The sequence below is a fragment of the Strix aluco genome, chromosome 3 (genome assembly GCF_031877795.1).
Source record: "Strix aluco isolate bStrAlu1 chromosome 3, bStrAlu1.hap1, whole genome shotgun sequence".
Lineage (NCBI taxonomy): Eukaryota > Metazoa > Chordata > Aves > Strigiformes > Strigidae > Strix > Strix aluco.
This window is the reverse complement of record NC_133933.1, coordinates 109160678-109304856: the sequence shown is the minus strand read 5'-3', so window position 1 is coordinate 109304856 and position 144179 is coordinate 109160678.

The following is a 144179-nucleotide window of genomic DNA, read 5'->3' as shown; positions in this document are numbered from 1 at the left end:
GCATTTTTGAGATATCTTAAGTTCTTGACCTCAGATATATCTTGAAACAATTAGTTCTAAAGTTTAGCTATTAAGCACATAAAATACCTTTTGGTTTGTGTTATTAGAAGGTATAAACAGAATATTTCATCCCTTAAATTGCACTATTCAACACTTTTTCAATATTTTTGTTATAGTCTTTCTCTTCATCTTTTTTAAATTAACTTTTTTTTCAGATTTTTTTTCATAACGAAATCTTTCTACACTTTTAGTCTTTATTATCATCAGCCTTGAAATCTGATCTTTGTTACTATATATAGTTAAGGAGAACTGAATATAGCATTCCAAGTAATGGAAAATCATTGTTATAATAATCTCGGTGTGTTTTTACTGATTTCCATTTTCTGAATAAAATAAATTCTCATCATGTCCATAAAAAGGGCAGTTCTATAATAATCTAATACGAAATATTAAAAAATATATTAAAAATACTCATAGACTTTATGAGTGGAGATAATAGCTTATCTAACAGTATATGCAGTATCCTCACCAAATTTTGTTACTAACATTTCTTCTAACATAATACCTAAAGTACATAAGTTCAAATATATTTGTTCCTCTCTTGTACCGTAGTATGATGGATTTCTGGTGGAAGTGTGCTTCCAATAGTAGCAGGAAGATCACAATTCTCTGTTGCATCCTTTTATGATATTTATTGTGCTGAGGTTTCATATATTTTATTTTATGGTAAACTTTTCTTTCACTTCCTTTTTGGGCTGAATGCCGCCATCACACGAAAGGTCATGTTTGTATCTGACAGCAGAATTTGACTGCAATAACAATAGTTCATGAAAAAGAAGTTTTATTTCCTATTGCTGGTGTCTGAAATGACAACTGTATTTCTTTTTGTCATTCCATTACTCAGGCAGTTGCTGTCAAAACTTTATAACTCTCTGGAGAGAGTTCACTGTAAGCAGACAGAAAGAATTTACTTTCCCTAAGAGTAGCATAGACTTATGCTCTCTGGGCATTTTTCATGGTGTAAAACATATTCAGCATTATAATTTTATGAAGAACGACTTCCTATTCTGTTACAGTTAGTTTTTTTCATTGAATATGCCTGCTTTGCTTTTATTTTCTTCTCTTTTGCTTTGTTTGTTTTTAGCAATTTAGAGGCTTCTGATGTGCTATATGACCTTTATTCTCAGAGCTACTATATCTAATCATATCTCTAAAGTAGATGTCTTTTCACTATTTTTTTAATGTTATAATTCTTTTCTCATCTTTCTATCACACCTATTCCACTTGTCATTTCTTGGATCTCAGCTGTTAACTTTTTGTAACTTCTGCTGTGCACTGTTAGGAATCCAGATAGATACCTTTGAAAATCTAACCTCAATCATGTCTGACAATAGGATTTAGGTGGATTTGAGACTTAGTTATTTTATTCAAATGTTACAATAAGCCTACTGTTCTAATGAATAACTGACATGTTGTAGAACCAACATAAAAAAAAATTCTTTTTGTTTTGTCTCATTTTCTTCACACTCTTCCTAGCTCTTTTAATTGATCACAGTAAAAGCCGTCACAGTAAAGCTGGGAAACAGCAGGAAACAATGTTATGAGTGAAATGGTCAGAACTGAACTGGGAATTTGAAATGCAGGGATGTCTGAATGGCAGTTGAAAAATGTCAGCACAACCTGACAGAAAATTAGCCCGTATGCAGCTTTCATTTATGCACTTACTGTTTCTCATTAGTCTTTATATGTCTATAATAAATAGTAAGTGTTTGCTACTGTTGAGCAAAGAACTAGGGCATGCATAGATTGTAAAATGGCAAGCGGCTTATTACTCCTGCCTAAACTAACTCCCCATTTGTCTGATGATATCAGGCGCTTGTGCAATGTTATTCATTATAGGGTTTAAGACCATATGAAATGATTAAGGATCACTTGCTCCGACCTTCTGCATGTCAAAAATCATTACAGTCCCCTAAATTAGCCCATATTCAGATTAGTAACTTGGCACTGATGAAACCTTTCTTTGACTAAGACGTATCTACCATGATAACTTCCATGATGTCTTAACTGCTTGTATAGAATATTTGGATGAGAAATATTAAAGAGAAACTTCAGTGTACCAATTTCCTTAATGTAAGAGAAGACTTTATACCAATAAACCCATCACTTTCTTGTTCTCAAGAGGAAATTCACACTTGTTTATAGAAGACTAGAACATTGTTAAAAAATCTAATTCGCTGTTTAAGTACACTGAAGTCTGAAACTGAAATTTCAGGGGCAAGGAAGCTAAAAAGGCAGTTGCATTCAATTTGGTTAGTGGCTATTGACTATTATTGTTAGATTTGATTGGATTCCAGGAGGGGGAAGCATCACGTCATTGTACTTCATGTTAAAAAACAACTGTGGAACACACAGATTTTATTTTTATTTCTCTTGAATGCTTTGAAAATTTTCTGCTCTGAAAAATTCATTGAATAGTTCTAAAATAAGTATAATTCTCTTTGATTGCTTTTTTGAAAGATCCTCTCTATGAGCATTGATAGAACCAAAACCTAACATTTCAATCTGTCTCAGTACCTCTTGATTCAGTATTTACAGACAAACTAATCCATACATATTTTCCCAGCTTCTCCAAGTATCCAGAATACAAAAATATGAGACTATGAAAAAACTTGTTTGTAATAAAGAATGAGACATATAAATTGATTATACTGTCAAATAATAGATGGTAAAGGGTCTACATAGTATATACAAAAAAGTCATTTGATGCTATTTTAAAAACAAAGCTATAATTACTCTGACAATGTCAAGAAAAGAGTCTTAGGTTGACAAGAAAATGCTATAAGATAGAATTGGAATTGATTGCAACAACACTGTACATTTCAGTTTGTTCAGGTTATTGACCCATGCACTGGCTTGTGATGAATGGAGACTTTCAGCCTGCAATAGTATGTGACCCTCACATGAGAAAATGTGTATTATTCCTTATGAACAGAATAGCCCTGCCTTAAGGATTTACTCCTTTTAAATATGTATTAGTATTCTTTCTTAGTGACATATTCTGTTTATAGTATGATGTATGCCTGGAAGGCATTTTCTCTGGCAAAGAAAATATTAACTGTGGAATACCACTGAGATTCCCTGAAGTGTGAAAATATGTCACTATATGGTATAAGTTCATTCTTTTTTCCAGAATGAACAGGGAAAACTGCTTTATTCCTAGAAGTATGGCAAACCAAACAACTCCTTGTTACACTGTCTGTAGTTAAAAATACCTTGATTTTCATAGTCTAGTAATTTTGCTCACCATTATCTGAGTCCTGCCCTGTAAAATGCCGTGTATTTTCAGAAATGGTTATGCCATTTGAAAGATCTTTTGTGGTCTTTTAGGAAAACTAGTAATGGAGTGAGTAGCAAGTGAGGTCAGGAGTTATTATGCCTCTCATGATTAACATGATATATGCCCAGATGTAGCAAACATTGGCTTCAAATGGACTACTTTGATGTATAAGGTTAAACCCTCATCTCAGGTAAGATTAAGTCATTTGGGCAGTTGACTTTTTTAAAAAGCTTCAACTGTCTTCAAGCACTTCCTGAGGATGATTTTTGGTGAAATGAATATGATCTTACTATCTGAATGTGACTAGAATCTTTTCATAGGAAAATCGAAGTCTTTTTTAAAGCTGTGTACTAGGATGCAAATTTGGAAGGAGAACAAATGTTTTCTGATTCACTGACAAATGAACACTAACAGTTTTCCATCTCATTGTATCCAACAGTTGCAATATTCCATTAACAAAGAAATCTGTCATAAACATATCATATCAATGTCCACTTTTGTGTTTAACTTCTTCCTCAAATTTTGGGTTTTGTAGGTATGGTGGGTTGACCCTACACAATACCCACCCAACCTCTCACCAACTCCTCTCTCCTGTAGGATAGGGAGAAAATAGAATGAAAGTGAAAAGACTTTTGGGTTGAGCTAATGATAATTGAATAAAAAAAGCAAAAGTTGTGAGCCAACCATGTGAATGGTTTTGTGAGACTGGAATTAAAGAAGTTAAATTTTCTTCAGTCTCATGAGCATAGTTGTATGCTTGACTACCTGAAAATATGTGGAAAAAAACTATTGATAAGGTAAGAAGAACAAAAAACAAGATACTTTGGTATCAACAAGATTCAAAGATATAAACAAAGAAATGTATGTTAATTTGTTAGCCAGACTGGTAAACTTTTTTCACACGTATGTCCTAAAATCTAGTAACCTAGTTAACACTTCTAGTTTTACAGGATAATGGATTAATTATCAGATGTAATTAAGAAATATGATCACAGAAGGACCCCGGTGTATGGAGAAGGTTCAGGAGACCTGTTTGCCCTACAGATCCAAGTGAAAAATATTGGACTGTGTGAGAACAAAAGAAGGCTATGCTGAGATCCTGATGTTTTGATGATTTGCTGTTTGCTGGCTACATTCTGAGAAATCATTACTCATTTTCAAAGGAGCTGTTAAAAGTCCCCTTAAGCACACGGTGTTTTTAAGGTCTTTGAGAGAAACATCTTGACAGGCTTATATGCTATGTTGCCAGTTGCCCATACATGCTTAATAAACAGGAGTCTGCTATCCAGAAATCTGGGTTAGCATTTCAAGTAACTGCAAAATATACCTCTGTGAGATAAGGAGGAAGTAAAACCTCTGTGAATCTTAGTCACTGACCTTGACATTATGAAAGGGTAATTCAAAATTCAACTTACCATGAAGCACGTTTTTCTGCATTTTGCTTGTAGCTGTAGTCTCAGGCTGAGTACATTAAGTCCAATTAAGGACTGCATAAGTATTGACCAGATCCAGGATAATTGTTTGCAACATCTACCTAGAGCCCAGTCATTTGAGCCATTTGATAGACAAGTTAAAAGCATCTGAGGTTACAGCTCTACCTGAAGAAAATAAACATGACAAACAAAGAGATGGCCTACAGAGTTTTGATATGAAATAAATATAATTTAGCATATTTTCTGACTATTTGCTCCATTCCTGATGTGTTCAATACTAAACAAACCCTTGGGATATAATGGAGATGTAGGTCAGCACCTTATGAAAATACAGCCACCTTCCTCTGGTACTGTACAGCAAATTCATCACTTGTGTAACTGTACTCCATGAAATTACTATAGGAATGAGCAAGCCAGCTAAAGAGTATTTTGGTAGTAGTATGGTCCAATTGAACCTTTATAAATTGCTAATGAGCTAACAAGTAATGATAATAATTTCAGTTTTCAAAATTGAAACAAGAATTATTTTGTAGATACTGTGCTAATATGCTGCTGCTCACATCCCTCCTTCAGCAGTGCCCCAATTCTATTCCAAAATACGAATATATTGCATACTGCAAAAATACAGCATTTTTAAGTATGTGGAGTCTAAGACTGAATTTGTGATTTTGTGCTAAAAATATACCTATTTACTATTAAAAATTGGAAACTACATCCACCTCTTTCTGGTCATCTTATGATAAGGTATTGTTGTTTGATGGTGATAGTATTGCAAGACATTTTCTGCTTTATCATAACAAACCAACTAAGGTAGTGGGTTTTTTTCCTTCCTTGCTGAAATTAACTGCATATTTGAAAAATAATCCAGTTGTTTAAGTATATATGCACATGAATGAGAAAAAGAAAATAACTCAAAGCTGAGGAATGAATAGGGAATTCTGTGGTGTCTTTTCTGGAACAGGTGCCATATAAATATCAAGTTTGTCAATCACTGTCAAAATGTTACAGTCTATTGAATCTCTCAGTCTACAGGCTGAGAGTTGGGATTGTTCAGCCTGGAGAAGAGAAGTCTCTAGGGAGACCTTATAGCGGCCCTCCAGTACTTAAAAGGGGCCTACAGGAAAGATGGGAGGGACTCTTTATCAGGAAGGGTAGTGATAGGACAAGGGGTAACAATTTTAAACTGAAAGAGGTTGGTGTCATGTCCCTCTCAAGTGAGGGAGACAAGTGACTTAGATTAGTAAATCCACAACAGAGTGGACAATGGTGAGACAAGTCTCAAAATCCAGACATTTATTAATTTCCCACAATGTACTATTTGGATACATGATAACTGACTAAGTATATAATGAATTGCAGCAAGCAATATAGTATGCTTTATGTTACCTAATGATAATAAGGAAAAAGGGAAAAAATAAAAGAGGAGAGCTAAAGAGAGAGTTAGAAATAGAGATCACTCGTCTGGGTTCCTGCATGAGTCCTGCCAACAAGGGTTCAAGGATGCATCTGTCTTCTTTGCTTCACTTCTTTATTTTTTTACTCCTCATCCCCCCATTAATTTATACACACTTTTCTTGGGTTCCTCCCCTAGGTCGACCTACCTATCTACATATCACATGTATGGGGAGAGGTAAGGTGCTTCATGGGATGATGTGACTAGAATGATCTTGTTAATCTTCATTAGCACATGCAGGGCTGTCAACTTTATTATGCATTTTGTAGATAATGAAGCAAAGGTCATTCACCAGATAGATGGCCCTTGAAATGTTACAAGATGCACCAGAGCAGAACTATCCTGTCTCCACAGCGTTCCCTCCTCCAGATGCATCCTGTACTATCCAGGCAGCCTTATCATCTTCAGCCTCCACATTATCCACCCTGTGAATATAGTTTCATTACTTGTGAGTGTTTGAGACATTCCTCAGCTCAGAGGGCTTCTGCTCTAACCCCATTCTTTATCTTTATCAAGTCTTGTTTCTCTCAGGCTGTTTTTCTCAGTCTTTGTTTCGGGGAGATACAAGTCATCTCTCACTGGTAGATTTAGATTAGGTAGAAGGAAGAAATTCTTTATTGCGAGACTGGTGAGACACTGGAACAGGTTGCCCAGAGAAGTGGTGGATGCCCCATCCCCAGAAGTGTTCAAGGTCAGGTTGTATGGGCTTTAAGCAATCTGGTCTAGTAGATGTTGTCCCTTCCCATGGCAGGGGGGTTGGATCTAGATGATCTTTAAGGTCCCTTCCAAACCAAACCATTCAATGATTCTGTATGATTCTATGAATTGTAATAATAAATAATCCCTTTGGTACATATTTACTGATTTTCAGTGCTTTATTCCACAACTACTCTGTAAATCTGTCCGTCGAAAGTACGCTAAGGGAATATATGTGACTGCAGTATGTTCTGAAACCAGACAACTTTGTTTTTATAGTCAGTTACCACATCATTTTAAGGCAAAACACACATACTTTGAAACTTTCTGTACTGGTTAGACTTTAAATGTGTCTTATTTCATTAATTTGCCTAATCCTGATGAGTGTCCATTACAGTATAGAAAGATTAAATGAAGGAAGAGTTCACAGAATCACAGAATCATCTAGGTTGGAAAGGACCTTGAAGATCATCTAGTCCAACCGTTAACCTAGCACTGAGTTACCTTTTTCAGGAGCATGCATGAGTGGAAGAAGAACCCATGTTCAGTAACACTGTTCTTGTGCTTTTCCTTTTTCTTTTCTTGTTAGAGTCATTGACAAATGGTTAAATATGAGCCTAAGAGAGGAAAAAAACTGCCTTGATACTGCCAGAAGGCCCTAATTACTTCCCTGGATAAAATGTGCCAAAATGATGGCTGTCATGGTTTTAATAATGAGACATGACAATTGTAAATTATGTACCAGTTTACATTACTGGAAATGAATGTCTTTTACAAAGATCTTCTAGTTGCAAAATACAGACTTGAAAGAACTATTGTGAGAAATTGTATCTTTTCCTCTTTCTGATACTTGTTCACAGACTTCTTTCTTTTCCTCCAAAATTAATTAGCTCAGTAATGATCCAGTAGTCATTAAAAGAGAATCTGGTTTCTTCAGAAGTTGCATTCTCCTCAGTAGCAACAAATACTGGATCTGAGACATCGCTAACCTTTACCCTTCTTCCCCTACCACCCTCATAATTAATTAGTCATAACAAATGACAGAAAGGGTGTAATAAATTAATACAGAAAACTGTTGAAAATGGCCACATCACATTTGTTAGATCTTAAGCATGTTTTGCTGTATTAGCTGCTGTAATTACCAACTCTGAAGCATATTATTATAATGAAAGAGGGAATGAGAAGCAGTGGTTACTGAGCAGCATATCTGACAGACTGAATTTATGTACTATGGAACCCAATCCAAAATTTATTGAAATAAATACAAGTGTTGTCTGGATTATGTTTAGACAATATTTGAGTAAGACTTACTGACAGACAAATACTGTCAAAGCAGAAGTCAACCAGTAATGACTGCCATCTTCTTTTTTTTTTTGTTACCATATGAGTAGGTCAGTGAATTGTGTCTTAGTGGAAGCTGGTTTTGACATTGTAATCTTCAAAACTTTTCTTTCTGTTCAGTCACTCAGAATTATCTGTTACTTAGATATGTCACAGGTTTCCAAGTTTAGTATACTGATCTACTGAAATTAATTTGCATTCTGAGTTTAGGATATTGGATAAATATTAGATTAGATAGTTTATAGAACTCCTTGTAATCTCTGACATTGACAGATTTATTGTGTCCTGACAGAAAAAAATTTTGTTTGCTATCACATAAACCCAATAAGAAAGATTTTACAGTACAGTTTGTTGATAATTGTTGTGAGATGACAAAGAAAACAAAGTCTTTAGAAGATGTACAGAAGAAAAATGCAAAACAGACGTCACAGAGTAAGCAGTATGACATTTTTGTTTCCTATCTTTGTCCAAAATATTTTTCTTCTGAAAGAAGTATTGATAGATGTATTGACTTTCCACTTTAAAAGAGTAAATATCCAGTTTATCTGAAGATAATGACTCTCCCAAAGTCTCAAAAAGATCTTCAGCTTTTTTTTTTTTTTTTTTTTTTTTTTTTTATTTACAAGCAGCAGGCCAGATTTTGCCTGGATTATTGCCTAAATCAGTAATTGTACATCCCAGCTTCATTTGGTTTAACTTAGATTTGATTCAAACTGTAATAGAAATCTTCTTCATATGTATATATACAGAGAAATTACAGCATGATTTAGTAACAGTATCACAGGAATTCTTTTTTTGCATGTATTTGTTTTTCCCAAACCCAAATCAATTCAGCTTAGTCTGGTACAGAAAACATGGACTAAATCTTCCTTTCTATTTTAATCTAATTTTTAGGACCATTTCCAGGGACAGTAATTTTCTATTGCTCAGTCCTTTTACCTGGAAAAGACCAACAGTGTGCAATTATAGAATTAATACTTTACAGGTTTTTTTACTGATTATGCATCTTCTCCTTAACTGAAATTTAACAAATGATTTGGTGCCTGGTTTTATCCTGGCTTTTACCTCATTTCGCAGAAGTTGCCACATACTTAGGTTTGTATTTTTAACATCTGAGAGCATGAAAATATATGGAAAAAAATTTGCATTGTAGGTTGCACAAGTGCAATGCCTTGTTATTCTGATAACTTCTTTCATCTAGGCCTAGAGGTTTTCCCACAGCCATGTCCCATGTGTTCCTGTTCTAAACAGAAACTAATAGTTTTTCACTCTCAGGTAGAAAATATGTCACCTCTGTATGAAATGGTAGAAAATGACACTAAACAGATTTATTCTTGCGTTTGTACAGAGGGCAGTTAGGGTCACAGCAACATTATGGGGCCCAAGAAACCGTGACATGAACTAAAGAAAATATCAGACTTAAACTTAGATATTGGGCTGTTTTCTAGATTTTCCTTTCTACTGCATTGCATGCTAGCATGCTTTAGCATGCTTTATACCATTGCTTTAGAAAATCAGACTTGCCTTTTCTTTCAATTTGAAATGACATTGGGTCTCTATCAGCAAAGCATGCCATGCTGTAATAAATACACATTTTAAATGTTACGCCCTAATATTTAAAATCATTTCTCTGCTCTCCACATTTCTGTCTGAGTTCTTCCAAATGTCTATTGGTAGATGGTATCAATATGCTAATGCAAACCTGTTTCTTTGAAGAAAATGATCATAAAAATCATTAATTTGTTCTGAGATAAGAAACAAAACCTCAACAGATGTCCTAATTAATATTCAGATATGGATCACTTTGATAGAAGTTCTTTGTCGCTTATAACAAAACATGTTGAATGCAAGACATCAGCCACCTAATAATGAAGGTTAGATCATGGATAACAAAGTTGCTATAATTATTTGGAAAACAGAAATATTAGTGCAAATCTTTCTCAGTATGTAATCTCAGGGATTCAGAAAGTTTAAAGCCAGAAGGACTATTAAATCATCTAATCTGTCCTCATATATCTATCTCAGTTCATTAAATTTCATTCGCTTATTATTGTGTTGGCCCAGTAATTTGTGAACATCTGCCAGGTCTTCATTTTGGAGCTATGTCTTTGACTATATTTGTAAGGAAATTACTAAACTGGAGTCCCAAACTCCACTTATATCTCTGCACATTGTTGCAATATAAATATATAATATTAAAAATCTAACATGCTCTTACAAAAGTGGTCTAGCTTTCAGTGCAGTGAATAGCAAAAGTAAAAATAAAGTCTGAAGTACAGTGGATTGTATGGCACACAGTCACTCTGTATCTTGAGAGAACTCTATCAACAGACTGTAACTGAATCAATCTTTATGCTTCTCTTCCACTGGATCAAAAGCAGACAATACTCGTTACTAGGAGGAAGTTTTATCCTTACTTTTTAGAGAGGAGGGTTGTGTTATTTCTATGACTAATTTACGACCCCATTATTTTATGGAGGAATATATCCCTGACACTCCAAAGAAATGATGTCACTAATAATGAAATGTTCTAAAGCATTACAATATAAAAATATAGATAAGTCAGTATTGTAACTAGAGAATAATTTGTTTCCTTAATTATAATTTCTTTGATCAAGGTCAAAACTGTAACAGATCACATGTAATTTTATAAGCATATTCTTCAAATCATGCTTTTCTGGGTTGAGATTTTTATGCTTCTCTACTAATTAGAAATAAAAAGATATGGGTGAACCTTCGACAAAGTCCAATAGATATCCAAAACAAAGCATCCCTAATAATTTTAACAACATCAGTATCAAAGTAAGGTATTTATATGTTTGGGTTACAGAAGATAAATGATGCCTATAGGGCTACAAAGCCAACCAACGTCAAACATAAAATAGCTGATTTTCTTTAGCATTACTCATCTTTCTTCCTCTCTCTGTACTATGCACCTGAGAAAGAAAAATATGCAGAGGTATCAGAAAAGAAATGCTAAAAGAGTTTTAAAAATAAGTCAATAGAAATCTGAAAAAACTCAGTCATTCAAAGGGTCTCTTAAAAGAATCATGTGGGCAATCTCTCAGATGTAAATCAAGGATTCAAGGATATCACATTAAAGGAATATGTTTTCATATTTTGTTATTAATGGAAAATAATTGTTTTAACTTTAGTGTAAATATAATAAAAGCTTTAATCACATCATCACTCCATCTTATGGAGGAAAAAAATCATTATAGAGAACACTCATACTCCTTGTATTTAAATTGGTTTCTTCACTACAAGAGAACACTAGTTTTAGCAGAAAGTGAGTTTAAAGGACAAGTATCAGTGATACCTCTGTCCTTGACCCAAAAAATAGAGGGACGTTTCAACAAAATGTCTGTCTAATCAATGGCAACTTCTAACTTTCCTGACCCCTTCTACACATATGTACCTCAAAATCATGCAACACAATAGCACAGAAAATTGTCTTTGGGGTCTCCCAACTTTGGGTTTAGTTCTTAAGATGGTTTCTAATCAGTAGATGTTTCTATTTATATATGAAGTTCGTTCTAATGTGTTAATAATAACAATAAAAATATAAAATAAACTGAGATGAACAATATTTTATAGTACAACTAAAAATACTAAGTAGTTAAAATAAGTTACTTTTGTAAGTTATAGAATGTTTTATTTTGACGGTTTATAATAATAATTTTCTATTGCTCTTGGTATGATATTTTTCATTTGAAAACTGTTATTTTTAAGTGAAAAAGTATGTATTTATGAAGAAAAACAAGACCTTTTTTTTGCCTTGGGTCAAAAGATACATTTTTGCCTCAATCAAAAGACACTTTTTCAACTTCTTGCTTAAAAGTCCTAAACGCCGTTGGTCCTATTCTACCTTGCTTTAATATTTCTGGTATCACAGCTTCTAAAGAAATCTTTCTCTTCAACTGTGACAGCTGTGTTGCAAGAGGAGTTTGCTTTCCTGGAGAAGAAAAAGTTTTTTTCCTAATCATATGTTGAAAGTTTGCAGTGAATGATCTCCAGTTTATTCTTTCATTTTTTTTAGGACAAAAAGTGAAATAATCCAATCCCCCTCCCTCTATCAAGTTTGCACTGTTGACAGTTTTCCAAAGTGATTTACACTCTGAAATGGAGCAAACAAACCAAAAAAACCCAAACCAAAACCAAAAGCTGTGGGTTTAGTTTTTTTCTCTTGGCTAACTGCTAGTCAACTCATTATCATAAGTGACTATGATATATCCATTGCTATCAATTAAAGTAAACATAACTTAGTCCAGATTTAATTTTCAGATTACTAAAGGAAAGAAAGTAAATGTACTACAGTAATTGCTATCCCAGCTATGCATTTTAGGATAATCTTATTCATAAGACTTTCTGAAGTAGCACAGATGAACAACTTTGTTAGATGTTGTAACTTGACTTGCACACAGTGTATAAAAAAAGGAGAGTTCTCATGCTCTAGTTAATTAATTGGATTATGCCTTCAAAAGAATTGACACTTCATATGCCCTTATTGTAAGCATTTTTAAAGAAAGCTTGCAGAATAGACTTCAAAACAACCACCTAAAGATGAACTTTCCACTTGTGCTGTAACACAATCTTCTTTGGAAAAGGCAGTTTTAGGGCGCATCAAAAAGTGTTAAGGAGAAGATGAAGTGCTATACTTTCATGAAGCGTTGACACCTAAAGAAGAGATAAATCCTAATGGCACTTTAAAAACATGACTGTCATGCTTGCTAACTTCCTTGCTTTGTGAATGTCTTCTCTTTCACTATCAGATAAACTTTAGGCTAAGGGATTGGTCAAATATAATCTGGATATCAGTAAATTGGAAGTATTAGACACAGAATCCTACAAACATTTTTACTAATTATTGATCGACATTCCTTAACACATGAGTCTCCAGTCTTACATAGACTTAGGAATAGTCTGAATATAGCACATAGAAGTAGACATTGAATTTAGCTGGACTAGCATAAACAATTCTGGAGAACTGAAGTTACTACCTCATCTTCGATTGTGATTTTCTCCAGAGAAGCCCTATGTCCTGTACTCATAGGCATAAACACTGGGTCCTGATTAACTCTGAAAACAAATAAAAAGGTAATTTATTTCCAGTTTTTAAATTTTTCTTTCACTTCACTTGAAGAGAACACATATGAAGGACTACAGAAGAGATTAGTAATTTTCAAAGATCTTCAGATCTGTGAAAATTCCAAGTGAACAGTGAAATATAGCCAGTCAAATCCTACCAGAAATACTGAAAGCTGCGCCAAGATGAATATTATATTTAAGGGTTTGTACTGATTCCAGGTTTTAAATAAATTTAACTAGTCTAAGTTTGTAGCCTTGTGGAAATCACTACTTATTGCTGTAGACCTCTGAAGGATTAGAGATTTGCAATATTGCATAATAGACTGTGAAAGGATTTCAACTGACTGACTGACTAAAATGATTGATTGGCCTATTAGATGTCTATAGATGCAGAGACTGTGAAGGGTGTACAGGTATGATTAACCATACTGCACTCTGACACCTGACCTTCAAGCTATTCTTCCTTCAGACTCAAAATGTCTTTTCTTTATGATGGTTCCCAGATGTTCTGAAATCCCAATGATCAGAAGAATTCTGGTACATTAGGTGTTTTGTAAAACCTGATATAATTTTGTTCCTTGGATCAAACTCCTTACCTGAGTAATGTTTCCCAGCTATGTGTTTCTGGGGCGAGATGACAGCACAAAATGTTTGTTTCCCCGCAGGAAACTGGGGTTGTTTAGGGGAGACCTCATCGCCCTCTACAACTACCTGAAAGGAGGTTGCAGAGAACTGGGGACGAGTCTCTTTAACCAAGCAACAAGTGATAGGACAAGAGGGAATGGCCTCAAGTTGCACCAGGGAAGGTTTAGACTAGATATTAGGAAGCATTTCTTTACAGAACGGGTTGTTAGGTGTTGGAATGGGCTGCCCAGGGCAGTGGTGGAGTCCCCATCCCTGGAGGTGTTTAAGAGTCGGGTTGACATAGCACTTAGGGGTATGGTGTAGTTGAGAACTGTTGGTATTAGGTTAATGGTTAGACTAAATGATCTTCAAGGTCTTTTCCAACCTAGATGATTCTGTGATTCTCTGATTTAGAGCTCTACACATTCGGGGAATTATCACACGTTGTCATATACATGAAAATATTCACCTATCAATGGAATAAATATCCAAAACAAGATCTAAATTAGCTTAAGGGCAGGAGAATAATGTTTTTATTTAAACCTTTTGTTATTAATTCTGCTCCTGGGAGGGAAATAAATGGTTTTTAATGTTTCAGGCAGCTGAAGTACTCAAAACCTAGATTTTTACTTAAACTTTGTTGACTATAAATTGCTTGGGGGCAGAAAGAATGGTGCTTTGTAGCTCAAAATTGCTGCAGGACAAGGAAGTCATAGTTTTATCATGAAAGTAATATTTAATGCTATATATTTTATACTGGCACAGCACTTTCAATTTCAAGGGATTGGGAAAGTCTGCATGCACACACTCTGCAACTTTACACTCAGCACAGCCAAGAAGAAAAAGATACCTTCTTGTCTTGATATTAGAGGCATGACTACCCAATATCAATTTATCTGCAATTCTTAACAAAAAATAGGGTAACTGATAACTTGGCATATAAGTCCTTTTTTCAGAACATAAAAATCAAAATAAACACCAAGTCACTAAGCCTAAGAAGTGCTCTGAAGCTGGGGAAAAAAATTAATAAAGTGATTAATATTTAAATCTTGTCTAGAAAGAACTCTCTTCAATATTTATAAGGTATCTTAAAACTGCACCAGAAATGCTAAATACTGCAGAAATGCTTAAAATCCAGAATGGAAGTATCTGTCACTAACACCATTTTACTTAGGCAGCTTCCTTGCAAATTCTTGCAGCAGGTACACTTTTTCATATAGAAACTGTGTCTAGCAGAATTCCAACTCAACTGCTTAAATAGCTGTTGAAGCACCAAATATATTTACTAACTACTATTATGTAAACTCTGCAATGACTATCCTATAGCTGATTTGGTTTACAGAGTGAAAAAGAATAAAAATTCTCTCATTTCACATTCTATTTTTGCCCAGCACTAATATAGAAGAATCAAAAGCAAAGATTTTACAATGGTTTTAAATAAATTTTATTTGGGAATTAAGAACATCTGATATGTTTTATGAAGCTAGCCAATGAATAAGAAATATAAAACCCAAAAGATTTATGGATTGATTATTTATTCTCCCACTTTCTGAATTTTGTGACTGCTGTACAAGAACTGATAATAATAATTTGAAGTTATGACCTCTTTGCGCCCTGTTGATATCTCTGTGAACTCACTTGAGTCAGCATCAGCCAGATGCTCTGAGGACAAAACATTGTCATAATGCTTTCAATACAAGAGCTTTCTGGAAACATTAGCTAATAATGGAAATAACCCAATCACTGAGTCGTTGCTTTTGGGTCTTAGGCAGAATCTACATAGAAGTGATGGCAAGTGATGACAACAGGAACTTCTTAATTCTCTCCATATGATTACTAATTTTATGCTGAGGGCTGTACTGGGAAATACATATATTCAATTTACGGGCAAGCAATTTCTAAGACAGTGGGGTTTCTTGGATGTTTCAGCAGAGTGTCTAGTTCTCACCTTTCTGTACAGTTTCATAAGGAAATCCAAAGTTTCTTCACATCACATGTTGCTGAAACCAGACCAGGATTGTATTGCTATTACTCTATCCGTAAGCAGATGTTGTGGTGTATGGCTTTACTCTTGCTCAGTGCTGTACAGTCAACTTGCTGTGTGGGAAGAGTGGAGCAGAGAGAACACACATACACACAGAGCTTTCCCTAAAATTTTAATTTGCTTAAACCAAAGGTGTAGTAAAGAGAAATTTTTAACTATGACTGATGGACTGCAATATCAAAATGCAGTGAATGGCAAATCAAAAAGCAGTACTCCCTTCTCTACCAAGAACAAAGGGAGGCTTCGTTGAGGAAAAACAGCAGCACTAATCAGGCACAGAATCCCTAACCAGAGGAGACACTGTTGCAGCAGCTGCTCTCTCCCTTTGCCCTTGGCTTCTCTTTTTATAGGTGTGGAGTCTGCCATTTAGATCTCCGTATTTTCATCAAATATAGAATGTTTACATATGTTCTGTTTGCCTAAAACTTGTGCTACTCAGCTCCCAACACTTCTTTCTTTTAGTGACCAGGACTGCTGTACCCAGTGTTGCAATAAACTTGTGCAACTGCGCTATGAAATGTTTCTAGATAAAGTATTTTATTTTGAACTTATTACACAGAATTTAGAGCACCTAATTCATAAAAGATTATTCAAATAATTTGTTTTACCATCGGTGTTCAAGACTGTCCAGGTCCCATTTAATGTACTTGTATCCAAATTATTCTGTGAAAATACATATTTTATCTTCTTGTAAGCCTTTGGCTCTTGGTGATTACTGCAGTATATTCACACAAAACCTGGTGAAACAATTATATCATATGTGAATGTTTTATATATGGGGAATTCAGATACAAAAGGATAAAATCTAAAATGGACTCTAATTTTGGGTACCTATCATTAGGTGTCTAAGATCAGTTTTCCTAAGTCTTTAATTGATAATCATAATTTCCATTATGTACTCTTTCAAGCATCTTGTATGTAAGAAGCCAAAAAGCTATCACTTCAAGCCTAGAGAAAATGAAGCATATGGTTTCCTGACTAGCGTGAAAAAGTTTTAAGAATAACAACTTTAGCTCCAGATGTAGTTCATACTAAGAATAATGATGTAGTTATAAAAAAGGCCTGTTTTCTTGTTCCAGTTCCCAAACTAATCCTTATCACAGTCAAACCACATTTTTCTTAATGTTACTCTAAATTACTTTTAAACCCTACCCACTTACTGGAACATTCCTGTTGATCCTGAATATCACACACAATTAAACTTTGATTGCAAATAATGTATTTCTTTAATGCAGTTAGGTGGCTTCTCCTAGGAAGAGACTACCAGATGAACAAGTAATTTAAAAGCTCTCTCTAATGTTTAAGTAATAAGGATTGTGTTAAATCTTTTAGTGTCCACTATCTAGTGCTCACTTTGACAACGCTCTAGGAGATATTACTTGTCTTACATTCAGAAACTCTCACTTCATGACTTTGCTATACACATTTCTTTCTCAGGAACTTGCACTTTTGTCACTAAAAATACTTTTATTGAAAGTAAACCCCTGTAAATGAATGGCCCACTGATGAGAGAGACAGGTATACAGGACAAGAGAGGGTGAAAAGATTGCCAAATCTCATCTCTATTGTTAACCATATTACTGTTCTTGGTATTCTTCCCCAATTTTAATTACAGAGAAAGTAATTGATACAACAACAATAATTCCTGAAATTACTAATATACTTCAGATACCTGATGTCACAGTATAACAAAACCAACTTAAAATGCTTAACTCTCACCCATTATCAGTGTCATGTATTTTAATTTAATGACCATATTTTTAATAGACATTTCAGATATGCAAATATATGAAAACATTATTGTTAGAATCTCAATGAGGTTTAAGTATAAACCATAATCTGACAAAAACAACAGTGTTTAGAATTACAAGCAGATGTGAAAAGAATAAAATAGAAAACAATTTCCTGCTAGACCAGTTTATATCATTAAAAGTTTGGAATAAATTATGTCTTTTGTCAGAATCAGGACAAAAATTTTAAACATAAGCAAACCGAAAATGTAGATTATAATAAAAAGTAGTTGATATTCTGTGCTTTGAAATACTAAATAATCAGTACTTAAATATAAAACAGTGAAATATGCCAAGCTAGGACTTCAGTAAAACAACTGAGATGTTTTCATATGAAATTCTAATTTTTCATAAAGAGGAGAAGAGGAAAAAAAAGGTATCATTTTGTTAGAATTTTAAGCTACCCATATCTGTTCTGTAGTACATGCAGAATGTGATAGATGTGGCAAATATATAATAATTTACAGTGTGATCAAATCTATGAATCTACTTCACCATTCATTCCTAATAAAGATGTCAAATGGCCTAAAGTACTTATAGTTGAAACTATGAATAGATCTAAAAAAGGTATGAAGTAACAATGAAATGTTTATGTTTCACAATAAACACTTTTACCCTATTGATTGACATACCATTGTTGTTTTGCAAATATATAGATTTGTGTAGGGTCCAATTCTACACTTGTACAAACATGTATATAAAAAAATTTATAGCAATTATCATAAAGGCTAAGACTAAAGAGAATAAATAGACTTGAATCATGGAGACACAGAATCACTGAATGGTTTGGAAGGGGCCATTGAAGATCATCTAGTTACAACTCCCCTGCCATGGGCAGTGATATCTTTCATTAGATCAGGTTGCTCAAAGCCCCGTCCAACCTGGCCTTGAACAATTCCAGGAAGGAGACATCCAGAACTTCTCTGGGCAACCTGTTTCAGTGTCTCACCAACCCTCACCATAAAAAATTTCTTCCATATGTCCAATATATAATCTACCCTCTTTCTGTATAAAATTGTTGTCCCTTGTCCTGTCACTACAGGCCTCAGTAAATTTCTTTCTCTGTCTTTGTTATAAACCCCCTTTAAGTACTGGAAGGCTGCTATAAGATCTCCCTGGAGCATTCTCTTCTCTAGGCTGAACAACCCCAACTCTCTTAGCCTTTCTTTACGGGAGAGGTGTTCCAGCCCTCTGATCATTCTCATGACCCTCCTCCATATCCACTCGAAGAGGTCCATGTCTTTCTTCTGCTGGGGGCCCCAGAGCTGAATGCAGTACTCCAGGTGGAGTCTCATAAGAGCAGAGTAAAGGGGGAGAATCAGCTCCTTCGACCTGCTGGTCACACTTCTTTTTATGCAGCCCAGGATACGGTTGGCTTTCTGGGCTGCGAGCACACATTGCTGGCTCATATTTAGTTTTCCATGCACTAATACCCTCAAGTCCTTCTCTGAAGGGCTGCTCTCAGCCCATTCATCCCGCAGCCTGTATTGGTATTGGGGATTGCCCTGACCCTGGTGCAGGACCTTGCACTTAGCCTTGTTGAATGCCATGAGTTTTGCATGGGCTCACTCCTCAAGCCTGTCAAGATCCCTCTGGATGGCATCCCTTCCCTCAGATGTATCAACTGCACCACTCAGGTTGCTGAGGATGCACTCAGTCCTACTGTCTGTTTGACCAGAAGGCCCTTACTGAATCATGTTGGTCTCCTGCCTTCCTTGCCCAATTTCTTACACATGGGAATCAAGAGCTCTTCCAGTCTAAGAAAAATGTCCTTAAATAGCTGCCAGCATTGTTCATCTTTATCCCTGGGGGCAGTTTCCCAAACCTGAAGTCTGATCAACAAAACTATGTAAAGTAAGCATGGCTCATTCAAACTGCTTGAGACCTGTTCGGATTCGTCGTAAACATAAACAACTACAGTATCTTGAGTACAAGTACATTGATTAACTATTCCCGTGTCCTTAATATCTGTGAATTTCATAGGTAAAAGATCACTTTTACAGACTAAGAAGTCTAACTTTGATATACATTGTATATATTTTTTCAATTATTTAATTAATTCCAAAGGCAAATAGATAGATGTGCTATCCCTGTGTATTGGGTTTATGTGCCGAGGTTTTGGTACCAGGAGGGACTGCAGGGGTGGCTTCTGTGAGAAGATAACAGAAGCTTCCCACAAAGTGGACAGAGCCAATTCCAGCTGGCTCCAAGACGCACCCATCACTGGCCAAAGCTGAGCCAGTCAGTGACATTGGTAGTGCCTCTGCGATGGTATATTTAAGAAAGGGTAAAAAATGCTGTGCAACAGCAGTTGGGAGAGACGAGTGAGAATATGTGAGAGAAATAACTCTGCAGATGCCAAGGTCAGTGAAGAAGGATGGAGAGGAGGTACTCCAGGCACTGGAGTAGAGATTCCCCTGCAGCCTGTGGAGTTCTACAGTGCAGCAGATATGTATCCTGCAGCCCATGGAGGACTCCATGCCACAGCAGATGGATATGCCATGAAGGAAGCCACAGCCCATGGAGAACTCCATGCACAGCCAGGCTCCTGGCAGGAACTGTGACTCATGGTGGATCCATGCTGATGCACTCTTTTCTTGGAGGACTGCACCCCATGGAAAGGACCCACGCTGAAGCAATTCTTGAAGAACTGCAGCTTGTGGGAAAGACTCATGTGGGAAAAGTTCATGAAGGACTGTATCCCATTGGATGCACTGTACACTGGAGCAAGGGAAGACCGTCAAGAGAAAAGAGTAGCTGTAACGAAGTGTGTGGGAATACAACAGAAGACTAGTGAGGGAGATTGTAAACACTCTCAAGTGACTTGCAGCTGGGGTGTCGAAAAACACATATACTAATTGTTGTTTAGCTTTGTGTGCTTAACCGTGTTTAGCTAACAGGCCTGTGATAAACTCAGAGGCACCCTACTGAACATCCTTGAGATTCCTGCCCTGCTGTGGGAAAGATCAAAGCACAATGGAAAGCTACACCTCAGAAATTCCTGCTATATACAGACAAAAGCAGCAGGTTTAAGATCTTTTCTTCTTCTCTTTCTGTCTAGCAAGGACTGAGCTCCATGGTGTCTGCATCCCCACTTGCATGCCTCTGTTGGGGTGCTGCTGCAGAGATACCCTGGGTCGTGAGGTAACAAGAATAAATTCACTCTGCATTTCATCCATGGTTTTGTGGTTGTTCCTGTGTCCTGCCTGTGTCAGCTCACAGAAAGTGTTATGAACTGATTACAACATCCATTCTCCATTCCTCTGATCAGGGGTGGGACGTAGAAGAGTTGAGAGGGAAGTTGAGCTTCAGAATAATTTTCTTATAAAGGAAGATTTTCTTTTAAGAAGTTTATCCTATATTTAAAATTTCAAAGGAAGTAATTGTTTTCAGGATAGTTTCCTTATCTTCATACACAAGACACAAGGTCTAATCTCCATAGTGGATGTTTACATTCAGTTGTCTGGATAGGGCAGTTATCTGTCTAATCTGAAATAGAGGCAAGGGGGAAGACTAGGTAGGTTTTGTTTTTCCTATGAAACTTTTCACCAATTTGCTCCAGGATCTTGGACAATTACCTGTCCAGTGCTGTGCACATGTAGGTTTGCTCCCTCACTAATCGCCTTCCTCTAGAAGTAAACTTATGTCTGATTGAATGCTTTGCTTTGGGAACCACTTCAGAAATACATTATGGAAATGCATTGTGCTAGGTGTGGCTCCTAGGTACAATTCTCCAACAGTGTCCCAGCAAGCCTTTTTTTACTATGTGCTTTCATTCTACACCTCAGGACATGAAAAACAGCAACATATCACAAAATATTTTTGCAATTTTGGATCTGAGAGTATTATTTCAGATACTTTGAAATGGAAATTACATACACAGAGTTATCTCTTGAGGCTAACAGAGCAAAGCATTATCCCACAGAATAAAATGTGCTAAGTGTAGATACAGTGTAGATACAGGTAGTCTGCTCCAAATAGGAATTACTTTATGCTGAGAGAACATGGCAGTTTATGTTAATCTGTTTAGGGGTCAACATCCTCCCTTTTTTGATACACAGAATCAGCGTAGCCAAACTTGTGAGATCTTGCATAAACAGTGAGGAGGAAGATGATGTTACACAGCTCAGTGCTTTAATTACTAACTTTTTTAAGGAGGTTGTTGGTAATAGAGGACTTTAAGACAGTTTTATGCTGGAACACTTGGAAAGCTAAAAGTCAACAAAGTTCAGTTTAATTTCTTCACTGTGATGACCAGATCAAATAAATATGTAACTTCATGATAAAGACATTTTTTGTAATATTTTCTGCATTGATCCTAGACAAAGTGACTTTAGATTTAGAGGTCATGCCAGTATTTACTTTCAAGCTGCTGGTGTTTAGTTTGACCTCTGTAAGCCAATATAGAACACCAAATCGAATGCCAAATGGACATATGTACATTTTGCTTCAGTCTTCATCAGCAAGTGCTCCAGCCACACAGCTCAAGATACAGAAGGCAAAGGCGGTGACTGGGAGAATGAAGAACCAAACACTGTAGGAGAAGATGAAGTTTGAGACCAGCTAAGGAACCTGAATGCACACAAGTCCATGAGACCTGATGAGATGCATCGACGGGTCCTGAGAGAATTGTCGAATGAAGTGGCTAAGCCACTATCCATCATATCTGAAAAGTCATGGCAGAACGGTGAAGTTCTCAGTTTCTGAAAAAGGGAAAACTTAGCCCCCATTTTTAAAAGGGAAAAAGGAAGACCTGGGGAACTACAGGCCAGTCAGTCTCACCTCTGTGCCCAGGAAGATCATGGAGTGGATCATCCTGGAAACTATGCTAGGGAACATGGAAAACAGAGAGGTGAATTGTGACAGCCAACATTAATTTTTTAATTATCTTTTAGTTTTTAGAAAGAAAACAGCATGAAGAAATATTTAATACTCCTCACAAAATAATTAATTCTCTTTTAGTGCATAATTTCTTCCTTCATACTCTGAAACTTTAGACTTGTTCTATGAAATGATGCAATCTTATCAAATTATCTTGAAGTATAATGGCTTATGTTCCTACATACTGATTTATTCAAATATATCTTTCCATCATGGCCCTTACACACATCTCTGTTTTAAGAGAACAGTATAAGTACACAAAAGGTCTAATCCAATGTCAATGAAGTCAACAGAATGAATCTAACTGATTTCAGAGGTCTTTGGATCAAGCCATAGCTCATTACAGACATCTAGTGTTTCATTGTCGATGTAAATCTTAATCAGACATTAATTAAGATATTTATGCTTTAGCTTCAGTTGTAAGGCATAAAAGACAACTTAATGACATGATGTTTAGATTTTCAAAGAGAAAAGTATATCTAGAAACTTGAGTTTTAATAACTGTCAAATTAAATTGACAATAAGCTTCAAAGTAGTCTATCTGCTGGGTTGTTAAGGTGTGTTATAACTCTAAAATTTCATACAGAGAGTAGTGTGGCATTTCTCAAAAATTTGCACAGATAAATAAGTTCCATTATCCTCTCTTCCACTGAGGCATTGTCTTGTAAGAGAGAAACATAGAAGTTACATCTCCCAAATATTAGAAAGGTGGTTTTGTGAAAGTGTCCTTCTATTGATCTCTTAGCTGCACATGGGAAAGACTTAGCAGTGACTTCAGTGGCACCAGGATTTTAAATACTACTACTAGATCATTCTCAGACATGTTTTCTTTTAAAAATTTTAACTAATAACAGACAGGGAATACAGAGAATGTTCAATCATCACATCCAATGTATAGCATTCTTCACTCTTTTGTGTTTGAAAACACATCTTAAGGAACTAGAATGTGTTTAAGACTTCTAAGTCTGCATTAAGAACTGTTGGAAGTCCATAAATACCTAGTAAAAGGCTATTCTTTGCTCCGAGTTTATTCACTACCCTTTTTATCGGGAAAGCGGGATAAGCACATTAGTGGAATGACAATGAACAATAAATAAATTTGCACAGGGTACTAAAACTAAGGAGGACAGAGAAAGAGGCTAGAAGGTTTTAAAAGAAATGATAAACAGCAAACATAATGAAACTGAGATGGAAAGGTGACCAACCATTTTCTGCCCTCAGAAATATATATCTATTAGATAAAAAACTTGTTTGGATGGAAGCTACATTTTTAAAAGATACATATAAAACAGTGAAGTATCTGAGAACTCTAGTCACATATTACAAACAAAAATTCTTTTTTTTTTCTGCATATGCATGGAACACTCATCATAAAACACTGAAGTTTATAATCTTATTTTCTAGAGGATTCTGATGGTGCAACATTAATAGAATCATAGAATGGTTTGGGCTGGAAGGGACCTTTGAAGATGGATCATGTAGTCTAACTACCCTACCAAGGGCTGAGGCATCTTTTGCTAGATCATGTTGCCTCATGGAGCCTGACCTTGAAGACTGCCAATGGTGGGGCATCCACAAATTCTCTGGGCAACCTGTTCCGGTGTCTCACCACCTTCATAGTAAAAAATTTCTTCCTTATGTCCAATCTAAATCTACCCTCTTTCAGATTAAAATTTGGTAAAAAGTATCTTTCAGACTTTCTTATAACACCCTTTATAAACTCAACAACTCTTCTCCACTCTCCTCAATTCCTCTGTGATGGGAGCATGATGAACATGTATGGAAAAAAGTGTTATTTCTGAAGGAGTGGTGGTCTACAGTGGCACAGAATGAAAGACCAAAGATAGCATGTGCTAGTCTATTTCTAGCTACACAGCTCTCTCTAATGTTACTTGACAACAGTAGAGTGCACATTGCTGATTTTCTGTCTTTCTCTTTCTAGTGCTAGGCTAATGGCTCACTGGAAAGGACTGAGGGAGCAATAGTAGAACTGATAAATGGTTTGGAAGAGTTAGTTTATGATAAAGCTAAGCATCTTGCAGCTTAGTTGTTAAACCACCAACTCATAGGTCAAGGTCAGAAGTATATAATAAAATGAACCATTCTTTTTGGAGTGATTGTGGGAATCTCAGCGCATCCTATTCAAAAGACAGAATTCAGAGATGCATATGTACTAGATTATGCAGTAGCATTTTACGGAAATGAAAGAAAATATTCATTATATCTCTATGCAAGCTTTTCCCCATCCTAATATCAGCAGATCTCTACTAACCTTCACGAGTGTACAATTAGAACCTAGAAGATGTAAATATGCAGCTAAATAGATTCAAGATATATCCCAGATAGATAGGTTGGTATAGTTTCATCTATCATATATACAGGGGACCGTGTGTCTCATATATTGCAAGTATCTACCTATCTGCATGATTATCTGCATATATATGTGACATATATACATAAGTGTTAGCTATATAACGATATAGGTAGATCTACACCTATCACTTAATCACTGTATGTACCACAGAATCACTGAATAATTCACTCTCAAAGGGACCTCGGGAGGTCTACAGTCCAAATGCCTATTCAAAGAATATCAGTAATGAAATCAGACCAGGCTGCTCAGGGTTTCATCCAAGAGAGTCTTAACAGCCTCTAAGACCAGAGACTAAATGATCTCACTAGACAACCTGCTCCAATGCTTGAATGTCTTCAAAATGTAAAAAATTTTCCTTATCATATGTCTGAACATCCCCCTGAACATTCAGTTAGGGTTCTTGTCTTCCCATGCACTGCTGTGGAGACTGGCCTGCTTGGAGCAGAGATTCCCCTGCAGCCTGTGGAGAAGACCATGGTGATGTAGGTTTTCCCTCTGCAGCCCATGGACAACCACAGTGGAGCAGATATTGGCACTGCAGCTCATGGAAGGCCCCACGCTGCAGCAGGTGGGGCCCTGAAGGAAGCTGCAGATCATGGAGAGCCCATGCACAACCAGGGTCCTGGCAGGAACTCTGTCCTGTGCAGAGGATCCCACACAGGAGCAGGTTTTCTGGCATGAGCTGTGGCCTGTGGTGGACCCACACTGAAACAGTAGGATCCATGCTGGAGCTGTTCATGAAGAACTGTCTCCCATGGGAGGGACCCCATGCTGGAGAAAGAGAACAGCATGAGGAGAAAGGAGCAGCAGAGATGAAGTGTTATGAATTGATTGTAACTCCCATTGCCCATCCACCAGCACTGATCAGAGCAGCAGGAGATAGAAGAGTGAAGGAATGAAGTTGAGCTTGGGGAGAAGGCGGGGATATGGAGAAGGTATTTTCAGGTTTGTCTTTTTTTTTTTTTTTTCTCACAATCCTACTCTGTTATTAATTGGCAGTAAATTAAATTAATCTTCCCCAAGTCAAGTCTGTTCTGCCCATGACTGTAATTGGTATGTGATCTCCCTGTCCTTATCTCAGCCCTTGAGCTTTTCCATCTTATTTTCCCCCTCCATCATGTTGAGCAGGGGGAATCAGAAAGCAGCAGCTGGGTCTGGCAGCCAGTCAAGGTCAAACCCACTATCTTATCACAGAAGGCAACCAAGATGACCAGGTATGATTCACCCTTAGTAAACACATGGTGACTATTGATCAATTTATTCTCTTTCATGTGCCCAGAAATGTGTTCAAGTGGAACTCTGTGACTTTCCCAGAGATCCTAAGGTCCTAAGCCACACTAGTAGAGATATAGAGGGCAGAAAAATCATTAAGATCAGAGAAAGAGGACTTTTAGGAAAATAGCAATTTGCAGACAAAGCATTTGACACAAATAAATTTGTAAGAGAAAATTTATTTACCATACTTTTAGTTACAGCTAACATTATTTTTTTGCCCTACAAATACCATTAATTAACTATCAGTATGCCTCTAATTTCACAACCATGTTTCAAGAACACATAGTAGGTGAAATCATCTGCTGAAATGAAATGTCACTCAGTAAGAGAGGTTATAAATCCTAGCAAGTGTTATTTTGTTTTCTGAGATCTCATCAGGTAATGTCATATCACACAGCAGAGTAAAATAGGAGTTTCCTTGGGCAGCGTCCTGACCCAAGGGGAGAGTCCTTGAGGTGACTTGGGTTGGGACGCTGCCCTGAGCAGGTCCTCGGGGTTGAGAGCCCTCACTTGTCAGGTGAGTGATAGAGCGTTTTGGGTTGCCGTTAAATCCTAGGGAGTGAGGCTTTGTTCTGCGTTTTGGGTTGTCGTTAAACCCTAGGGAGTGGGGCTTTGTGAAGCATTTTGGGTTGCCGTTAAACCCCATAGAGTTCTTTGTGAAGCGTTTGGGTTGCCATTAAACCCTAGGAAGTTGCTCTGTTCTCCTCTTACAGACATTCGAACCTGTAATTTATGGAGAGCTGGTTGGCTGTGTTATTAATAATTTTTTTATTTTTTTATATTGGTGGTTGGTTGCTTATTTGGGAGCCTCCGTAACAATTAGATCCCATGACACTTTGATAACTTTTACTTTACCTATATCATTGAAGACTAATGTGCAAAGTAAATATGAAAGGTTTGGTTTGAACAAGTGTACCATACCCCTGCTTGTACCTATTAGGGCACCAGAAAAAAAGGACTTAATTTTATATATAGCTAAACCACAGGTGACCAGAAAATATAGGAGTACTGTTTTTTTTTTTCTTCAAGCAATTACATGAATAAATTCAAAAGGATTAATTAAAGGGTTTTTTTATATTTGTTCTTAAAAGTACTAGTCTTTGAAAAAATACATTTGATGATATACAGTGTTGAGGACCTCTTCCTTAAAAAGAAAGCAATCCCACATTCTGTTGTTACTGAATGAAATAAAAAACCCCATCAATTTAAGCTCCCTTGCATGCTAAGAGGGCAAAATGACTCTGTCTCTGCCCAGCATATTTTTGATCTGCCTATTTTCCAAACACTTGAAATGAAGGAAAATTCAGGAAATTCCATATCCTCTGTTATTTTCCCACCAGAGGTTTTTTTTTGGTACTGGCATAACCTATAGCTCCTATAACTCATCTTTCCACAATTCCACAAGCCTAGTAAGACTGAAAGATTTGCACTCCCACCAAATAAAGACAGGTGGCATACTCCTTATCTCAGTTGTCCCATGTTTACGGGAAGTGGCCAATTAAACCTGAGTATGTCAGGAAGAAGAGGTACTTGGGGGCTACTAGAGCACCAGCTCTGTCAACCATCCCTCAAGCATAGTAGATCAGAGATGAAAAAAAAAAAAAAAAATCTGTAAACCACATATATTGCATTCTAAATCCTACACCTGCATACTCCACTCCATCTTGTAGTCAGTAATACTTAGCAATTTACTAGAATCCTCCAGGTATGATTTTCATTATGGGCTTTTACACATTACAGTATCATCTTGAGATTTGAACCCCTTAGGGGCTCTGTTAGAAATCTAGCTCCCCCCAATGACTCTCTTCACAATCCAACACCCACATGAAAGTTGCTTCTGCAGAAGCTTTCTCCTTGAAATATCTTGAATTTGTGTTCAGTGAGAGCAATTTGATTACAGATCTCTCCTGTGTTTCCCTGCACTGTTCTGTCCTTCGAGGTGGATAAGACAGGCCAAGAACAAAAATATTATGTCCTTTCATGTATTTTTAGAACCATTTCAAAAAGTGCACATTCCACAGAGAGGGGAGTATATTTTGATTCTGAAAAAAAGACAAAAGTTATCTTCGTTCTCAATAAAAGGTTATATTTTTAATCTTACCTCCAAAAAGGAAATAAACATTACTTTTAAGGACTTAATGGAGAACATGTAAGTTTTCTTAAGGTGTATACTCCAAAGGAAGTAAAGCCCCACAAAAACAAAGCATACACACAAGAGATCCATATACAAAGAGGAAAAAAAGGTAGATAAAAAGAAGAAAAAATGTTAACCTTGTCAAAGCCCAGGACAGAACAAATTAGGAACATTTTCTAAAAGGCTGCTGAGCATCCTCTAAGAAACTGCTGAACTGTAGCACCTGCAGCAGTTATGACACTTTGCCTTTCTTTCTAAGAACATATTGACCCTTCCCTCTAACTGGGCTCAGAGAACTTTAGTATTTCTGCAATACTTTTTCAGAAGAACAGTAGTTCCCACTGTCTGCAGAGATAGTTTGGAAGGCAAGATGGCTTACACAAACAGGACACAGTAGAAATATATTGGGAATCCTCTAAATACATTTAATTAAGTGGAGAAGTGATGAACTTAGTGAAAGATTAGGAAATATTAAAATTAAAAGGTTTAGAAGGCGAAAACCAATAAAAGTCTACAAAAATCTACCCAGATTTTTTTAAAATATATTTTTTATAAATATTCTGCTTCTATAGAGTCAACTGATACTAGAATAAGCTATAATATTATTCTGCTACTAGAATAAGCTCAAAATATTTTTTCAAATTATTCTGACAGACAAAAGTATTTTTTAACATAGGTGTGTTAAAAATGAGAAATTACTTGCATTTGAGACTGTATTAGATGGGATTAGATTATGATTTTATCCTTCAAATTTAAACAAAATTAAAGAACAATTAATTTGAAAAAATTGATAGACTATTAGTTTTAGACATATTTTAAAATAATAAGTAATTCTTTTCCCCTTTCTCAAACTTTGGGAACCCTTAAAACAAGTACATATTCTAGCATTTGTGACAGGTATGCACTAAATCTAATCTAAAATTCTGTTTTAATGAGACAAGAGCATTATCCATTAATTGTCAAAGGGTGTATTAACTTAGTTAATGATCCCACCTTTGACAGATATCCTTAGAAATCAAATTCACTGCTTGCTAAGTTAGATTCTAACTCATATTATGGAAAATATGTATTTTTAAGATCTACAGCAGAGTATTACATTTGTATACAGGGAACATAATCAGCCATTTTTTTTTTAAATTATTGTGAGAGACAACTTGTAAAAACAGGTCCTGAAAGAAACAGGCCTGTGAGAAACAAGGACTGAGAAAAACAGGCTGAGAAAGAAATGAAGGAGAGCGGGAGAGTGAAAGCCCTCTGAGCTAAGGAATGTCTCAAACACTCGCAAGTAATGAAACTATCGTCATGGGGTGGATAGTGTGGAGGTCAAGGCTGATGAGGCAGCCTGAATAACACAGGATGCAGCTGGAGGGGGGAGCCCTGTGGAGACAGGACGGTTCTGCTCTGGTGTACCTGGCCAAATTTCAAGGGCCATCTGTCCAGTGAATGACCTTTGCTTCATTATCCATGAAATGTATATTAAAGTTGACACTCCTGAATATGCTAATGAAGACTAACAAGATCATGCTAATTACATCAGCCCATGACACACCTTACCCCTCCCCATACACAGGATACGTAGGTATGTGGGTTGACCTAGGGCACAGACCCAAGGAAAGTGTGTGTAAATCAAGAGGGTGCAAGAGGAGGGGAGGCCCCAGAGAGTGAAGCGAAGAAGACAGATGCTTCCTGGAACCCTTGCTGGCAGGATCGATGCAGGAACCCAGACTGCTGATCTCTATTCCGCTATTCTCTCCATCCCCTTCCTTTCCTTTTTCCCCTTTTCCTTCACTACCATTAAGAAATGCAAGGCATACTGTATTGCTTGCCACAACTCATTATATACTTAGCCAATTAGCGTGTATCTAATTAGTACATTGTGGGAAGTTAATAAATGTTTGGACTTTGAGACTTGTCTCACCATTGTCCACTGCACTGGAGATTTACGAATCTGAGTCACTTGTCTCCCTCATCTGAGCGGGATGTGACACTTATAAATTACACAAGATAGGCTGTGGAATTGCTGCTAGAAACTAATCCCTTCACAGTAAAGTACATATAAAAAATTTAAATAAGGCTGAGCTTCACTGTACATAGTTTAAGCAACAATTCAGCAAGGCTGAGTTCTGAAAAATAAGTATCTTCTTTTATGCTACTACCTATTGTGAAAATTGAGTTAAAATAGAAACAGTAGATTTTCAGAATTAAACACACCAGTTAGTGTCTATTAAAAGCTGTCTAAAATTATGGCTTACCCAACTTTTCTATCACTTGCTGCTTTAACATTCACAAACAACTTGGTTTCACCTGGCTAACAGAAGCAGTGGTCTGAGTCTCAGAATCTCTCCTATCTTACTTAGGTAAGACCCTCAGCTTGTACCTGAAGCATTTTGAAACAGTATGTTCAAAAACTGTGATATTTCACCAAAGTCTGTGCCCACAAAAGGATCTGTAGACTCATTACTGCTCTGTCTTATGTTTTGGTGCCCAATTCCCAGAATTCCTAAACTGAGGCTGGACACCTAACTTTACTGTCCTATATGGAGAGTATAGAGGCCAGCACAGTAGCCAACACAGATGATGTGAATGACTAAGGAAAGAACCATGAAAAAAATTTTTTTCTATGATCACAGTAGGAAACACATCTGAAACTCTCCCCAGCATATGTGTTCATAAATCTTCTGGACAGTGTGAGCCATTGTTTTGTTCTTTTTTACTTTAAGATGGGGAAAGAGTTGGGAGTTAAAATGGAACCCAAGTTCCTTCCTCCCTTTCCCAACCTCCAAATTTTAGTGCTGTATGTATTGGTTTCAGTGTTGCATTACCTCATATCAATTTGTGTTTGGTTTGGGGTTTTGGGTTGGTTTTTTTTTTGGTGGGCTTTTTTGTATTCTCCAGAGGTAATTTGACAAAGGACCCTAGTCCTTATTCTGTAGAAAAAGTAGACTTTCTTGGTTTTTAATTTAATTTTATAATTATTTCATATTTGAAAGTAAATCAGGATTACTTAATAATCCAGAACTCAGATTTGCCATTGTTATGTGTGAGAAATAAAATGAGAAAAAAAAAAAAAAAGGTGGGAGGAGGGAATGAGGAAGAGAAGGAATATAAGAACATGTTGAGAGAACAAGTAGAGAGGTGAAGCAGTAAAGAAGGATAAAGGTGAAAGTATGAAGGAGAAGAATGGAGGAGAAAATTATGTTAGAGAGAAAAGCTGATTTTGAGGAAATTACAATTAAACACTCAGAAATGCCTATTCTTTTACTTCAGTTTAGAACTGAAAATATGTTAATACTTTCATTTATTTATCTTAAATGTTCAAGCCCCTATTTTTATATTTTATATTAGCATTTCTTCACAAGGAGTAATTGCAGAGAAAAAAAAAATTTCCTCTGAGCAACAGCATGATTGTGTTATAGGTAAATTATAGTCTTAGCTCTGTTCTGCTTTACCACATATAAACAGACATTTATCTTGCCAATGATATGCATGATAACTCTTGGTATGAGTTTATAAAATCATCTTGATCTCAAGCATACCTACCAGGGAAGCTTAGTTTTATAACTGAAGTTTTACACCATTCTCTCCTATGTGGTATTAAGTAGCAGGAAACTAAACAAGGAAAAGAGGCTATTGTGATGCAGGCTTTGTGATAAAACACCTTAATAAATTCTGTAAGATTTAGGCTTGTGGAGAAGATATTATGACTCTGTGCTACCTTATTATCTATATTGCATTATGCCAAGGGGTGGAACATGTAGGTCCCTAATTCATTCAATGCAAAGGTGGCTTTAAAAGTGATGGAAGTGTTTGCTATGTGGACATAGCGTGCTTCCCATCCTGGTGTGTGATGGCACCGTGTTTGGTGCCAGCATGTGTGCCATCCACACTTAGCCTGGTGGGAAAGGGGGACTCCCATGATGAGACGGTTATAGATGACTGGTGGGAATGGCCCCCACTGCCTCCATGACAACTGCCACTCCTGTACAAGTGTACAACAAAGCCAGATGCAGGCTCTATTGCATGTGATAAAATGCTTGGGCCTAGTTCAGGTTTTATTTGTGGAGGGGACTTTAAAAATTGGTCTGAGAGAAGATAAAATCCAACAAAACTATTAAATCCTTTCCCTTTTACAAATAACTAAAAGGGATATAACTTTTCCATCTCTTAAGTCATTATGGAGAATTTCACTCTGATTGAAAATTATATTCCATGAATAAAAACATTATCAATTACTATAAATGATTGATAACACCTTCTAGTCATCCTCTTTCCACAGAAAACTCCAGGAACCAAAGGAAAAAGGACAAGTATGTTTCTTCTGCAGACCAGTATTCTGAAGGTCAAAAAAATATTTTTCAAACCATTGTCAGGCTCATATTTAGATAGCAATTTCAACTCTGTATATTATAGCTAAAGAATCTGATCTGTGTAGAAAAAACAAATCTGATTAACATATGAGAAAAGGACACTATTTGTCTTTTCCAACTTTTATATGGTTTATCTACTTTGTATTTTTCATTTTAGACTAAAAAACATTGACCATAAACTAATTATCTTTTTATTTTTTCATCTGAAACCCTGTCCTTAGGTTTGTATACATCAGACTCTCATTATAACATCTTTTTCCAGTTTCACATGTTTTGTAGACAACACTTTCTGTAAAGAAACATTTCACATCACTTTATCCTTAAATATATACCAGGGACAATTCTAGCTGCAGTAAGTGAGCTGCTGCTACAAAATGAATGCTCATATTAATGATTTCAGTGTTAACATTGGGATCATTTGCACTCACAGTATATGAGAACATAATTATTAACATTCTCCCCATTCTCCGACCTCAGATAATCCTCTTTCTTCTCTGAAAGGATTCAGAGAAGGAATTAAAAACACGTCATAAATTCAAGAGGTATCAAAGGTGTTTGCCCATTTGAAACTGTGATTTATTTTTTTTGTGTTTCTCTATAATCTATCACTATCTGATTGCTCAATAGTTTTACAACTTTTGAAACACAGCTGAGCATTTGAAGTTTTTGCAATTAGTTTGAGAAAGTGTTAAGAGATTCTGGATGAATTTCTGTTTCCTATGAACTCCAGTAGAAATTATTTCCCCATGCATTACAGAAATTTCCAGAAGTTTTCAAAATCTTCTTTGTAACTTCTGAATGCTTTAAAAAGTGATATATTTTTTCACATGCTCAAGAAATTAAATCTTGATCTAAGAACCTTATACTGATTTCTTGTTGATCATTTTCATTAACTTTTTTCACTGAATGCTGTATGTGGATATCTTGCAAATACTCCCTCACTCTGCAAGCATATAAGATGTACCTGCTTTCCTACAACAGACAAGGCAAACAATATTTTTCAGCCATCTGCCTCCTCTAATTCACATAAACTATTTACAAATTTGAAACATCAGTATATAGAATGCATCCATTCATATTTATTCTATGAATCTGAGAACAGTGCACACTCTAATATAAATTGAATATGTCTGCATTTTTCATGTATTTTCAACATTTTCAGGCAGCTGAGCCTAGACAATAACAACAATAACAAGATTTCTTTAAAAATATTATAAAGTTTTTGCAATTTCTTTTGAATACAGCTCAACTTTTTTTTTTTTTTTTCATGGACCCACTGTTTAAATAATCCACTCACCTTTTAGAATTATTATATCTATCTGTGACTGTAAAGAGAAATCCTTCTTTTGTAATTCTTTGAGTCTTTCTCTCATTTGTGATAACTGATTTTCCTCTGTGTCTTGAAATAACCTCTTAAGGTTGAACAATGTGAATCAAATCCTCTTGTACAATAGGGATCTCATAGATAGGGACTCAACAGGGATCTCAGATAATCAGTTTTATACAACAAGAGTTTTCAGAATGACAGGGTGAAAGAGTAGCTAAATTATACACAGTTGATCACTGTTCTCTTGCCATGAATATCAATAATGATTTATATTTGCTTGTGACTGGAAAATCATATCTAGGACAACTAATTGTTGATACTTTGAAGCTTTAAAAATACTGTCCATTTATTTCAATATTAACACATTATACAAAATAAATGGTAGTAAAATTCCAATTTATGTCCACTGTTAACTTCCAAATTATCCATTAAAGATAAGCAGAAGTTCATAAATAGAAATACTGATTTAGATTTCTCATTGGTTTTGCATTTTCATACTAAAATTCTTTTTAATGCAGCAAACATCTTTTATGCTGTATAGATCAAACAGGAATCATACTCACCAATGCTTTAAAATATACAGAATTAAGTATAATATAATGAAAAATATATATATACACATATTTTTGGTAGGTTGTTCTGTAAAGCTGACATGACAGTATGTGATGAAAAGTGCTGTCACAGACAAGAATTCAGACACTCTAGAGAGTATTTATCTGAGTTGTCTTTGTAATTCTTTCAGATGGGTGATCTAACTGTTGCTCCCTACCATGAATCAGTGTTTCCAGAAGAATTCACATCAGGTTACATTAGTACAGCTTTGAATTTTGTCTCCAATTGTCACATGTAATGTGTTCCTGTGAAGTGGCATAAGGTTTGTTGTCACTCTTAGAGCAGTGCATGTTGGTGTCATCTTCACACTCATTAAAGTCATGATGTGAGAACCCGTACACATTGACACAAAACTGCTACAGTTTTAAACTGTAATAGCACTGATAAGTTATTTTGCAAAACTGTCTCAATGTTTGTAGTATGTGCCCATTGTTCACAGAAAATTATGGAGACATGGACTTATGGTAATATAGTGACCATTCTAACAAGAATAGACAGAAATTCTCTTCAATATGTTAGGCAAAGCATGCTAATTAGATGGGCTAATATTTAAACTTTTCCAAAGTCCTATAGTTAAGTTGTATACAATTTTAGAACACTTTACTAGAAATAAAACTGATTTTCATAAGTTTTTCATCACAACTAGCCACTGAAGAATGTACAAGACCATAATCCTTCTTTGGTAGTAACTTTGAGGTAGAAGTCCACCATTGTGGTACAGAGTATACAACAGAGTTATAGTGTTAAAAGACACTTTCAGAAGGCATTTAATAATTTCCTACTGCACTTAGCTATAATTACTACTGTAGAGTAATTCTCATAATGCACCAGTGATAATTCGTATAACTACCAGATATTGGTGGCAAGCAATTACCAGAGCATTACATCTGCCCAAATAAGTGTCTGCATGTATATGTGCCTTCCAGTACCTCACTGTTTTTATAGAACTACCTATTAATAAAATTTTTATGTATGACAATGCTGTTGCAATAAATGTTAGCTGTATTATCAGGAAACCACAGGTTGAGGGCTGTTAAGTTAAAAAAGGAATTTATCAGGGTTCCCCCAAAGTACAAGAATAAAATGGTGGCAAAGGCTTTGAAAGTACAAGGCAATGGATGAAGCCAGAGGCCCAAGGTCCTCTCACCAATGGTCAGTTACAGGTCAGTAAAGAAAAGCAACCTTGAGAGTTGGGTATAATTTGATTTAAGGATAACAAAAAGAACAAGAGTAAACCACACCATACATAGTCTATTTGGATTTAAAATGGAGTGGTGAACCCATGAAGAAGGTTAAGGTGTAATGCACATTACAAAACATTAAAAAATGCCCCTAAGCAGACTCTAGAGTGAGGAGTAAGAAACCATCAACATCAATATTAAAATCCTTTGGCAAATAACTTGGGATGCTAATGATTTGCTCTAACCCCCTATCTTTCTTCATTGATCTTTGAACCCAGAAGAATATAGCATAGATAAGCGTAACACCAGAGAAAAGAGAAAACTGTACGTCAGTTTTAATTGTATCATTATTGGGAATGACCTGCAATAATTAGATAATTTGGAATATAACACTGTAACAGGACTAATAATAATTCTTTGATTAGATTTTTAAGACTTTAATTACACTAACCATAAATCCTTGGTTTTGCACATAAATTGTGCTTCTTCAGCCTACTTAAAGTGTACAGGGTGGTTTTTTTTCTGATAACCCACCACAGATGACTGGCTGTTAAACCTGCATTTGGTGCTATGTCATTCCCAGTATTTCTGTCATTCCATTCTTGAAGACTTATGGGGGAAAAGAAGCCACAAGTCTCTAGATTATCCATTGGTTCATTTCCCTAACATTTTCTACTCGTTTGGTTCCCACATCACCCAGCCTAGTTTCCTTTTCTGTGTTGTTACAGAGAAAAGGTTACACTCCTCATCTTTGAAGCAGTAAAATACTATTTTCCTCTTAATCTTGAAGACTATTGTGATATGCCCTAACAAAGAACTTAATCTGCTTTTCTTCAATAGCAATCCAGTATTTCTTCTCAAGCTCACATTGGAAAGGAAAACAGTTCATTTTATTCTTCCTTGAAACTATGTTTCATGTAATTGAAAACAAAGAAAGAGTTCCATTAGTTTCTAGTTTGTTAAAGTATTTAAAGTGACTCTGGTCATTTTTCCTCAAAAATCAAAATTTCTAGAACTGTGATCACATGCATTGCCCTCCTCTGGACTTTTAAAAGTTGGTTTACATTTTAGAAGCACACAAACTGTAACAGATTTTCCAAAATGTGACACAGTATCTCAATGGAAGTTTTATCACTGCTGAAGACTATCTTTAGGTTGCACTCTTACACATCTCACAACGGCATTTGCATTCTCTGCAGCAGCATAACATTGTTGATTCAGGTGTCTTGTGATACATAGTACCCACCACAAGCTTTTTCTTCAGTATATTTTGTTCTTCTTCTTGCATTGTTATAGATGATTTTCCTGTACCTTTAGAATTATAACTCAATCTTTAATTTATTTGTTGTTGTTTCTGGCTGGGAATTATTTCAAACTTCTTATAACATTAAGTATTTAATGACTAGCAATGAATCCAAAAGCCATTCCTATGTTGCCTTCTCATATCTTCCCATTAACAGTAAATATGATCTCCAAACTAGTTTTCCACTAATTTTACATCATCTTCTGTTTAAAAGAAGTGCAGATAGTTTCTGGAATCACTTTGCCTATAAAACTGCAGTATGAAACATGTAAATAAACAGAAAATGTGTTTTAATTCTAAACTGACACAAAGAAAAGCAAATGATCATGTTCACTTACCTCAGTTGTAATAACAATGTTACTGTAGGTCATAATATCCAAAGTTTTGAATAAACTCAAAATTCACAATCTGACAAAATCCAGGAGCTTTCCAGAGAGAACATGAAGATTTACATTAGCAAATCTAATCAAGTCATCAGTATGCATTGACTTAGTAAGGAATCTTTTTAAATCATTAATCAGTGGTTTATAATTCATATCTTAGTTGACATCTATACCCACATTGCACTGAAGGAATGCATAAGTATAAGTCTCTGCATATAGAGAGATGGCAAATATTTTCTCACACCAGCTGTTTAAATGTAATGCTGCAATTTGATAAAGGGCATTAAAAATATAATGTTAGGGGTGTTTTCTTATATCAGCATCTGTACCAACCAAGAAAAGAAAATTTTTAATTATTACCTTGAGTCAGCTATTTGAACTGAATCTTACTACTTCACCCTTTACTACTGCTAGAGGTAGTAACGATCATGATCTGAGATAATTTGAAACTTGGCATATATTGATAAGACTACTTGAAGTTCTTCTCAAATTTTGGAATTCAAGTGATACAGGAGGTGGAATTGCTACAACTACTTCATTTCAGAGGACAAAAAGTTATTCCAGATCTGGAGAAATTTGAGATATTCAAAACAAGATTTGGTACCAGAGTAAATGACATAAGTCAATTGTCTAAACACAGGCATGTCTGTGATGCTCCAAAGTAGCTAAGATAACATGTGTGTCTGGCAGATACAGCACCAGATTTACAGAAGATCTACAACTGTGCACAAGCTAACCTAAGAGTTACCTAAGAGTGTTACAAGTGAGGTTAAGCATCTATGCATAGTCATGATCCAGCACCTTGATCTTTCTTGTCTATAATTGGAATTTGAACACAGCAAACACATGGAGATCTATATTTGTGTTTTACTCTGTGATCTGACTCCCTCCCATATTGGACCTGGGAGCTCCATTTACTCATAAATGACAGGTTTGAGAGGAGACTACTTCTTCGTTTTCTACCCTGTTCTGCAGTAGGTGAAAGGATTTAATCTGCTCTGTCTGGGATCATCACACTTCACTTAATCTGCTTCTTGTGATTGAAGAGATTTTTCTCCTCCAGTATGTTTTGTTATCTGTTTTACCTTGTTTTTGATGTCATTTATGAATGCCAGTAAATGAAAAGATTAATTTTGCCCTGTATTTGGATTTGATAGAGTGTTTATAGACCTCATGATCCTTGTGAAACACAAGGTTAATTTAGAACATCACGTATTCCTTTCTGGTCTTACATTCTTTGAAATTTGCCATGTTTTCTGTGGCCCAAACCTCAAACTGAACTGAGTAAACTTGGTACTTCATGAAATTTGTGGTTCAGTCACTATCCAGAGTATAGTGGTGTGGGAGAATTTGGAAGACACTTCTCCATTAAAGCCATACTATACACCTTAACACAGCTCATGCTGCTGAATGGAGGCACACTGTTAGTCTTGTGGTACTCACAAGAAATCTAGGAGCACTGTGTGACTGCTTTGTATGCTGGCGTTGTCCCTTACATGAGACTAAATGTCTACTGCATCCAGTTTACTCAGATATAGTATGATCAGTGAAAAGACATGCCAGTCTTCCCTTATGAGGAATCATAATATAATCAAATAAAAATAAAATTTAAAATATTTTTTAAAAAGCTCTTTCTGCTTTCTCTCAAACATCATCTTAATTGTCTCTAGACAGCTATCTCAACAGGCTTACTTGATGAAATTAGAATATCTGTATCTCTTTACTGAAATTAGAGATTTTTAACTTGCTTTACACCAGCTGTATGGTGTTGACTGTCACAGCTGGAGGCCAACTAGAATATCTAAGAATGATTGTGTACTTTAGATGATATGAAACTTTCTGGAAAATAATATAGGTTTTTAATAAAAAAAATTATCACAGAGTCATGAAATGGTTGGAAAGGACCTGTGACAATCATGTGGTCTCATGCCCTGGCTCAAGCAGGGCTACTTAGAGCATGACAATCTTCATACAGCTTTTCACTATCTCCAAAGAATGATATTCAGAATGAGCAGATGTGCAAACTATGCTAGTGCTTGGTCACCCTCACAGGAAAAAAGTGTTCCCTGATGTTCATACAGAACCTCCAGTATTTCAGTACGTGCCTATTAACTCTTCTGCTATCACTGAGCACCACTGAGAAGAGGCTGGCTCTATCTTTCTGCAGACTCTCCCTTTCTATGTTTGAACTGATTGATGAGATCCCCTGAATCTTCTCTTCTCCAGGCTGAGCAGTCCCACCTCTTGCAGGCTTTCTTCATAGCAGAGATGCTCCAATGCTTTCATCATCTTTGTAGACTTCTGTTGGACTGTCTCCAGTATGTCCATGTCTCTCTTGTACTGAGGAGCCCAGAACTAGATCCAGTACTCCAGATGCTGCCTCACCAGTCCTGAATAAAGAGGAAGGATCACCTCCCTCAATCTGTTGGCAGTGCTTTGCTTAATGCAGCCCAGGATACCATTAGATTTCTTGGCCTTTCTAACTATTAGACTTCCATTATTAGGAAAATAAACACTAATTCCACAGCAACAAATTATTAATTTGTATTCTTTCAAAATATCTGATATTGCCAACCACTGTCTTATCATCTTAGCTTTGAACACAAATCTTCATTGATCTGAAAATTCAAACTCAAAGGAAATGAAAACCCACCAAAAAAAACCCCTCATAAGAGTAGTCTAAGTTGTTAAACAGCATGATTTGCAAAAAAAGCTGCAAGAGATTATAAGCTAGAGATATCGGATCAGCAGAACAAACCTTCATAGGCTTTCTTGGGAAAACTTAAATAGCCAATAATATTTGTCCAATACATTTGGGTTAATAAGCAAGTCTGAAAACTTCAAATACTTATAAAATTAAATTTGAAGATGTGGCTGTCTTATCAGAGAACTAGTGAAGGAGGATGTTTGATATTCCAGAAGAAAAGGTGCGCTTTGTGCCATTGCTGCAGCGCTGCATGTTTCTCACTGTGGGAAAGGTAGATGTACTGTTCTATCCAGGCTCCTTCCCTTTGGAATGTGAACACATCTGAAAACACTTTAGCTGATGAGACGAGTATTTGGTACGTAGACTCTCCTCATCTTCTGTCCCACCCCAAACATTAAAATGATATAAGAATAAAACAAAAATATCTGCTCTCCTATTTGCTGTGATTAACGAAATAAAGGTAAAGTATATGAATTTACACTTGGAACAAAGATTGTGATGATCTTTAAAGTGACTTTTAAAGATCTGATCTCTATTTTTCTTTCCAAAAACTAGATGGTGGAAGGAACATGGATTTATTTTCCTTAACTAACCCTTCACAGTAATATAATTAAGATGGTTTAGGTATAATTTCTAATTAGTATATGCTTTTTACTAGCCCAGACTGGATAGGAGAAGAAACAGAAGTCTGCCTAGTTAGTTCCTCTGCTATGGAGAAAAAAGGGACATTTTAGTGAGAGAGGAATGCACAGATTTTCTAAACCACCGGAAGGAATCAATGGTTTAAAATACTGGGATGATAAAACTGGAATTTCCTTTCCTGGAAAAAGAAAGCAAATTTTTCTTCCTGGACTCCAGATTAAATTTATGGATACTTTCTACTTTCATCCCATAACTATTGTTCACCAAGAGAATTTAAAAGGCAAAATCACTGTCTCGATGTCAATTGGCAAAAAAGACATACAAATTAAAAATCTACAAGGTGAGATCCATTCTACATATATTAGACAGTGCTTGGCTTGAATTTTATGTCTTCAGCACTAGAAGAAACTAATTTATCTCAGAGTAAATGCCTAGGTTTCACTAAAGTGAACAGAAAACCCCCAGGTGAGAAGAGAGTCTGGTTAAGTGAGCTGCTTTTTTCTGTCTATGAATGGTATATGCAGAGACCTAATGAATTACAAGCAGAGGCTCCACCCTTCCTTTTTTTTTTTTTTTGTTTTTTTTTGCATAAGTATCTAATATTTTGAGCATTCACTCAAGTTTTGCCACAGCCTGATGGAATGTAAAGCACCACAAAATAGAAATGCATGGGACATGTGCAGCACCACAGGACATTTTACCATGCCTTTTGGAGCTGAGACATTCTGGAGTGAGGAGTGAAAAGCCATGGGACCAGGAAGATCTTTATTCTGACCTGTTTGTGACTGACAAAAACAGAGTCCCAGTTTGCAGCTTGAGACATCTGTATGCTTTACACTAGATCATGAAGGATATTGATAAAAAGGAGTATCTATCTGAAAACACATTCTCCCAAGAGACACTAATTAATGTGAAAAACTATAAATATAACCACCCTATGAAGTAAAAAATACAGTGATGTTTAAATGAGTTCTCACAATAACAATTGGACAACTGTGTTTAAATACTTAATGATGTTTACTATTAGGTAGGAAGGCAATGCATGTCTATTTTAACATTCAAACTTTGCATATTTATTAAATAAATATCCACTAAATTAATCTCAGTTGTCAGATTAGTAGAAAAGAAATTCTTAATATAAACAATGAACTCGAAGTTTATTTGCTGTTTTGATGTAGTGTAATAATGCTATATATTCTCCAGTTAAAGCACACAGGATGTGTTGAAGACACTAAACACTCTAAAAGTAGGTTCAATGTAATCTAATTTTGTTTATCTACATGGTACATATGTCAATTTGAGCAAGTCATCCTGCACTTCTTTGGTAGTTAGAGGAGGGAAATAGAGGCTTTTAAGGCACCATCCATATTGTGTGATATCACTGCTAGGAGGAGATGTATCACACCACCTAAAAGTTTCCAATATTTTCTAATAATTAGAAACTACTACAAATAATTTTAAAGTGAACATTTACAAGTTGTATAGTTCTAATATCTGCTATTCCCTCCTCCTCCTTCTTTGCATCCCTATTCAGATACTGTTCTTCTTATTCTTCATTCATCCTTTATAGGTCTTTGATGACAGGCTGCACAACTTTAAAAAAAAAAAAGAGAATTGCCACAATAGAATTTTGGGTGCTCAAGATTCCATTGCATGTTCAAATTTGCTTTGGTTTTACAGTTACAACTTTTTTAACTTACCAGAATGAGTTCAAATTTCATGGACTGCCTCCAGTTATCTGTCAGAGAGTTGCGCATAAAATGTTGTTGGAAGATGCCTAGGGTAAGTTGGCCCAAAAGTGTTAAAAATAGTATAGCATGGCAATTGCACTTTTAGTGGTAATTAGATGGCACATTTTTCTCTGCAACATCTGAAAGAGAAGCAATGAAAGCTGACATGCTTATACAAACTAAGATGAATTTTCCATACATAACTAGATACATTATATCTTGGGTCATGACACTTATCAGTCAACAATAAATTTAATGCATCAGCTGAAGAATTTAAATCTTTTTTCTGTCCAGTTAAAAATGTCCACTGAAAACCTATGACAAAAGTAAATATATTTATAAAACCCCATGTTGTGGCCCAAGTGCAGCACCCAGCATTTGGCCTTATTGAAACTCATACAGTTGGCCTCAGCCCATCGCTCCAGCCTGTCCAGATCTCTCTGCAGAGCCTCGAGCAGATCAACACTCCCACCCAACTTGGTGTCATCTGCAAACTTACTGAGAGTGCACTCGATCCCCTCGTCTAGATCATCAATAAAGATGTTCAACAGGAGTGGGCCCAAAGCCGAGCCCTGGGGGACACTACTCATGACCGGCCGCCAACCAGATTTAACTCCATTCACCACCACTCTTTGGACCTGGCCATCAAGCCAGTTTTTTACCCAGAAAAACGTGTGCCCATCTGGAGAGCTGCCAGTCAGAGAGGGACCTGGGGGTGTTGATTGACAGCAGGCTGAACATGAGGCAGCAGTGTGCCCAGGTGGCCATGAAGGCCAATGGCATCCTGGCTTGTATCAGAAATAGCGTGGCCAGCAGGGACAGGGAAGTGATCTTGCCCCTGTACTCGGCACTGGTGAGGCCGCACCTCGATTACTGTGTTCAGTTTTGGGCCCCTCACTACAAAAAGGACATTGAATTACTCGAGCGTGTCCAGAGAAGGGCAATGAAGCTGGTGAAGGGTCTGGAGCACATGTCGTATGAGGAGCGGCTGAGGGAACTGGGGTTGTTTAGTCTGGAGAAGAGGAGGCTGAGGGGAGACCTCATCACCCTCTACAACTACCTGAAAGGAGGTTGCAGAGAGCTGGGGATGAGTCTCTTTAACCAAGCAACAAGTGATAGGACAAGAGGGAATGGCCTCAATTTGCACCAGGGAAGGTTTAGACTAGATATTAGGAAGCATTTCTTTACAGAACGGGTTGTTAGGTGTTGGAATGGGCTGCCCAGGGCAGTGGTGGAGTTCCCATCCCTGGAGGTGTTTAAGAGTAGGGCCGACATAGCGCTGAGGGATATGGTGTAGTTGAGAATGGTCAGTGTTAGGTTAATGGTTGGACTGGATGATCTGCAAGGTCCTTTCCAACCTTGATGATTCAGTGATTCTGTGAAGGTATTTGATTTATTTTGATGTTCAACGTTTCAATATTAACTTCAGGAACCTTAGTATATCTATATTTCTGAAACAACAACAGTATTTAAATGTGCTACTTTCTTAAAAAAAGTTATCTGTGCAAATATTTCTGACCTGGATTTATAAGAAGCCTGTTAATGGTCACAGTTACAGAATCACAGAATCATTCAGGTTGGAAAAGACCCTTGGGATCATCGAGTCCAACCATCAGCCCTACTCTACAAAGTTCTCCCCTACACCATATCCCCCAGCACAAGTACACCTTACTGCAAGTAACTGCTAAAATACATAGACATTTGTTAAACAATATTAATGAACTGTACATGACCTTTGCCAACAGTTAATCTTTAAAAGCAGCAAACTAACTTCCATCTACATGGATGACAAACACTGAGTAAATATTACTGTGAATGACATTGGATATCAGCGTGTACAAATATATTGAGTGGGATGATTTCCCAAGTGAATGGTCTCTTTGTTTCACTGTGTTAAACAGTGGCTGTCAAATCTTAACATCCTTTAGTAGAATTTCTTTGTTTCACAACAGGAAAATACTCTGTATACTCCTAACTGATACAAACACCACTTTATTAATTTCCATTGTTAACTCCTTAATAGCTATAGAGAGACACTGTCAACCAAAGATAGGACAACAAGATGAAAAGTAAGAAGATGAAGAGTAAAATTCCATTGTTCCCCTCCATTTCTGTTAGTAGAGAGCAAAAGAGATAATAGTAATATAAGAAGTAGCCAATAGATATGTGGATCATGTCAATAAGACAATTCAAAGACAACATTGTTTTATTTCACTGTTACAGAAAATGTAAAAATTTTATAAGGTTAAAACAAATGAGTATCAGTTATTACCACACATTTCTGACACCAATATGAATTTTCAAAACCTATCTCTCTTCACAAACTTTGCTAGTACCTGTAGGGTGGAATTAAAAGCCAGAGAAGCCAAGGAATAGGTTGCCAGTGAAGTTTAACTCAGCTAGAGAAATGCATAACGTGATTGAATGCTACTAATGCACAGAGGTAAAAATCATCATTCTGTTTCAGATCAGCTGAAGTACATGGCTTGAAGTATATCCAAGATGCTTTTAATGATAAATAAAAAAGCCACACATGATTTTGTGCCTTGGTTTCTAGAAGGAGAAGGAACACTCCACTACCTATATCTTCCCTCTTTTCCAGAATCAGGGTTTCAAACTTCTGCACTGAGTCTGGACTGAAATCTTCTTATTTTGACACATACAAAAAGGTTCATATCTATTTTTCCTCATTTCTGAAATTGATTCTTTTTGTAGTTGCATCTAAAATGCTTTATTCTGAAAGATGGTATTAAGAGTCAGAAATTTCTCTCTACAAATACTTCCACTAGTCTTTCAAAAAGAAAGTGCAAATATTAGTGCACGTTGCATACATGTGTTACATGTACAAGTATGTGTACAGATGAGCATGTTGTTATATGCCATGATCTGAAGAAAAGTCAAGAAAAAGTAAATAAGGGTACTGTAGTAGGTGTATGAAGTTCATTGCAGCCAAGAGTATAAAAAAAGATAACCTTTGATGAGCTCATCAGAAAGGTCAAGAGGTAAGATATGTTTCTTTCCAGAATTCATTTGTGAATTGGTTTTGAAAATGAATCTATTAAAGAGTTTATTAAGAAAGTTGCTAGTGAGAGCATTCTTATTAAAGTGAAGGAACTTGTATGAAATTAAATGGAGTTCAACATTCTTGGCTAGAAAACAGTGGCTGCACACTCTAAACAGCTGAAAGACTTCTTTAGTACATATCTACTTCAATATTATTGCATAGGTAGCAACTTCACATGAGTCATAAATATAACCAGTGATTGTAACACAGAGGAACAATTTAGACCAACAGAGAATAGAGTACAAACCATTCTAATAATACTAATTTTAGGTAGATCATAGTATTTCTGGTAAAAAGAGAGCATATCAGAAATATATAAACTTATGATATTCTTATACTATAATGAAAATAAGAAAATGCACTATTCCATACATATATATTCAATTCATACATATACTAATATAGAGACTTTATAAAATATTCTGTTTAGTATAAAAGGATTCTGTGATAATGTAAAAAATGCAAGTACCAGCACTACAGCAACTGGAAGCTTATTTTTTTAGTGAGGGGAGAAGTTCTCTATATTCTTAGTTTAATACTTACCTATTTTTATGAAATAATATATAGCAAAAATGAAAGTTATATCATGTGTAAAATAGTGGATCTCACTATATGGTCATGTCCTCTACCAGCAGATATAAGTATAATTGAAATTCACTTAATATTCTAACAATCTCATACTGTGTATTTGGGGTCCTCACTAAAGACTCTGCAATAAACTTGTCCTTGTTTAAATTTTTAAGAATCTGATTTCTTCAAGGGGCCATAAATAGTGTTTTTTGGTTCTGTTTTTTGTTGTTGCTTTGGGAGGTGTGTGTGCACAGAGCTTTCATCCTTAAATATTTATGATTATGATGCTGCTATCGAGAACAAAATTCACAATGATGACTGGAATGACAATTTTACATATATTTTATGTGAGACAATGTATTCAGTATTAGATAAATCAGCAAGCAAGACAGTCACATATTGGCAAAAAGAGATTGCTTTAAAAAGACAAATGGACAAATTTGTCCAAGGAGGAAAGTCCCTAATTGTTTTCCTTTTCTTTTAATCTGATTTTTTTTTTTTCAGCAAACAAAGGGAGAACCAAATTACACATGGCAGAGGAAAAAGGTCATGAAGGTCTGTATCCCATGGGAAGAACCCCACGCTGGAGCAGGGGACCAGCATGAGGAAGAAAGAGCAGCAGAAGCAAAGTGTTATGAACTGACTATGACCCCCATTCCCCATGCCCCTGAGCCACTCAGCAGGGGGAAGGACGTAGAGAAATCAAGAATGTAGGAGTGAAATTGAGCTTGGGGAGAAGTGGGGAGTAGGTGGAAGGTACTTTTAGTTTTGTCTTTGTTTCTTGCTATCTTACTCTGTTGTTGATTGGAAATAAATTAATCTTCCCCAAGTTGAGTCTGTTTTTCTCCTGACAGTAACTGATGAGTGATCTCCCTATTTTATCACAACTCATGAGATTTTCGATCTTATTTTCCCCGTCTATCTTGTTGAGGAGGGAGAGTGAGAGAGTGGCTGGGTGAGGGTCTGTCAACCAGCCAAGATTAACCCACCACAGCTCCTCTTGGTCCCTTCAGCAAGCAACTCTCAGACCTGCTGATCTCTCTGGTACCTAACCCAGGCTTATGGCCTCCCTAGTACTTGGCTCCCTAAGCTGTTATTCTACTCACTGGTGAGCCTGACTTGCTTGCAGTGATTGCCCATGCTGACCTACACAACCACATAGTGCTATGCATGCTGTACTGACTATATGAGTAGACACTTAAAACTACTCAATTTTCAGTAGATTCATGCAAAGACTTGAGTTATTGAAGTGAATTCATGCATCAAATTCAGTTATATGAGATATTTTTCAGTTGACACAAATAACATCCTTAGCATTATGCATTTAGTGTACTTTTAATCAATATTTGTCTTTTTTATTTCTTTCAGCTAGTTTACCATGACTCCCTTTAGGCAGAATTATAATCCTCTTTTCTTTCTAAAAAACAAACTTATTGATAAATTTGGAGAGGTGTACAAAATGTTACACTCTAACTCCCTGATGGTTAGTGAAAAAATAAAAGTGTGGGTTTTTTTCTTTTGTATTCTCTCTAATATATCTATATGTTATAAGAAGTTATATTAGTTTAATACGCTAGTTGCAGTTACGCTATATTAATAAATGTATTTTCATCAGCAGAGTAACATTGAACAAGAAATAGTTTGTTATAAAATGCATAAATATGGTTGTTAAAATGTGACATTCCTAAGCAAAAACATCACAACTTTTATTTTCCCTAAAGCATTCCACTGTTTAGAACTTATCTCTTAAAATAACTTAAATATTTCTGACCTGGATTTATAAGAAGCCTGTTAATGGTCACAGTTACAGAATCACAGAATCATTCAGGTTGGAAAAGACCCTTGGGATCATCGAGTCCAACCATCAGCCCTACTCTACAAAGTTCTCCCCTACACCATATCCCCCAACATCTCATCCAAACCACCTTGGTTTTGTATGGTCCCAAACCATACATTTTCCACCTTGGTTGCAGAAGTATGTTGTAGGAAAACATGATAATCACCATTTCTTTTTACTCATCAGGAATGTTCCCCTTTTCCATGAGGGACCTTTGAGTAAATTCTGTTGATAATGAACTTATGAAGCCCTCAGCAGGTTGAGAGACTCTTATTAGAACCATTTTTATAACCACCAAGCAAGGAAACAGTGCAAACTTCCCAAGCTACAGCTTAGAAGATGACAACCTGAGCCACACTGCACAGCAGTCTGGTCAGAACGTACAGAAAACAGAAGCTTTCTCTTTATAGGTTTCCTGCAGGTATGAACAACCAGATAACTTGAATGTCATCTCCTACGATCAGATACAATATATGTTCATTCATTCACACAAAGCTGAAGTGATGTATGTGAGACATTGCTTTGTAACCAGAGTAAAATAACCTGAAGCTTTTCTTCAGAAATCTTATTTAACAATCTTACAAACCAATTTACCAGTTCTTAAGAAATCACTAACATTTGCCTCTTTGAAAGTGTACAATGGGCTTTTATATATTTTCCATAATTTCCATATGAAATGCCATCAGTTTGAAAGTGAAAAGATTAAAGATCTTGATAGCCATATTCAGCTATTCTGAATTATCCACAGGGATTCTGCAAGTTAACCCTTAAAAAAGAAACCTTAAAAAAGAAAAAAAGCTACCCACACTGCAGTAACAAGGAAATACTTGAATCAGAATTGAAAACTGATATATGTGAAATATGGTATAAATACTTTACAAATCAATATTATCCATAATTCATATAGTTATCTGAAGTTCAGCTTCTTTGAGAATCTCATGGTGGTTTGTGCACATAAAATCTTAATCTGGATTGACTGACTTGCATTGGAGTGCAATAAATTTGACAAATGACTCAATGACTAGAATTTGTTTAATAATCTTATGTTGATATGCAGCCTTGAAGTAAATCCAAAGTATTGATCTCACAGTTAAAACTACAAAGCAATAAATGTGTTGGGTTTGTGTGTGGTGGGGTTTTGATAGCAGGGAAGGAGCTACAGAGGTGGCTCCTGTGAGGAGCTTCTCAAAGACCCCCAGCTCCAAGTTGGACTAATAGATGTCCAAGGCCAAGACAATTAGCGATGGTGGCTGTGCCTCTGTGATAACATACTTAATAAGGGGAACTTAAGAGAAGGAGGAGCTGTGAGGGAAATACCTATGCAAGCACTGAGGTCAGTGGAAGAAAGGAGTGGGGGGCTGGAGGTGCGCCAGAGCAGAGAGTCCCCTGCAGCCCGTGCAGGACCCCATGCAGGAGCAGGTGTCTGTGCCTGAAAAATGCCATAGCTCTGTGGGAAACCTGAGCTGGGGCAGTCTGTTGCTGTGGGGACTGCAGCCTGAGGAAGGGATGCATGCTGGGGCAGATGCTGCATCCTGTGGGAAGGATTCATGTTGGAGAAATTCATGGAGGACTGTCTCCAGTGAGAGGAAGAGCATGCTGGAGCAGGGGAAGAATGTGAGGAGTCATCCCTTGAGGAGGAAGGAGTTGGAGAAACAACGGGTGATGAACTGACTGCAACGCCCATCCCCTGCCCCTCTGCACTGCTGGCAGGGAGGAGTTAGAGAAATCGGGAGTAAAGCTGAGCCTGGGAAGAAGGGAGGGGTGGGGGTAAGGTGTTTTGAAGATGTGGTATATTTCTCACTCTCCTACTCTGATTGGTAAGTTAGTAGAGGTGGTGTTCAAATTAAATTGATGGATGTTTTTCTTCCCCAATAAAGTCTGTCTTTTGCCTGTAACCATAATGGGTGAGTCATCCCTTCCTGTCCTTGTCTTGATCCCTGAGTCTTTTGATTTATTTTCTCAGGGATGGGCAAGCAGTGAGTGAGTAGCTGAGTGATTCTCAGTTGCCTTTTGGGCTTAAACCATGAAAATAAAACAAAACAAACAGCTTCCTTTTTTTGTTACCATAAGCAAATATAATGGAAGAAGACTGTGAAATTCAACCTTGCATAAAGAATGTGCAAAAAAGGGTGGACATTGCTTGACCTCATCTTCAGATATTACTTAAGCCTAGGTCTATGAGGTTTTCTCCAGATTCTCTGAACAGTGGTGTTTTCATCTATGAGCAAGGTCATAAAAATAAATTAATGAAAAAAATTAATGAATGTTCCATTATTTCAGTCTAAGTCAAATATTTGGAACCATTCTGATGCTTTTAAAGAGTTCTTCCTTTGGGACTATGCTTTATAATAATCATATTCAGCTTAATGGTGAAACTGATGATGTCAGAAGCATTGACACTTAAGAACAAATCTGAAAATAAAGAAAACCTAGCAGAGGAAATTTGCAGTAGAACATTTAGCAAATTTGTACATGCCTTTAAAAACCTGTGGTCAGTCTATGCATAGCTATGTCTTCATCTTGGTTAGTATTGACATGTCTAGAACTACAAAAAAGGGAACAGCTTAACTCTACACGGGCTTCCAAACCTGTACATCAAGCTTATAAAAGACCCTTGCCAAAGTTTATGCTGTCAGATATCAAAGGTGTATCTTTAATGCCCTTTTCCTTGCATCTCTTACACTTTATAGTTTTTTTAATTTTATTTTACAGTACAGGTGTATGAATGAAAGCCAAGATAAACAATTTATTCCTATCACATCAGCTTTAGTGTCCTTAATACTGTTCACATTGATGGTAGACTTTTGCTGTCTTCATATGACTTTTAAAAGCTATTACCCTGATTCTGTATGGCATGGAATTTTGAGTAGTCACTTATACCTGAACAATGTGAATGCAAACTGAGTGTAATTTTATTAGGTTCTGATTAAAGCATTATTTTGTTCAGGAGTAACTCCCTAGAGAAGGGGCAAGACTATGAATTATCATGACAATCATCTTTATGAGAAGGATGGAAAAGGTGAATGAGCTTGTAGTGAGATTATCATAATGTCGTGTATTTTATACATTTTTTCTCAAAGTCTCAGTTTCAAATGGTTTTAGCCATCTGATTTCCATTAAAGCCAGTTGGAGTCATGTGGCTTAAATAAGCACAGGGCACTATGAAATGCAAGGGAAATAATTATGGACAGTATAATTACATAAGACTAAACTCATATTGCTTCCAATAGATGTCCCAGCTGTGTTATCTATGTAGATTTCTGTGTATTTAAAAATCTGATTTCTCCTTGGTATGAAACGAATTAAAAATAGCAAGTTCTGGAAACAGTTTTATAGCATGTGTGGACACTTTTTTTGATGCTGGAAGGCTAGTAGTTACAGAAGAGGTATAATAAAAATACAATAAACAGGTATGCTTGAATGTCTGGTTTTCTAATTAAGTGATAATACTACTATTGTGCTATTTTATGAGGTTATAATCCTGTTCCCAGACTATGAGACTGAAGGATGAACACTTTATTCCAAGACTGGAACTACATTATTGCCTCATAAAACAGTGCAGCAGCACATTATGGGTATGATGTGACTAAGATTAGTGCTACTGTAGCTTTTTGTACTTTTTAACTGTTTAGATAGTCTAGTGAGTATATGTCATTTATGAATACATAGGGTGAGATGATAATGAGTTTGGAAATGGATAAGTAGGTAAAACCACAAAAGACTGCATGAAACGGAGTTTTGCCAATTACTACCTTGCCAGTGTATTCACATCGCTTTGAAAAGAAAGTAAAAAAATGTGAGTAATAATGCTGTTTTCTGTTTGCATACAGCTGTGGGACTATCAGCTTACACTACGCTTTTAGTCACTCAGTGAAGTAAAATGCATAATGCAGAAAATGCTGCCTTAGGGTTGATCTGTAAGCTTCTATATTTTGCATTACTCGTGTGAATAGTCATAATGAAGTCAATGCAGCTACTCAGATATGTAAACTTACCTACATATATTAGAAGGTTCAGGGTCAGAATCATAATTCCTTGTTGATCTTACTTTCATCATTTTGATATTAGAAAATAAGAAGAAGGCTTTATCACTACCAATGTAAAGCAGAAAGCAAATATGTGGAAGGCAGTCACTGGCTGCAGATCATCCACTGATGTGGGGGAAAGTGACTGAGCTTGGTCAATGGACAAAGCTTGTCACATGTAGAATGATGCAATACGCGTTGCTTGTCAGCTAAGTAGGCTACACCTCATCCTTAGACCAAGACTTTTCTAACCTCTTATTTAGAATATGACAAAACTGTCATTCCTCTCTACACTAGAAAGCTTCTTTGTTATATCTGGTGTGTGTTATAACCTTCATTGTTACTATTTTGGTCAGATTTCTTCAGTTGTCCAATGGAATGTTTTTGGCAGTTAAATGTCCCAGAGATTTCCAGTTTCTTCACTAGCTACATTTGAAAAAGTGGTGAATATCTAACTGGTTGAAGAGGAATGGTAAAAATCTACTCCCAGCTAAAGTGAAATGTAAATAATAACTCAATGGAACACAAAAATGAGTAGTACGATCCAGGAGAGGAAGCTGGAAATGAAACTAGGGAGACGCATGTTCTCTTTTCTGTTTCGTTATGGCTTTGTGCAGTTATGACCTGGTTAAAATCAATCAACCAACCAAATCACTTTATGTTTTTGAATGTCTCATTCCTAGGATCCCAACTGTCCCTAAAGTATGACTCTCATCTTTTCAGAGGACTGTACACAATGATGAATGAAATAAGTTTGGTGGATTTTTTAACTGATTTAAATGTTTCCACACAGAGTAGAGACACTATTAAAAAATTAACAACTTTAATCAGTTTTGTTTACTATTTCAGTTGTTAGAAATACTAGTAATAATCTTCCTACTGTTTAACTCAAGAGCACATTGGCTGCCTATTGTAGCATTGCATTTCTCTTTTTAACCAAATTTCCAACACCAATCTTAATGTGAAAACAACTTACTTGGTTTTTTTTTTTTTTCAAATTCCAGACCGTTTCTTCCAAAACACAGAAACATCTAAATAGTAAAATAATAAATAATACTAAGGGGAAAATGAGAAGGAAAAAACATTAAAATATTTATATTTCAAAATGGCTAGAAACTCTGTAAATTAAAATAACCTCTACCTATTTAATTTCTCAAGATTATGTTGTACAATTTAAAATTTAAAACTAAAACAGTTCTTGAGAAATGGAAGATTGGCTACTCTACTCATCTGCTGGTAAAAGCATTTTGTTCAACATCTCATTTTCTCATGGATATACTTAGCACATATATTATTCAATTATCAGAGTATATGCAAAATTCTACCATCAGTGAATGCCTCTCCTTTTTGCAGATCTTACCTCATTACTTCCTTCTTCTCCATCACAGAGATTTAGTACAAAATGAATTATTATGATTTAATGTAGTAATCAATTTAGAATTTGAAAATTTGATGCTTGTTTATGTTCAAAATCAGTACATGCTAACATACTTTGCACTGTATAAGGTGGCAATGCCATTTTGAATTTGGCAAAATGACCAAAATAAAAATTACTTAGAAAAAGATGCTTTGAAGAATGTGTCATTTTCTTCAATAGTCCTAGTGTTCAAATGATGTAGATTCAAAAGATTGTAGTCTTTTACAGGATAAGACTTTAGAAATTCTTTCATACTGTCAACATGGATATTAACTGTCTGTTCTTCATTTGTTAGAAGGATAACACAGTAAGTTTCTGAACTTAAATAAGTATTTTGTGAATTATGGCATCTATCCAGTTCTAGAAAAATTTCATTACAAAAAGTTTTCAGTATAAAAATTATTGAAGGACAAGCTGCATTTTAGGACTTTTTTCAATATTCAGATCCAGTAGAGAAAAATTAGACAGTGGTTCAACAAACTAACATATCATTATTGTATGTCTGCCACAGAAATGTCTTTCAGAGCACAATGACAAATCTGTGTCTCCTAAATTTATTTATTTTTCTTGTGTATGACCTGCACTGCACTCCCAACTACTGTTTAACATTCTTCAGTTTTCTTCCCATGACCAGCTTACTCAAACTGCACACAGGGTATAAAATTTGCTCAGAAATGGAGCTAAGCCACTGCTGTGGAAACCTATTTTTTTCTTCAACAAACACAAAATGCTGCAGCTTTTTATGTATGTGCTGACACAATAGACAGTCTTTCCACCTTCAACGAGATACAAAAAGCTGACAGTGTCATATTTCAGTATTTGTGAAGGCAATAGAATGCTTTGCCTTTTACATCACTGTGTAACTATTAAATAATTAATCCTATACCATCCCTGTGAGGTTGATAAGTATTATCCTTCTCTTATAGATGGGGCAGTAAACACTAAAGACTAATTCTATTGACGTCAGCAGAGGGTTATAAGGGTTTTGTAGAAGATCACAAAGTTAAAAAGTCTCTAGCTCCTAATTCTGTGGCCAGTCTAATGGTCTAAACTATCTAATAATAAACACATTTTAGTGCTTCTCTTACAGAAAAACAGATCATCTCCAAGTATACCGGATACAAAAGGGTATAATTTATCCACTGCATCTTATGTTCTCCAGGAGACTATAAAGACATGAACTGCAGAATAGTTTCCTCTCTCAGAGTTATATTTTCCAGTTCCTTCCCTTTTACCATTGAAAGAAAAAGCAACACAGCCTCAAGTCCATTTATTATGTAGGAAAAGTGAGAAGCTATTTTAATCTCCTTCTGATTAATCCTTTTTAGGATTTACCATTCAATTACTTTTGTGCTATGCAACATTTGCCTATGGTAAGATGTAATACATGCGGTTTGACACAGAGTAAATGCAGGAAAACAATAGAATTCTTAGTATTTTAGCATGATATTAAAAAATCAGCACTGCAAGCTGAATGCCAGCTGCTAAACATACCATAAAAACCAGTGAGACGATATGTAGGAACAGGGTGATGTAGATCTGTAGAAAGCTGATTCAACATGTAACAATATTAATGGGTCATTATTCTGATAGAACACTGATCAAAAAGGTGAACTATCCTCTTATTTACCATGCACTTCCAGAATATTTTTATTCACTTACTACCTCTAGCAAATGTTTCTTGCCTGCAAATCTTACTTTACTAGCAAATTAACAGAGTACTAAAGCCAGGTGACACAGAGGGCTTTCATGTAAATTCTTAGCCTCCTAAATGGCACAGAAACTGTTTACCAAGAATAGTCCCTGGTCTAGAATTGTTTGGGAGATTTCTAGTTGGCAGAGATCAAAAGAACGCCAAAGTCAATTCTGAATACTTTTAGAATAATCATACTGTTAGATAAGATTCTGTCCTCCTTTTGGCTGCCTACCTAATCTTAACTCCATGAATAAATGCAAGATGAGATAAGATCATCTCTGGTTAAAAGATGTTACAACAGCTGGTGAGCGGATCTGCATCTCTCAATATGTGTTTGTGCATCAAGTTAACCAAAATGTCTTATTAACATAAAAACAAACACTGATAATTACTCAGATGATTACTCAGTTTTTAGGTGCCATTTTCTTACAATTATTGACAATTGTTGCCTATATCTTAACGTTTTAGCATAAGGGTGGGTGTTTCATCCCACCTCACTCTAGATGTCTACAGCCTAAATATTCACACTGGTCATCTAGACTCCCTGTAAAAAAAGGAAAGGGGGGGAGGGGAAAAAAAAAGTAATTTCTAGACCACAAGTCATTTTGTCCTCAAGTGACTAAAGTACACACAACCCAGAAACAGGGCACTGTTCTGTGACCATCTGCACAGGCTAACGGCACTCATCCTACCTGGCCCTCAAGGCAGAATGGCGGGCACTCATCTGAGAGCAAAGGATGCAGCTCTGACTGGGGGTTCTGCACCATCTAGCCCAGTAGTGGCCAACCCCTACACCCAGATGGAGCTGCTGAAGGAAGAGGCTGCAGAGCTGGCCTCAGACTGTATGAAGTGCCCAGATCTTTCTCCTGGGGCAGGGACAGGCAGCAGACCTGCCTGCAAAAGTTTTGCCCAGGTGCAGGACCTCCTGTAGCAGGCTGAGCTGCAGGAGGCAGTGAGGAGGCTGCAGAGCATCAGGGAGTCTGAGAAGGAGTCGGATGGCTGGCTCCAGGTGCAGTCTGCAGTGGACCCACAGCCCATGGCCAAACAGCCAAAACCTCCCCTACTGGCACACACAGAAGGAAGGGGGACCAATGATGCAGAAGAATGGAAGTTTGCAACAGCAAGGACGAAATCTGAGGTGCCCTTGCAGAACTGTTTCACTGCTCTGCAGGCTGAAGAGGAAAGACCCATCACATCAGGAGAGTAAACAAGAAAATCTTCTATAGGTGATAAAAGGAAGATTAGGGAAAATGTGGGTATTCTCCATAACGAAATGGGAGACCTGGTTACCCAGGACATGGAAACATTTTTGCCTCAGTCTTCACGGGCAAGGGCTCCAGCCACACGGCCCAAGTCACAGAAGGCAAAGGCAGGTAGTGGATAAATGAAGAACCTCCCACTGTAGGAGAAGATCAGGTTTGAGACCAGATAAGGAACCTGAAGGTGCACAAGTCTGTGGGACCTGATGAGATGCATCTGCAGGTCCAGAGGAAACTGGTGGATGAAGTCACTATCCAACATATTTGAAAAGTTGTGTCTGTCTGGTGCAGTGTCCACTGACTATGCCACTCATAATGATTACAATGATGCTGTGAGGCTATGCAGGGCAGAAATCAGAACATCTACAGGCCAGCTAGAGATTAATCTGGCTTCAGCAATCAAGGATAACAAGAAATGTTTCTATAAGTACATCAACAGTAAAAGAAACAACAAGGAGAGCCTTCATTCCCTGCTAGACACAGGAGTAAACATGGTAACGAGTGATGAATAAAAGGCTGAGGTGTTTAATGCCTTCTTCGTCTCAGTCTTTATGAACAACACTAGTTATATTGAGGGAATGCAGCCTCCTCAGCCAGAAGACAGAGACTGGGAGAACGACCCCCCCACATTCCAGGAGGAAATAGTGAGCTGCTGCATCACATAGACATGCACAACTCTATGGGACTGGATGGGATACACCCGAGGGTGCTGAAGGAACTGGTTGGGGTGCTTGCTAAGCCACTTTCCATCATTTACCAGCAGTCCTGGCTGATCGGGCAGGTCCCAACAGATTGGAAACTGACCAGTGTGATGCCCATCTATAAGAAGGGTTGGAAGGATGATCTGGGAAATTACAGGCCTGTCAGCTTGAATTCAGTGCCCAGGAAGCTGATGGAGCAGCTCATCCTGAGTACCATCACACCACACATGTGGGACAACCAGAAGACCAGGCCCAGTCAGCATGGGTTTATGAAAGGCAGCTCCTGCTTGACAAACCTGATCTCCTTCTACGACAGGGCAACCTGCTTATTGGATGAGGGAAAGGCTGTGGATGTTGTCTACCTTGACTTCAGTAAGGCCTCTGACACCGTTTCCCACAGCATTCTCCTGGCAAAACTGACTGCTCGTGGCTTGAATGGGCACATTCTTTTCTGGGTAAAAAACTGGCTAGATGGCCGGGCCCAAAGAGTTGTGGTGAATGGATTTAAATCCAGTTGGCGGCTGGTTGGTGTGAGAAGCAGAAAAAGCCTCGATGCTGTGCAAGCACTGCTCAGCAATAACTAAAGAACCCCTGTTTTGTTTACAAATCCAAAATATAACCCCATATTAGCTACCATGAAGAAAATTAACTCTATTCCAGCCAAAAGCAGCACACTTACTTAGGTGCTGGTGTTTCAAACAATAGAGGGGTAGTACTAGGGACAAAAGAGAAACTTCAGAATTCTTGGAAGGTGTCAAGTTCATGCCTGCTTAGAAAAGACAATTAGTGTAAATATTGCCTCAATCACAGAGCCTATGAAACTGGAAAGCAGCATATTTCCTTTGGTCAGACAAGGATAACTTCCTCCTAGGCTTCAACAATTTTTAAATTACAAAGTGATGAAAACTTGCACAGATATATTAAATTCACTCATAGAAAATATTAGCCAAATGGTTTAATCACCAGGAAAAACCCCAAAGCTTAGGTTCATTGTGCCATCTGCCCAAATTTTTCATTTTTTATTATAATTTTTTTAAGACTATTTAAAGGTAAGTAAAACTATCTGGCATCTGGAAGGGAGTCTGTATAAACATTAGTAACCCATTTGTGGGTTTAATCACTTTTTGATCAAATTCATGGTCTAGAGATTAACTAGATGGCGTGAAAGCAAAAACATTTTAAATAGGAGGGAGATGGTCATCTGGCCAAAAAGGAAACTGATATGACTGAGGACTGGGTTGAGCTGAGCCCTAACACAGACTTTGATTCAAATTATTCTACGTCTTTGTGTTATATGTAAGGAGTGACACAGGCAACATCTCACATTTCTTTGTAGTTACAGAATTAAGAAGAGAGAAATAAATTTGTACCTAATAAAAATGTTAAGGGAAAAGCTTTCTTTCTTGGGAATAAAAGGGAATAGAACCTTCAAGAAGGTTCTTCTATTTGAGCTACAGTCCTCTGGATTACTTTTGTAGTCTAGCATTTTTTTTTTCTTTTTAATTCCCCAGACACTGTTTTTATTCCAACATGGGTGAGTCCAGAGATTCACTTAACCCAGTGTCCTTTCCCTGATGTGGTCAGCAACAGATGTTTAAGAAATATCAAAACTAGACAACTGCATGATGACAGTTTCCAGGAACATTTTCCTATTCTTGAGCTTTCTGTGGTTCAGGTTCACCTAAGGTTTGAAATTCATCATCTGAATTAAACTGAATTAAACATTAGGTTTTGGTAATGATTTAGGAATGGGCCAAGATACATCAGTGTTTCTATAGTAATAATGCAGATTAATTAAATGGTAAGAGGGACAAAGATATCACATACCACAAGTCTAAATGTTCACAGCAGCTGAACATGATCCAGCAGTGTGCCCAGGTGGCCAAGAAAGCCAACGGCATCCCGGTTTGTATTAGAAATAGTGTGACCAGCAGAAGTATGGAGGTGATACTCCCCCTGTACTCTGCACTGGTGAGGCCACACCTGGAGTATTGTATGAGAGATACCGAGATATCAAGGTGCTGGAGTGAGTGCAGAGGAGGGCAACGAAGCTGGTGAAGGGCCTGGAGAACAAATCCTATGAGGAGTGATTGAAGGAGCTGGGACTGTTCAGTTTGAGGAAGAGAAGGCTGAGGGGAGACCTCATCACTCTCTACAGCTACCTGAAAGGACATTGTAGAGAGGTTGGTGCTGGTCTCTTCTCACAGGTGATTAGAGATAGAACAAGAGGCAATAGCTTTAAACTCCAACAGAGGAGGTTTAGACTGGACATTAGGAAAAATTTTTTCACAGAAAGAGTGGTCAGAGAGTGGAATAGGCTGCTCAGGGAGGTGGTGGAGTCACCATCCCTGGATGTGTTTAAGGGTCATTTAGATGAGATGTTGGGGGATATGGTGTAGGGGAGAACTTTGTAGAGTAGGGCTGATGGTTGGACTCGATGATCCCAAAGGTCTTTTCCAACCTGAATGATTCTATGATTCTAAGTCAGTTGGTGGGTATTCTGCTTTCCAGTACTGGTGCAAATCAACAGATCACTGTTTAGATTCAGTAGTATGTGTTCAAATCTCTGTTCCTCACAGTGGTTACTCATCTAATGATATCTTCTTCTTCTGAACTCATACATGCCCTCAACTTCTGTAGGCATTCAACCCATAAACAATGGGTAAATAAATAAATACAAATATTTCAGAAAGAACTGATCTTCATTATGGGGGAATTATCTAAAATAAAATACGAAGATTAGGAGACCAAATCATCAATATCAATAGCAAATTAGCCTTCTCTCATAACGCAGAACATGCAAACTGTTATTCCTGATACTGTAAGTCTTTTAAAAAACAGTAAGAGAAGAGTGGGAGAATAAGAAAAAAAAAAAAGTTTGATTTTCCTTAAATATATTAAAATATTTATGGGTTTGTTAATGCATCATTAAAAAAACCCAATGATATTAATGCCTCTTTTTTAAGTAATCTAATTAGTAAACTACTTTGCTGTTTCTTATATGTACACAGTACATGGAGGAAGATTTCTACATAAAACCAAAAATATGTGTAAACCAAAAGTAAGATATATTGAGATCATTCTTACCTTAAATAGTTGATATATACCCATTTTAAAAAATGGAATTCAAAATACTTTTCAAGGTTATCAGAATTGAAAACAATTAATGTTATGCTTGATAAACAGGTCACCCTTAAAGCTTGTATGGTGACCTTAAGCTGAACAGAAGAAGTAATACCACACATATTATTTACAGTGGATATGAGAGTAGTCACTTGAAGCACTAGTATACTTTTACTTAACATTTTAACTGATGCATCCCTCATCTCACCAGTAATTGTTTCCATGCAAGAGAATTGTGGTGTTCTAGAAGGACAGAGTAGGAGGATTTTTAGTGTTGTTGCTGTTGCGAAAAAGTATGACTATAAAAAAAATACAAATGCAAGATTTTTTATTTACTAATCAGAAATCAATTAAAGCAGAAAATAAGCACAGAAAAAATGATAATTTGATTACAGTATTACACAATGATCCTGTTTTTCTGTCTTTCCAGTTCTACATGTGGAGACAAAATATTCTAAAGTACCAAAATAGCCAATAAGCAAAAAGGCAACAAAATCAGTCAATAAGATATAGCTATATTATTAGCATCAAAAGAGTATGAATCACTAGGAAATTAATATTTTGATATCTTTTGGTGTGTGAGGAGAAAGAATGTTTTCAGTCATGGAAAATTAGTGATAAAAAGACAGTCCATAGTTCAAAGGTTAACATTCTTTGACCCTGATCCACACATAAAAACTCCTACTTAAAAATGAATATACTTATACTTGGCAATAAAGTATATTAATTCACAGCTTTTTTGAAACATAGAAATAAATTTACTAAACTTGCCCTTGCAGGATAAGGGACTTAATAGGAGTAACAAGGCACAGAGAGAGATTCAGAGTAGGTGGTATTTTGTTAATGAGAAGGTTGGATGCTTTAGGAAATAAAAACGACTTCTGATATTGACTTCCCCAACAAGTAAATATTAGAGTATTTTGTAATTTAAAGTTCTTAAAATATACATACTTTTTCATATATGCACAGACTTATTTATTAATTACATCTATATTAGAAGTATAAGTTCCAATCTGTGTAATACATTCCTTCCTACTCAGAAAAATACTGTAACTGAGGATGTAAAATTATAAATAAACCATATTTGCACAAGATTTTAATTTTTATTCATCTTTTGTAGTTATATGAATGTGAAAGTATCTGGTTTTAGTTTCGAATATAATTAGATCTCAGACTAAACTAGATATTTTGCATGGTGATCAGTTCTTTCTTTAAAGGTGCACCATAATGAACCAGACTTTTCTATTCCCCACTAATTACAATTAGAGTTCATAATTCCACTATGATTAGGCTTTGATTATCACATTGCTTTTTGAATAACAAAATAATGACTTCACTTAATTGGTGATAGCAAATCATAGACAAAAACATCATTTTTTTTAACATGAAAAATGTGTAGAATAATAAATTAAAAACCAAATCATACTTACCTTTATATATCCTTTTATTTTCATTCAGTAGAGTTTGAATATGCTTTCATTTGCATCAGGTTTCCATTCTGGAAAAAGGTCTAGTTATATTTGCCCCTAATCACTGTCACAAACTTTATTTGGAACTGTATTGTATGTGTTAATACCAACAACAATATGATTTCAAATTCACAAAAAAATATTATCACCACACATTTCATTTAGTTACAGGCATTCTGCTTAAAGGACTGTTAGAGGGAACTCTTGTTACTGTATCTGCTAGTGCTGCTTGCCTGTAAACTCAGGAATCAACAAACTTCAGAGACATGGACAAAGCTACATGGACCATTATCAAAAGCCATATATTTTGCATTTTAGGGATTTCTGGTCTTCAGTGCAAGTCATCCTTCTCCACAATAAAAAAAAAAATAAAAAATAAAAGGCTCTTTCAGGTATTTAAAGTTCATTTTTGTGATTGTCTTAAGAACAAAACTATTGTTTTTCAAAGAGCTTACATACAAGCAGTCATTCTCTGAGACAGATTTCATAGAATCATAGAAACATCTGGGTTAGAAGGGATCTTGGAAGATCATCTAGTCCAACTCCTTGCCATAGACAGAGATATCTTTCACTAAAACAGATGCTCAAAACCCCATGCAGCCTGACATGGAACACTGTCAATGATGGGGCATCCACAACTTACAACCTGTTCAAGTATCTCATCACCTTCATTATAAAAATTTCCTCCTTTTGCCCAGTCTAAATCTACCCTCTTTTAGTTTAAAACCTTTGTTTCTTGATCTGCCACTACAGACATTGGTAGAAAGCCTCTCTCCATACTTCTTATAGGCACCCTTTAAGTATTGAGAAGCCACGATAACGTCTTGCCAGAGCCTTCCTTTCTCTAGGCTGAACAACCTCAACTCTCTCATCTCTTCCTCAGAGGAGAGGTGTTCCAGCCCTCTGATCCTGTCCCTCCTCTGGACCTTCTCTAATAATGTAATGTCTTTCCTGTGCTGGGGAACAGACAGCTGGATGCAGTACCCCAGGTAGGGTCTCACAAGAGCAGAGTAGAAGGGGAGAATCACCTCCCTTGACCATGACTGGCTTTCTGGGCTGCGAAAGCACATTGCCAGCTCATGTCCAAGTTTTCATCCTTCAATATCCTCAAGTCCTTCTCTGTAGGGCTGTTCTTGATTAATTCATCCTCGAGTCTGTGCAGATATTAGGGATTGCTCCAGCTCAGGTGCAGGACCTTGCACTTGACCTTGCTGAATTTCATAAAACTCAGATGGGTCCAACTCTTTAGCCCCTCAAGGTCCCTCTGTATGACATTGTCTGTTCCCTCTAGTGAAACCAATTCCACCACTAAGTTCAGTGTGATATGCTAACTTGCTGAGAGTGTACTCAAACCCACTATTTCATTAATGAAGACATTAAATACTATTGGTCCCAGTACAGACCCTTGAGGTACATCACTGGTGTGGTGGGTTGACCATGGCATGAAGCCAGGTACCCACCAAACCCATTGTACCACTGTCCCTCCTCAAGTGAACAGGGGAGAGAAAATATAATGAAAGGTTCATGGGTCAAAATAAGAATGGAAAGAGATCTCTCACCAATTACCCTCATGGGCAAAACAGACTTGACTTGGGGAAAATCAGAGTTTGTGGGCTGGTGTGCCAGCAATGACCCTCACCTTGCCATCTCAGTGAAGGCAAAGGATGGAGACATGCAGCACAACAAAGATGCAAGGGATACTGATGGATCACTAACCATGGTGAAAGGTCAGGCCGAACTTAGGACCTCTAAATGCAAAAAGGTGTTGGGGACATCAGCCCATCTGCAGTACATCTATACCAATGCACACAGCATGGGTAACAAAGAGGAGGAGCTTGAAGCCATGATGCAACAGGAAAATTATGATGTCGTGGCTAGCACAGAAACATGGTGGGATGTCTGCCATGACTGGAGTGTGCCAATTGATGGCTACAAGCTCTTTAGGAGGGATAGACAAGGAAGGAGAGGTGGCGGGGTGGCGCTGTATGTTAGGGACTGTTATGATTGCTTTGAGTAGAAGTGCAGTGAAGACAGGGTGGAGTGTCTTTGTGTTAGAATCAGGGGGAAGGCCAACAGGGCAGATGTTGTAGTAAGAGTCTGCTATAGGCCACCCACCCAGGACAGAGAGGTGGATGAAATATTCTTTAGGCACTTTGGAGAAATCTCACGATTGCATGCCCTTGTTCTTGTGGGAGACTTTAAATTCCCAGACATCTGCTGGAAAGACAACACAGCAGACTGTGACCAGTCCTGGAAATTCCTGGAATGTGTGGCAGATAACTTTCTGATGCAGCTGGTGAGTGAACCGACCAGAGAAGGTGCCCTGCTGGATCTCCTCTTTGTGAACAGAGAAGGACTGGTGGATGATCTGGTGGTTGGAGGCCGACTAGGGCACAGCGATCATGAAATAATAGAGATTTCTATTCTTAGAGAGTCCAGGAGAGGGGGCAGCACAATTGCCATCCTGGACTTCCAAAGGGCTGACTCTGCTTGTTTAGGCACCTGCTTGACAGGATCCCTTAGGAGATGGTCTTGAAGGGTATAGGCATCCAGGAAGGCTGGGCACTCTTTAAGAAGGAAGTCTTAATGGCAGAGGAGCAGGCGGTCCCCAGGTGCTGTAAGAGAAGCCGGCGACAGAGAAGACCACCCTGGCTGAACAGGGAGCTTTGGCTGCAACTCAGGGAGAAAAGGAGAGTTTACAGCCTTTGGAAGAAGGGGCTAGCCACTCACAATGATTGCAAAGATGCTGTGAGGCTATGCAGGGCGGAAATCAGGAGGTCTAAAGCCCAGCTAGAAATTAATCTGGCTTCAGCAATCAAGGACAACAAGAAATGTTTCTATAAGTATGTGAGCAGCAAAAGAAAGACCAGGGAGAGCCTCCATCCCCTGCTAGATGCAGGAGGAAACATGGTAACAAGTGATGAGGAAAAGGCTGAGGTGCTTAATGCCTTCTTTGCCTCAGTCTTTAATAACAAGACTAGTTGTACTGAGGCATTGCAGCCTCCTCAGCCAGAAGAGAGAGACTGGGAGAACGACCCCCCCACATTCCAGGAGGAGATAGTCAGTGACCTACTGCATCACATAGACATACACAACTCTATGGGACTGGATGGGATACACCCGAGGGTGCTGAAGGAACTGGCTGGGGTGCTTGGTAAGCCGCTTTCCATCATTTACCAGCAGTCCTGGCTGACTGGGCAGGTCCCAACAGATTGGAAACTGACCAGTGTGATGCCCATCTATAAGAAGGGTTGGAAGGATGATCTGGGAAATTACAGGCCTGTCAGCTTGAATTCAGTGCCCAGGAAGCTGATGGAGCAGATCATCCTGAGTACCATCACATGTGGGACAACCAGAAGACCAGGCCCAGTCAGCATGGGTTTATGAAAGGCAGGTCCTGCTTGACAAACCTGATCTCCTTCTATGACAGGGCGACCTGCTTATTGGATGAGGGAAAGGCTGTGGATGTTGTCTACCTTGACTTCAGTAAGGCCTTTGACACCGTTTCCCACAGCATTCTCCTGGCAAAACTGCCTGCTCGTGGCTAGGATGGGCACACGCTTTGCTGGGTAAAAAACTGGCTAGATGGCCGGGCCCAAAGAGTTGTGGTGAACGGAGTTAAATCCACTTGGCGGCTAGTCACGAGTGGTGTCCCCCAGGGCTCAGTTTTGGGGCCACTCTTGTTGAACATCTTTATTGATGATCTAGATGAGGGGATCAAGTGCACCCTCAGTAAGTTTGCAGATGACACCAAGTTGGGTGGGAGTGTTGATCTGCTCGAGGGCAGGGAGGCTCTGCAGAGAGATCTGGACAGGCTGGAGCGATGGGCTGAGGCCAACTATATGAGTTTCAATAAGGCCAAATTCTGGGTGCTGCACTTGGGCCACAACAACCCCCAGCAGCGCTACAGGCTTGGGGAGGAGTGGCTGAAGAGCTGCCAGTCAGAGAGGGACCTGGGGGTGTTGATTGACAGCTGGCTGAACATGAGGCAGCAGTGTGCCCAGGTGGCCAAGAAGGCCAATGGCATCCTGGCTTGTATCAGAAATAGCGTGGCCAGCAGGGACAGGGAAGTGATCTTACCCCTTTACTCAGCACTGGTGAGGCCACACCTCGATTACTGTGCTCAGTTTTGGGCCCCTCACTACAAAAAGGACATTGAGTTACTCAAGCATGTCCAGAGAAGGGCAACGAAGCTGGTGAAGGGTCTGGAGCACGTGTCTTATGAGGAGCAGCTGAGGGAACTGGGGTTGTTTAGTCTGGAGAAGAGAAGGCTGAAGGAAGACCTCATCACCCTCTACAACTACCTGAAAGAAGGTTGCAGAGAGCTGGGGTTGAGTGTTTTAACCAAGTAACAAGCGATAGGACAAGAGGGAATGGCCTCAATTTGCACCAGGGAAGGTTTAGACTAGATATTAGGAAGCATTTCTTTACAGAACGGGTTGTTAGGTGTTGGAATGGGCTGCCCAGGGCAGTGGTGGAGTTCCCATCCCTGGAGGTTTTTAAGAGTCGGGTTTACATAGCACTGAGGGATATGGTGTTGTTGAGAATGGTCAGTGTTAGGTTAATGTTTGGACTGGATGATCTACAATGTCTTTTCCAACCTTGATGATTCTGTGATTCTGTGATTATGTTTTCTAATATGCATTACTGAATATGTTACTGCGTGGTTTGTTCAAATGAATTGAGAATCAAGTTCTCATTTATCTAGAGAATCCTGTAAAGAGAATAATAATTTAAAAACTAAATAAATTGTGAGATAATTTACAAGAATGTATCCCAGTCTAACAAGATTGTAAATACATCATTGTGGAATTTGAGCAAACCATTTTTTTTCTTTTATTTGAGAACAAATATCCAATGAGATGGAATCTTTGCAATGGATGTCAAATGTCAGGATTAGAGTCTCATCTTTTTAGTTGTCATCATTCCTCTAGTGACCCAGATATGTCATGTTGTGAGCATCTAAACACAAGAATGAGCTGTGGAGCTTCCAAGAAACAATTTTCTTCAAAGCTTCAGAATGAAAATGATAGGAAGCAGTTTTTAGAACTGTCTATCATGACAAAACTAGATACATAGGAAAGAATATATAAAAAAAAGTGGAAACTTAAGAAATAAAATCTATAAGAAAGAAAAGTTTGAAATAGCACCTCTTTTCTTTTGTTGAAGAAAAGTTGCCATTTTAAAAAGTAAGTTAAACAGGTTCATGCAACTGACAAAATAATTATAAAAATTATCGAACAAAGCTTAATCACTGCTCTTTGACTAGCACATTGTCAATGCTCCTTCTCATGAATTAAAACTTCTCCTGTGTAGAATAACCTAATAATCACTTGTACCTAACATACTTGCCCCCAGTCTGCTACTGAGTCATGGAACATAAATTGAGAATATTGGATTTCATATTTTATCATAATTATTTGCTTAGGAGCAAGAGCTTCACTTTTTAACCAGACCTTACACAATGTATATTGTATATAGAAGGTCCAAAAAATGTCTCTAATTTAACAGAGTTACAAATTGGATGGAGAGGATGGAATAGAAACAGATACTTAATATGGTACACAGATCTCCATTAATTGCATAAACCTTTATTATTCTTCTGTCCCAGTTGTGACTGTGCTCAAAGGATTATATCAGTATTGCCATCACCCATATACATATTGACATTAAATTTAATTCACAGAGCAATTTCCAAAACAACCTGATCCTTACCCATATACTAAATATCTCTACATATTCTTCCTGACTGCCTTTCTGCTTTGTATAGATGTAAATAATTAATGAGGAAAGACTGAACTTCAGATGTCCCAAACAAAAGGTGAATAAAAAAAACTTTTAAAAAAATCCATTTTAAAAAAAAAAAACCTTAAATGCTTAATGTACAAAAAGTTATGTGTTTTCTCTATCTTGTCATGGCATATCATCTCAAGAAAAGACTGTCATATATGGTTGTCTTCCACCTCTGTGTAGATATAGCCTCATAATAACGTAGAACAAATTTTCGGTTTGACGATATTGACTACAAACTGGTTAAAGATATGCCTCAGCAATATAATGAGACCAACAGCTCTAACTTTCTAGAAAAGAATCAGAGAAAAGCTCCTGTATTTTCTATAGTGATGTTATAAAGCATCATTTAAATTGTTGACAAGAGACTTTAAATAATGTTCATTAAATAATTTCCTCCAGATATCACTAGAATTTTAGATTATCCCAAATCACAATTATTTTGTAAAGTCTCAATATACAGTTTTTCAATGAGGCAGCTCCAATGGTTTTTAAAACTTTCACAGATTTTCGTCAGCTATCTGAGGGAAAATACTTTCAACAGAATCTTAGTACTGCAAATTTCGGCACAACACAGAATAATCAAAATCCTTTCTCTTCATAACTGAATTGCTTAACACAACATTCTCATTCTCATTGCATATCAATGCAGCTTGCACTGAAAATAACTAATGTTACCCAGAGGTCAACATGTCATTCATACTAAATTATAATTAACTTTTATAAAATATTAATACCCAAAGCTAAGTGAGAGAAAAATATTTGTAGTCCATTTAGTGCTTTCAAAACATTAAGAATTTCTATGTAAATAATAACTCTGTATCACTCAAGAGTTCACTTTGATTTCCAAGTAACAAGACCAGCTAATGTGTTAATTTTAAGCACACACATACAAACACAAGTTTATACTTAAAAAGAGAAAAGAAAAAAGCAAAACCCCCAAAACCTTTCATTCACTTTAAAGAAAATCTCAAACTCTATTATGCTTCATCTAGCATCCATATCCTTAACATGTTTTTACTAGTACAGGAGTGGTGGGTTGACCCTGGTTGATGCCAGGTGCCCACCAAAGCCACTCTGTCACTCGCCGTCCTCAAGTGGACAGGGGAGAGAAAATATAACAAAAGGTTCATGTGTTGAGATAAGGACAGGGAGAGATCACTAACCAATTATATTCACAGGCAAAGCAGTCTCGACTTGGGGAAATTACTTTAATTTATCACCAATAAATCAGAGTAGGATAGTGAGAAATGAAACCTAATCTTAAAAACACCTTCCCCCTACCCCTCCCTTTTCCCAGGGTCAACATTTCTCCCCGTTTTCTCTACCTTCTCCACCTCAGCAGCACAGGGAGTAAGGGGAATTGGGGTTGCGGTCAGTTCATCGCTGGTTGTCTCTGCCACTCCTTCCTCCTCAGGTGGAGGACTCCTCACACTCTTCCCCTGCTCCAGTGTGGGGTCCCTCTCACAGGACACAGTCCTCCATGAAATTCTCCAACATGAGTCTTTCCCACAGGCTACAATTCTTCACAAACTGCTCCAGTGTGGATCTCTTCCATGGGGTGTAGTCCTTTAGGAACAGACTGCTCCAGTGTGGGTCCCCCACGGAGTCACAAGTCCTGCCAGCAAACCTGCTCCAGCGTGGGCTCCTCTCCCCACGGGGCCATAGGTCCTCCCAGGAGCCTGCTCCAGCGTGGGCTTCCCACAGAGTCACAGCCTCCTTTGGGCATCCGCCTGCTCTGGTGTGGGGTCCTCCATGGGCTGCAGGGGCACAGCCTGTCACACCATGGTCTGCACCACAGGCTACAGGGGAATCTCTTTGCCAGTGCCTGGAGCACCTCCTCCCTCTCTTTCTTCACTGACCTTGGTGTCTGCAGAGTTCTTTCTCTCACATAATTACACTTCTCTCTCCAGCTGCAATTGTTGTTGTGCAGCAACTTTTTCCCTTTCTTAAATATGTTATTCCAGATGTGCTACCACTATCGCTGCTTGGCTCAGCCCTGGCCATTAGTGAGTCCATCTTGAAGACAACTGGCATTGCCTCTATTGGACATAGGGGAAGTTTCTGGCAGCTCCCTGCAGAAACCATCCCTGTAGTACCCCCACTACCAAAATCTTGCCATGCAAACCCAGTACATTCCACCCCTTGCTTTTGTGAATCACATATTTAAGAATTATCATTAAAATCCACATTCATCACATAATCTTCACAAACTTCACTCACATGAACAAAAATATGTTTGTGCTGTGAGGTAAAATATGCTAGTGCTGTGAGGTCACATTAGAAGTGAGAGAACAAACATAGAATCATAGAATCATAGAATGGTTTGGGTTGGAAGGGACCTTAAAGGTTGTCTAGTTCCAACCCCCTGCCATGGGCAGGGACAACTTCCACTATACCAGGTTGCTCCACGCACCAGCCAACCTGGCCTTCAATGCTTCCAGGGAGGGGGCATCCACAGCTTCTCTGGACAACCTGTTCCAGTGTCTCACCACCCTCACAGTAAAGAATTTCCTCCTTATATGTAATCTAAACCTATTCTCTTTCAGTTCCCATTATGCCTTCTCCTATCACTACCCTCCCTGATAAAGAGTCCCTCTCCATCTTTCTTGTAGGCCCCTTTTAGCTAATGGAAGGCTGCTATAAGGTGTCTTTGGAGCCTTCTCTTCTCCAGGCTGAACAACCCCAACTCTCTCAGCCTGTCCTCATAGGGGAGGTGCTCCATCCCTCTGATCATCTTCATGGCCTCCTCTGGATTCACCCTAACAGGTCCATGTCCTTCTTATGTTGGGGGCCCCAGAGCTGAACACAGTACTCCAGGTGGGGTCTCACAAGAGCAGAGTAGAGGGGGAGAATCACCTCCCTCGACCTGCTGGTCACACTTCTCTTGATGCAGCCCAGGATACGCTTGGATTTCTGGGCTGCAAGTGCACATTGCTGGGCCATGTTGAGCTTCTCTTCAACCAACACCCCCAAGTCCTTCCAACAACTAGTTCTTCCAGGCCCATGGTAATTCTGCATATGACTAACTCAGGTGTCCGTGCAGTGTTCCTCGATCAACAGCTTTGGAGAACAGGGGCAAATACTTGAATATCCTGAGACAGAGGCAGGCAAGTCTAGCCTTAATTGCTAGCTCACTATCAGTGCTTGTAGCAGAGCTGACAGGAAGTGAGAAGGAGGTAATAGGATTTGTGATGAAAGGGCAGGAACTATGCAACCAGACTTCATGAATCATGGGATACAGCCTTTAAAAATGTTGGGAGTCACTGTGTGTAAGATTCAAATTAAAATGACAGCCCAAATGGAACATAGCCAAAGTTAAATTACAGTAAACTGTAATTTTAGCATAAACTAATTACATAATACTGGGATTGCTTGGGAGGAGAACAGTTTCTACTATTTTTATTGAAGTTGTATACATGGATACAAAAATCTTGTGGCCAGAGGTAGAGCAAGAAAGATGAAACAGGACAAAAAATATGTTCCAGTGTAATAACGAACTATCCATTTTATACGAAAAATTCACCTGGGGTTGGGGGAAGTGGGTGGAGGGGCACCACAAAGAATCCTCAAGGACATTATCTTTTCTCTTTCATTTGTATCTCTGTAGAACTCTGAAAGTATGTCCACAAGAAATAATAAAAAATTGAAGTAATATAAAATTATCTTGCTCATAAAATTATTTCCAAGTTAGTTTCATTTAACTTTAATTCAGGTGTCTCTGCATAGTACTCTGAAGTACCTTATTGCTAAGAACTGGAGCCTCCTGTCTCTGGATTGCAGGACCTTGCTCCTCTAAGGTTGGGGACCTGGACTCTTATTCCAGTCTTTCTCACCATTGATCTTTTAGACATTCAGTGAAATGTTTATCTTCTGAAACTTATATTTGCATGTCATATGGCTACGTCAATGTTTATGAAAGGCCCTTCCTTTGTTAATATGGAAGAAGTTAAGCTTACACTCTCAGTGTTGGCAATGCTACCTTCCCATGTAAGTGTATTAGTATGTTCAGCACTGTTACTAAATTAGGTCTACAGACCAACCTCACTGCATTTATATGACCACATTCAGTCTCTATGTACAACCCATAAACTCCAGCTGGGGAAGGAAGGCATAAAACAGAGAAAAAATATAATCATATTTAATTTTAATATAATATTTCAGATTGTTTACATTCTCTGTCGCAACAATGAAAATAATAACTAATAGCTACACTACCTCAGGATGTTTCCTCTCTGAGGTTTCATGCTGTTAGTTTTAAGGACTGGAATAAGATTTAGAATTTAATAAACCTATTTACTGTATTACTGTCCTGATCCAATATCAGGGCGGGTTCTTATACAATCCCAGGAGTGAAATTAAGACACAGACGAGGTCAGATGCTGTACAATTGTTTTCAGCCTTTATTCCTATGATATGAGGTGATAGCAATAGGACAGGGGGAAGCAGAAAAGATCAGAATAAATAAGCAAGCGGTCTAAATAGATTCAGCAAGATGAGTTACCACCACCATGAATACAGCAACATCCCGTTGGCTTGGTCAGGTGCAGGTGATGGGAAATTCACAGAGAGAAGAGCGCACAGTCCTTTTATCATCCTAGTCCCCACCTTTTCTTGGAAGGATCTGACCGCTTCCATGGAACTCATTGTCATAATTGCTGCCCCATGTTCCTCTGTGTGGAGAAGCCGAGGTCTTTACGGTGGTCATATCAGGGGTTCAACCTACGATGCCTTCAGCCACCATATGTCTTCCTCACCCTAATATCCTCTTGACCCAGCTTCGTGCTCAAGCACAGCTAGGTAGGCTCTATGAAGGATGATGTGGCAAGTTTCTCATTCAGCTTCGGGTGGATACTGTGGTTTTCATTAGGGATGTTTTTGTTTAAACTTAATGCTGTCTCCACTGCAGCCATTTCAGATAAGCAAAGTCCAGGAAGTGGTATAGCAATGATGTTGAGACAGAATAAGCCTTTCTTCAGCATCTTACAGATGATACTTACTGAAGTATTACTTTAACTCAGATTTTTCCATGAGCCCATAGCAATTGACCGTATTTATATTTATCAATTTTCATTCTCTTTTAGGTTCTGAAAAAAATTGGAACAGGTACCAGAAACAGCACTGAAAAAAACTCGTCTCCATAAATTGTCTTCCTTATCAAACTAAAATTATTCAATGAATATGGTGCTGAAGTTAATACAAGAAGTCAGGGGGCATCTCAGTAAACTTGGACTTCAGTTCGATTTTTTTTCCTTGCTGACTATATAAGTATTTCCTTCTAGTAGGTCTTTTTCCATGAGATGCTACAGCTGCATCATGTCTAACTAGAAATAATTACCGAGACAAGAAAATTGCACTGAAAAACTAGGTCAGAAATGAGATGACTGCAAATATAGTCACACTTGGATTTCTACATACTGGTTATATAACTGAAATGTTTTGGGGAAGATTTGCAGAGAAAATGGAAAAAAATACTTGGGGCAAGGGGCTGAAATCCGGTTGTGGGAAAGATGAATATTTGCAATTTAGTCTTGTGTCTACCTACCAGAAACTTAACCTGGTGTTGGTGAGGCATATATTCAACACCAAATTTGGCCTTCATAAATGATACATGTAAATGTCCTTCTAAGTACATGCACATGCATACACACAGAGCCATGTAGAGAAGATTTTCTCAGAAGGGGAGGTTTGGATCACTTACAAGACTGTGGAAAGGAAAATAGCAGGGATTATTCTCAAGGGGAGGGAATAACTGGAATTTTTTCCAGAGCGTAAGGGGAGAAGGGCAAAATCCTGCATCTCCTGAAGTCTTAACTCATTTCTTTGTTCATTATACAAGAGGATGCATGTTGTTTGAACCATATACTCTGAAACAGGTGCTCAGTTGCAGGACAAATAGGCTCCTACAACAGGATTGTAGAAGATGGAACAAGGGCAATATTTAATACCTTCAGGAATTCATTGCTGTACTTATTTACAGTATGAATGATTTCCTGTGATGCTGGTCCTTTATTTTTTATCTATCCACTGAAAATTAAGGCTCACAAAATTTTGTTTTTTAGGAATATGGCTACCCTCTGTCATTCACCCTCTTTTTCCTCCACTTCCATTCATAAGGAAAAAGTAAAATGTCTCTCCAGAGACACTCACTTAGGGTGAGTTTTCACTCAGTTTCTCTTACACCAAAACCACTGTACAAATTTTCTTGGGCACATAAACATACAGATGAAGACATATGTAAAATAAGCCAGTTAGTACAGTTATCTAATGTTAGAAAGCTTCTCAGCTTCAGTTAGTGGAATTTTATACTGTATCGGGCATTGTGAAACATTCATTATTTCACATCCAAAAGGCACAAAAAGCTAACTTTTTGTAAATTTCAAACAAATTGCATAAAGTACATACTAAGAATGTGGTTTACACACTGTTGGATAACAAACAAAATCTGGCTATTAGTATATAACAACTTCATAGTAAGAATGAAAGTATATCAGTGTTTAATGAGAAATTGCTGTTATAATTTGTTTTTAGTGATGCTCCTCACAGTTAAACAACAAGGCACCAAGTACACTGCTAGGTGATGTATGAAGGGGCACAGTCTGATTGCAGTGGCTTCAGTTAAAGACTGGGTAATCAATTTCAAATCCCAATGGTTCAGGCAGACATGATAAGTCTGGAATTGCTGTGCTCCAGTATTATATCACAACCTTTAAGGATAAAATCAAATGTAGTTTTGAAAACAGATTGTACATGCTTTGCAATATAAATAAAATAATGCACTTCTGATTTGACAGAAAAGCACATTTGAACTAAACACACTGAGAATTGGACACATAGTGTACAAGTTTACCTTAGTATTTTTAATTTGCATGGTAAATAATTCAGTGGCAAAAAAATCTCAGAATTTTAGAGCTGTCAATAATTAGAAAGCCATTTAGTCTTAATTTTGCAGTAAGACAAAGTTTTGTGCTGAATTTTCCTAGGATTTTTAAAAATATTATTTTAGAATCAGAGAAAATTAAACAACACAGGTCCATCTTTAAGCAGCTTTTATCATCACATTTATTGAGTATCTGATGCCTAGTAAACATTTTTTTGTCTCAGTTTATTTAGGCATACGCCAGTAAATTTTATAACATAAAGCATTAATTAATACATTAATTTAATTAAGGGACCTGCAACTGTAAAGAATTTAGTAAGTCATGCCATGCTAATTTTGGCTGGGATATAGCTAATTTTCTTCACAGTAGCTAGTATGGGGTTATGTTTTGGATTTGTGCTGAAAACAGTGTTGTTAATACAGGGATGTTTCAGTTACTGCGGAGCAGTGCTTACACAGCACTGAGGTCTTTTCTGCTTCTAACCCCACCCCATCAGCGAGTGGGCTGGGGGTGCACAAGAAGATGGGAGGGGACACAGCCAGGACAGCTGACCCCAACTGACCAAAGGGATGTCCCAGACCATGTGATGTCAGGCTCAGCATATAAAGCAGCGGGAAGGAGGAGGAAGCGGGGGATGTTTGGAGTGATGACATTTGTTTTCCCAAGTAACTGTTACACATGATGGAGCCCTTCTTTCCTAGAGATGGCTGAACACCTGCCTGCAGATGGGGAGTGGTGAATGAATTCCTTGTTTTGCTTTGCTTCCATGCGTGGCTTTTACTTTACCTATTGAATTGTCTTTATCTCATCCTACCATTTTTCTTAGTTTTACCCTTCTGATTCTCTTCCCCATCCCACCATGCGGGAGTGAATGAACAGCTGTGTGGTGTTTAGTTGCCAGCTGGGGTTAAACCATCACAGTCCATAAATACTTTTATGATGGAAGGCTTTCGTAAAAACATAAGAGAAAGGGAAAACTAATATAGTATATACTTTGGATTAGAAATAGCAAATATAACTTAGAGGAGCCATAAAAAACCTCGTGCTCTATACTTCATACTCTAGGAATGGTGTGAGTTATTTTTAATCGCTGTATTAATATATGCAGCAGAACACCTTGGAAATGGGTTAACATCTGTCACTCACCTTGTTTTATTTAGAGACTGGTCTTAAGCCAGTCCTAAATATTTATGTCTTTCATAAGACCCATCAGTTTTAACTACCTCTTGCAGTGATTTATGAAATGCTTGCTTTCTGCTATTCTTTTAAAGAATAAAAAGATTTTGACTTACTGCTTGTTTACTCTGTGTCTTTCCTCAATATAATTCTTGTATGAATTACAGATAGGTAAAGCCACAAAAACATATTGCTGGTTTTAGTCCACTGTATTGAATAAATGGACACGTTACATTTGAGAAAGCAGAGGTGTAGTTGTGGTGTAAATTTCTAGACTTGGCACTAGGAATAAGACTGTACAGGCAAGAAGAGAATCACATATTCATCTTTCTCACTGAACAGCAGGAAAGAAGTATGTCAGAGGAATAATACCAGTAGCTGCTTGAGAATTTTAAATTATATGTGGAAAAATGAAAACATGCAGGATGCTAATTACTTCAAAAATCTTGTTTAAAACAGTAAGAATATTGACTTTCTCAATCTAACCACTCCAGCTGGGCTACAGTTGTTAAGTCAGTTGTGAAAGTTTTAAGAACCAAATTTATAGCAGAAAACAAAAAAAGGGAGATTATGATCAAATATAATGACTCTATTTGAAGACATGTTTTAATGCATCTTACATTAAGATTTACAGTGCAATGCCACTTAAAAAAATCCAGCAAAATGAATTGTTGCCACCTGAAAACCCCTCCTCTCCCCCTTCCCCCCAAATTCAAAGTAGCTTGTTCTTGGATAAGTCTTGTAACATTCAGGAGATGCTGCATCAAATTCAGTTGAGACAAAAGACTAATTCAGTAAGCTATGCCTATTTTTTTCATATTTGTAGTTGGACCTGAGCTTTGAGAAAAAGCAGTAGTTCATAATTTTCAGATCTGTAAGTATTGTCGTACCATAAGGAAAACTTAAAGAAGCTATATCTACACAAGTAGTGTAATTAAATATGCTCTGATAAGTATTTCTGAAATGGCATCTTTGGAATTATAATGCTAATCAATGTAATAGTTTACTTTAGAACAATTTTGCTAAAGTGCCAAATCCCATATTTACCTAAACTTCTATTTAAACTTTGCAGAAATAACTAGAATGTACTACTTAATTATCACTGTGCTATTCTCCATCTTAGCTGTCCTACTTTAAAGCTTTAATATTTTCTTACAAAAATGAAGTTGACCCTTTTTAATAAGCTTCTTTTCAAAGATCAAATATATCTATAATATTTTCTCAGTTTCTCTGATTCTGCTACCTGTGCTTAAGTATGTATGAATATCAAATTCTGTTTATTTTAAATTTACTTTGACACTAAAAGAACCCCACTTTTCTTTATCTCAAAACATTTAGAAAGCTTTACTTATTTATGTTTCTCCCAATATGTACAGCCTTATGATTTCAACAGTACAATATTTTCAGGCTGATCATGCCTTCCGTTTAGATACGTTCTATCTAATGTGCAAATCCTTCTCTTCAGTTTGCTTAGAGGCAGAGAAAAAAACAATAAAACTATGCTCCTTTATCAGTTTCCTTTAAACTCTGATGGCACAGAAAAGTAGCTATAATCTTAGATTTTTTTATGGACTAGTTTATTCTTATTTTACATAGAGGTCATCAACTCCATCAACATAATATACTTTAATTCATTTCAAGCTCTCTTTTGTAATGCACCAAATAATTCCTTCAAAAATGAAAGCAAAGCATGGAATAGGACATAGTGTACATAACAGTGCTACAGTCTCATCACACACTGTCAACTTCACTTGCAACCTACCCATCTTGTGGATCCTTTGTTGATGCTTCGGAGACAGTTTTCTAGGCTCCAGACTTTACCAAGGGTGGCCGCAGCACCATAAGTGCAACTGGATCCTGGAGAAAGCAAAGCAGAAGTTGAAGAGCTATGCTATGTGTGCCTCTTTTCTGGCATTTGCTGAAGTGTGGATGAGGCAGATGAGCCAGAGTGTTTGTAAAAAGCTGAATTGCAAAGTGTTCTGGGATAACTTTCATGTTGTGGTGTATTTCTGCTGATATGCAGGATGGATATGACTCATTTGCCCCAACAGACTCAAAGCTTTCCCAGAATAGAGATTGACTTATCTGGTCCCAGAGATGCAGAGTACTTTCAGGTCACATTCTGAAAGATACAGTAAAGTAGCCTTAAAGAATAAACAAATAAAATATCCCAAATCTTGCAGATCTCCTCCTATGACTTCCCAAGGACAGATTTTTAACCTGCTTGATGTGCAAAGCCATGTACAATAGTTGTGGTAGAGATTTTGAATGTCAGCTAGGAAATTTATTTCACAAGGCTTATTGATTTCTGCAGACAAATCTCTTGAAATATCTTGGTCTCTACAAATCATACTGGCTCTGGGACTTTCTGCCTTTAGATTTTAGTCCCATGCAATCTAAAAATCCTAGTCCTGTTTAGGGGAGGTTCTGCAGCAAAACACATTCATTGAATTTGGAGTTAACAGAAGTAATTTTAAGTCCCTTAACTGAAGTGAAACCATTCCTGATTCATACTAGTACAAATTAAATAAGAATCAAACTTGAAATAACAGAGTTACAGGAGACTATTATTCAGCAGAGAAGTAAGGAAGATATTAAAACCAGAAAAAGTCCAGCCATGCGAACTACATGGCAACTATGTGGAAAAATAACCTGCCACTGAGTCTAGATGGTACAGGTGGACAGACAAGCTTTCTTGTGTGCTTGTAAAGAGCATATTCTGGCCTCTCAATCTTGCTCTGATCTATCAATTTCAAAAATTTTATGTCCTTACTCATTTTGAAGGTATTACTCACTATATATAGGTGCACAAAAATCCAAAGCATTATAAAGTCATAGCTTTAAAAAAAATCCATCACTGTTTAGCTCTTAGTCACAGGTCATACACTTTCATGCTTTATTACCCATATTTTTATAATTCTACATTAAATGAAATTAATTAATGGTAGTAAAGTGAAAAATTATATAGTAATAACAATGATAATACAGGGCCCTAACCTATAAGGAGGACTCTCTAAAGAGGGTAAAGACTTTTCTTTACTGTACATATGACATAACTGTGGATTTCTACTTCTGTGTTTAAACTCATCTGAATGGAACATGAGGGTGTACAGCACCAAATATACCAGACATATAGATTTTCTGCAATTTCCCACTACGCACTGGCAAGGTTTGACTGAGGGCAAAACTTCAGATGGCAGGGAGCAAGTGAAGAACTCTTCATGAAATGGAAAGAATTGGAAAAAATGGGAATAATTATTTGCTTTTGCCATATTATTCATAAAAATATACTTTAACTTCATCAGAACATCTGTGAATTAGGAATGTTCTGTTACAAGAGAAGCCAAATGAGTTCCCCAAATACTGAATAAAATTTTGTCTCTCTTAGTGAAATATTCCTCAGTGGGTATAAGTAGTATTTCAGGAACTCATCTTTGATCCACTAGCACAATACCTCTGAGGCTTTATATTGACCTGCAGAAGCACTGGAAACAGATTTATTTAAATACAGACGTTACTGATTCATCATATAAAGAGTATTTCAAATTAAATATTATGGTATAGAAAAGTAGCTTGCAAACAAAGATCTTTTCTGTTCATCAGTAGATGGCAAGCTTGCTACACCCAATTTTCAGAAACTGCTCTGCTAGCATTTACAATACAACTGTTATGTAGTATCATTATTTCTGATACCTATAAATTCATAATCTTTAATTTGTTGAATAAATGATTTGTATATAAGATGCTCTATATAAATGATATATCTTTAAAAAATAGTCTAAAGAAATAAATTATAATTAATATTGTATGTGTTTCCTCAGTTTTATCTTAAATGACTACATGCTTTAAAATTTTAAGGTTTTTATTTTTATTTGCAAAAATGCCTACTTTATTAACGCTAGGGTATTCCTTAGTGTGTGCATATTTTCTGTATTTTAGCATTTATTTTTCTGTCAGAAACTTTGCCCACAGCTCTTTATAGGGATTGCAACACACAGCTAATAATCAGGATTATCTTTAATAGTTATGACTGTAAATCACAAAATAGCAATAAGAATATGTTTGATTTACTATATATCTGCAATTATTCCTTGATGTTCTGCACATCTATTTAATATAACAGCATACTAATCATATTTTTGTAGTCAGGGATTGTTAGGTAGAAGTAATATGGCTAAGAGGAGAAAAGTAAGTAAATATAGTAGATAATATGAATATAAGAGAGTGCAAGGACAATTAAATCCTTAAAGACATGAATAAGCAAGACTAAGGGAGATGATAGGCAGACTAAGAAATCACAGATTTTAATTGTCTGGGACCAAAATGCACATTGAGTTAGTTCTTCACATGCTTTTCAGTAGTCAGTCTTGTCTGCTGTCTTGAATATTCCAGAATGAGCATGAGGAATTTGTATTGACTGTAAGTAATATAAAATTTTCTCTAATATTAGCAGGGGGTTGTTGCAAGATTGACACTGTTGTTCATTTACACAGCTTTAGGAACAGTGACATGTTGCTACCACCTGACCTTGGGACTTCATGTAGCTCTGCAGGAGGAAACTAAACTGTGCTTTTTTGGATTTGTTTTTTTTTTGTTTGTTTGGTGCGTGTGTGTGTGTGTGTGTCTGTGTTTGATTGTGTTTGCTTTGTTTGTTTTTTTAAAGGACAAATTTCAGTAAATATTTAACATTAAAAAAATTAAACACAATTGCTTTAAGGGGATAAGAAAATACAGTAAAAAAATGTTACTTGCAATAATAGTATATCTAACTCATAAAGGCTTCTTCTCTCAAGTATGTATTATGTACAGGTGTAGAGAATGCAAACCAGTGTGGACGCCAAGGGCTAAACATCTCAATGGCCATGGGTAGGGTTTCTACTGTTTTTCTTATTAGGTCCTGCAAACCAATGGAAGTCCTCTTTGTGGATTTGGTGCTAGGGATAACTGAGCCTAAAGGCAAGACCAAATGATTCTGACTAACAAGCTTATTTACAAGCAGCAGACATGCTTCACAAAAGTTTTTTAGAACCAAGACAGACACTTGTTTGCATTGAAAATATGGGATGAATTTTAATATATTGTGTTGATTCTTTGGCTGAAGTAATCTGAAGCTGTTAACACTATATTGTTGCAAAAGTGATTGCATTCTTACTCTTTCACTACAAGGTGCCTCTGCTAGCTCATCTTTCTTTGTTAATGCAATCTGAGACCATGGAATCTCCATTTTTTTTAATAGGTACATCATCAAAGAGATGAGCATCAACCACATATCTAATCTATGTGCCCAATAAGTGGGCAAACACAGAAAAATACTTTTCATTATAGTATGAAATACTTTTCATTATAGTATTAAAAAAAACAGTGAACTGGAAAATAGTAAAGTACAATGAAAACAGAATATACTTACACACATGCAAACAAGTTTGAAATTCCATAAGGTTTGAACACAAAAGAAGAGTTCACAGTAAACCCCCCCAAGTTATAGTTTAAGAAGACTGTGTCAAGAAGGCCACAGTATGTCTGAATTCTTTTTGTTTGGGTTTTTTTTTTAAGTGTGGTTTTTTCCAGTGTAGCGTAAAATAAACCTCCATGGTATTGCAGCTGTATTATAGCAGTAATCAGTATATCAGAGAGAAATTGTCCCTTCTACTGCAGAGATAGAAATAAAATAATAGCCTCAGTGACCTTTTGTGGGTCTTTCTTGTTACTTTCTAGCTACTGTTCTCCACTTTAACATAATATTTATTGTGCCTTTATTTTACATAAACCAAATACAAACAGAAGTTTAAAGACTTCAGTTTCCTATCAACATATACACCATAGTATGCAATGCAGAAAACTAATGATTAACAATAATCTATTTTATATAATTTTCTTCCTTATGAAATGCAAACATTTAAAAGTGAAAATCCACACCTGATACATAAACAATTTGCAAAAACTACAAATATTTTCTGTCAAAGCCTTCTGCTAAACATAAACAGCATTTCATATAAAGGTCATAAAGATCATGACAACATTTTGAAAAATTAAAAAAATCCTCAACAAACAATTGATCATTTCTTAGAACAGGATATATATAATAAGGAAATTTGTTCACATACACATGCAAACACATACAGCTTCTAAGATTAAAATTTTAGATGTTTAATTCTATGTAGTTTTATCTGTGCCCTACTATATGTAAGGTCCACTGGGGACAAATCGCTGATTAGTTTATATTTGTTTACCTCCAGTAATTTCTGTGTAGTTTCAGAGTTCTTCTGACCCATGCTAATAAATGAAAGTTATATCATATAGCACAATTAGACAAGACTAGGAAATGTTTCATAAGGTAAATTTAGAAAAAATAGTAATTTTCAGATATATTTTTGAATTTTAGTTGCTATAGTAACAACACATTTCCTCTCTGCTGTACATTTCTTTACTGTATACTCAGAGTTCTATGTGACAAAACAACAATTTTACAGTCTACAATTTAGTCTCAAGAAAAAGATTTTCCCCCTCTGGGAGAACATGATTAGACTAGAGCTTACAGAGCTTCTAAAAGTTTGGGGTCTGTCAGCATTTCTGACTTAATTTCAGGGGTTTATGACCTACTTATAAAACTTCTTTATAGAAGGAAGCTTAACACAGTCGTCTCATTCTGGAAACATTCTTTAGTGGTTTTAATCAAAACTTTTAAAATCCATTTCACAGCTTAATTTATAGGCAAATTAAAACCAGTAGAGTAGTGACTTCTGATATCAGTTGTGCTAGCTCATAACCTCATATTTTGTGTGTGTGAATGAGATAAAAAGCTGAGGGAGTGAACAAGCAGCGCAGCATCAGTAAAATGGAGGAACTGATGTAAAACTGAAAAAAATTAATAACTGGTAAAAACTGAATAACTTCCTCTTCATGTACATATTATAGCACACCTGCCTATTCGAGTAATAATGTCAACAGTACATACTAATAGATATAATACATACTAAGCTGTAATAGTTTAAGATTTGTTTCAAAAACAAATCAGACATTTAATTGTTTCACAAGTAATTAGGCTCTTGATTCCCTTTCAAATTATTAGGGGTTTAGTGTTAAAATATATATATGAATATTTGGACTGAAATATATATAAACGCTTGAAAATACACACAAAGGTTTAGAATTGCTACTGACACTTATGACAACCTGTGATCTCATCCGGTCTGGTGCTTCTGAAATTTTAACCAGATGTCTATTTGCATCATTAAGGGTACAGATCTTCTCTGAAGCCATCCTAACAGGTCAACCAATAGTATGTAATTGGATCTCTGAAAGATTTTAGCAGGAATAAATTGTTTAAATCCAGGAGATCAAGGTAGATAAACCATGCTCTGGGAGCTTTCCAAAGCTAATATGGTATTTCCAGGTTTGAAGCACAAGCATGGGTGTTCTTGCAGGATCAACTTTGGAAGCAGCTCAACATTTTGGGCAGAGGTAATGGATTTCCTAAAATAGTAAAAGTTATCTAGTTACAATGTGAGCATATCTTAGGTTCCTAAATAACTTCTAAGCTCTGGAAAATATATTTTTCAGTCCCAATTCTTATTTTCTTTATAAAGTGAAAAGGTATGCTTTCATAAACAGACTTACTCTGGTGGTTAATTTTTAAATTTAAGAATGATCTCATTAAAAGATTAGGTGTTTCTGAAGAAAACCTCAGGGCCTACAAACAGTCAGCTCATATAACATAGACTTCCTACTACAGACTCTTCTTTACCAACAGTGAGAATTCAAAAGGGAGAAAGACTTCTTTTTCTGTAGCCTGTTTTACACAATATCTGGGTATTAGGGAAAATCTTTTTCTATACACAGTTAAATCCAAAGCAATTTCTGGCTGACAAGACTTTACACAAACTAAATATGTTACCCTACTTCCATAAGCTGAAAGTAGAATATTATCTCTACCTCTAAAACCTGGGCTATGGAGAGTGTTTTGTCCTGCATTTTTATCAGAAAACAAAAGGAGTCTGAATAATACAGCATCTCAAATGATTATCACTTTTGAGTAGATATTTAATCACACCTATTGAGGGATCATACCCCTCAAGAATGGCAAAGTCTGACAGGAAAAGAAGTCATGACATTACTCAGAGATGGCAGCACAAGATCAGTCAGGAGCATATACCTTCACAGCTGCACATTGGATAACTTGGTGACTCCTTTACCTGAGTAATGGCTCCTAGACACAATAATAGCATAAATAGTAACTTGTGCTCAGATGTGTTTAGCATATGCATAGGAAAAAAATCATTAAAAGCCAGCAAATTGAAAATTTTGTAGCAGGAATTATTCTGTGTGACATTCCTGCTATTTCTCTCATCAAAATGTTCTGTTTTCAATGAGGTTTTAGAGTTCACACTTCAGTGAAGTGAAAGGGACGTAGGAGATATGAGTTTTCTGCTTTGTTACTGTTGTTTGAAAAGGAGGCTATTCATTAGTGCTTTACTAATGGTTGTGATGGCTGTGTCTTTGCAGTGGAAAAGGTCATCCTATTATAAAAACAGCAGGCACAGCATTTTCTGAACAGCATTGCATGCAGCCAAATCCACCATCAGAGGACTCACCACTTTCTTCCAGCTGCTATTTTCTTCTTTTTTTAATGAAATCCTGACTCTTTTGCATTATTGTGTTAAAAGTTCCAACCAGAGATTTACAAACTCTACAACTTTGTTCCTGTTGAGACCCCCTGATCAGGTCAGTAGAGGGAACATACAGGAATTTTACTATAATAAAACATTGATCTGAGTGCTGATGGACACTATCATCTGCTTAGGATGATTTTTAATGGATGCAAGTTCTGCTTGGTTAGCAGTTTCAATCATCCTTGTACTGTTTTAACATGCTGAGGAAGAGCTGGGGTCAAGTCACAGTAATTTGCCTTGAGCTTGATTAAAGCACTGCAGAGACATAACTTCATCTGATACAGCTCAGGAACCCTCTGAGACCCAAACACTCTCCCAGGAGAAAGGAGGGCATAGACCTACTTCCTTCCTATCTTCATGAACAATACAGGTTGCATTCTTCTTAGCCCTACTCCTGTCTGAAGGCCACCACAAGCTAGTTCTTGGAAAGCGCCATAATAGACATAGAATATCAGCAATTAAATGGCATTTAAGTTATGTGGAAATATGAAATCTTCTTGATTCAATGTTTCTCTTTATTCCTGCTTTACAGATTTTTTTCCCTAATTTGATTAAGAAATCGAATTTAAAATAGAAAAAGAATTGTAGAAAAAAACCACTAGCTAGTCACAGAAAATTAAAGACAGAAAGGAAAATATTTTTTGTCATTCCTAGAAGACAGCTTGATTATTGACTGTTCTCTTAAGTCAGTGTTGTGGTCTGGAATGTGACTGTAAAACCAACACCTTGGGGTTCTCTGTCAGTGACTTCAGTCTTTCAGCATCACATTTGCTCAGATTTCCTTTTTCTTTTCTTGTCTCCACCCCCCCCCACCCCCACCCCCCCTTGTGAATGCCAGTTTCAAGAACTAAATTGCCCTTATGCTTCTAGAGACAATTTAAGGTTTTACCTGGTCAAAGTTAACACCAGCAGTGGAAATTTTACAGTACAAAGGGTAGCCTTGATTACAGTAGGACAGTCTCACTGGAGGTTGATATCAATGGCTAGGCTGCATAAATGAACATGAGGTCACCATTTAGCCTGGAGGATCTCAAACCCTAGTGTAACACTGCAGTAGCATAAATCAGAAATCATCAAATAATATTGCCCTGTTAGAAAACTTCAGGAAGGAGAGATTCTGGTCTTGTATGCCTGACATGTGGCATGAGAAGAAAAGAACCTGACCTCAGGCTATTTTTCTGAAATGACAGGAAAAAAGAAGCCTGCTTTCATAGGGAAAAAACCCAATCATAATAAATTGTAAATCCAACCAATGACATCCAGCATCTTTTATGAATAAAACACTTAACCTTTGAAGTCACTCTCAGGGAATGTCTGTTTCACTCACCTCAAATGACCTTCCTTCACTCATCTGGTACCTTGCAGGCTGCAACACAGTCATCCATATTATAATTTTTTGTTCTTCAGGGAGACACTGTCATAACTATTAGTGGGGAACAGATAGTGTTAATTAGGTGTACAGGACAAGAAATAAAGATTGTAAAATTGTGGACTTGTTCCAGGCAGATTTCTTGCAAGTGAGGCTATCTGTAGCATAAAAAGTCTTGAAGTCCTGCAGAGGAGAAGAGCTATGAGATGGGCAAAGTATTAATCTAGGAATTTTGTGCTCAGCAGAACTGGGTTTTTGAAGGACAGTGGTGACATGCTCTAAATGGGACAAATCTAGTCCAATGCTGGTGGACTTTCTGTCTTTAAAAAAGGCCCTATAACTGGTTTAAAACAAACTTGTAGAGAAAACAAAACATCTAGACTTGTGCAGATCCACCATAGTTAACATTTCCTCATGTTATTTATTAGGAATACTTTGACGAGAGCTTTAAATGTATGTTTGATACAGTTCATACCCTGAGAAATTTTTAGTACTGAAAAATAGCATTGAAGATCCTTACAAAAATGGTGTTAATTCAATCAAACATGTCTAAACCAGTGTGCTCTAATGGTAGGTGCACTGCACAAGCGCTTGATGGAAAAGGCCCTGTAGCTAGCCCTGATATCAATTCATGACAAGGCAGTGACTTTTTCTTTCCGTGCTCCACAATCCAATGAAAATTCTTATGCTGTTGAGACCACAACATGGTGACAGACCTCTTCTGATCTGATCCATTTTATTATCAAAGGATCATATATAATGAGGAAAATGATAAATTCTGGAGTCTGTCACAGTTTGCAGATGGTCCAGATTCACCTGTCAGATGATGACCCAGACAGCTTCAGAAAATGATTCTCTATCATTATGGAGGAGGAAAATATTTTTTGTCAGTAGCAAGATATTTATATGTACAGGAGTCACTCTGAAGATATTACTATACAACAGATTTCATCTTTCACCATTATTCTGTCCTCTTCTCAAGCGATTAGTTTTCCTGTGGTACTTCATTGATCTGCCTAAATAAACATTCCAGTCTCTACAAGAGCTGGAAAAGAGGTTGCTTTCCTCCAATAGAAATAGACCTTTTGAGGTAGAAAACAAACCTAGTTTCTTTCTCACAAAGGCTAGAGGACTTGAGTTTAAAAATCCCATTGTCCTCAATGGTCCCTCTTTTGTGAAGATCAGACTTCAATCTCTTACTTTGGTTGTATTTGCTACATTGTGGGTGTTACATAATAGTTTGTTGCAGAACTCTTGACTAAGGGAGTCAGAGATTTGTTCTGTCTTCCCATCTCCCAGTACTGCCTTGTGTGTTGTCCAGTACTTCTTAGGTGGGTAACATATAGGCAGTCCTTTGAATATAGGACTTCTCTTACCACTGGCTAGCTGTTTTGCTGATTAAGGATACCAATTAAACTCAGACACCAGAGCGAAAAGAGTAGGCGTATTTTACTGGTGATAACCAAGTAATGTAACAGAGTAATACAGAAAACATGCAGTAAGAAAAGGCAGAATAGTGCACTTAAAGCAACAAACAAGGAAATACGGAGTAATGCATCAAATCATTACTACCCGAGAGAGAGAGAATAGTAATTAAGAGAAATACATCACCACTTGCATATATTATCATCATCATCCAGATCCGCAGATGCTGGGGAGCCCCGGTTACAGCGAGGATTTGGAGAGCCTGAACCGGCAAGTGGGAAATCCTATACGGTGCATCCACCCATGGGTGAGGCATCCAAAGTCGCTGCAAACGGGTCCAGCCTTATATACCAGAGATTGACAAGCCAGAATAGCTGGCACCTTTGTTTTGAGTGGAAAATTTCTGGTTTCATCCTCCTGTTGGATTCCACCCAAAGCTTGGCCAGGGCTCGGGGGGGGAACCAAGGGAGTTTCTAACAAGGCCAAACACTTGGGTTCTCAGCCTTGAACAAGGCTGTGAAAGGAAAGTTGGATACATTCTCTCCTCACTACTGATTATATTTTGTCTTTCACTAGCAAGTTTACATATTTTATTAATGACTACATGCTAAGTTAGCAGCTTCAGCTTGGGGCCTGTTGTTCAGGCTGCAGTATTTCAATGCTTTAGCACTTTTTACACCAGCGTAAGTGGGTTGTTATAACTTAGTACAATACCTACTAGCACAATGGTTATCAGTTATAAAATATACAGGATTCATCTATAGGTCAACTCTGGCTTGGGCCTGTTGTCCAAGCCTTAGCACTTCACTAGCACAGTGAGATATCTTTTATTTCTTCTTTGTTGTATCATAATTTTTAATTCTTGCCTATACTAGAGCCCCTCTAAAACAAAGAAGTGTAAAGGAGCTATATGCCTTAAACTTTTTTAGTCTTAAGAGTAGAGCAGGGCTTCTCAGCCTTTCCTTCACCACAGACCCCCTTTAAGTACTGTTTGTGGCCATGGACCACCAAGACTTAATTAAAGATTTAAAGCACTAGACTGCATTAAATATTTATTTCAATTTTCTCTTGAAGGGTTTTCAAATTTGGGTAGAAGGGGAAATAAGTTAATCTATTAATGTACACACTCCTATTATATCTTTATTGCAATGATTCTATATGAATTTAAAATAATAGCATCAACATTCTTCTTGCTCACATGGCCCATTTTATGGTATATTATCATGCTAATTTCAAATTTGATGCCATTTTTTACATTAAAATTTGATGAAAAGTTTTTACAATTCTTCTCACCTCCCCCCTTGTTGTCTGTGTTCAGTCACCATATATTTTTGTTTATGGGTCCAGGGCCACCACTTGGAGGAACAGACTTCAGCCCCATTGTGGCCCTAAAGAGGGCCACTGGGTTAAAAAAATGTCTTTAAGAGAAAAACCGCCTAGTTAAAGTGGGTCCCATCAATCATACTAACACCGAATATACTAGTGTGTCAGGTCAGGTGGGGGTGAAGGGTCCTTGAGTATGAGGGGAGCATTGAGGGGAAGGGGCTGTGGGAAAAGGAGGTGCAGTGCTTGACGTGGGCCAGACTACGGGTTTCCAGGCTGGACGTTCCCCAACCCTGCTTTAAGCCTTCGTGGACCCCCTGTGACTACATCGTGGCCTCCCAGGGGTCCGCAGACCACAGGTTGAGAACCACTGGAGTAGAGAACTCTTGCAAAATAGAAGCAGAAGGTATATAGCACCTCACACTAATCTGGTCACATAATTCACTGTTCTGTTTTCAAAGTACTTACCCAATAACTCTCTGCTATTCAAAAGCTCGGTTCCAACTTCCCCAGTAGCAGTTTCATTAATTATTTTTTTTTATTCTCAGTGAAAGGAAACACAGTCATGGTGGTTTTACCGCATATATTCTGTTTAAGACTGACCAGCCTTAACGGACCAGTTTCCTACAGAACTTAGACTGAAGCTGGATTAACTCTCTTCCAATTTTGAACCATCATAGAGCACTGGTACAGTCTAGACATTGAGCTGATCATACCACCCTGAATTTAAGGTTCTTCATAACTATCATTTACAGTGCAGGGAATTTATGATCTAAAATAAAAGTATCAAATGATTTTTGATTTTGTTATTTTGATGTCTTAGAGGTAGAACATCTTTTCTCCTTGATTACTGAAACAAAGTTTTCTTCCACCTAAGTCTAAACTGATACAGAATCTAGGCAATACATTTTATTCCATTCATTTAAAATGTTATGCTCATCTAAAAGGCATACAGTAATGGCTTGAATTAGTAAACTCCTGAAGGCTAAATTCCACACTCTACCACTATGTAATGCATAAGTATAATAATCTATATTATTCTTTAATGAAATTTGTGTACCTGAAGAAAAAACAGTTGAAGAAACTGATATTAATCCTATTAGGATAAGCCTAACATAGAGTATACAAATTTCAGAGTGCTTAAAGAATACAATTTAAATAGTAACATTTCTAAATATGTAAACAAAGTCTAAAACTAAAATTCGTGTTTGTTTCTAAATAGAGGAAGCCTGCAGGAAATGAGAAAAAGTATCAAAAAAATTGCTTATAAAGATCAGGAGAAAGCAATACCTCATTCTGTATCACACTGATTTCTTACTCTTTCTGAAAAGATTATAGCAACAGGATACTTGTTTTAGTAGAGTTTGTTACCATTTAGCAAAGAATGTTCCCTTAAAAAAATGAAAATAATGTATAAAATATGAGACTAATTTTCAATTATTGGTTTGGAGGAGGGAAGAGAGAGTAATGTGATGGTACCATAAACCATGTTTCATAGTGCAGTTCAAACAGATTATTATTAAGTAATGGTGATTTATTACAAAAGTTCACTTGACTACTGCATAAAATGAAGAGCTAATATGTCACTACATATGGAACTAGCCACTCAGTTAAAGCCATAGCACTTAATAGGATGTCAGAAGCTTAGGCTCAGATCTTTAGGGAAAAGTTCTCTATTCCTCTCTATAAACATGAGTTGGTGTCCTATTTTTGCTACTGTTTCCTCATAGCACTTTATCTTAACCCATATTAACCCGGTATATATCTGTGATGTGAGAGTAATGTAGCAGTATTGTAATTAGCTATAGTAATTAAAATTCAGCATTTCACAGAAATGATTGATCATGTTTTGCATACTATATATTTTATTGTCTCCTTTTTATTTCAGCCTTCTATTTGACGTACACTAAATTTCCCTGCAAAAGCTTTTTCTCTGCAGATTGAAAGATAGGTTTTATAAAAAGCTGTCAGTGTTGAAAGCTCAGTAGATGTAGGGAACCGCTAATTGCATAATATGGTGCTGCAAAGCTAGTTAATTTTCTTAATGAATGTCATAAAGTAGGTTTCAAAAGGATCAAAACAGGAAATCATGCTGAGTGACCCTTATTTGGAAATCACTTCTGAGACAAAGAGGAAATGTATGTACAGACATGGTATCTGATTCTTCAAATGCTGATGTACACTCCCAGCTTTCTGCAAGTCAGAATTTCCAGTGGGAGAGAAAGAGAAGATCCACTGGTGGGAGAAGTTCTGGTCAGGTTGCCCCATGTAAAGTGTGGTGACAGCAGAGTAGTGGACCCTCCTCAAGGTCGTTTTGAGGCACCTGTGAAAGGATAAATATTTGTATCCCAATACTTCCACTGCTTACAGCCCTAGGGGGCTGAAATAGGGTTCTGGGCTGTGGGTGGGTTGGGAGAGACTGGAAAGGGACATTCATGTCCATTACTGTCCTCAGGAACCTGACAGCATACATTCTGAGCCCTCCACCTCTTTCATTAGCTCTCTTTAAAGAACAAGTCTGCCATTTTCATCAGAATGATAATTTAAAAACCAAATAGCAAGAGGGAGTTTCAGCTGCTGAGTTCCTGTTTAACACAATTAAGTGCTGAAGATCCCTTGTTCAATGCATGGGGAACTTGGCTGCCTAGCTCTATATATAATCCCTGGAGCCAGAGAGGAAACTAAGACATTTGCAATTCAAATATAACAATGTCCCTTTTGGATCTGGTCATTTTGGCAAAAGGACATAAATCTTTTAAATATTATAGAAATGTTTCTGCAGTCTATATACTTAATAATTGGCCTTGGGATATGATATGCAGACATCTTTTGGGGGGGGGCGGCAGGGAGTAAGAAAGTAGTTATTAGAAATCTAATCTAATACAAAGGAACCATTTATTCAATGGCATATCTAAATGGTTTTTTTGTATGTTATATATGTTATTTTTCTATGTTATCTATGTATGGTTTTGTATAAATATGTTATACTTATTTTTATTCTAAGGAGAATAATTTCTTATTTAGTTGTATCATACATGTACCTTTTCATAACAGTTATTGACAATATGTTAATGAAATACAAGATATCCCTATTGTATTTGTATTGAAAATCATCTGCAAGTAAACTGGCACAGAGTTTAAAATACTCTAACGGAGTATTATAATGTGTATTATGTCAAAATATTGGGACTTCCTGTTTAAATTAAACATTAACATATAAATTAGTGCAACAAATAAAGTAGAGCAAAATTATAAATTGAAAGTAAAATGCTTTTGTTTGTCTTCTGATTATTCCCACATATGCCTTTTATCACCCAGCATAATTAATGTGTAGGTTTTTACTCCACTTGTCTTGCTCTTGGGCTAGCCTCTTTGGATTCTAAAATTCATAAGGACCATGACTAGAAGTGGAAGGAAGCTGGTGGCTATGGTCAAAGTACATCAGCGAGTCATAGATCTTCATTGAGCTGTTGAAATGCATACGATGGTAAATGAAGTTGCATATCAAATGTAAACTTTGCCTTTTATGTACCTACCAATAATGGAAGAAAAAATCATCAGCCAAATAGTAGGATTTACCTTTTGAGACAAGTCAAATGTAATTATTCATCTAGAAAACAAGAAATGCTTCACAAATTATACTTTGAGGATAATTCATTGAAATCACTGAACATAAGGATTGTTTTTTTTCTTATCAACATCATTGTTAATACTAAAATCAAAAGAATAACTATTTTGTATGGATTATATATAAATTTAGGAAAATCACACCCACAATGTAAGCATGCTTGAGTCTTTTTGCACTTGGTATCCTTATATGTTTTATTTTATAACCTAACAAAACACTGACAGTAACCTTCTAAGGTTCAAAGGTGAGCTAAGTATGATTCAATATATTTTTTCCAACATACCAGAATTACGCAAACATTTTAGCCTAATAAAAATTCAGTGTCATTGTAAAATATGTTTTATCACAACACACATTTAACATTTCATTTCTGTGATGAAAAATAGAATGACTATGACTCTAGTGGCCAACAGATCTGCTGAAAACACATTTAGAAAAAGAAATTAAAGTGGTCTTGCTAGGATATTTCATTAAATATTACCTAATTACCCAAGTGTTTTCTTTTCCTTTGAATATCGGTTATTTCATTTTTCTAATATAATTAAAGATGATTCAGAATGTAGTAAAGGATAGAGGAATTTTCTGAGGCAAAATAAAATCTGGTGAAACTGCACTGAATTAAATATTTAGGTATGAATTTAGATTAATAGATTGACTGGATAAAGCAACTGAAGCAAAGATTCTCCCAAAATATAAATATGCCATACAGAAGAGGAGACAGGTAGTGTTTCTGCTCTTGAAACCCAGGCACTCCACAGTAAGAGACAAGGAAACTGCAGCAGAGATGAGGGATCATCTTCCCCATTAACTTTTCCCCTACTCCTCTTCATTGATAAGAGGTCTCCATGTTTATTTTACATCAAAAAACATAAAGTTTAATATCTCTTTTAGATGGTTATTAGTAGTGACTGTAATCCCTGAAAATAGCCACCTTTCTTAGATTCTTACATGTTTAAATTCTGTGGATTTTAAGTACCATCATAGCCTCTGTCAATAACCATCTTTGATCTACTATTGTGTTATTTTTTTTAAAAAAAAAAAGATGTGACCCAAGCAGAGGTCAGCATAATACAACTCATAGTAGTTGAATCCTTGTCTTCATAAAGACAAATGCATCACGTTCCCTGAAGTGTTCTTTAGTTTTTATATAGAATCCTTACATGCATACATCTTTTCTTCCCTCCTGGTTACTGTCATTTTCAAATCAAAAACCTTGGCAGTAAACTTCCTACTTCTTTCAGACACAGCTTTTTCAAGACTTTTTTCACCACTGACCTCAAAATTATGGCATCAGAATTGTGACATATGAATGTTTCATATTCTTAAGCCACTACCACAGCAAAGGCTCTTTTACATATTCTTCAGTACTTAATTATGGCAACCTGAGATATTCCTTATGTTTTTGGAACTCTTATTTATGAGGGTTTGCTGTTAGTGTAACTAAACTGTAAATAATAAAAGAAAAGGTACTTTTGGAGTGATTTAAATGACAGTATTATGTGAGGGTATGGCAAACTCCAACAAATGGATAATATGGAAATTGCAAAGTTATGTGTGTTAGAATGAGTAACAATCTTTTTTTACAAACGGGTGGCCTGCAGCAGCTGTACTATTAAGGAAGTAGAGAACACTTATATAATCAAGTAAGTTTCAACCGAATATATCTCAAGGAGTTCACAACTAAATGCCACAAAAAATACAGAAGTCAGCTGTGGGGAACTGATGAGATTGTATTAGAATTCAAGTGGGTTCTGAAGACTCTTTTCCATTTGCCTTTCACATTTTTTATATTTCACTTGAATATTTATGTATGTGATCTCATATACAAAAAAAAAAGGAGCTCTCTATATCAATGGCAAGCTGGAGTGCATGGAGCTCTGCCTGGGGACAGATGAGGAGCTGACTGGGAGCTTATGGGTCAGCATTAAAGTAAGGGCAGGGACAAGGGACATTATAGTGGGGGTCTGTTAGAGGCCACCTGACCAGGAAGACCAAGTGGATGAGGCCCTCTATAGACAGAGAGGAGCAGCCTCAGGTTCATAAGCCCTGGTCCTCATAGGGGACTTCAAGCACCCCAATATGTGTAGGAGGGACAACACAACAGGGCATAAGAAATCCAGAAGGATCCTGGAATGCATTGATGATAACTTCCTTATCTAAGTGACAGAGGAGTCAACAAGGAGAGGTGCTATGCTGGACCTGGTTCTCACCAGCAAGGAGGGGCTGGTGGGGAACATTGAGCTCAAGGGAAGCCTTAGCTGCAGTGACTATGAAATGGTTGAGTTCAAGATGCTTAGGGCAGTGAGGAAGGTACAAATCAAGCTCGCTACCCTGGACTTCAAGAGAGCAGACTCTTGGCTCTTCGGGGGTCTGCTTGGTAGAGTAGCATAGGATAAAGCCCTGGAGGGAAGAGGGGCCCAAAAAACTGGTTAATATCCAAGGATCACCTCCTCCAAGATCAGGAGTGGTGCATCCTGACAAAGAGGAAGTGAAGCAAAACCAACAGGAGGCCTGCATGGATGAACAAGGAGATCCTGGACAAACTCAAACTCAAAAAGGAAGACTACAGAGGGTGGAAACAAGGAAAAATGGTGTGGGAGGAATACAGAGAAATTTTCTGAGCAGGCAGGGATCAGATTAGGAAAGCTAAAACCCTGATAGAATTAAATCTGTCCAGGGATGTCAAGGGCAAAAGAAAATCTTCTATAGGTACGTTGGTGATAAAAGGAAGACTAGGGAAAATGTGGACTGTCTGCGGAAGGAAACAGGAGACGTGGTTACCCAGGACATGGAGAAGGCTGAGGTACTCAATGACTTTTTTGCCTCAGTCTTCACCAGCAAGGGCTCCAGCCACACTGCCCAGGATGAAGATGACCAAGATGGGAACTGAGAGAATGAAGAACCACCCACTGTAGGAGAAGATCAGGTTCGAGACCAGCTAAGGAACCTGAAGGTGCACAAATCCATGGGATCTGATGAGATACATTTGTGGGCCCTGAGGGAACTGGCGGATGAAGTGGCTCAGCCACTACCCATCATATTTGAGAAGTCACAGCAGTCCAGTGAAGTTCCTGATGACTGGAAAAGTGGAAACCTAACCGTATTTTTAAAAAGGGAAAAATGAAGTCCCAAGGATCTACAGGCCAGTCAGTCTCACTTCCGTGCCCAGCAAGATCATAGAGTGGACCCTCCTAGAAACTATGCCAAGGCATATGGAAAGCAGATATGTGATTAGTGACAGCCAAAAAGGGCAAATTTGGTGGCATTCTACAACATCGTTATAGAGTTGGTGGATCAGAGAAGAGCAAATGACGCCATCTACCTGGTCTTGTGCAAAACATTTGACACTATCCCATACAATGTTCTTGTCTCTAAATTGGAGAGACATGGATTTGACGGATGGACCACTCAGTGGATAAGGTAATAGCTGGATGATCACACTCGAAGAGGTGCTGTCAACAGCTCGATGTCCAAGTGGAGAGCAGTGATGAGTGGCGCTCCTCGGGAGTTGGTATTGGGACCGGTGTTGTTTAACATCTTTGTTGGTGATGTGGACAGTGGGATTGAGTGCACCCTCAGCAGGTTTGCAGGTGACACCAAGCTGTGTGGTGCACTCAACACTGGAGGGAAGGAATGCCATCCAGAGGGACTTTGACAGGCTTGAGGAGTGGACCCACATAAACCTCATGAAATTCAACAAGTGCAAGTTCCCGCACACGGGCTGAGGCTGTTCAAAGCAGTATTACTGGCTTGTCAATGAGTGGATTGAGAGCAGCCCTGTGGAGAAAAACTTGGGAGTTGTAGCAGACGGAAAACTAACTATGTGCCAGTAATGTGCATTTGTAGCCCAGAAAGCCAACTGTATCCTGGGCTCCATCAGAAATGTGTCTAGCAAGTCAAGGAATGTGATTCTCCCCTCTCTGCTCTGCTCTCGTGAAACCCCACCTGGAGTAGTGTATCCAGCTCTGGGACCCACAACATAAGAAGGACATGGACCTGTTAGCGTGAGTCCAGAGGAGGCCATAAAGATGATCAGGGGCTGGAGCACCTCCCCTGTGATGACAGGCTGAGAGAGTTGGGGTTGTTCAGCCTGGAGAAGAGAAAGCTACAGGGAGAATTTATAGCAGCCTTACTGAAAGAGGACTGACAGGAAAGATGTATTAAAACCAATTCTAAAAAGAACCCCAGAATGGTCATTGTAGTGGGTGACTCCATTCTGAGGGGTGTTGAAGGCCCAATATGCAGACCGGACTCGCTTCATAGTGAGGTCTGCTGCGTCCATGGGGCCCGGGTAAAGGACCTCACAGTAAAAATCCCCAGTCTAGTGAGACCTAAGGACTACTACCTTCTCTTGGTTTTTCAGGTAGGTAGCAACGATATTACCAGGAGAAGTCCTAAATCAATGAAGAGAGATTTCAGGGCCTTGGGAAAAATAGTTAAGGGGTCAGGGGCACAAATAGTGTTCTCATCCATCACTTCAGTTGCGGGGATGGATGAAGAAGATTACAGCAGAAGTCAACAGATAAACTTGTGGCTCCAAGACTGGTGCTGCTGGCAGGGCTTTGGATTTTTCAATCACGGGTTTGTATTCAAGATGCCTGACATTCTGGCAACAGAATGGATGCACCTGTGCCAGAGGGGGAAAAGGATCTTGGGGCAGGAGATAGCTGGGCTCATTGAGAGAGCTTTAAATTATATTTGAAGAGGGAAGAGGCCAAAACTGGAACTCGAGATATAAGCCCCAAGGTAGATTACCAGAGTTTGTAGGCTGGTGTGCCAGCAATGACCTTCACCCTGACATCTCAGTGGCGGCAAGGGATGGAGACATGCAGCACAACAAAGATGCAAGGGATACTGATGGATCACTAACCATGGTAACACCTGTGAAAGGTCAGGCTGGACTTAGGACCTCTAAATGCAAAAAGGTGTTGGGGACATCAGCCCATCTGCAGTACATCTATACCAATGCACACAGCATGGGTAACAAAGAGGAGGAGCTTGAAGCCATGATGCAACAGGAAAATTATGATGTCGTGGCTATCACAGAAACATGGTGGGATGTCTGCCATGACTGGAGTGTGCCAATTGATGGCTACAAGCTCTTTAGGAGGGATAGAGAAGGAAGGAGAGGTGGCGGGGTGGCGCTGTATGTTAGGGACTGTTATGATTGCTTTGAGTAGAAGTGCAGTGAAGACAGGGTGGAGTGTCTTTGTGTTAGAATCAGGGGGAAGGCCAACAGGTGTTGTAGTAAGAGTCTGCTATAGGCCACCCACCCAGGACAGAGAGGTGGATGAAATATTCTATAGGCACTTTGGAGAAATCTCACAATTGCATGCCCTTGTTCTTGTGGGAGACTTTAAATTCCCAGACATCTGCTGGAAAGACAACACAGCAGACTGTGACCAGTCCTGGAAATTCCTGGAATGTGTGGCAGATAACTTTCTGATGCAGCTGGTGAGTGAACCGACCAGAGAAGGTGCCCTGCTGGATCTCCTCTTTGTGATCAGAGAAGGCCAACTAGGGCACAGCGATCATGAAATAATAGAGATTTCTATTCTTAGAGAGGCCAGGAGAGGCGGAAGCAGAACTGACATCCTGAACTTACAAAGGGCTGACTTTGTCTTGTTTAGGCACCTGAGAGATGATCCTGAAGGGTATAGGGGTCCAGGAAGGCTGGGCACTCTTTAAGAAGGAAGTCTTCATGGCTCAGGAGCAGGCTGTCCCCAGGTGCTGTAAGAGAAGCCAGTGACAGAGAAGACCACCCTGGCTGAACAGGGAGCTTTGGCTGCAACTCAGGGAGAAAAGGAGAGTTTACTGCCTTTGGAAGAAGGGGTCAGGGACTCACAATGATTGCAAAGATGCTGTGAGGCTATGCAGGGCAGAAATCAGAATGTCTAAAGGCCAGCTAGAAAGTAATCTGGCTTCAGCAATCAAGGACAACAAGAATTGTTACTATAACTACCTCAAGAGCAAAAGAAAGACCAGGGAGAGCCTTCATCCCCTGATAGATGCTGAAGGAAACATGGTAACGAGTGTGGTAACAAGTGATGAGGAAAAGGCTGAGGTGCTTAATGCCTTCTTTGCCTCAGTCTTTAATAACAAGACTAGTTGTACTGAGGCATTGCAACCTCCTCAGCCAGAACACAGAGACTGGGAGAACAACCCCCCCACAATCCAGGAGGAGATAGTCAGTGACCTACTGCATCACATAGACATACACAAGTCTATGGGACCAGATGGGATACACCCGAGGGTGCTGAAGAAGCTGGCTGGGGTTCTCGCCAAGCCACTTTCCATCATTTACCAGCAGTCCTGGCTGACTGGGGAGGTCCCAACAGATTGGAAATTGGCCAATGTGATGCCCATCTATAAGAAGGGTTGGAAGGATGATCTGGGAAATTGCAGGCCTGTCGGTTTGATGTCGGTGCCCGGGAAGCTGATGGAGCAGATCATCCTGAGTACCATCACACAACACATGTGGGACAACCAGATGATCAGGCCTAGTCAGCATGGGTTTATGAAAGGCAGGTCCTGCTTGACAAACCTGATCTCCTTCTATGACAGGGTGACCTGCTTATTGGATGAGGGAAAGGCTGTGGATGTTGTCTACCTTGACTTTAGTAAGGCCTTTGACACCTTTTCCCACAGCATTCTCCTGGCAAAACTGACTGCTCGTGGCTTGGATGGGCACAAGCTTTGCTGGGTAAAAAACTGGCTGGATGGCCGCGCCCAAAGAGTTGTGGTGAACGGAGTTAAATCCACTTGGCAGCTAGTCATGAGTGGTGTCCCCCAGGGCTTGTTTTTGGGGCCACTCCTGTTTAACATCTTTATTGATGATCTAGATGAGGGGATCGAATGCACCATCAATAAGTTTGCAGATGACACCAAGTTGGGTGGGAGTGTTGATCTGCTTGAGGGTAGGGAGGCTCTGCAGAGAGATCTGGACATGCTGCAGTGATGGGCTAAGGCCAACTATATGAGTTTCAATAAGGCCAAATTCTGGGTGCTGCACTTGGGCCACAACAACCCCCAGCAGCGCTACAAGCTTGGGGAGGAGTGGCTGAAGAGCTGCCAGTCAGAGAGGGACCTGGGGGTGTTGATTGACAGCCGGCTGAACATGAGGCAGCAGTGTGCCCAGGTGGCCAAGAAGGCCAATGGTATCCTGGCTTGTATCAGAAATAGTGTTTCTGAAAACAATATTTAAGAGATACTAGGGGGAGAGGAGTGCTTGGGGGCAGAGAAGAGAGTAACAAGGTAGAAATAGAATCATTATTTCTTTCTTATACTTTTCACATTCAATAGAAAGCCTTGATTCAAGCATGTCTCATCTCTAGTTGAAAACATTGTTATACCTTCTTGAAAACAGAATTTGTAAAAGAAACTTGTTGTTAAATTATAGTGCTTGTATCTTGAATTATTGGTTTCTGTCCAGATTGACTCATTTGCCTGACAAATTTTATCCTCCCTTCCTATCCCTTAATGCATCTAATGTAGTTTGACACTGGGAATACTTTTTAGATAGCCCTCAGAAACAACATTTCCTCCAATTACCCAGATGAGTTATTCAATAAGTACAGCACAAGTGACTTTGTCACTCCCATATTTTCAAAGGCTCTTTTTATCTGATCAATAATCAAAAGACTCTCTATTCCTCCAAATATAATAAAAGTATCTTTATCTTAGAATCTGAGTACAAGTCAGACAACAATAAGAGAAGCATAGTTTGATTATTTATTCCAGAATCCAATTTCAGAATTTGATCTAGTGCCTATCTAAGACCAATAAGTTTCAGTGAAGTGCTGCAGCAGGAATTAGATTTAAGAATATTTCAATACAAACACTTCTGTCTAGTAATAACAGATGATTACGTCTCTTGGATAAATTCTCTTAAAAAAATTGAGAAAACAAAATGAAGTAAATTTGTAGTGAAGTTTGAACAATTTTATCCTAGACAAAATGGAAAATTTTAAACTGGCAAAGTATGTACTTCAAAGTAAACACAAGAGTGTTATTAAACTAAAAACATTTTCTAAGGGAATTTAAATATCTACATTGTATGTATATGATAGTACTGCTATATTTTATTTTTATTAGAGTAGCATTTAAGGAAGCTTAAGTGTGACAATGCTGTTGTACTAGGAGCTCAACAAACATATAATAGTAGATGACTCCCAAATTTTTTTTTTTCTTCCTGTAGTACCGATAAGATCCTTTCAGTGGTTTTGTTTGAAAAACTTAGATGGAGTCTTCCAAAGAATGTAGTAATCTGACTAAATATATGTATCAATATCTGAGCGATCTCTTTACATTCTACAAAGAAAAGATGTTTTCTACTATGTGATTCATCTTGGTCTACATTTAATGCCTAAAATAGGTCTGTTCAAATCTGCCCTGAATATGTCTTTATTCTCTCCATTGACTATAAAACGAATTCAGGCTGAGTAATTCAAAAGCATATGCATACCTTTTAGAAAGTTAAGTGAGATGAATCCCATACCTTGAATCAGATTTCAGGTAATTAGGAAGACAATGGTTCTGCTGCATCAGTTGTGATTAATCTTGCTGCGGTAATCTAACCTGTTGACCCTCCTGTCTGTTTCAGGATTTTGCCTTTATGATGCAATCTGCAGAAGGGAATGTTTCCTCACTCCCCAGCTGCTGTGTCAATGGTGCAGGAATAGTTTCCCTTTTGTTCATTCCATAGTTTCATACCACCCCAGCCCCTTGACTTGCAACTGTACAAATAAAGGATAATTTGTCTGCTGAAGGTTAATAATTAAGAGTTTTTCTTTATTAAGACTGGAAATCAGCATTCTCTGTGTGATCTGGCAGATTTTACTGTTGTTACCACTGATATCAGATTACATTTTAAATTTATAAAACCAGGAGGCTATGAGGAGATGTTTATAAATAAGTACATAATGGTGCTGCAGCTCAGGCCTCTCTGCTTCCTGTTCATTTTACTACGATGTGTGACATTTTGCCCTGAGTATTTTCTGAAGAAATAAGAGCCAAGAGAAATTTACTGATATGTTTCCAACATTTGTATTAATATTTTAACAATGCATTATATTTTATGGTCTGCAGTACTTTAGGTTTAAAACCAATGGAACTGTACTGATATGGTAGATGTGCTGTTACAGCAAGGGCAGGACAGTTTCATTGGTACTTACTAAAGAAATTACACTGGCTGATAAACACATATGTGTGTCTGATTAATTGTGATGGTGTTATTCACTTTCTTTATGTTGAGGAATATTTTTAAGGACATCTGATTAGAAATTGAACTGGGTCCCTAACCAGTAAAATATTGTCAGAATTTCAATAGCTCTTTTTGGACTGCTTGGAGTTGTACAAATTATTTGTCCTTTACTTTCGTAATACTATCTTTTCTCTTTTACAGTACCTTTTAAGTTTTCAGACATAGAAGAATACATCTTGCTCAGCTTAAGTAGAGACTGTGTTATTATGTTCTCTAAATTGTTTTGTAGCTTATTTTATGAAAATCTTTCATCCCTTCTTCCCTTGTATATTGGTTGTAATTCACTTTCATTACAAGACTTTGGCAATAAATTGTAACTTCCAGGTCTGGCATTCTTTTCTAGGACTCCCTGCAACAGTCACTTCATGGTTTTTTTATATTGCTTATTAACATTCATTCAGTACTGACCACTTGGGTCCCTCCGGAAGCATTTGAGTATCACTGTACTAGAAAGAGTCAAGGGTCTACATGTCTCAATCTTGTCTGTGAAGTTATTACTACATAAGTAGTAAACATGCACATGTCTATTATAATGAGCTCTCTCCACACATGGACTGGTGAGGTTCAGGAGGATGATGCAGCCTTCTCCCAGTCAGCAAAACAGACAAAATTCTTCTACTCTGGTATGAAAGTGTTTAAGAGCATGGATGTGTTTAACAGTCATACTGTGCCAGAGAAAGAGCTTAAGTTTTCATGGCATTGATAAATTAACCTGATACTTTGTTATGGATATGGAGACAGTGGTTTCCACATGATGATGTTATGGGACTGCTGGATGTGAACTGAATCACTGGGGAACCTGCAGAACTGCTCTGGGAACATGTTTGCAGATGAAGAAATGAGTTTGTATGAAGATAAACAAGATCTGATAAAGATTATTTTTCTGGGACCCTGTACTACTTTAAAGCAACATTCAAAGTCATACTCCACTAGCTGCTTTATGTTCACAGAATCACAGAATCATCTAGATTGGAAAAGACCTTGAAGATCATCCAGTCCAACAATCAACCCAACATTAACAGTTCCCAACTACACCATATCCCTCAGCACTATGTCGACCCTGCTCGTAAACACCTCCAGGGATGGGGACTCCACCACCTCCCTGGGCAGCCCATTCCAACGCCTAAAAACCCATTCTGTAAAGAAATGCTTCCTAATATCCAGTCTAAACCTTCCCTGGTGCAATTTGAGGCCATTACCTCTTGTCCTATTGCTTGTTACTTGGTTAAAGAGACTCATCCCCAGCTCTCTGCAACCTCCTTTCAGGTAGTTGTAGAGGGCGATGAGGTCTCTCCTCAGCCTCCTCTTCTCCAGACTAAACAAACCCAGTTCCCTCGGCCATTCCTTGTACAACATGTGCTCCAGACCCTTCACCAGCTTCGTTGCCCTTCTTTGGACACTCTCGAGTAATTCAATGTTGTTTTTGTAGTGAGGGGCCCAAAACTGAATACAGTAATCGAGGTGCGGCCTCACCAGTGCTGAGTACAGGGGTAAGATCACTTCCCTGTCCCTGCTGGCCACGTTATTTCTGATGCAAGCCAGGATGCAAGTGTTCAATATATCTTGATTAATGAATGTTCTGAGCTCTGGAAATGCAGGTGAGTTGTTGCTCACTGGATATAAGTAGGATGGATCCATGATGTTCAAGAAGATAATAATCCCCATGCATTCAGCCCTCAGTTCTGTTGCAGACTGTAGGCAGTCAGGATTAATGAAGCAATATAAACCTCTCTGTAGCTCTCTGGGGTTGGATTTGGCTGCTTTAATGGAAGGGATGAGGAAGGTTCTTTTAGCCTGCAGAACAGCTTCAGTAGGAACTTTGAGGAATCCATATTGTCCTTATTAGCTTTTGGGTTTTTTCTAGCAGCACTTGAGCTTTCACCTCTCCCTCTGTATCCTGCCTACTGTGTTGTAATAGTGCATGCTACTGTGTATGCTATCAACAAAATGGCACTGATGGAGGCAAAATATGTATATGGAGGCAATTATAATGAGTGACTGGATTGTCAGCTCTTCATCCAGTGAGTGAAATGTCCAAATGTGAGACCAAATTTTGATGGGACTGGACTAATGACTCGTTAGTAGTCCTTCAGATGTCGTTTGACAAAACTATTAGAAACTGATGGAGCCATGACTTCGGAGTTTGCTCAGATTTATTGTTCTTTCTTGAGCACGCATGGTTTTGTTATCGGTTCAACAATAGACTATCCAGGAAAGTCTATGGCTTTGATGTCCTTGATTTTTGAAGTCTGAGATCAGGCTTAGCCCACTGACTTAACCATAAATGATGTCTAGAAATCCTAATGAGGCAAAGGAAGAGATGGCCTTGGTGTTTTTCTTCTCATGTCCTTGCCATTAATATTTTTTTATTACAATTGAATGTTGCTGGTATTAGCCATTATTATAAATCAAAAACTCAAATAATCATACTAATTTTGTAGTAGAATTATAGACTGGAATCTTTTTAGAGGTTGTCATGACCCAGACTTGGAGCCCAGAGAGTCATAACGGTTCTGTGATCCCCTAGGTTAAATTAAGGTGAAAAAACACCAAATGACAACTTAAAATGTTTTACTTGTGGTAGAAACGACTTAAACTTGGAAAAGGATAATAAACAATGTGGTCTCTTATAAATCTATAAGAATGAAAAGAAAGGAAAGAAAAGAAAGAAAGAAAAAAAAAAAAGAGTCAAAGAAATTTGGTCACCACCCCTGGAACCAGCATTGTCTCAGGTCTGGCAATCTTAGGTGGTGGGTGCACCCACAGCAAAGTTTTCTGTCACCTTTTAAGTTCATCTTATCAGCTCATAAGCATGCCAGACAAAGAGAGGCAAGTATTCCATGAACTCATTTCCATGAGAGATGTGGAAAAGGTGGAGCATGGGTTCTGTGCATGTGTTGAGTCAGTGGTTGCGTTCTCCCCCTACCACTTTTACCTTTTCCTCAGTTTTTGTTTCTTGGGCAATTATAGCCCCATCTGGTGTTAGCTGTTTGTCTCTCTTATCAATCTTTTAGTTCTTCTTCAAGGATATAGCTGTAAATTAAGGTGTAGGTCTTAACCCGAACACATGATTTTATTCAGTCTGTGTCTCCTCCTTTCAAGGCTTATCTAAGGAATTTGGTTATACAACTACAAGGGAGCAGAGCCATACACCCTTAAATACACTCTGTGCTTCCCTAGGCAGATAATTCATTCCTTAGACTAATCACAAAGGCCACAATTTGTCCTTGAGGCTTTTCCTGTCGATAAATGTTTGAGGCATTAATTTTTTCGGTTCATTACTGTAGGATATATTGTAAGGATATATTGGAAGTTTCTGGATCAGCTATTTTTTTTTAATGAACATGATTACATCATTGTGATTATTAGTTATATACTTTTTAAAAGTCACAATTTCAAACAACTTGTATGTTAATAATACAGTGGAGTCCAGGCAACACTAATCCATTAATAAATATGCTTGGAAGAAAGAGAAAAGGAGTGGATCAGCAGCCAAGAAAGTGCAAGTGATTGTTCAAAAGAACAAACAAACTTAAGGTGCTTGTTCAGCTTCAATCTTGGTTGCACAAGATAGAACATATTGAGCAGGCTCCTGCCTCAGTTTAGCTATGTAACTATATAAGAGCTGAGCTATGTAACTACGTCAAGTCAGGAACATAAATAGTTGTAATTAAAGCTCCTATAAGTAATTACAAAGAAGGATAAAGTGAAAACATAGATCCATTGCTTAATGAGAAAAGTGAACTAATTAATCATGATATAGGGAAGACTGAAGCAATTGTTACTGTTAGTCAACATGATTGGGCATAAAAGAAGAACAAAATAATAGAAACAGAGGTCCAAATAGGAAACTAATAACTTAAAGAATGCTTACTTAATCCAAACATTTTAAATCAGTACGACTAGTTTAAATTCACCTTAAAGATCTAAAAGAATTACCTGAAATAATTTGACCTATTAATGATTTCCAAAACTGCAGGGAGTATATATAAGGTCATAAAATATAGGAAAATTTTAAGGAAAAAAAGACATACCAAGAAACTATAAATTAGTAGGTTATTTTCAGTATGAGGAAAGATACTGGAACATATTCTTAAATAATGAACTCATAAGAATTACATAAGAAAAATCCAAAATGGATATGTAGAGAATAAATTATATTATACCAACCTAATTTCTGTAGTTGACAGGGTTACTAAACCTGGGGATGAGAAGGAAACATTAAATGTGATATATCTTGACACAGCTTTTGAGACAAACTATTCTCTTATTCTCAAGAGCAAACTAAGAAGCCATGTTCCAGATAGAATTAGAAATAAATTTAAAACTTTACTAAAGACTACTTAGCAATTACTCAATGTCAAACTGAGAGGGTATTTTAAACAAGGTCTCATTGGGACTTTTCCTGAGTACTGTTCAATAATTTCATTAATGACTTGGATGATGGAATACACAATGCACTTCTATAGTTTTGGTACAGCATCTCCTTGTGAAGGAAAACAGCATGAGAACTCAGAATGACTTTGGGAAAGTGTCTGATATCAATACAAATAAATTATGTGAAGGCGAGTTTATATTCTACACCTATTGAAGAAAAGATCCAAAGTGTAAATGCAAAATGGTGCTTAAATGGCTAAGCAGTCATACTAAGGTAAAGAATGGTCTGAAGTTATAGTAGGACACAAATTGAAGAGGTATCAGCAATGTGACACTAATAAAAAAGGATAGATAAAATTCTGAAATGTATTAGCAAGAATGTCATAAATAAGGCATGAGATAATTATTCTACTCATTTTGATACTGAAAATGTCTTAAGGAGAGTCTGATAACCACTTTAGGGCAAAATACTTTAAGAAAGGTATAAAACAAATTGGAAAGCCCAGGGAGAGTGACAAAAATACTTTATCTTTTTAATTTTCAGCAAGAGTGATTTAGGTGTCATGCAAAATATTTTAATTCCAAACAGTAATGCACTGGAATATTTTACTTACATAGAAGTTGTAAAATACCTTTCACTGAAGACTTTTAGAGACATTTCTGTGAAAGGAGTCAGGGGTCTATTGAACACAGTTTGAAAAGATGAAGGTGAACAAGGAAACCTCTTGAGGGATCTCTATTTTCATTCTACAAAATTTTTACTTATTGTCATCTTCCTCCTACTTCTGAAATGTCCATGCTTCAGTAATGTTCTCTAGTGTTTAAAAATTTTATAAAGAGTTTTTTGATTACATCTTCTTTAGATAATCATCATCTCTATGATGTTCTGTTCAACATAGGGCATAAAGCTACACCAGTGTTTCCTATATGATACGTACTTTCTTACTGAAATTTATTTGAACTAAATATTTGAATTCCTCAGATATAAAAATGTCATCAGCAGACTGATTTCATACATTTAACCAATACTTTACACCGCTTTTATTCTGTATGTTAATAGATTACCACTAGCCTTATACGGCCCTCTGAACAACTTCAAATGTATCTTATTTACCTATGAAGAAGTACAAGATAATGTTACATCATAGATTGGTCTAAAGCTCAGTACAGAGAACAAGTAGTCTCAAAGTAGTGATAGGTTCAAAATACCATCCTGACCAGTTCTTCTGAAATAAGAGCATTACCCTTAAAAGTGTTTCTCAGCTTTCTATTGTGAAATACATTGTAAATTTGTTCTGTTTACTCTCCATCTCTTCTATGTTCCTTAAATAACCTGGCTGTGGCAGGTACATCTGCCCAATGAAAATAGGGCTTCTTGGTTGCTGAAGTGCAGCAGCTCCTGATTGCCTTTGTTCTCAGGGCTCCACAGTAGTTGGGGTCTTTGGCCAGTGGGAGCCGCTATGGACTACAGAGCATATTCGGCCTGGGTATAAATGAAGTCCCCTGGGGTCCCATTTTGAGCTTGTCCCCTGGAGCAGCACGCTGCGGTCGAGAACTCTCCCCTTGGGTTGGGACACCATCCAAGGAAACTCCTTGAGGTGACTTGGGTGGAGACACTGCCCTGAGCAGGTCCTCAAGGTTGAGAGCCTTCACTTGTTAGATGAGTGATAGAGCATTTTGGGTTGCCGTTAAACCCTAAGGAGTTGTGTTTTGTTATGTATTTTGGGTTGTCTTAAACCCTAGGAAGTTGCTCTGTTCTCCTCTCACAGACATTTGAACCTGTAATTTGTGGAGGGCTAGTTAATTGTGTTGAAAATAATTTTTTAATTTTTTGTGGTTGGTTGGTTATTTGAGAGTCTTTGTAACACTGGGCCAGGAGCAACTCCCTGTAAAAGGAGAAGCAATCTAATTGACTGAGGAAAAATTTGAGATACTGAAGGGTGAGGCAGAAGAATCTACAGCCATGTTACAAGAGGCTTTACTTTAAGCAAAGTTAGAGAGTCTGGTAAGATCTGGGCAGAGTTCATTGCAAATCAAAAAGTTGCCAACTTGACTGAAAAAAATGCTGGATGCCAGAACTCACCAGAAAGATATTTTTTTTAAAAACTACATGGGACAATTTTTTATGATCCATTTATATTGATCTTTATCTAGTCATTTTGAGTTTTCAATCAAAAGATCTCTAGGAAAAAGTATGGGAATACATACATGACACATTCCATCCACTGACACCCCATATTTTCCCAGCTGTTTTTAGGTTAGGTAATTTCCTGACTTGTTATCATTTGTGTATTTAGCAACCACCATTGGATCTCTCTTCCATGTTCTTATCACGTCACTCTCTGAATCCTTATTTTAAAATATTAATAAAAAGCTATTTAAAATTATTCTAGTTTATATTGTAATAAAATCTAGTTTTTATGAGCTCAAAGGCCTTTTAGCTTTCTTTTTGATTGCATAAATTTCATCATCACAAATTATCCTGACATGTTCATGGTCCTGTGCATTAAGCAAAGGAAATATGGGCAGAGACATTTAAGAATCAGGTAAGAAAAGTAGACACTCATAATGGTGACAAATGGAAATTCATAGCTATTACACATGAAGATGGGGTCATCTAAACTGTCTAAACTATCTTTTCACTAATTAAAGATTGTTCCTGATATTATATTTTCTATTATTATCATAAAATCATAGAATACCAGGTTGGAAGGGACCTCAAGGATCATCTGGTCCAAACCTTCTTGACAAAAGCATGATGTAGACAAGATGGCCCAGCACCCTGCCCAGTTGAATCTTAAAAGTGTCCAATGTTGGAGAATCCACCACTTCCCTGGGGACATTATTTCAGTGGCTGATCTCACTGTGAAAAATTTTCCTCTTGTGTCCAATTGGAATGTCCCCAGGAGTAACTTGTACACATTACCTCTCTTTTCCATGTGACTGTTTTGCTGATTAGGGATACCAGTTGAACTCAGACACCAGAGTGAAAAGAGCAGGTGTATTTTACTAGAAATAACTAAATAATATAACAGAATAATACAGAAAACATACAGTAAGAAAGACAGAATAGTGCACTTAAACAAATAGGAAAATACAGGGTAATGCATCAAATCATTACTACATAAGAGAGAGAATTTTGTTAATTACTAAAATGGCAGCTGGGCATGATGCAGATGGTATAGAATAAAGGGGTGGATTATGTCCTGGTTCAGCTAGCATAGGGTTACGTTTCCCCAGCAGTGGGGAGGGAGCTCTAACCGGGTTTTTCCATACCATGCTGACATCAGGTCCGGGCGCCCAAGTGCGGGAAGAAGGGTAGACGGTTTTCTGTTGGGTTCGGTGCCCTCACTGCTGTATCTGTACAGTACATCTCTTGTTCTGTTCATTGTTATTATGTTATTGTTATTGTTGTTGTTCAGTTTGTTGCTGTTACACTCTTGTATTAAAACTCTCCTTATCTCAGCCCCGGGGTTTGTATTTCACTCCCTGTCCTGTCCGGTCCGAGGGTGGGGGAGGGGCAGCGGCAGCGTGGTCTCGGGTCCTGGCAGGGCCTAAACAACCACAGCCTTTTTGGCACCCAACGTGGGGCACGAGAGGGTTGAGATAAGGACAAAAAGAAAAAGTGTGTTAGAACAATCTGTTAGGTGCAATTTTTCTGTTTTTATTTGTATTGTTTGATAAGGAACATTCACAATGCTGGCCAACTTGCTTGTGTGGTGGGGCTGGATTAATCCTTATATCTACTGTGTGTTCCCAGTGCTGGTGTTTGTTGTCAGTGGAAAATATGTCAAGGGTCTTGTTTTGCTGTACTGGCTGCAGACTGCCTATAGTGTGCTTGTATCACTGCTTGTGGGGGTACCTGTTTGCTGCCTGGGCTTTTGTTAGGGGTCTCACCCCCTCTATGGGCGAGCCAAGGGAAGATATCCTCTCAGTTTTTGAGAGTTTTAGCTATCCTTGGAGCATCCAGGCCAGTGTGCTTGCGACACAGTGCTTTCTGAATGTCTGCCAGATCTCATTTTGGGCCATGCAGTATTTCTCCAACAATAGCACCACCCGGAAACCTGCCCCGAGGACAGATAGTTATGAGTGGCAAGGTGTGGGAAAAGATGGGCAAGTGCCTGGGTCAGTGATCACCCCCAACATTTTGGAATTTCACTCCCAAACAAATGGAGAGTCCTCATAAACTCATGGAGTGTTTGGAAAATGTGTTGTCAATGTGACAAACCTCGGGAGATACAACTCGCTGCGATGTGCTGGGGGCTTGCCCATGCTTACCGTGTCATCTTTAACACTATTCACTGCCCTCAAGGGGGAGAAAGGGCTGCAGGATCTGAAAGTGAACCTACCGGTACAGCAACTGGGCCAGGGGGACAGGCAGTGCCAGTATCAGTCACCTCCACCAGCACAGCAGCTGGGCCAGAGGGACAAGCAGTGCTAGTACCAGTCTCCTCCACCAGCACAGCAGCTGGGCCAGACGGACAAGCAGTGACAGTATCAGTCGTCCCAATACAGAAAACTAAATACACCAAAAAGTTAGCTCGCGTAGTAGGGGATGGAGATGAGTCAGGCCTGGCACGAGAACAGGGGAAAGAGCTGGAGGTAATCATCTGATCTCTATCCCTGAGTGAGTTGTGAGATATGCGGAAGGATTTCGGCCGTCTTCCAGGCGAGCAGATTTTCACCTGGCTGGTCCGATGCTGGAATAGTGGATCTGGTGTTTTGGAATTGGAGGGGAGAGAGGCCAAGCAGCTGGGATCTTTGTCCAGGAAGGCTAGCATTGACAAGGCAATAGGGAAACATGCTCAAACCCTCAGCCTTTGGAGGTGACTCCTGCTCGGTGTGAGGGAGAGGTACCCCTACAAGGATGATGTCCTATGTCAGTTAGGCAAGTGGACCAACATGGAGAAACACATTCAGAACCTCAGGGAATTGGCTGTGTTTGACATGGTCTATGGTGATCTGAATGATGAGTGGTCACCCATGGATCCAGACCAGGCCTCTTGCACACAGTTGATGTGGCGGAAGTTCCTGCAAAGTGGACCTGAGGCACATTCCAAAGCATTAGCAGTAACGTCCTGGTGGCGAGACACCCAGACTCAAACAGTGGATGAAGTGGCTGGCCAGCTCTGGCAATATGAGGGAAATCTCCCTTTCTCCCAACATGCCTGGGTTTCAGCTGTAAGGGAACTGTCTCAGAGGCTCCAGAAAGTGGAAGAGGACATGTCCTACATTTCACCTTCATGGGCCGATGTCTCAGCCATTAGAAGCAGATGTTTCCCCACCCAAGAGAAGGGCAGTGGAAGGTACACACCACAGGGCACCCTGTGGTTCTTCTTCCGTGACCATGGAGAAGATATCCATGGTGGGATGGACAGCCCACTCCCGCCCTAGCTGCACGAGTACAGCAGCTGAAAGGGAAGACCACCATGAAAGAGGAGTCTTCCAAGAGAAATGCAGCTCCAGTGTCCAGTCGGAAGTCCCCCAGACAGAATAGAATGGCCAACATTATGCTTGACCCTCTTGAGGGGACCTGTGAGTCATTCTCACAGGAGTCATTCTTACAAGTGAGTGATGCTAAGCAGGATTAGAGGGACCCTGCCTCCAGCCAGGTGGAGGAAAGGGATAATCGGATTTACTGGACGGTGTGGATCCGATGGCCTGGCACTTCAGACCCACATCAGGTCCCAGCAGGGCCTAAACCACCACAGAGAGCCTTTCCTGGCAAGTGCGAAATCCTACGTGGGGCATCCACCCATAGGCGAGGCATCCAAAGTTGCTGTGAGCGGGTCCAGCCTTATATATCCAAAAATCAGTAAGCCAGAATAGTTGGCACCTTTGTTTTGAGCAGAAGTATCTGGTTTCAATCTCACATTAGATTCCGCCAGAGCCTGGCCAGGGCTCAGGGGAGAAGCTAAGGGAGTTTTCCTGCTTATCTAATTGGATTATGCGCAAGGTCTCATATCAGGCCACAGTGACAGACAATGGTCTCCATGACCCTGTTATTTTATCCACACACAAAGAAAGATAAATATACGTTCAAGATAGCTACATCTTGCATACATATTTCACTAATGATTACATACTGAGTTAGCAGCTTCAGCTCAGGGCCTGTTGTTCAGGCTTCAATACTTCCGCTTTTTACATCAAAATAGGTGTTTTTTTATAACTTAGTATAATACCTATTAGCACAATGGTTATCAGTTATAAAATATACAGGATGCATCTATAGGTCAACTCTGGCTTGGGCCTATTGTCCAAGCGTTAACACTTCAGTGACTCATTGTAAAAAGGGAGTCTCCATCTTCTTTGTAGCCACCCTTTAAATACTGGAACATGGTGATAAGGTCTCCCCTAAGCCTTCTCTTCTCAAGGTTGAACAAACCCAATTCTCTCAGCCTTTCCTTATATGACAGGCTTCTCAGTCCCTTGATCATCTTTGTGGCCCTCCTCTTGGCCCTCTTCAGCCTGTCCACATCTTTAGCGCTGAGTAGAGTGGGATAATGACTTGTTTGTCTCTGCTGGTGATGTCCTTGTTGATGCAACCCAGCACCCTGTTGGCTTTCTTTGCTGTAACAGCAGCACACTGTTCACTCATATTGAGCTTGTTGTCCAGTACCTCCAGGTCCCTGTCCAGAGAGCTGCTCCCCAACCAGGTAGATCCCAGTCTGTGCTGCACTTCTGGATTATGTTTTCCCAGGTGCAAGACCTTACACTTGTCCCTGTTGGCCTTCATAAGGTTTTTGTTAGCTCACTCTTTCAGCCTATCCAGGTCTTCCTGTAGGGTCGCTCTCCCTTCTGAGGTGTCCACTTCCCCACTCCATTTGGTATTATCAACAAACTTCATCAGGGTACACTTGATCCCATCATCCAGAGCACTTATGAAGATATTAAACATCATTGGGCCCAATATCAATCCCTGGGGGACCCCACTGGGTTTATTCTAGAGAACATAATATTTAATTTTTCTACCGCATCCTCTGAATTTTTCCTTATTGTAATGGACTTCCTAAGAGGTAGTTGATTCCTGACCCAAAGAGGTATAATTTTAATCATTGCTATATTTCTTTTGCTATATTTCTTTCTTACTTCTCTTAATCACTGAGAACCCTAAATCTATGGAGTACAGTAGAGATAGATAGCACTTTTCTATTTACTTTCCAATAGACTAAAACTGGAGAAAGAGAGGAAGAGAAAAAGGAATTTACACATCCCAACTTCTTTACATTGTGGTTTAGTTTCATTTACTTTGTTTTCTGCATAGAAGGAAATAAAAGATATATGAAATAGGACTGTTAAGACAATATGGTTATGTGGTGAGAAACTGAACACAACCTTCTGAATTTGCCTCATTTCTGTCACAATTATTACTGAAGAGTAACATCTCTTCCTTGGTTGTAAATACAATAAATGTAAGTTTGCTCAATACTGGTAAAAAGAAAATTATAACAAGATTAATTAAAATCAGGCACATGCTTATTGAAGGACAATTTGAAAGTTTTGTTGAACTTTTTAATTTTTTGTTCTTCTTGGGTGAGCTCAGAGAATAATTGTAACTCTATCTTGAACAGAATGACATGAAATTCAGCCTTGTCATCCACTACTGTGAACATAACACTGCTAGAGGAGGAAACTTGGTATTCAGATCATCTTATGCTGATGTACAGTGAGTAGATAATGGTCTTTCTCCTGCCTGATGGAGTAGATGGGATTAAGAAGACAATTATCTTATGGAAACTCAGCCATGATGAAAGAGATGTGGTTCTAGTGGGCTTGAGGAAGCAGTTCATAATAAACTGAAACCAGTATTAAAATTTTTCCGTTGAAAAAAAGGTGAGGCCATAGCGGGACTCTGGGACCACTAACTGCATGACAGTGAATAATATGCTCTTGCAATGGTACCATATTATATGCACTAGAATGCCTATACATACAACAATGACATTTTCACAACATAGAAATAAATATACTGAATGAATTACCATCATAAGGCCTCTTATTTTAACCACTGCACTAGGATAGAGTCCAGGAAAAGCAGTAATAACAGACTTTTGGAAAACATGACTTACAGGCAAAAAGTGAAGCATTGTTTATTCTGCTGAAAGAAAGTCTGACTGGGGCACAATCACAGAAAAGGTAGGTACAAAGAGGAGGGAACTAACCTGGTTTTATTTCCACTGCTAACAGAAGGAAAAGGAAGACACATTAACTTTTTACTAATAGGGACAATAAAACTGGTAGCTTCCATTATTTGAGGCTTTTAGGAACAGCAGAGACAAGTATCTGTCAAGAATCATGTAACGATGGTCAATTCTACTGGAAAACTAAAGGATGAGCTAGCTGACCTTTTGAAGTATTCTGTTCCTTCCAGACATATTTGTCTGTGATTTCTAAGGACGTATCTGCCTCTTAAATCACATTTACCTGCTTTTGGTTCAAACATTGGTTATGTAGGCCTTCTGTTGTACACCTGCCAGCAGAAGAGATATTTTCGTCTGCTGAAGTGCCACATAATTGTCTTTCTATATGTCCCTGAAAACCAGATAAAGGAATGACAATGTATTTGTACATGCACTGTGCTCTAAAGTCTTAAATTCTGATGGCTTAAGGTGTAAATTTCACAACTAGGATTTTTTTCATCGAGAAAGGTCTAACAAAACTGACTTCCCTAGTTCTTCACTTCTTTATTATCACATATGTGACCTGAATAACATACCTTTTTTTCCCTCAAATTTCCTTATAGCCATAAATATTTTGCTGAGAGTGGAGAATACATTACACTTGCTGAAGATGGATTTTTAAAAATAAATCACAGTGTGTTCTTGAAGAGAGAGCCCTATGAGACTGTAGCCTTAGTACTCTTAATCTAAAGGGGAGACTTCCCTGTACTTTTGAGGCATGTTCCATTTAATAAATATGAGTTAGGAGTAATATTTTTATGCAGTCCACTACTGAGTTTTGTAGCCAGAGCTATGCATATTATGAACACATCATAAATTCCCTTTACCATTTTTCATCAATAACTCTGGACCCATTTTTGTATGTTAATTTGATATGATATAAGACACTTTCACTGAAATGATATTCACACATTATCGAAAAGATCAGGTGGTCTTCTAGTTGTGTCTTTATTCCTCTGAAGAGGGGTTCTTTTTTTAAAAGTGATGCACCTATCCAAGCAATGTGAGAAAATCAAAATCCAAACATGATGCTTTATTCGTATATTTTAAGTAGCCAGTCTACTTACTTTAAAAATATTCTTTACATTTAAAAATTTAATCCTTTGACCACAGTAATCTTGTACTTTTAAAAATTTTGTATTTTCTTTATACTCTGAATTGAATTCCATTCTTTCTTATCACTGCTTGGGAATGATAAGTTTGCTGAGACCATCTGTTTAATCTTTTGCTAAAATTATTCCAATTTCATTGGCAGTATCTCTCAATGATGGTGCCTAATATAAGTGTGTAGTGCATTCAACAACAAAAAATTATCCAAATGATGTAATTTTGATTTTTAATCTGATTTGAACAGCTTATCCTTTGGGTTATTATCCTAAATTGCACAAAGGCTAAATAAGATATCATGGATTGCTTAAAATTAACTTCAAAAAAATCAATCTTGTGCATGAAAATTTTTTGACAGAGAAGTCAAAGTATTTCTTAAAGGTAATATGTAAGCAGAACTGTTCAGGTTTTTTTCAGTCCTCCTTCATTACATGTAGTGAACATGCATGCACTTACACAAACAAATTTCTATGTCATCATTTCAAGAGATCATTTGGTGCACTGCTAACCTTTCATTTTTGAAAAGTTGTCTAAAAAATTTTTTCTGGCCAGTGTCCTACTCTTGTTTTACAGCCAGTGTGGCCCACTCCTTATTGTAATGTCAACTATACTTTTAAATTTGAAGTGAATTACTAGCTGAAACTAGTATAGATATTTCAGAATTCCTCAGCAATGAAACAGATGAGCAGGCTACATGGCTTCACTTTCAGGATGACTAACTGTATTGAAGGAGAAAGGGACAGAACAACACAAGAAGAGAACAGCAAACTGTTTCTGATCCACAGATAAAAGAAACAATTCTGAATAGAAGGAATTGTGTCATTACAGGCCTCACAACGCATATTATTCAGCTGTTTTGCTGTTGTGAGTGGTATTAGCATAGTTAGCGTGGTTAAACTGCAACATCCATAACCTGATATATGGTACTGTACATGGATGAAATAAATCTCTGTCTTTCTCTACCAATTTTTCATTACATTATTTAATTATAGATTTAGCTTCCTTTTTAAGGTCTTTTCTAAGCAGTCACCATAAGGTAAGTATTTTTCTAGTATTATGCAGATGCACAGCTAACAGAGGATCTTTTCTGCAGAGATAGTTTCTTCTCAGATCCTGGAAGTTTTGCCTCTGTAGACTCTATATAATGAAAGAGTAATAAGTATCATCACTCAAAATCATGCAAACTTTATATACAATTATGCCTATAATTTTCATCAGAATTACAAAAGCAAAACAGGGTTCTTGTATTCTAGAAAGGATAAAAAACATATTATTGTTGTTTAAAAAAGAGAAAAAGAAAGAAAAGGGAAGAAATACAGAGTAAGACTGAGAAGGATGAGAGTAGGAGGGAGAAAGGAAAGAAGGAAGGGGGGAAGAGACTCTATTCAGCTTTCTTTCATTTTAATGGATGACATTATTTCCCATCACAGTCTACAATTTTATAATATTAATATCTAAAATAAGAGGAAAAGAGATTTGGTTATTCCATATAACAAATACTAGAATGATGTGTAACAATATATTCAAACTACAAAAAAAACAGAATTCATCACATTTTTTTTAAATTAATTAAGCATTTCCTTAAATTGTCATTACAATTAACAAGGCACACACTTTGAGAAATTAATGTAATATATGATATTCTAATTACTATTGTAATAACAATGAATTATACATGTAACTGTATTTCACAGAATCACAGAATCACAGAATTGTCTAGGTTGGAAAAGACCTTGAAGATCATCCAGTCCAACCATTGACCTAACACCAACAGTTCCCAACTACAGCATATCGCTAAGCACTAAGTCAACTTTACTCTTAAACACCTCCAGGGATGGGAACTCCACCACCTCCCTGGGCAGCCCATTCCAACGCCTAACAACCTGTTCTGTAAAGAAATGCTTCCTAATATCCAGTCTAAACCTTCCCTGGCGTAACTTGAGGCCATTCCCTATGGCTTATTATTTGGTTAAAGAGGCTCATCCCAAGCTCTCTGCAACCTCCTTTCAGGTAGTTGTAGAGGGCAATGAGGTCTCCCCTCAGCCTCCTCTTCTCCAGACTAAACCCCAGTTCCCTCAGCTGCACCTCATAAGACCTGTGCTCCAGACCCTTCACCAGCTTCGTTGCCCTTCTCTGGACACGCTTGAGTAATTCAATGTCCATTTTGTAGTGAGGGGCCCAAAACTGAACACAGTAATCGAGGTGCAGCCTCACCAGTGCTGAGTACAGGGGTAAGATCACTTCCCTGTCCCTGCTGGCCACGCTATTTCTGATTCAAGCCAGGATGCCATTGGCCTTCTTGGCCACCTGGGCACACTGCTGGCTCATGTTCAGCCGGCTGTCAATCAACACCCCCAGGTCCCTCTCTGACTGGCAGCTCTCCAGGCACTCCTCCTCAAGCCTGTAGCGCTGCTGGGGGTTGTTGTGGCTGATGTGCATTTGGCCTTATTAAAACTCATACAGTTGGCCTTAGCCCATCGCTCCAGCCTGTCCAGGTCTCTCTGCAGAGCCTCCCTATCCTCAAGCAGATCAACACTCCCACCCAACTTGGTGTCATCTGCAAACTTATTGATGGTGCATTCGATCCCCTCATCTAGATCATCAATAAAGATATTAAAGAGGAGTGGCCCCAAAACCGAGCCCTAGGGGACACCACTCGTGACCGGCCACCAAGTGGATTTAACTCCATTCACCACAACTCTTTGGGCCTGGCCATCCAGCCAGTTTTTTACCCAGAAAAGCGTGTGCCCATCCAAGCCGCGAGTAGTCAGTTTTGCCAGAATGCTGTTGGAAAGGGTGTCAAAGGCCTTACTAAAGTCAAGGTAGACAACATCCACAGCCTTTCCCTCATCCAATAAGCAGGTCGCCCTGTCATAGAAGGAGATCAGGTTTGTCAGGCAGGACCTGCCTTTCATAAACCCATGCTGACTAGGCCTGATCCCCTGGTTGTCCATTATATGACTTTTAATGGCACCCGAGATGACCTTCTCCATGACCTTCCCTGGCACCAAGGTCAGACTGATAGGTCTATAATTTCCTGGATCCTCCTTCCTGCCTTTCTTGTAGATGGGTGTCACATTTGCCACCCTCCAGTCCAATGGGACCTCACCAGTTAGCCATGACTTCAGGTAAATCATGGACAGCGGCTTGGTGAGCACATCTGCCAACTCCCTCAGCACCCTTGGGTGTTACCCATCCGGTCCCACAGACTTGTGTGCATCCAAGTGGTGTAGCAGGTCTCTGACCACTTCCTCTTCAACTGTGCTGACATCAGTCTGCTTCCCCTTCCCATCTCCCAGCTCTTGAGATTGGATGTCCAGGGAACAGCCAGTTCCACTGCTAAAGACTGAGGCAAAGTAGGCGTTGAGCACCTCAGCCTTTTCCTCATCCTTAGTTACCATGTTTCCCTCTGCATCCAGCAGGGGAGGGAGATTTTCTCTAATCCTCCTCTTGCTGTTGATGAATTTATAGAAACATTTTTTGTTATCCTAAACAGCTGCAGCCAAGTTGAGCTCTAGCTGTGTTTTGTCTCTCCTAATATTCTCCCTGCATAACTTCACTACAACTTTATAGTCTTCATGAGAGGCCTGGCCCCTCTTCCAAAAGCAATAGATTCTCCTTTTGTTCTTGAGATCCAGCCAAAGGTCCCTGTTTAGCCAGGCCGGTCTCCTTCCCCTCCTGCTTGTTTTTCAGCACACGGGAACAGCCTGCTCCTGTGCCTTTAAGACTTTGCTCTTGAAGTATGTACAGCCTTCCTGGACTCCCATTTCCTTCAAGGCAGCCTCCCAAGGGATTTGGTTAACCAGTCTCTTGAACAGGTCGAAGTTAGCCCTCCGGAAGTCTAAAAGGTGGCAGTTTTACTAACCCCTCTCTTTGTTTCTCGAAGGATCAAAAGGATTTCAGGTGACTGCTTCCTACTGCAATTATTTATAATCCAGATAAGAGCATTTGTATTACATAAGAAGTACTTATACTGTTAACCAATTTTGTTTTATATAAAGGAAAGATATTACTGAGTGGTAAAAGCATAGTATTGACCACTGAGAAGACAAATCATATGCCATGTGCTTCACCCTCAGGAAATTAGGCTCAATTCTTTCTTGAGATAATATATAAGAATATACAAAAGTTTTGGACTCGGAAAAGACCATCTGGACTAGCTTTACAGCTTTTTATGTATATATCTTGTTTACAGCTAATTGCATTACATATATTGTAAAACATTTACTTGGAATATATACTCTCTTGTCAATAAAGAGAAAGCAGTCTTTACAAATATATACATTGTATAAGGTTAAGTGAAGACATTTAATGATGTATTTTAATCTACAGGTTAGTCACAATCTGTTAGAAAAAAATACATATCTGGAGAAAGGCCACATCAGATAAAAACATTTTTATTCATGAGAACATCACCTTAGCGAGATTCCAATTTGTAAAGAGCTGAAACAGATCCATCAAGTTGTGACTCTCCAAAGCCCTGTCAGAGAAGACAATTCAATGGTATATCTCTGCAAATAGAGAACACATATGATTTTGACTACTATTAACAACGTGAGAATCAGGTAGAAGTGGTAAAGAGCCAGCCAAGGAAATTATTGATTCCTTGAAGCTACAAGTACAGAGTGCAGCTGCCGCTTCACAGCAGAGCTGGTTCTCGTGGGACAGTAGGGAAAGGGATTGCAGCTTCTTGTAATCAGTGCAATACAGTTTCTTGATTCTGTATTCCAATGACAGCTGTGAAGAATTTATTTTTAAAGAAAAACTTAAAAATATGTAACATAAAGGATAATTCTCAAAATAAATAGGACCAAGCCATACAACATAAATTAAAGACAGTTGTAAACTGCACAGGACAGTAATTCTACTCTCTTTGGACAGAAGGGGGGGTGCATTTTCACACAGTTTGAGATACACCACGTGCTGGAAAGTCACCAGCACCTCCGCACCTTCACAAAACTGAAGCAGTGACAAATTGGTGCTGGCTTTAGATCAACCCACCCTGCAACTGATACCAATCCTCCAGCCTTTCTCGATATGAAACAGATTGCAAAGGAACCATAACTTGTACCAAAGCAATGATTGCAGACAGATTCCCAGGGTTCTTACTTGTTAAATGTCTATACTAGGACAAGTGTTGTCTTTCAGGTAGCATGAGAAAAAATGGTACTACTGCAGTTATGTGACCAGGTTCTGATCACAGGATTTCAATTATTTAAATGTGATTTGAAACAAACAAAACAAGCAAAAAGACTCCCAACTTTTAACAATGAAATATTTTATCAAATTAAACAGATTAAATAAATTTTATGGTTGTTATTTTGTCCCTGGTAAAATGTTCCAAGGATTTTGGTTAAAACTTTCCTCATTATTTCTATTACTAGTTCAACATCCTTTTCCAACCTTTTTTCCATAGATTAAACCGTGTCTAAGACAGAAGTGGAAGAATGGATCTAGCAAAAATTACCTGTCCTTCGTAATATGGCAAAATTTCCAGATGCAGACACACTGGAAGTGAAGACAGCTCAGAAACTGTCTTATGCATTGCCATAGGAGAAACTGCTGCAAATTCTCAGCATAAAATAACCCACCTTTACTGTTTCATAAAGGATGCATCTAACTAGAACAGGACTGAAGCCACATGCCAGACTGTCCTGCACCATGAGAGAGCATGTATTGCAGGCAGCATGAGAAGCTGGCAACTACACCGTTTAAAGGAGCAAACATGTCTTCATTACACTCATCTCAGCCTTTCCCCACCATTTTAAATTCTTCAAGCTCACATGAGCTAGAGTTTATCCCTTTGTACTATACATAAAAAATTAGGTTTATATACAGACTTGAGCTAAATCTGACTGAAAATGCTTTCTTATTGATTAAAAATTATTGGTTGTCTAAGATAGGATGCAACCTTTGTTGTTTGAACCAAATACATTTTGACCAGTTTTACCAATGTCCTTTGCAATACATTCCTCTGTGTAGTGTATTTTTGGTCCTACGTCACATTTCTCCCTAGATAATTTTTTAGGAGAAAAGAATCTACTTTGAAAAACAAAATTCCTCTCTTCAAAAGACTTTAGTTTGTTATCTAGTAAAACAAATGATTGGCAGAGTAATGATGGTTTAATCCTATCATAATTTACAAAGTAACTGTGCTTGCTAGTCCATTGTATAGCTTTGCTACTCTTGTACATTTTTTAAACTGTCTGCGAGAGTAATTGGTAGACAGAATGTTGCAGAATGATAACCTCTACATATACTTGAAAATCCTATTAGAACCAATATGATAGATGACAGAGTCCTTGAATTCTGTGTCTGTCTATTAGTCTATACTACTGACCCTTTCCTAGTTAGATCTTTTCATACTTCAGAGAGAAAATCAATATTTATCATGTTCTACATGAAATCTAATGTAAACGAGACCTTGGAAATGATTGCTCTTTGTGCCTTATATATTTCTTAATATGTGAAAACTGCAGCTAGAGAAAAATAGTCTCCAGAGGTTTAAACTTACTTGAATAAGTAACTTCAAGGTAGTATGCTCTAGGCTGTGATTTATTACCATTATTGCTATGTGAATCTTAGTTAGTTATCTTTGCAGATTCGTTGTCTCGACCCACGCAGTGGGTTACGAGGGGGATGAATCTTCTGAATTCCCCAAGAGCCTGCATGCCGGTGGAAGAGCCGGTCTTTGCTCGGAAGAGCGGCAGGGCGGGACGAGTCACCACAATGACTCAGAGGAACAATTGTGCTGGTGACTTTGTTAACTGACCACTTCAGTGAATAAATGGAGACAATCTGGCAACAATGAACTGATAGGCGTCCAGAGAACGAATAAAGGCACTTTGATGATGAGACTGTTTTCCTAATAACCCGTCAATGATCAACCCATCGCAATTCAACTCCTACAAAACTTATACACATGAATATATGTAAGAAAGAGAGAGCGGAAAGAGGAAAGAGAAAAGAGAGGAGGAGGAGATAGGAAAAGGGGAAATCACCACCCTTGGATCCCACGTTGTCACAGAGTAGCCAGCATGGTCTGTAGGTGGTGAGTTGACAAAGACACACGTGGGGTGTTGCCTTTATATAGTCTTTCTTGCGCATGCACAATAGGTTGTTCCAGAAGGTTCTCATTTTCTCTGGCTTGTACCTGCACAGTCAGGCAAGTTCTGTCTCTGGGCACCAACATGAGGGAGGGGGAGAGAAACAGCCAACTGCCCTACCTCCGCAAAGCCTGCTCCACTTCTCCCTCGCAGGGCATCCCACTCAAGTTGTTTGAGACATCCTCTTTACAAACAGTTTCTTGTTTATGAAGTTTGTGACATGCTCACACAGATGTTTTCTTGGATTTAGAGTTGATTCACACATATCAAATTCCAGTTGAGCTTAAAGATTGTTTGAAACCCAAGTGCTAATGAGAACAAGTTGCTATTTGATTTAGTTTAATGAGTTTCTGGAAATTACTGTGCGGTAGAATAATCCAGTTCTTCAGAATAGAACTATTGCTGTATATGCTACCTTGGTTTCTCTAAAGAATTTGATTTTGTATTTTATCACTGTGTGTTTAAAATTTATTCTATTCTCAGTGCTTCCATTAGCCAGCAAGTGGCTAGGGAAGAAGAAAATTCTGCCTTGATCAATTACTTTGTTCCAATTTTTGTTCGTGTTTGTTTATTTTTCAGTCTTTCTCTGACAGAACGGAAATTAACAGCTACAGTAAATTATCAAGTCAGAGAACAGTGTGCTCTTCTCTACTGATATGTCTTGCTTTAGATTAAGCTGATCACCACCATATCTATGGTTAGTAAGGAATTCTTTGGCAGGTCAAAATGGCTGTTGTTTTGCTTTTGGTGTGTTTGATGGTCTTTTCCCTATAGTCTAGGAACTCATTCACTTCTAAATCCTATTTGGAAATGTCACATCACTAAATCTCTTTTACTATAGGACCTTGTGAGACAATTGTAACTTTGATGCCTTTGATCCTTTTTGTTCAGAAATCTGGTACTGAAACTGCACACCAATGGCTATAATTGAATCTTACCTCAGGTGTTTCCTAATAATAGTCAATGGAATTTAGTCTTCTGGTTTTTGTTTGTTTTTTTGGTTTTTTTTTTTTTAATAGAATTACATTTTTTAAGCTCCCAAATACTCATTACATTTTTTACCTGTAAAAAATTGCCTACCTAGTACTGTATTCTGTAATCCCATCTTCTTATTTGAAGCTTGTTTCATTATGCATGAAAGGAAATGACTCCCCTTTATTTTGGTGTTCAAAAGATAATATTGTATGTAATTTTATGAATATATATTAATTTATCTGGGTTTAAAAAAAAAAATAAGGTAGCTAAGAAAAAAATGAGACTAGAGAAAAGTTTTTGGATTACAGTAAAGTTTATACTTATTCTGAAATCTGGTACCTACAAATGCCCCAGGGACAGAGGCAGATAACTCGGGCAGACCACAAAATGAGATGGGAAATAATATGTCTGAGAATACCAGTTGTCATGAATTTGAAAATTCTCAGTTCCATAAAGAGTATAGAAGACATCAGTCATTGCTAGATGATAGGCAGAAAAATTCTTTTTGAAAAGCCCAAATCATGCTCAGGAAAAAATCAATTCCAGATAAATACAGAAACTCCTCAAAAGTATATTTAAGAAAAGGATTACTAATAGGTAAGTCCCTTATCTAATTATTAAAGTTTACTGTATGAATGATTTTAGAGGTGTCTTTGAAAGATCTGCTAAAATTATTCTATATACATCCTGGACAGTGTATTTCATACATTGTCCTACCTTGTTCTTCAACTCCAGATGTTTTGGTTGATAGTATCTGTATACAGATTTCTGACAATATTAAGAGCATGTACACAACAATTAGATTGTGGTCTTTTACCACAATCAATCAGTTGCGGTAATCAATTTGTCAAGGATGATACTTTTTAATACCAGCTGCTCAGCATTACATAACCATCCATCTACATATCTTGTGAGCTGGGTTTCCACTATTTACAACAGTTAACAGTCAAGTCAGTGAATTTTTTTGTTTTATTTAGTGCATTGCTTTATAAAATAAGCAAATATGGTGAATTATTGTGAATAAGGAAACATGTGAGGCTTTTAAAATATTATTTTCTGATTTAACAAACCTAAATTGTCATAATTCAGGGTTTGAACAAGATTTGTGCAATATTTTATGCAAAGAATTCTTGGGATCCATCACAGTCATCACCATTCAGAAGTGTTAAAAAAAATCTTTTTTTTTTTTTTTTCCTGAAGTAATGCATCATTTGAGCAATTTCTGGTTTGCTGTAAAGCACATTAAATTTGTGTTTGTTACAGGCCAAATGGTTTCCATCAATTTTCTGATACAACAAATAAATCCTCTTGATGTTTCTCTGTATTTTGTTTTGTAATTTCCAACACAGGGAACCTGACCTTTATTTATTTATTTTTAACTTCTCTTACTGTCACTGTTCTAGTGCCCTGAACTGACTTATAATGTGAACAATGAAAACTATTTTTACATGTTTGTAAATTAAGATAAAAATTGCCAGTGTGGTACTTTACGTCCTTAAAAGGGCCTTTATTTTAAAAAATCAGCTATCAGAACAGTTACATCTGTTGTCTCTTAATATGTGTTATTTACTGATATTTGACCTTTGATTAGGTTGAAAGAGTGTTGTCCTTATGGTCTTATTTTGAGGTTAAATGGAATAAGACATTTAAATTTTGCATCAATTTTTGCTATGAATTTTCTCTATCCTTCAATTAATTCCATTTCTTTACACAATGTTTTTTACTTCTTTTTGCATCAGCATTGAAGAAACTTTACAATCATGTTCTTACTGCCACAGATTCTGTCAGGATTATATCACATATTATTAGAGGTGTCAAATTAAATGCAAAAAAAATCTTCACATCACTGAATTAGTTGTCATTAGTACTTACTTTTCATCTGATGTCCCACAAAAAAGATCACAAGGACTTTCTGACAACATCTTATTCCTTTATTTTGATAATAACAATTTTTTAATGTTAGTTTAGTCTTTCAATGAGATATTAAATCATTATGTTAAGCAATTAATTTAAGCAGTCTCTAGATGTTCAATATTAATTGTGTAAATCTATTGTCAAAATCCTTCTGTAACTTTTTACTGCATTTGACTGATAATATTTATGTGGGTTCTGAGTTTGTGTGAAGCAAAACAAAAGGGTAAGTTGGACCCCCCTGGAAGCAGGGAGGAGAACGCACTCTTTCTCAGGCAGCTATCGGACTGCTTAAGGAGGATAGGATGCCAGAGACTGCAGAGAGCAGAGAGTAGGCACACACAGCACAGATATGCTAGCAATATACACATCCTAGCCCCCACAAGAGACTATGCAAAGTTCATCACAGCTCAGGTCATTGAATAGAATGGAAGCAACGATTCACCCAGAGGAATAAAGCAGGCAGAAAAACATATGTTTTTAAATAATTTTTATTTCCAGCCATGACCCTTTGAATTTTATCTATTTTTAAATTTAACATTTCTAATTCATAATTTAAAAAATCTTATTTGGGGAGTGGGGAGTTTGTTATGAAGGCCAAGTCAGTTCCATCATAAATATTTCACAGACCAAGATCTTGTCACAAATTTGGTTTACTCTTTTTGACTCAAGGCACTATGACCTAAAGATCTATTTTTAATTGCATTATAATATTCAGCTTCTTCTAAGAGGATTTATTGAAAGGAAATTAAATTTGATTGAGACAGAGTAGAGTTTTCAGAACTGATGTTTGTGACTACTGAGAAAATAAGCATAATGCTAGCTGAAGATTAACCTCCTATGGCTCAAGGCTGATTGTACTGTTAATGGTACAAGAAACTTCATCTTTTTGATTCATATTTGTCACAGATTTCAACTGTTGATTAAGATATATAGTGTATCTGTGATAGACATAAACAATAGTGTTGTCGTCATCACAACATCTTGACAACTCATCATTTTGAACAACAAGAAAAGGAAAGAAATCTTTGCTTTTCACCATTAAAAGGAGGGGGGGTAATTTCCCCTGAAAAGAATCATGTTGCAGGAAGAATCAAGTAATATGCTTGATTCCTATTGTTTTTTCTTATTCAGTGGATTGCAATCCTTGTGAGTCATTCAAAATCTTGAATAGTTTTAGCATTCTTGATACAGCCAGTTTCTTCAATTCTTTTTCTCCATAACATTTAGATCATAGTTCTATACTTTCCTAGATGACTGTGGCACCAAATTAATTAACACAGATTTCTAAATTATGTTTAAAGAGTGAATGCTTTCACAAGATCAACAACCAGAGCTGCAGTTCCTTATTGCACCATCTTGATATTTTTCTTGACTTCCTAAACAATTTTTAGATTTCAACTTTATCTTAATATATTGTATCCATTGACTGTAGGTGTTAAAATTCTCCATTCAAACTAAAAAACAGTACACAGATTTGCTACCTAAAGTAAAGAAATTTCTGTTCTGTCTCTGTGCCCAGTTTGTTTTGTAATCAATGCACAGTGAGGGAATCTGCATTACTAGAGTCTGTCATACAGACTTAGTCTGGCATACATGAACAATTTCAACTATGAATCAAATATGATATCTCTTCTAAGATCCTTTTGAGGCCTTAGGGTTTGTTTCAAGCTCTGCTGGTCCCACAGAATTTGTTTAACATTATTGACTACCAAAGTCAGTGAACTGTAAAGGTTTTGAAGTAAGTATTGTCTATTAAATTCTTGGTTTCCATATTTTCACTTTGTAGGGGTAGAAGGAAATACTGTGCTTTTCACCATAAAGGTGTCACCAAAATGGGATAAAAGAACTTATTGACACCAGTGTGATGTTGATAAGCAGACACTCCTTTATTAATGGCTGGGTGTGCAGGGGAGTTTTCTCATGAACAACACACACCTAACTCATGTAACATGCTGATTATATAGGATGCAGTGATACATATTAATCAAGTTCTCATGCATAAACATGATAATTCCCGTAACTCATTTTCTTATTCGCACCTCTTTCTGGTCATGTGCACTTGAGTCCTGAAATGAGTCGAGGGGCTGCTTTTGTGACCACCACGGACTACTGACCTAAAAGAAAGACCCTCCAATGCCCTTGACTCAAGGACTTTGGCTCACATTGCAATTTTAACATGCTTCAAGGCCCTTTCACAATACAAGCTTTAAAACACCTAGTCTACAGGGCAATAAATCATCCTTACCAAACAGTCTAACGATAGTACCTCGTCTAGCAACATAACTGGTTGTATGGTTACTTTAAACTAAATACAACATCTCTATGACCACTTAAAACATTACACCACTATCTTTTATAAAAATTGATATTTCTGTAAGATTCCATTTAATTGATTAGTCATAATCATTTGTTATCTAAATCACCAAAAATCATCAACTCAAATTAATAACAAATCAGTAACAGTCAGTAACAAAGGGAGACAGACCGACTGTAGTACCCTGATAATCTGTGGCTTTCCTGAGACTGAAAATTCTGAAACTCCTAGTTCCTTGGGGTTTTACAGATAAAATGACATTTACATTAACAACACAGATTGACAAGTTTGCCATAGTGCAGGTAATTTGATCAGGGAGCAATTGGCTATCTTCACATATGTTCAGCTGCCCAGTGACAAAATTGGCTGTGAAATGTATCCCAGTGTAATCTACTCTCTCTGTTCTTTCCTACAGTTTCCTTCACTTTCTGAATGTATATACAACTCAGTATAAATTGTTACTTTCTGGTTCTGACCTTGGCTTTTTCTTAGAAGATAGTTTCATTAATTTCCTTATCTCTTGGAACTGTAGCTGCAACTAGCTATTTTCCTCTGTGTTCTCTTCCAGTTCAAGATGTCTTCAGGGGGTTACAATAGAAACAACAGAAACAATAGAATATTTCAGTAGGAAGGGACCTACAACAGTCATCTAGCCCAATTGCCCGGCCACCTCAGGTCTGACCAAAAGTTAAAGAATATTAAGGGCATTGTCCAAAACACCTCTTAAACACCAACAGGTTTGGGGCATTGACCACCTCTCTAGTAAGCCTGTTCCAATGTTTGACCACCCACTCATTAAAGAATTGACTCCTAATGTCAAGTCTAAACCTCCCCTGGCACACCTTTTAACCATTCCCATGTGTCAGCTAGCAACCTGAAAATTTCCTCTCTAGAATTAGCATTAACTGCTGCTAATGGCCTTTTAAAAAAATCTGTATTACATTCTAATAAATACCAGTATATAAAAATGAAATCATTGTATAGTAGTTGAACTGAAAAATAGTTCCTAATATCTCCACAGCCACTTCTCATAAGTATGAAGGCTCTCAGTCTATTTTACCTTCACATTCAACATACTGGAATAAAATTTTCTCCTTCAATGACACAGTCAAATTTGTTATGGTATTGTACAGGAAATATTCATCATCCTTCATCATCTTCATTTTTGCCCTAGTTCTTATTGGAAGAAGAAGAGGGGAAAAATTCAACTTTGGGATCACCCTTAGGGGAAGCTAACCTACCATTCATCTTATGGAATGAGAAGTTTCTTCAACATTCATAGGAGATACCTCCCTGTTTTAACTGATTAGTTAAATCTGTTTGACTGTTTAACTTACATCGTTGTCTGTGCAGTCACTCATCTATCCTCGGATTCTTTTTATACCTACTAAGTTCCTGTTCAAGTTGCTCAAATTTATTTCATTGCTCATTTTTCTTATGGCTGTAAATGAAGAGACAATAAGACCTTGCTGAACACTGAATTTATTTTCATCTAAGATTGTCTGCGATAGTCTAGTGATGGTATGGTTCTGCCTCAGTCTAGCTGGGATTATGGAAATAGACTTTCAAAACAGTTGGACTGCTGACTATATGCTGCTGAACACACTTATCAGTAGCTGAGTGATCAAATCAATGATTCTGTTTACTCCATTAAATGTGGCACATTACTTTGATCATTATGAAAAACCAAACATATGTTTTGTTTTAGAATTCAGTTTAGCATAATGGAATAAGTCCTGGTTTGGACAAGATATTTACCAAGTTAACTGTAATTCTTTGAATGGCCTTGAATTCACTTACACTCACAGAATCATAGAATGATTTGGGTTAGAAGCAACCTTAAAGATCATCTATTTCTAACTGCCCTGACACTAAACCAGGTTGCTCAAAGGCCAATTCAACCTAGCCTTGAACACATCCAGGGTTGGGGTGTCAACAACTTCTTTGGGCAACCTCTTCCAGTGCCTCACCACCATCACAGTGAAGAAATTCCTCCTTATATCTAAGCTAAACCTACCTTCTTTCAGCTTAAAGCCATTACCTCTTGTCCTAGATCTACACATCCTCTTCAGTTTTCTTCTAGGCCCCCTTTAGGTACTAGAAGGCTGCCATAAGGTGTCCCTGGAGCCTTCTTTTCTCCAGGCTGAACAACCCCAACTCTCTCAGCTTGTCATCACAGGGGAGGTGCTCCAGCCAACTGAGCATATGCGTGGCCCTCCTCTAGACCTGCTTCAGCAGGTCTATGTCCTTCTTATGTTGGGAGCCCCAGAGCTGAACACAGTACTCCTGGTAGGGTCTCATGAGAGTGGAGTAAAGGGAGAGAAACACCTCCCTCGACTTGCTAGCACCACTTCTGATGCAGCCCAGGATATGGTTGGCTTCCTGGGCTGCAAGCGAACACTGCTGGGTCATGTTGATCTTCTCGTCAGCCAACGCCCCCCAAGTCTTTCTCCACATGGCTGCTCTCAATCCATTCTCTGCCCAGCCTGTAATTGTGCTTTGAACTGCCTCAACCCATGTACAGAAACTTGCACTTGGCCTTTTTGAATTTCATGAGGTTTGCACGGGTTCACCTCTCAAGCCTGTCAAGGTCCCTCTGGATGGCATCCCTTCCCTCCAGTGTTGAGTGCACCACACAGCTTGGTGTCACCTGCAAACCTGCTGAGGGTGCACTCAATCCCACTGTCCACATCACCAACAAAGATGTTAAACAACACCGGTCCCAATACCAACTCCCGAGGAGCGCCACTCATCACTGCTCTCCACTTGGACATCGAGCTGTTGACAGCACCTCTTCGAGTGTGATCATCCAGCTAATTCCTTATCCACTGAGTGGTCCATCCATCAAATCCATGTCTCTCCAATTTAGAGACAAGGACATCATATGGGACAGTATCAAATGCTTTGCACAAGACCAGGTAGATGGCGTCATTTGCTCTTCTCTGATCCACCAACACTATAACCATGTTGCAGAATGCCACCAAATTTGTCAGGCACGATTTGCCCTTAGTGAAGCCTTTTTAGCTGTCACCAATCACCTATCTGCTTTCCATGTTGTGAGAGACTTGAATGTCAAATGATTGTCTCAAAGCTTGCTTGTGTGTGTGCTTTGAGCCACAGGGTGGTGTAAGTAGTGCCTCAAACATTCATCAAGGACCAGATGTGGCCTTTTTAATTAGTCTAAGGAATGTCACCCAAGGAAGCAGGAGTGTATTGAATGATGCATCTTCCCAATCCCTTGCAGTTGTATTGACAAACTCCTTAGATAAGCCTCAAAATGGGGGAAAGGTGGACTGAGTGAAACCAGGTGTTTCTCATCAAGTACAACGATCGCTGATTACTGGTTCCATTGTGTAAGCCCAATACTTTGTGGCTCTATAGTGTACGCCAGATGTCACGCATGCCTTGTAAACGACTTTGCAACTTCACCAGTGAGGAGGTGACAACTGATAAGAGGTGAGCATTTCTGCCTCAGAAGCCAGATGACTGATCAAGAAGCATTAAGTCAGCAAAAACCTGTGGGAACAGTGGGAAAACCAAAGGTGGGCAGGCTGAGTACGACAACTGACTCAATTGAACAATGGATGGTGCACCCCATTTCCCCCTCAATGCAGATGCAGAACCCATGCTCCACCTTTTTCCTCATCTCTCATGGAAATAAGTTTCTGGAATACCTGTCACTACTCATCTAGAATGCTAATTGGCTCATAAAATGAACTTAAAAGTTGACAGAAAACTTTGCTGTGTGTGCACCCACCACTGAAGAACTGAAGACCGAGGACCAACAAGATGCTGCTGGATCCATGGGGGTCACTATACTTGTGACTCTTTTCCAGATGCTAGCTTGATTCCTGTCTTTTCCTTCCATTCTGTCCTATCGCTAGCACTCTTCCCTTTTAATAATAAAAACTGTTTTGGGTGTACAGCATTTAACCTCATTTGTCTCTTAATATCACTCTGGGGATCATATCAAAACCTCCCCCAACATTGAATCAGAACACATGTACACTAGCATAGTTTCTAGAAGGGTCTGCTCCATGATCTTGCTGGGCACAGAAGTGAGACTGACTGGCCTGTAGTTCCCTTTTTAAAAATGAGGTTAGGTTTCCACTTTTCCAGTCATCAGGAACTTCACTGGACTGCTGTGACTTCTCAAATATGATGGGTAGTGGCTGAGCCACTTCATCCGCCAGTTCCCTCAGGGCCCACAAATGTATCTCATCAGATCCCATGGATTTGTGCACCTTCAGGTTCCTTAGCTGGTCTCGAACCTGATCTTCTCCTACAGTGGGTGGTTCTTCATTCTCTCAGTTCCCATCTTGGTCATCTTCATCCTGGGCAGTGTGGCTGGAGCCCTTGCTGGTGAAGACTGAGGCAAAAAAGTCATTGAGTATCTCAGCCTTCTCCATGTCCTGGGTAACCACGTCTCCTGTTTCCTTCTGGAGACGGCCCACATTTTCCCTAGTCTTCCTTTTATCACCGACGTACCTATAGAAGATTTTCTTGTTGCCCTTGACATCCCTGGACAGATTTAATTCTATCAGGGTTTTAGCTTTCCTAACCTGATCCCTGCCTGCTCAGAAAATTTCTCTGTATTCCTCCCACACCATTTTTCCTTGTTTCCACCCTCTGTAGTCTTCCTTTTTGAGTTTGAGTTTGTCCAGGATCTCCTTGTTCATCCATGCAGGCCTCCTGTTGGTTTTGCTTCACTTCCTCTTTGTCAGGATGCACCACTCCTGAACTTGGAGGAGGTGATCCTTGGATATTAACCAGTTTTTTGGGCCCCTCTTCCCTCCAGGGCTTTATCCTATGCTACTCTACCAAGCAGACCCCCGAAGAGCCAAGAGTCTGCTCTCTTGAAGTCCAGGGTAGCGAGCTTGATTTGTACCTTCCTCACTGCCCTAAGCATCTTGAACTCAACCATTTCATAGTCACTGCAGCTAAGGCTTCCCTTGAGCTCAATGTTCCCCACCAGCCCCTCCTTGCTGGTGAGAACCAGGTCCAGCATAGCACCTCTCCTTGTTGACTCCTCTGTCACTTAGATAAGGAAGTTATCATCAATGCATTCCAGGATCCTTCTGGATTTCTTATGCCCTGTTGTGTTGTCCCTCCTACACATATTGGGGTGCTTGAAGTCCCCTATGAGGACCAGGGCTTATGAACCTGAGGCTGTTCCTCTCTGTCTATAGAGGGCCTCATCCACTTGGTCTTCCTGGTCAGGTGGCCTCTAACAGACCCCCACTATAATGTCACTTGTCCCTGCCCTTACTTTAATGTTGACCCATAAGCTCCCAGTCGGCTCCTCATCTGTCCCCAGGCAGAGCTCCATGCAACTCCAGCTGGTCACTGACATAGAGGGTGACCCCCACTCCTCATCTCCTCTGCCTGTCCTTCCTAAACAGCCTGTATCCTTCCATTCCAACACTCCAGTCATCAGAGCCATCCCAGCACATCTCCATGATGCCAATAAGATCACAGCCCTGCAGGTGTGAGTACGTCTATAGTTAATTTAGTTTATTTCCCACACTACATGTGTTTGAATAGAGGCATTTAAATTAGGCTCTCGATGAAGCTGATTGTTTCATCTAGGCAATTGTTTAAACAATTGTTTCATCTAGAACTTCATGGTCTAAAATGGGCTTCTGCTGACTCTGTGGAAGTTGTCTCTCCATATCTAATTTCATTAAAGACAGCTTTCCAGCTGGAGAAAGTATGCTGCCTTTTGTCTTTATAGCAGACATCTAGAAACACTGTTGTCTATGTATTTTTTAGGACTTTTAAGTTTTCTTCTTGGATGTCATTTGTATCAACTTCAAGAGAAACTGCTGTACAGATGTCTCCAAGGTTTCTTGTATGACAGTAACAAATGGGACAGGATTTGAACTGTGTGAAACAATCACCATGAAGCAGGGCAAATGATGAGCTTAACACAGTATTTCAGATCTTGATGTTTCTGTGTATGTGCAATGAGAGAGACAAATGCTCTGAAATTAAAATTAAATAATATGTAATTTCAGATTGAAACTTTCCATGATATTTAATTTCTGATTCTTTAATATAGAATCATGGAATCAAAGATCATTTAGGTTGGAAAATACCCCTTAAGGTCACTGAGGCTAACTAACACCGTCAAGTCCACCAAATCTCTAATGATGCTTTCTGTATAATATAGTCCAGAGTGAAAAACAAACATCATATTAACAGGCTTTTCAGGTTTCCAACCACTTTTCCTTCAAAGCCTTTACTGAATTTAGCTAACTTCTTCCTATTTTAAGCTATTGTTTATCTTTATTTCTGCCATAGTATGATTGTTCTGATCTTTATTCATAGCAACATTCATCATAACGCTACTGTTTTCTTCAAAGGGATATGTATATATTAGAATTCTCTAAAGATAAGTTTTAGGTTGGTTCTGTCTTTCACACTGGGAACTTATTGTTTCTAATACCAGTGCCTACACTCTTCAAATTTAACAAAGCTAACAAAATATACCTAAAGTTGCATTTACTGTAATGGGGAATTCCCACTCAAACCTATTCCTTTATAAAATATAAATGTTTTTACAAGAACAGAAAAAATGTCATCCTCAAACCTAAATACAAGAGCACTGACTTGTAAAGGTTATGAGCTAGCTCTCTTAGGAAGCATACAGAGTTATTCATCATTTATTCTGTGGTGGATTGACCCTGGCTGGATGCCAGGTGCCCACCAAAGCTGCTCTATAACCTCCCCTCCTCAGCTGGACAGGAGAGAGAAAATTTAATGAAAGTCTTGTGGGTCAAGATAAGGACAATTTAATAAAGCAGAAGGAAAGGTCACATGTGAAAGCAAAGGAAAACAAAGATCTTATTCTCTAGTTCCCATCAGCGGGCGATGTCCAGTCAATTCCTGGGAAGTAGGGCTTCAGTATGTGTAATGGTTGCTCCAGAAGACAAATGTCATAAATAATGAATGCCCCTCCCCTCCACTCTTCTCATTTGTCTTAGCTTTTATTGCTGAGCAGATGTCATATGGTATGGAATATCCCTTTAGTCAGTTTGGGTCAGCTGTCCTGGCCATGTCCCCTCCCAGGATCTTGCCCACCCCCAGCCTGCTGGTGAGGGAAGAATGTTGGAGACAGCCTTGATGCTGTGCCAGCACTGCTCAGCAGTAGCTGAAACACTGGTGTGTTATTAACACCTTTCCAGCTACAAATACAGAGCACAGCACTATGAGGGCTGATATGGGAAAAATTAACTCCATCTCAGCCAGACACAATACAATTAAAAGGCTGAGATCATATTTATGATGTGTAAAACCAAATTAAATCAAATAAAAATATGAAGAAAGCAACACCTACTTCATATCTGAAAATTTCAGTAGTTAATTTTAAAGCTTTTATTATTTTCATTGTAGAGCACAATAAGACTATTTTTTTTTTCTTATTTCTGACTCCCCATTTCTCAGTAAATGAACAGAAACACATTATTCTTTCCAGGTTCTTTGTATTTATTTGGACCCTAAAATGAATTGCTTTCATCTCTAAAAAGAAGGATGTGGTGGTTTGACCTTGGCTAAATGCCAGGTACCCACCAAGTTGCTCTATTACTTCCCCCCCTTCCCCCTTTTTTTCTCAACAGGGCAAAGAGGGGAAAGAAAATAAGATAGGAAAAAAAAAAACCCCAACCCTTGTGGGTAAAACAAAAGCAGTTTTAATGTAAGCAAAGCAAAGCAAAGGTCCGCATGGGGAAGCAAAAAGAAAACAGATTTATTCTCTACTTCCCATTAACAGGCGATGTCGGGCCTTCTCAGGAAGCAGGGCTCCGATACGCATAGTGGTTGCCTCGGAGGACCAAGGGTGACCCCACCCCCTTCCTCCTTTCTCCCAGCTTTATACTGAGCAGATGTCTTATGGTCTGGAATATCCCTTTGGTCAGTTCGGGTCAGCTGTCCTGGTTGTGTCCCCTCCCAAGATCTTGCCCACCCCGTCCCACTGTGGGGGGGGAAATGTCGGAAAGAGCCTTGGTGCTGTGTAAGCACTACTCAGCAGTAGCCACAACACCAGTGTGCTATCAACACCCTGCCAGCTCCCAACATAAAACACAGCACCAAGAGGGCTGCTACAGGGGAAAACCAATTCTGGCTCAGCCAGACCCAGTACAAAGGAATAAAGTATTGTTATTACTTGATGTCCTGGTTTAGCTAGGATAAGGTTAAATTTCCCCAGCGGTGGGGGGGAAGCTCTAGCCGGGTTATTCATATACCATGCTGACATCACATCCGGGCGCCGAAGTGAGCGCGGGAGAATCGGTGAATGTGCGTGTTGTGCGGTCGCTCTCCTCACTGCTCTATCGGTACATTTTTGTTCTGTTTATTGTTATTACTGTTATTGCTATTGTTACTGTTCTTGTTGTTGTCCGGTTTGTTGCTGTTACACTGTTGTATTAAACCTCTCCTTATCTCAGCCCCGGGGTTTTGTATTTCACTCTGCCCCGACTGGTTGGAGGGTGGGGGAGGGTCAGCAGCAGGTGGTCTCGGACCCCGGCAGGGCCTAAACCACCACACTTGATATTTAGAAAGAACTAGAATCTGCTTTGCATTTTATAGAGTTCAATTCCTCTTGAAAATGTGAGTTTAATCAGTCAGTCACAGAAAATTCAGCGTTTGGATCGTTGTTATACAGTGATTTTTAATGCAAGTTACTAGGAAACTAGTTATTTTTTTGGTAGAAAATGAAAAATAGTTCATAGCTATTTTAATCTTGTAGTTATATTTTAGTTTTGCCTTTTTAAAAAGAGAAGAAAATAATTTTAAATATTTTAATCTTTAAAATTACTCAAAATAAACACTGATTTTGGTAAAAAAACCCCACGCAAAACAGACAACTAAAACAAAGCATGTTCATATCATACAATTTAGGGTTTTTAATTGAAAAATGGAAAAAGTTTTTATAATTTAAAAGAGGAAGTATTTCTTTTGGTTGAAAAATGTATTTTGAGGAGAATGTTCAAAAATATTTCATATACTTCTAGCAATTTTTTTGGTATATGTACTAGCATGAACTGCACATATTCATAGTTTAGGAAGCATACTATAGAAATGTCTTGGTCTCACTCATCCCCTTTTACTATGATACTTAACACTTATTTAGTAGCTTTTATTTCCAAGATGCTCTACAGATGTGAGTAAACTAAGTCCAGGGTTTTACTGACCTGATTTTGGTCATGTCTGTGGTCTGTGAGCAGTTATACTGGTTTAATTGAACTTCTTGTGACATGGGGATCCGCTTATGCTAATACTACTTAAATTTTGGGGACTGGTTCACTAATATCTGTGAAGAAATTTGAAAGCAAAATATGGTTTAATTACCCACAGACCCTCTGCTCAGTTTATCTCAAATAGAAAGGAATAGTACAGCCCCTTTCTCTCCCTCACCAAAGTCCATAAGCAAGTCAATAAAATCAAGATTATTTAGCAAAATTTAATCTACTTTGCAGGGAAACTTCATTTTCTTATATCTTCTAACCAGTTTTAAGACATATCCATATGTGCCATTTTAGCTGCTACCATAAGAGCCCAAAGATTATCACCATCTCATTATACTTAGTACCTGCTTGATCTTTCCCCCAAATTAATTCTGTACCAAACTGTGGCAAAAATCTATTACATGACTGCTCTGAAACTGTTGAAGTCAGAATGAACAGTATGGGTTAGGTATAATGTTATGCCTTCACCGTCACACTATGACTGAAATGTTTGAGAGGCCTCGGAATTGTAATAGAGATGGCAGAATGAAAAAGGCAGTTGCAACAAGGAGGAAAGTAGTGAAAAATGTAGAAGTCTAGCTCTTTGCAGCCAGATGAAAACCAAGGCCAACTAGAATAGTTATTGAAATTGTAAATGTCAGTCCCAGATGTACCATGAATTCATGCATCAAAAGGGATAAATTATATGCTTACCTTGGAGTTATGTTTAGAAAAAAAGTGTGTGGTTTTTTCCTTATTTGGGCATTTTTTCTTTTTACACTTCTAATTCCTGACTTGGACTTCTGAGCTAGTTATTGGCTTCCAGAGCTGAGAGCAAATAAAAATGGACATGTACTCAGTAGGTTGTAATATATGACTATGGAGAAAATGTTTCTGTGAGTAATGAATTCCCTCATCTAAAAGTCTGACAGGAAAATCTGCTTTATAAACCTTTGTTCCTCAGCCTGCCAGTAGCTGAGACAGTACATATCTGTCAAAGACAAAGTATCTGAAACTAATTGCACATAACTCTAAATCTTTGTTTTCTCCACAGCACATTTAAATTTGTACTTTAAAAAGAATATATCTCTCTAACCTTTTTCCCAACCTGTATGTTTTCCTGTAAAACAGAAAGGACATCTTAGAAACTGTCAGTTCTAGCTCTGTAAAATATATACAAATATACAATCTGATAATATACAAATAATAAACATATATACATATAAAAAACTGCAATAAACACCACCCCTCTTCCAGAAGATATTTGGCTATGGAAAACACGCAGCTGTTGTGAACAAAACATAACAGCTCTTACTTGAAGTTTCATTTTTCTGGTTAAGAAGTCAATTTGTTTGGTAAAGAGAGAGCTACAGATGCTGTTGGGTGCTTTCTCATGCCCCCAAAATTGTATTTTCTCTGAATCAGACTAATAGTACAAACAGGTAATTGTTATGTTGTTCAAATATGAGAGTGTAGTCACACCTGTAAGGCAAAAACCTGTTTTAAGAAATTATAAGTCTGGTGGTGGACTCAAAGGTATACTGTTCCCTGTCTGCAACAATAAATAATGGAACAAAGGCAGCTCTTGGACTAGATAAAACAAGAATTACCAAGTAGAAAAAAAAGAAGTCATTACGTCCAGATCTATTTTGTGAGATCCTTACTCAAAAACTGAAAATCAGTTTGTGGTGTCTATGCTTTAGAAAGACTATTTACAAATCGGAAAGGGTTCACAAAATAATTATTTGAAGTGTAGAAAATCTACCTTACAGAAAAAGCTAAAAGGAGTCCAAACCACCCAGCTTAAATAGATATTATTGATTGGCAGTTTGATCACAGTCTGTAATTACCTACTTAGTAAGACTTCTGATATTAGACAGAACTTTAACCTATCACACAACAGAATACCAATATAAATGAGATGGAAGATGGTTAAAAACTGCACCTCAGTTTAAAAAGAAAGTATGTATGTTAAATCATAAAGATATTTAACCATTTGCTAGTAATAGGATACATTCTCCATCACACGTAGTCTTTATATTTAAACATCCATCATCCCTCTAAAAGTTGGGGTCAAGAAGTTATGGATGCAGGAATTACTGCTCAGAAACCTTTTGCCTGTGTTACCCAATGAGTCAGGCTCAACAATCCTGTGCTCATTTAGGTCTCAAATATTTTGAGGTTCTAATGTAAAAGGAGGTAAAGTGACATTTCTTGGTTTTCGCTTTTAAATTATTACTAAAGGACTGTCTTCTAGCACACTACTTTACCTTTCTTTCCTCCTATATTTTTTCCTTCTGTCTCAGCCATAAAACCTATGCTGTTTTTGACAAATAACTGGTAATGAGGATCTGGTGAGGAAATTAGAAAAATCACAGATTACTTCAGTAAATGTGAGTGATTAATTCAATGGAAAACACATAAAGAAGCTGGAGACTGTTTTAGTCCTTTCTTAATCTACAGTTATTCCACTTTCCAAACCGTAAATGAGAATATCAAATTACCACTAGACGGTCATCACAGCAAACTCCAGATGGCTTATAATAACTTTATTATTAATAGGGCTTCTACCACTAGCTACTTCATGCCACTAGCTACTCAAAAAGAAAAAGCTGAAGTTTTATATTTATTAGTAATTCTTTTCATGGGTAATACAGACGTTATAAAACCCTTCTTCTGCATCTTTCTCTATTAAATTTTGGTAAATGACTGATCATTCTAGCTTTTTTCTGTAACACAAATACCATGTTACTGCCATTTCCATGGCATTTAGGATGTATTTGTGCTATCACAGAAATATCAAGTTGACCTTTCTATATGGTATTTCAACTATGTCTCAAATTTCTCTTACACAGTTTTAGACTTTGTGAGGCACAAGGGCTATACTTATGATTAACCTCATATTACTTAACTGTGGTAGTGTGTATTGCTCACAGATTAAGCTCATATTTTTATTGCTTAGTAGGAGTCCTTATCCAAGAATATACCTAAATATGGACAGGTCTGGTGGACATTATAACTCTTTTGCTTAAGAGTAGGCATTAAATAATTACTAATCTTCAAGATGAGGCTGAAGTAAGACCCCAGATAAGCAGTGTGATTGTTTTTCTGTACATAAAATCACTGAAGAATTGGATTTTTTTTAATTAAGTTGTACATCTGTAGTAAATAAAATATGGTTGGAGTAGAAATTCAAGCACTGGGCCAATAGTATCCATATTGTTTGGCATCACAAAATTAGCAACATATAAAACCAAAATAGATAAACTGTGCAGAGTTTTGTTAACAATTGAGATTGTTACCAAAAATATCTCTCTTTTTTTTGATTCCTGTTGTATTTGGGAAATTTGTATTTTGGAAATATTAATGCAGATATGCACATAAATAAATTAATTGCATATCTAATTCTTGTCACCATTGTTTCCTTTTAATGTAAGCAATCTCAATCTGCAGTGGAAGCAAGTTAGTTATTTGGGATATAATAGGAGTTTGGAAGACCAGGGTATTCTAAAATTAATCTATATAAATAGTGATATAAAAGCCAGATTTGACTGAGTTAAACACAGTTCACATCTCCTTTGACAGGTAGGATAAACTGTGCTAAAGTCACAGAACAACATTACAAAAGCATATGAGCATAGCGAAGATAAGTGTGTTCATTTTTCTCCACAAAATGATTTTGAAATAATATTTTAAAGACTCAAATGAAAAGATCAAAATTTTGCCTCAGTCAACACAGTGCATTTTAATGCAAAAGCATCTTAAATATTTAGGTATTAAAAATAGATAGGTCTGATTGATTTTATGATACTTTCACTCCCATGTGAAAATAAGCAGGATCAAGTTCAAAGCAGGTAACTGTAGTACAACCCCAGATGGATATTAGTTTTGGAAATACTTGCAATTACTGATCAGTAGTTTTTTTTTTCTAATGCGACATAAAAGTATCCTTACAATTCATAATGGTAATAACATAGATTTTTCACTTGTGTGCTCTATCTACTATACATTTATATTAGTAGCTTATATAAAACACTTTTTTTTCCCTGTCCATTGGGCTGTTGATTTATGTCCAGTATTAATACCTCTAGGATCATTTTTACTCTTTTAGTCTTCTTTTGGAAGTTTCAATAAGTGGACTTTTCACTGAATCCAAAAATTCTTTAAATGAATTCCTAATACAAAACAGAAAATGCATCTATAAATAATGGAAGAAGGTAGACCATTGATTTACAACAAAATAAATGACAGTACTAGATGTATATTGACTGCTAGATTTGTAATTGGGTTTATTAATAATAGATGTTAATACTAGATTAAAGATGGGTTACATAAATAATGCAAACATATTAGAGGAAGTGCAATAAAACTTAGAACTGGAATTTCTACATATGCAGAAGCCATGAATCTGCAGAACTAGGGATAAGACTGCCAGGGACTTTGTGAAGTCATAGAGCAGACACAACTGAAAGTCTCATTTTAGACTGTGTTTTCTGTGCCTTTCTGCTCACAGCATTTTCTTTTAACTCTGTGATTTTTCTACTTTAGTTTTACTGATTTTGTTATGTCCTGTTAGATTATCAGTAAACAGTCAACAACATGTGAAAGGCACCTCAAAAGCTCACACTGGTGATAACATATAGTGTAGGGATCTCTGTACATTCTAAAACCTGGCCCTTGTGTATAACTTAAAATTCCTGGTATAAAAGCTGTTAACTGAAACTGTTTCACCCTAAATTGGATTGGGGAGCTCTGTCTAATTCTGAACTGTGCTGCAAGGATGTTTTTCCAGACCATAAGAATAAAAAATAAAATTTCTCATTTTCACCTATGTTCTGTTTGTCTTTATCTTGCAGACCCTCTCTGATTCACATCAGTTCCTTGTCTCTGTGTAGACGTTGCAGATTGCTGTTACAGCCCTATGGTATGTAAACTTCACTCTGTGGAGGAAATGGTTCTCATCCAGGAATGAGATGCAAAGGAGTAGTCAAAGGACTTATGTTCTCTTGCTTCTATGTTGGACTCCAGTTCTTTTTTCTTTCACAGCAAAGGTAAGATGTTATTGAAATAAAAGGGTTGGTTTGCTTGTGGTTTTCTGGTTTTGGCTATTTGGATTTTTTTCATTTTTCTGGGCGGAAGAAGGAGGTAACTTAATCTTCTGTCTGTGCTTCTGCTACTCCTTAGATCGTTTTCTCCTCAAATTCTTTTGCCCATTCCTGGACAGACCTTACTTTGTCATGGATCTTCCTATGAGTTTGTTGCAAGAAAATTTTATTGGCCTTTTTGATGATGAAATATGGGAATAAATGTAATAAAGGAGGACTAAGACCCATTTTCCCAAAGTTATGTCTCATCGCCTTCCCATTTTTCCTGTGCTCTAAATATTCAGCAGAACAGCTAGAGGAATTGTTGAAGCTTCTAAATATAATAACTTCCATAGATTTTAAGTGGCCTATTTATACATAGCCTTATGAATACCATATTAAAGTGCATAATGTCCTCAGTAATCCCATTGACAGCAAGCACAAAAGAATTACAGGTCACTTGTGTATTCATTCTGGAAAATTTTGCCTTTATACATGAAATGGCATTTTGGAAATAACCTGTGAACTATAATGCACATTGACTGAAACATTTGAAAGTACCTTTCAGTTATTTCTTTTGTCTTATTTTAATATTCGGAAGATGAAATGAGCATTTCAAGGTGATGCAATGTAATCTTTATTAGCAGTGAACAATCCCCAAAACCTGGAAGGGGACTAATCTAGGCCAGACTTCAGAAAAAAAATAAAAGAGTATAGAAAGGTATACCAAGTTGCAAACTGGGGAGAAAAACCTGAATAAGTAAAATGAAACATTTCACAAATTTAGTCCAATTCATGTTATTCTATTTTTTCTTTTTTCTTTTTCATAATTTCAGAGTTCTTGAAATTGTCTAAAGGAAAGCTCAGTATGTTATGGTGGACTGGGTTCTTTTCATTAATTTAAACTCAGCAAATGTGTTTCCCCATACTATGTTTTTCAGTACGTTGTCATTTTAGACAACTACCTCATCATTCCCCATTGTTCTTACCCTTTCCTAAGATTTTTTCCCACTACATTTTTTCTTTTCTTATCACTTCTTCTTTTTTCCCTCTCTTTTCTCTTGCCTTGGATATTTCCTCTTCAAGAAGGTGTGCAAAAAGACATTACTAACTGATACTGGTGCCTTTCTGTTACTGAAATTTCATTTACTTTATAAGAACAAAGAACAAGGAAGTAATCAAACAAAGAAAGAGTCATTCAAGTGACAGATGCTAAAGGCAGAGGCTGCAAGAAACAAAAGAATAGAAAACAATCATGTATAATTGGGGTGGAACCTATTGTTCTTTCTTCACATTTATTCTACAAATCCAAATCTAGAAACAGTCTGCCCTGCCAATTTAATCCACCTGAAATGAGTTAGATATCCTTGGAAGACACTAAAGTGAGATGAGAATCAGAAGTTGAGTATTTAAACAGTAGTTAACACTAATTGTCAACTTCGTAAAAACAGTGAGACTTGACAAAACAAACTTCTGGAAGCTAGAAGCAGTGGAAAGGGGAGATACTGGTTGCTAAGAAAATAAACCTGTAGGAGTAGAGAGTACTTAGCAAAAAATGTGAAATATCTGAACTAGTAAAATCAAGTAATTACATTTAATACCTAATCATTCCCTGAAGTCCATGTGGTCTGAACGTATATGCAGAGCAGGTTGCAGAGAAGACAATGTAGTCCATGTAGTAACTCAAGGGACAAACATAAAGGAGAGCTCTCCTCTAGGTTGTGCCTGCAAGATACATACTATTCACTCATGCAGAGACACCCCAACTAACTTTGAATGATTTAGGTGAGCTACCAGAAACAGCATTAACTTTTCATTCAGAATAAATAGCACTGATGGAAAAGAAGGTACATTTACCTGTCCAAAACAGTAAATGGTGGAATAGTCCCATATAGCAGCTTTAAACATGGACTTTTTTTTTTCTTCTCCTACACATATGCATTTATTTCTATTTCCTTGGCGTATGAGCGTGCTCTTCTTTTACTCACTCCCTCATATACTCTGATGAGGTACACAATGTAAGATTCTATCTATACAGCAGGATAGAAAATTAGTCCAATTCATTTAGTTGTGAGAAACCTGCATCCAAAACATTACTTCAGCAACTTACTTTAGATTGTGAGAGGATGAGTAAAATCAGTCTATTTTCCCTACTTATTTATGTTTCCATATACAAAATTAGGCCTGTTCAAAAATACAGAAATATTATATCAATATGTATTGGAAGCAACTAAATTTAGGAGGATAGTCAAGTAGTATTATTGCCATAGACAATTGTGCCAGGAAAGACAGAAATTACATCACTCAGCAAAAGACATTTGCCAAATATTAAAGGCATTTTGCTCTACTCTGACATGAATCAGAAGTAGTGCATATATACCTGTGAGGGTAGTTGCATCATGTTCTCAAAACATAGGCTCCATTAGAGGTGCATTGTTTGTCATTTCAGAAGTTTATGTTAGAGTTGTTTAAAATTGTGTGTTAGTTCT